The 144,179-nt window shown below is 38.7% G+C and overlaps 1 protein-coding gene across 3 annotated transcripts; it reads right to left on the bottom strand.

The window, feature by feature from the left end:
- Positions 1-25,301: 25,301 nt before the first annotated feature.
- Positions 25,302-111,238, bottom strand: PTPN2 (protein tyrosine phosphatase non-receptor type 2). Of its 3 annotated transcripts, XM_035013849.1 has the most exons (11): positions 111,047-111,238; positions 86,947-87,037; positions 63,562-63,662; positions 58,973-59,071; positions 54,107-54,244; positions 46,673-46,882; positions 44,824-44,976; positions 44,555-44,719; positions 38,016-38,197; positions 33,167-33,268; positions 25,302-25,670 (listed from the first exon to the last, which is right to left on the bottom strand). In XM_035013849.1, the coding sequence occupies exons 1-11, from the start codon at positions 111,113-111,115 to the stop codon at positions 25,649-25,651; spliced, it is 1,332 nt and encodes a 443-aa protein (XP_034869740.1). In that variant the 5' UTR covers positions 111,116-111,238; the 3' UTR covers positions 25,302-25,648. The 3 variants fall into 3 exon arrangements, with proteins under 3 accessions (XP_034869740.1, XP_034869742.1, XP_034869741.1); XM_035013851.1 differs by lacking the exon at positions 44,555-44,719; XM_035013850.1 differs by lacking the exons at positions 25,302-25,670; positions 44,555-44,719 and having other exon boundaries at positions 31,290-33,268.
- Between the last annotated feature and the right edge of the window lie 32,941 nt (positions 111,239-144,179).

The following is a 144,179-nucleotide window of genomic DNA, read 5'->3' as shown; positions in this document are numbered from 1 at the left end:
CATCTTTACTTCTTCATATCATACCGTGTTTTAAAACAAGAAATTTTAGAGATTTCTATAACTTTTAAATATGAACTATTTTGGTTTTAGAATTTATTTGCTTAGCTGCTTGGAAAGGAATTAATATCATGTCATCCCTGGAGCCAGGTAAGAGAGAGCAGATTACACATTACCCAAATATTTGGTTTTAGGATCAGGAAAAATGTGTCCAATTGTGAAACTGAATATGAAATGGTTTGTTCTCAAATACACAAATGTCCTCTGTGAAATAAGACTGCATGAGTCTATTCTTAGGCCATGATAATTAGAAAACTCTTTCCCTGTTTGGTATTTGTCACTGACTTTCTCAGTTATTTATTTTATATCAGATTTATAAGGTCCTGGAATTTTACTTAATGCAAAGGATTATCTCTGGTTCCATTTAAGTCAAAGCTGAATGATAGCATGAATACACTATCAGAAGTGTGTATAGCTATTAGCAAAAGTTCCCACCTCTTCTCACCTCACCCTCCCCAGTGAATTCTTCTCAATAGAGAGAACCACTGCTAACATTCTGAGGTCTCTCCTTTAAGACCTTTAATAGAAATATATAAAAATGACTTATATGTTTCTGTGTATGAGTGAATGTGTGTAGTTGTTTATTTATTTACATAAAAGTTGAATTATATCATATTTTGGGACAACTTGTTATTCTTCTTAACCAAGCAATATGTCATGAACACTGTTCCATGTCAGTATATAGTATTCCATCATGCATATATAACAGTTTATTTAATCCAAGCCTCTCTTGATGAACATTTAAGTTGTCTCCAATTTTGGAAAGCCTCATTTTAGCAGAGAATTCTCAGCTGACAATACCCTTTCATTAGTAGTAGCTTTAATTCAAGCTCTTTAAAGGAATCTGGAAAAATAAGATTGGAATGTAGCAATCAAGGACTTAGCTAAAGAAACATTTAAAACTTTTAGTTTTTCACTCTTCAGTTTTATTATTGACACTAAAATTAACAAACTATTAAAGAGGAAAAAGCAAAGGGGACTTATGATTTCGGGTCCAGCATGTAAGGAGCTTGAAGGTTGTCACTGTGTCCCAACAAGTAAAGAGCTAAACACACTGAAAAATTAACCATTCTTCCTAGATCCGTCAGAGAAGTGGGGCTCATGGGGCAAACTGCTGCCCTCAAAATCAGGAGATAATGAGAATCACAAGTCGCCAGAGCAGAATCCCATGAATAGAAACTCTCGGGGGAGCTACTGCCAGGGTAGGAGAACATGCATTGTAACTAAAAAACTGCTGGAGGCTCATTGTGGACAAGTCTGAGAGTTAAGCACTTCAGGAGACCCCATGCATAGGAAGGGAGAGGGACACTTTTGTGAGTTTTACCTCCAAGAATTCTACCACTTGCTCACAGTGAATACTGGAAAAAATATCCTCCTGTTTCTGACAGAGAAAGAGGAAAAGTAATTATTTTAAAATCCACCAGAGCATTCCATTCTTCTTAACAAGGTCTGTTCTCAGAAGAAACTATTTGCCAGAGCCAAATCTGTTGGGGTTAACAGGGTCTGTTCTCAGGAGAAACTATTTGCCAGAGCCAAATCTGCTGGGATTTTATCAGAAGCTAAACCACCTGGGGGAAGGGAAATACCCAATTCCAGCCCACTCTAGCCATCCTGTTCTAGGAAAGGTAGTGGAGGTGGGGGTGGGGAATGAGAAGTACTTGGAAAGTACACTAAAAGACTGAGGCACAATTGATAAGTCTACAGAATGCTTTCCCTCCCCCCACACCTTGCCACCACATTATTAAAGACCTATTGGTAGCAGTTCCGTTTACTCAGTAGACCACATATGGCTATAAAGAAAAAATCAGAAGACATACCAAAGGCAAAAAAACACAATTTGAAGAGACAAAGCAAGCATTAGAAGCAGACATGGCAGGTATGTTTGAGTTATCAGACTAGGAATTTAAAACAACTATAATTAATATGATAAGGTCTCTAAGGAAAAAGTAGACTGCATCCAAGAACAGATGGGCAATATAAGTAGAGAGTTGGAAATTCTAAGAAAGAAACAAAAAGAAACTCTAAAGATCAACAACACTGTACAAGAAATGAAGAATGCTTTTGACGGGCTCATTAGTAGACTAGAAACAGCTGAGGGAAGACTCTCTGCACTTGAGGTTATGTCAATAGAAACTTCCCAAACTAGGGGCACCTGGGTGGCTCAGTCGGTTAAGCGTCTGCCTTCAGCTCAGGTCATGATCCCGGCGTCCTGGGATCGAGCCCCGCATTGGACTCCCTGTTCGGCGGGAAGCCTGCTTCTCCTTCTCCCTCTCCCACTCCCCCTGCTTTTGTTCCCTCTCTCGCTGTGTCTCTCTCTGTCAAATAAATCAATAAAATCTTTAAAAAAAAAAAAAAAGAAAGAAACTTCCCAAACTGAAAAGCAAAGAGAAAAAATGACTGAAAGAAACCCCAACAAAACAGAACAGAATATCCAATAACTATGGGACAACTAGAAAAGGTACAACATAGGCATAATGGGAATACCAGAAGGAAAAAAAATACAGAAAGGGACAGAAAAAAGATTTAAGCAATAATAAATGAGAATTTCCCCCCAAATTAATGTTAGGTACCAAACTATAGATCCAGGAATCTCAGAAAACACCAAGTATGCAGGGCGCCTGGGTGGCATCTGCCTTCGGCTCAGGTCATGATCCCAGAGTCCTGGGATTGAGCCCCGCATCGGGCTCCCTGCTCCACGGGAAGCCTGCTCCTCCCTCTCCCACTCCCCCTGCTCCTGTTCCTGCTCTCGCTGTGTCTCTCTCTGTCAAATAAATAAATAAAATCTTTTTTAAAAAAGAAAAAAAAACCCATCAAGTATGGTAAATGCCAAAACAAACAAACAAAATAACAAAAACCCCTACTATACCTACGCATATCATCTTCAAACCACAAAAAATCAAAGATAAAGAGAAAATCCTTAAAGAACCCAGAGGAGGAAACACGTTATTTATAAAGAAGCAAATACAAAATTTACATGTGATGTCTCCTTAGGAAGCACACAATCAAGAAGACGTTGGAATGAAATATTTAAAGTGTTGAGAGAAAAAAAAAATCTACCAATTAGAATTCTGTAACCTGTTAAATTACCCTTCAAAAGTGAAGGGGAAAAGGATTCTGGGAAGATGGTGGAGTAGGAAGCACCAGAAATCTGTCTCACTATGTAGGCAACAATTACACTGGTAAAATCTGTCTGATGTAACTATTTTGGAACTCTAGACTGTATTATTTTTTAAATATTTTATTTATTTATTTGAGAGAGAGAGATCACAAGCAGGGGGAGGGGCAGAGGCAAAAGCAGACTCCCAGCTGAACAGAGAGCCTGATGCAGGGCTCAACCCCAGGATCCTGGGATCATGACCTGAGCCGAAGGCAGTCATTTAACTGACTGAGCCACCCTGGTGCCCGTGAAACTCTAGACTGTACTGAAGGCTTGAAACTTCCACTGGAACACTTGAATGGTAAGTTGTGTTTAATTTGTCAGTTTCAGCTCTTAACACAGCAGCTAACTAAGGGGCTCCTGGGTGGCTCAGTCAGTTAAGTGTCTGCCTTCAGTTCAGGTCATGATCCCAGGGGCCTGGGATAGAGTCCCACATCCAGCTCCCTGCTCAGTGGGGAGTATGCTTCTCCCTCTTCCTCTGCCCCTCCCCCCTACTCATGTGCTTACACACTCTCTCTCTCTAATAAATAAATAAAATCTTAAAAAAAACCAAAACAAAGCAATAATAGCTACTCATGTCCCAGCGTGTAGCAGGCAGCTGTGCACATGTTCCAGGAGCAGCTTGCACACAGTCTGTGGGAGACAGGCTAGTAAAAACAACAACAACAACAAAACCATCTCCTCCAAATATCAGTGATATGTGCTCTGATTTATGATCGCTTTTTCTGATCACAGAGGTACACTCAAAGAAGTGGGCAAAATTATTGTTGCAAATGAAATCCAGGGGATTTAATAGGCCAGTGGATTTTCCCCCTTTAATTTTATTCTTTTCTCCTTTTTGAGAGCCAGACACTAAAGACTAGGACAATCAGAAGCAACTGCATATATGGGAGGACTTGGAAAATCACTGTGAATGCCAAGAGAAAGGTGCAGGCTCAGAAAAGACCTGAAAAGACATTAATTTACCCTTCAGGCTGCTCATTGGTATAGAAACAGCTGACAACAATAGAAGAGGAAGAAGGAGGAGACAGAGATGGAGGAGGAGGAGGAGAGAAAAAGGAGGAGGGAGCAGAGGAAGGAGAAAGAGAGAGAGAGGGAAAGAAAGAGGAGGAAGAGAGGGAAGTAGGGGAATTGGAGGAGAAAGAGGAAAGGAAAAGAAAAGAAAGGGGAAAAAAGAACATGAAAATACTGGAGAAAGGGGAAGAATCTAATATCCATAATTATCATTATTAGATTCAGATGTCTAGTGTGGAACAAAAAAATCAGGCATACAGAAAAACAGAAAGTATGGCCCATTCAAATAAACAAACAAACCAATAGAAACTGTCCTTAAGAAAGACCTGATGGCAGATCTACTACATAAAGACTTTAAAACAATTATCTTAAAGAAGCCAAGGAACTAAAGGAAATTGTGGAGAGAGTCAAAATAAATTCCGGAACTGAAAAGTACAATAACCAAAATGAAGAATGCACTAGAGGGATTCGAAGGCATATTTGAGCAGGCAGAAGAAAGAATCAGTGAACTTGAAGATAGGACAATTAAAATTATTGGGTCTGAATAACAGAAAGAAAAAAGATTGAAGAAAAGTGAATAGAGCTTAAAGGACCTGTGGGATGCCATCACGTGGACCAACATATGTGTTATGGGAGTCTCAGAAGAAGAGAAAAAAGGGCAGAGAATATGTGAAGAAATAATTGTCAAAATTTTCCCAAATTTGATGAAAGACATGAATATAAACATCCATGAAGCTCAACAAACTCCAAGTAAGATGAACTTAAAGAGACACACAAGATATATTATAATTAAATTGAGAGACAAAAAATAAATTTGAATGTGGCAAGAGAAGAGAATTGTCATGTACAAGGGGTCCTTAACAAGATTTTCAGCAGATTTTTTTTGTCAGAAACGCTGGATGCCAGAAGGCAGTGGACTGAAATATATAAGGTACTAAAAGGGGAACCCGAGAGCAAAGAATCCTATATCTGGCAAAACTATCCTTCAAAAGTGAGGGAGAAATGAAGACATTCCCAGATAAACCAAAGCTGAGGAAGTTCATTACCACTAGATCTTCCTTGCAAGAAATGCTAACCACAAAGAAAAAGGCTACAGAATAAACACACACACACACACACACACACGAGAAAGAGAGAAGGCAATTAAAACATTCTACTACCAAAAAAAATCAATAAACATGAAAATAGACAGTAATGCAGAAAATGAAGCACAAAAACCTATATGTCATATGGAAAACAAATGGCACAATGATAGAAGTAAGTACCTTCTTAATAAGAATTATTTTAAATATAAATGGGTTAAATAATCTAATCAAAAGACACAGATTGGCAGAACGGATAAACAAACATGATCCAAGCATATGCTGTCTATAAGAGGCACTTTAGATAAAAAAAATACAAATAGGTTGAAAGTGAAAGAATGGAAAAGGATAGTCCAAACAAATAATAATCAAAAGACAGGGGGGTGACTGTACTAATATCAGACAACATAGGCTTTAAATTTAAGAAGCTTATAAGAAAAAAAGAAGGATATTATATATTGATAAAAGTTTCAATACAGCAAGAACATATAACAGTTATAAACAATTACACACCTAATGACAGACCATCAAAGTATGTGAAACAAAAATTAACATTAAAGGGAATAACACACAATTCTAAAATAATTGTGTAGACTCCAATATTCCATTCTCAATGGATAGAACAACCAGAAATAGAAAATAAGAGATTTTCTTAGAAAATCTCTTAAGATTTTCTAGGAAATAAGAAAATAGAGAACTTAACAGAATAAACCAACTAGGTCTAACAGACATATGCAGAACACCCCACCCAACATGAACACATTCTTCTCAAGGGCACATGGGACATTTTCCAGGATACACCATTTGTTCTGTCACAACCTAAGTCTCAATGGATTTAAAAAGACAGATAATAGCTTGTCTGATCACAATGGGAGAAAGTTAGAAATCAATTACAGAAAGAAACTGGAAAGTTCACAATTGTGGAAATTAAATAACACATTTTCAACAACCAATAGATCAAAGAATAAATCACAAGAGAATTTAGAAAATAAATAGAAATAAATGAAAACGAAAGATAACATACCACAACTAATGTGACACAGTGAAAGAAGTGCTAAGGTGGAAATTTATAGCTCTGAATGCTTATATTAAAAAACAAGAAAGATCTTAAATGAGTAAATGTATCCAGGTAACAGAAAAAGAAGAACAAAACCCAAAGCTACCATAAGAAAGGGGAAATAATAAAGATTAGAGCAGACATAAACAAAGCTGAGAATAACAAAACAACGAGAAAAACCGTGAAATTCAAAGTTGGTTCTTCAAAAAGATCAACAAAATTGACAAATCTTTAGCTAGGTGGACTAAGAAAAGAAGACTCAAATCACTAAAATCAGAAGTGAAAGTGGGGACATTAATACCAATTCTAAAGAAATAAAAGGGATTATAAGAGTACTATGAACGATTGTATGCCATCAAATTGTATAACCTAGGTGAAATGGAAAAATTCCTAGAAACACAAAAGCTATCAGACTAAATCCAAAGAGACAGAAAATCCGAATAAAATAACCTATAACTAGTAAGGAGATAGAATCAGTAATCAAGAATCTCTCAATGAAGAAAAATCCCCGGACATAATGGCTTCACTGGTGAATTCTACCAAACATTAAAGAAGAACTAACTTCAGGTTTTCTCTAACTTTTCCAAAAAATTAAAGAAGGAGGGAACAATTTCATAATTCATTCTATGAAGGCAGCATTATTCTGTACCAAAGCCAGAAAACACATTACAAAAAAGCTGCAAACCAATATCCCTTATGAACATTGATGCAAAAAATCCTCAACAAAATACAAAATAGCAAATAGAATTCAGCAGCATATTTAAAGGATCATACACCATGATCAAATGGGATTTTTTTTTTTTCTGGAATGCAAGGATGGTTCACCATAAGAAAATCAATCAATGTAATATACCACATCAACAGAATAAAGAACAATAGCCACACGATCATCTCAATTGATGCAGTAAAAGCATTTGACAAAATTCAAAACCCTTTCATTATAAAAATATTCAACAAACTAGGAATAGAAGGAAACAACCTCAATATAATAAAAGCCATATATGAAAAACCCACAGCAAACATCATACTCCGTAGTAAAAGACTGAAAACATTTTCTCTAAGATCAGGAACAAGGTAAGAACACCAATTTCACCACTTCTATTCAACACATTAGTGTAAGTTCTAGCCAGAGCAATTAGGCAAGAAAAAGAAATGAAAGGCACCCAGATTAAAAAGGAAGAAATAAAATTATCTCTGCAGACAAAACCCTAAAGACACACAAAAATTGTTAGAACTAATAAGCAAATTCAGCAAGGTAGCAGAGTTCAAAGTCAACAAACAAAAATCAGTTGTATTTCTATGCACCAATAAAGAACAATTCTAAGAGGAAATTAAGAAGACAATTCCCTTACATTAGCATCAAATAGAATAAAATACTTAGGTATAAACATAATCAAGGAGGTGAAAGAATTGTACACTGAACACTATAAAACATTGATGAGAAATTAAAGAAGAGATAAATAAATGGAAAGACATCCATGTTCATGGATCAGAAGACTTAATATTATTAGAATGTCAATACTCTCCAAAGCAATCTACAGAGTCAGTTCAATCCCTACCAAAATCCCAAGGATGATTTTTGCAAAAATACAAAAACTCATCTTAAAATTCATGTGGAATCAAAGGTACTTTAAATAGCTAAAAAAAATCTTGAAAAAGAAGAACAAAGCTGGAGGTCTTACACTTCATGGTTTCCAAACTTACTATAAAGCTACAGTAATTAAAACAGTGTATACTGGCATAGGAGAGATGTATAAACCAATGGAATAGAACGGAGATCCTTGAGAGCACCTGGGTGACTCAGTCGTTAAGCGTCTGCCTTCGGCTCAGGTCATGATCCCAGGGTCCTGGGATCGAGCCCCGCATCGGGCTCCCTGCTCAGCGGGAGGCCTGCTTCTCCCTCTCCCACTCCCCCTACTTGTGTTCCTGCTCTCTCTATCTCTCTCTGTCAAATAAATAAATAAAATCTTAAAAAAAAAAAATTAAAAAAAGAACAGAGATCCTTGAAGTAAAAGTTTGCCTGCATGGACAAATGACTTTTGACAAGGGGGCCAAGATCAAGCAATGGGGAAAGGACAGTCCTTTCAACAAAAAGTGAAGACTGAATATCCACATGTGAAGAAATGAACTTGGACCCTTACCTAACACCATAAATAAAAAGTAATTCAAAGTGGATCAAAGATCTAAACTTAGACCTAAAACTATAAAGCTCTTACACAAAAACATCAGACAAATCTTCATGTCATTGGATTTGGCATGATTTCTTAGATATGACACCAAAATTACAGGCAACAAAATTAAAAATAGAAAAATTGGACCTCATGAATATTAAAAAGAATTGTGCATTGAAAAAAAATATCAGCAGAGTAAAAAGATAACCCATGGAATGAGAGAAAATATTTACAAGTCATGTATCTGATAACATAGTAACATTCAGAATATAGAGTGAACTAAAACTCAGCAACAAAAAACCAAACAACCCAATTTAAAGTGTGGGCAAAGAACTTGAGTAGACATTCTCCAAAGAAGATATACAAATGGCCAATAAGCACATGAAAAGATGCTCCACATCATTAATCATTAGGGAAATGCAAATAAAAAGTACAATGAGATAACACTTCACGCTCATTAGGATGGCGATCTTAAAAAAAAATTAAGCAGAACATAAGAACTGTTGGCAAGGTTGTTGAAATTGGGGCCTTGAGCATTGTTGATGGGAATATAAAATGGTACAGTTTGTGTGGAAAACAGTATGGTGGCTCCTCAAAAAATGAAAAATAGTATTACCGCAAGATCCAACCATTCTACTTCTGGGTATATATCCAAAAGAATTGAAAGCAGGGTCTTGAAGAGATCTTGGTACACCCATGTTTACAGCAGCATTCTTCACAACTGCTAAAATGTGGATGCAACCCAAGTGTCCATTGATGGACGGTTGGTTGAGCAAAATGTGTATGTATATATAATGGAATATTATTCAGGGTTAAACAGGAAGGAAATTCTGACACATGTTACAACATAGATGAAACTTGAGGACATTCTGCTAAGTGAAATAAGCCAGTCACAAAAAGAAATACTGTATGATTCTACTTCTATGAAGTACTAAAAGTAGTCACAATTACACAGGCAGAAAGTAAAATGTTGACTGCCAGGGGTTTGCGCAGGGGGTGCTGGGGGATTATTGTTTAATGGGGACAGAGCTTCAGTTTTGTAAGATGAAGTGTTCTGAAGGTGGACTGGGTGATGGTTGTACAGCAATGTGAATGTATTTGGTACTACCAAACTGTATGGTTAACACTGGGAAATTTTATGTATTGTATATTTTACCACAATAAAAAATTTGGAAAAAATGGAGAAATAAAGACTTTTTCAGACAGACAAAAATTGAGGGAACTTGTTGCCAGGAGACCTGCCTTGCAAGAAATGTTAAGAGAAGTTCCTCAGAGAGAAGGAAAATGATGTAGGTCAGAAGCTCAGACCTACCTACAGAAAGGAAGAACCTTAGAGAAGGAATAAGCAAAGGCAAACAAAAACAAAAAAACCCCTCAAACAGAATAATGTTCTCCTTCTTTCCCTCTCTCCCTTTCCTACAAATACAGCTAAAGATGAGTTGTAATTGTTTCTGATGATTTGAAAGCATTCTCATAAAAATGAAATTACTTTATATACATTATAGGTATATATATTCCTAGAGTATTGTTTATATGATAATTTTTATTTAATTCTGGTGAAATAAAGAGGTTAATTTTAATCTAGAAAACTAAAATTATTTTTGCCCCTTTTCTATGTAGTATTGTTAGAAACAATTATGAGCTCTTAATTTGACAATGATATTTAAAGTCAGGAGAACTGATATGCAGTTATATTCATAGAAGGTTTTAGATTGTCCTCTTTGCGTCAAGGAAACATTTTCTTCTGTGCTTTGAAGTTCTGCAAAACTGTTTCTCAACTTCATCTAAGCTGAAAGATAGTTCATGATTCTCCTTTCTTTTTTGGTACTGTCGATTTCCTCCTCGAATTTAGACGGGGCTAGCGATGTTAGTGCTGGCCTTTTTAACAACTACAAAAATTGCATTACATTACAAAAGAACAGAAGATACCAGATCCGGCTGCTCTTTCTTCTTTCTGCTATAGCACTGCACTCAAGAATGTGTAAAACGAATTGCACATGTCCTTTCGTGTTCTCCAGCACCGTCCCTGTGCAGACAGCTGGTTAGAGCATGTGGCTGCCCTTCTCTGTCATTTATGCTGTCTCTGAAGATGGGAAGAAATGTCACCTTGGTCGCAGCCCGTAAACCTCCAGCCCAATGTCACATCACCAAAACAATAAGAGATGGCAGAAACCTATTAGTGCAGTATAAGAAGACGTGGCCTCCAAATGCACAACTATAGATTGATAGCTGTAAGAAAGGGTAATGAAAAAATATAACACCATGAAATGTTAATAGCCTCAGTGTCAATAATTCTGAGTCAAGGCCATCAGAATAGGTAATATCTTTTCTCTTAAAAATCTGCTTTATATCCTATAAAGATTTCAATAGTTTTCCTTTAAAATGCCTGTGTGTCCCCAGAGCCTAAATCTGGTATAAAAAAATGTCTCTGAACTGATAGTTTTCTGTGAAATGATATTTTAACATTACAGGAGTTACCAGTTCTCCCTTTCTCTCATTGTCTTTAAACCCTAACCAAGTCTTATTAAATAATCTACTCTAAAACTTCTATAGTTGCAAATTTCTTGAAAATGGGGCAGGGAGGAAAGGACCCCACAAACTTTCTTAAAGAAGGAAATCTGAATTGAAGTTCAGAGTTTGGTCCACTGGCGACCTCAGTGAACACAAGGCATGTTCTCTGTTGGCACATGTTCAGGCTTTTTTGGTATTACTTCCCACGCGTTACTTCACAGCTGGAATTTCTTTGAATGTAAGGGGTTGAATCAGCCACAAAACTGTAGCTTAAAATTCTTAATGAAATTTCCCAAATTTAATAGGAAAAGGTCAAACCCAGAATTACTTCCACTGGCAAAATATTTTTGTTAGGAAGGATTTTTAATTATAAAAGTAACACATGCTAGTTGCAAAAATTTCAAACCAAAAAGATGTATAGAAACAAAAGGAATAAAGCTCCAATTCTACATCAGTCCCCAGGCTACCATTTTGGAGTGATTCTTTCCACTGTGTGTGAGCAAGCATGAGATGCTCTGACCACACCCACTGTTTTCTCTTTTGAATTCACAATATGTCATGGACATCTTGCATGTCATTTTTAGCAGACTTTTTGAAATATTATTTAATGGTGCAGATGCTACTTTTTATGTAATACATGCTCCTGGTTAAAAAAAAATGTAAACAGTACAAAAAGCTGTATTTCACCCCTACATTCCCAGGCTGCTAGTTCCCTGCCCAGAGCAGCCACGCTATTTGAGTTTTTCTTCTTGGTGGATCCAACCAAAGACACTCTGCTACGGCTGTGTAGACGCTAACTTAAGTTCCCCCTGTCCCTCTGCAAGTTACACGAGGACTGTCTCCCCCTTCAGTCAGACACATCCAGTGCTTCAGTATCAGGAAGGATTGTCCTGAGAGGAATACGAGAGCCCATGCTTTATGGTGGACTTAAAATCTAGGTTTCTGAAACCCGTAGGGTTGTCATGCAAGCAAATTTTTTTGCTAATAATGGTTGGGCTCTTTAAAAAAAAATAAAATTGAGTAATAACATACAGATAGTGAGGCACACAAATCTTAAATTTATAGCTTGATTAATTTTTATTTATTTTATTTTTTTAAATTAATTTTTAAATTAATTCCCATGTAACCCCCTCTGTAGTTAAGAAACATTCCCAGACTTCTGGAAAGGAGTCGGGCTTTTGAGAAAGAAATAGAGGTTTTGAGTACCAAAAAGTCTAAGAACCCCAAGAGATTAAAGCATAGAATTTATACCTTAAAATGTCCTTAAAAATGAAATCAAGGAGGGAGACAAACCCTCTTAAGGGGCTGTTAATCATAGGAAACAAACTGAGGGTTGCTGGAGGGGAGGTGGGCAGGGGAATGGGGTAACTGGGTGATGGACATTGGGGAGGGTATGTGATGTAATGAGCACTGGGTGTTATATAAGACTGATGAATGACTGAATTGTACCTCTGAAACTAATACCTTATATGTTAATTAATTGAATTTAAATTTTTTTAAAAAGGAAAAAGATGTCTTCAAAAAGAGATGACATGTTCTAGGAGAAAAATATTTGTCTCTCAGAAGACAACCTGCACCCTGCTTCCCATTAAAGCCAAGAATGGGGAGTTATGGACTGAATTGTGTCCCCCAAAATTCACATGTTGAAGCCCTAACCTCCAATGTGACTGTTTTTGGAGACAGGGCCTTTAAGGAGGTAATTAAGGTTAGATGAGGTCAATAGAACGGAGCCCTAATCCAACAGGGCTGGTGCCTTTACAAGAGGAGGGAGAGAGTGGAGGGGGGTGGGGGTGATGGGGTAGCTGGGTGACAGACATTGGGGAGTGTATGTGCTATGGTGAGCGCTGTGAATTGTGTAAGACTGATGAATCACAAACCGGTACCCCTGAAACAAATAATACATTGTATGTTAATAAAAAATAAATTAAAAAAAAAAGAGGGAGAGACTCCAGAGCGCTTGCTCTGTCTCTGTGGTCACCAAGGGAAGGCCATGTGAGGACAGAGAGAGAAGGTGGAAGTCTGCAAGCCAGGAATACAGCTCTAAGCCAGAAAGTGAATTCGCAGGCACACCTTGATCATGGTGCCTCCAGAATTGCGAGAAAATGTCTGTTGTTCAAGCCACTGTCTGGTGTTTTGTAATACTGTGGGCAAGAAACAACAGAAACCCCAGAGAGATGCTGGGGAGTTTGAGAGCAGAACCTGGGCCCTCTTCAGGGTACAGCCTGGGGAGGCCGCCAGCTTCCCAGATGTTCTGGTACCACAGGACACAGCAGCAGTGCAGATATAACAGGTACGAGACAGCCCTCTGAGCCTCCCACCCTGTGCCCAAGCTTCCTGAGAGGCTGAGAGAGGGCTGCAGGGGCCTCCGGGCTGGGGCTCCAGCCAGTGCACCCCAGTCTACATAAACTGGAGGCTGTACAGGACCATTGAGTCCTGCAGAAGATGCACCTGGGCCACGATCCCACCCTTCCCCACCCTCTGCGTGAAGATGCAAGTGAGGACTCAGATGGAATGGAATCTTAAAGCTTCTGCAGACAGAAGGAGGGGCAGAATCTTGATTTCACATCTTTACCTGCCTCGACTGACCACATTTACCTGGAAAAGACCTTGATTTTCTGCTTATTAAGCAGATTGAATACTCAAGGCAAAGATTAAGTTCAATTATAGGAAAATATTAACAATTTTCTATACCTAAGCTGTGATCTGTGAAATGTGTACTAACAACAAAACCACTTATGTGGATGTGGTTTATACATGTACTTGCTCATGTGTGGCGTGTGTGTGCGTGTGTGTGCGTGTGCACACCTACACATATCCCCACCTACCTATCTTCAATTTTCCTAGTTTACAAGTCATTTAGATCTGGGTTCTGGGACGCCCAGGATAGGGGGTTAGTTAACCAATAGGGGTTGGTTAGTAGACCTTTAAAAGCCGAAGTACTTCTTTCCCTGCAGATTGGATGACCAGTAGGGCAAGGACTATTTAACAGGAGAGTCACTAAGACAAACTGCACTGCACACCAGAATATTGTTCCTTCCTCCTGGAATCAGATTAGTTTTAACTGAAGGCAGCATGACTTGCAGATTCATAATGCCAGTGTTAGCAGTTTGGGGAAGAGCTTGACCAGTTATAGATACAATTGCTTACAGTAAATACCATTGCAAGGAAGGATTCAGAATTAGTTCTTTCCATTCTCTCTAAGTGGGCTAGTTCAACAGTGTCGCTGATCTGGTTCCGGAAATCCTTTGTGATATCTAATCCTAGTATACGAATATTAGCAATGTGGTGGCTTTGGAACATGTCCAATTCTGCTAGGCTGAACTACATTTCCCAGAACTCAACTCCTTGTACATTTCCAGTTAAGGTGGCCATAAGATTTGGAGGGTAGGCATGAAGCAGTAGGCATTATATGGCTTGTACACACTGTCACCTACCAGTGGGCTCACCTGGGAGTGTAGAAAAGCAGTGGGCTGCACTGTTCCACCTTCCCTGAGCCAAGGCCTGGTCACACATGGATGTCAACTTTGTGACGGATGGTGCCAGTTTCTCCTGCTGGACACTGTACCTTTAGAGGCTGTCAGAACTGTCACAGCTTTCAGTCCACCCTCATGGGTCCAGCTCATGCCTGTGGGTCCCAACTTGTCCTTGCTTTCCCATTTTACAGCCCTTTATAACCACTGTCCATCCCGTTCAGTTCAGGTTCTAGCTGCAGATGCTAAGACAACAGCCTTACAGAGCTTCCTTAACTGGCTCCCACAGTTGCATGAGGCCAATCCTTTAACAAATAGTTTCATTTATACCTACATATACCCATACCTCCAAGTGGTTCTGCTTCTCTGATTGATCCCTGACTGATAGCAGAATTTGGTACTGGACGTGGAATGGTTCCAGGGAATGGAATCTTAAAGCTGCATTCTCTCAAGTGATTCTGGGCTTTCTGAAATTTGTTGTCTGTTCTGATTAAAGATATTAATGACTCTATTTCCAGTGGTAACAGGGACACTGACAGTCTGTGGCATGCTCTGGCAAAACCGTTTACTCAGATTATCATCTGTAGATACCTGTAATCAGATACCTAGGGAAGGCAAGGCTCTGGGTGACCAAGTACTTGTGGCCACAGATGACTTCAGTAAAAATAAAGACTATAATGAAGCTAGTTGCTTGTTTCTAAGTGTGGAGAACTTGGAAGAAAGAGAATGATAATCTCAAGGCTTTAAATTCCCTAGCTCAAAGTCCACATAAGGAATCTGAACATTTCTATGGCTGCCCAAAACAAAACCCTGATCTTCTGTATACACAGGGAGGGCTAAGATTTCTGAAAAGCACACCCCAAGTCTAACCTGAATATGGCTGAATTACAACGCAGATTGAATTGCCTCCCAGGGTCTGTCGTGTTAACATTAGGGCACTGACTAGAGAGAAATGGGATGCAGACAACTGGAAGGGTGCCATATGGGCAGGTTCTAACAAAGCACGCCAAGAACAACATTTCCTAGAATCTTCCTCCCAGTGTAGCACCCATTTGGAGGTTGCCAAGGAAAAGAATATCCACAGAGTTTTGAGTGTGGATGTGAATATCCCAAACAAGCAAATTAAGAATTATTTGGATACTTTTGTAACCTAGAAAAAATTCAGTGGGAATAATTTGATTCATAGAACTTATGAACAATGATGTCTGGGTCCTACAAGAATCAATTCATAAAAGATACTGGCACATCTTGATAATAATATGCATCAGGGGCACCTGGATGGCTCCGTCGTTAAGCGTCTGCCTTCGGCTCAGGTCATGATCCCGGGGTCCTGGGATCGAGCCCCGCATAGGGCTCCCTGCTTGGCCGGGAGTCTCCTTCTCCCTCTCCCACTCCCCCTGCTTGTGTTCCCTCTCTTGCTGTGTCTCTCTCTGTCAAATAAATAAATAAAATCTTTTAAAAAAATAATATGCATCAGTTGCATTATTATGTTTACCATACATCTGTTTACTACCCTCCACCAAAATCCTGGCTAGAGTAGTGATATCCTTTAAATTTTTATTAGAGAAATTACAGGTCATAGAAAACTCCATGCAAAAACATGAATTCTCACATGAGGAAATGGTGCTACGTTCATTCTTCCAATTTTGCATTCTGTAATTATTGCTTGAGCGCCACAGAAGTGAAATATAAAGACACTTCCTACATGGACCCAGAAATGTACTGAGTGATTTTCCCCCAAACCAAACACATTTATACCAGGCATTCAGCTTCCTGTTTGGCTATCAGCCCTTTTCTAGGGCAATGGATTTACTTGGTAAAGATTTATTTATCTTAGAAAGAGAGAGCGCACACAAGCTGGAGAGGCAGGGAGAGGGAGAGAGAATCTCAAGCTGAGTGTGGAGCCAGACACAGGACTCCATCTCACCACCCTGAGATCACAACCTGAGGCGGAAGAAACCAAGACTTGGATGCTTAACGGATGGCACCACACAGGTGCTCTGGCAATGGATTTATTTTTAATGCCTATGCTAGGTTGTGTATGGGTGGCTGAACTCTTATTTACACAAAGCAGCAAATAGGCCCAGCTGAAATACTTAGATGCCTTGCAACTAAGTGCATGCATATGGCCAAATTCTAGCAAATGAGATGAGAGCGGACGCGGCAATGCCAACTTCAGGGAAACCTGCTTTAATGCGAGCTGACTGAGCCAGGAGGGCCACTGCTGTCCTGGAATGTGAATGTGACAACTGGAGCTCCAGCAGCTATCTTAGACCTTTAGATAATATTGAGAAGACCCATATATGGTAGAGTAGAAAAACAGATAGCACATGAATCATGAATCCTTGAGTTGTCCAACCAGTCCTGCACTACGTTTCTGAATTTCTATCCTGTGTAGGCTGTTCTTTGTTCCAATCTGTTAGTAGTAGCCACAGTATTTCTTAACTGATATACTTTGTGACCCTGAGGTATTTCCATGTTCCAGGTGAACTAACTGCATTGGGGCTGTTATATATAATGGGATAGTCCAAACCCATTCTACTGTCACTTCCACAAGTGGCCACTGATTTCCTGGGGCGAGAAGGTTATGAGAACTTGGTTTCCCCTCGGGGAGCGGCGGACATCTCCATCTGGAGGCTCATTATTCCGAACAGCAGTACATCTAAACCTGATTCCCCTTCTCTTCACCTGGTAGCAGGGGTGTGCGCTTTCCCCCACGTCTCATTTTACTTCGTGCTGTCATGACTCTTTCAGCCCACTGAGTCGTGCCTAGACAAGCACTGTAAGCTGCTTCCAAGGATCGAAATGGCAGCATGGCTTGGCCGGGAGCTCCAGGAAGATGGTCTCCCAAGGCTCAGGGAGCCTCCCTGGTCACAAGGCCTCTCCTTACATCTGCTCCTCCCTCCTAAGCTCTAAGAGGTGGTGTGGCCCCTCTATTTCCACTTCTTCCAGTGCTTCGGTTTGGTCTCTTTAAAAGGTACTCATTTTTCCTGATTATGCTAACTTTACACATTCTTAGTAATGAACACCAGTTTTCTTCTCCAAGAAATCCAATTGATTTCCTCTTTGCTCAACAATGTCCATAACATTCTTCCACATCTGTAATAGTCTTCTGGTGTGTATGTCCACACATAATATATCTTGTAAAATTTCTATCTCCCTGTAGAAGGAAGTCCATCCCTACATTTTAAAGTTAGGTGACAGCTTAACTGTAGAGTTCACTTAATTTGAATAGGTCAATATACATTTTTGGTAGAAAGTAGCAGAACTTCCTGACCACATTACAACAATCTTTTCTTAAGAGCAGGGTAGGCTCTCTTCATCAGATTAAATGCCCTGGACTCAAGCAAAGTTTCCATAAGAATGCAAACTATGCATCTCGCCTTCCAAACCCCAACACTTCTAGTGTGTTACCAACCTTCTGTAGTTCAGCTGTGTATGTTATGGATAAGCAATCTCAAAATTAGTGGCTTAACACTACCATTCATTTCTCACTCTCATTACACGTCCCCCAAAGGCTATCAAGAAACCCCATTTGATCTTACCACTTTTAGGGACTTAGGCCAGCAGACTCCACCATCTTTTAACTAACTCAGAACACTTGGCCTCAGTTGCCTGGGCAGGGGAAGTGCCAGGAGAATTGTGCGTGGGTTTTCCCCACCTCACTTCTTTTCACGTTTCACTGTCAGAACTAGTCATGTGCTCCATGCAGCTGCTGGGGTGGGGCCGGGAAATGGGAAACACAGAAGAGTAAACAGAGTATTTGGTAAGGAGTAAAGGTCCCTGCCCTAAGTTCTACACAGAACTGGACTGAAATCAGATTTAACACTTAAATTGAATCATCTTACACTCATTTGAATTAAGAATTTTTAGTTTTCTTAGACACCATTATCTTCCAAGCATATTAGTTTTTTTTTTTTTTTTTAAGATTTTTATTTATTTATTTATTCATGACAGAGAGAGAGAGAGAGAGGCAGAGGGAGAAGCAGGCTCCCAAGGAGCAGGGAGCCTGATGCGGGACTCGATCCCAGGACCCTGAGATCATCACCTGAGCCGAAGGCAGACGCTTAACCATCTGAGCCACCTAGGCGCCCCCAAGCATATTAGTTTTTATTCCTTGCTTTAGTATCAATTTCTTCTATTAAATTGTTTTTTCCTCACTCATTTACTGTGCACAATTTACAGAGCTCTAGCACAGATCTTAACAGCAAGACTAATTCACACAGGCCAATGTAATTTTAGAGGAATTCTGATTTCTTTCCCCTCCTTGCAATTTGCTTCTGTACCCATGGCACATTTTAACCCCAAAGACATGAAAAGTTACAGCATTTCTCAGTTCCATTCTCCCCTCCACACCTAAAGTGGTAGTTTGTTGTTATTGTTTTATTTAAGATTATTTGACACAGAGAGAGTGCACGAGTGAGCACAAGCAGGGGTGAGGGACAGAGGAAGGAGGAGAAGCAGGCTCCCTGCTTAGCAGGGGGCCCGACTCGGGGCTCTATCCCAGGACCCTGGGATTATGACCTGAGCTGAGGCAGATGCTTAACAAACTGAGCCACCCAGGTGCCCCCTATAATGGTAGCTATCCAACTTCTGCTTGGAATACCGCTGCTGGGAGCCAGAGAGGGTATCCCTGGGACCTCTCTTATCCCACTGGTCAACTTTTGGAGGGGAGCCTTAGTATTCCTACAGCTGGGAATTGTGCATTGGGCTACCTTGCTGTTCTCTCGACTTCCTTAAACTGTTCACTGGCCCAGGCAATCTGAAGTACTGGAACAGCAGGTGAATTTTGCTGTTTGGTTCCCTCAACCACCCAGATGTCTCATGCCACATGCCATCTGGTCTCCACCTGGGAAGAGTCAGCTCACTCCTTGGGTTTCCCAATACTCTATTCAAAGTACAATCGTGGTGGGGGGGCTTTCACATCAATTTCATTTTGACAGTAGCTGCAGCATTTCAGGTGAGGTAGAACTGTTGGGAACAGATCCATCTAAAGACCCACCAGGTTACATTAAATCCCTGATTCAATTAAGACAAACTTTTATCAAAAGTAAGGTGATCACACAGGGCAGTGGCAAATACAGCTTATTTTATTTATTTATTTATTTTTTAAGATTTTTATTTATTTGAGAGAGAGAATGAGAAAGAGAGAGTACGAGAGGGGGGAGGGTCAGAGGGAGAAACAGACTCCCTGCTGAGCAGGGAGCCCGATGTGGGACTCGATCCCGGGACTCCAGGACCATGACCTGAGCCGAAGGCAGTCGTCTAACCAACTGAGCCACCCAGGTGTCCCAAATACAGCTTATTTTAGAGGAGCTTCCCTTAGACCCCAGAAACCTCAGGAGTATGGGCCCGTGAGTCTCAAAGACCAGAGGATAGGGTCTCACCAGGTCAGAAAACTTTGATTCTTGCCTTGCCACTGCCCTTTCCAAACTGGAACAAAAGAACAGATGGTAGCAATTTATGCACTTTCCTTTAACCTAATGCCTTCAAACACTGGCCTCTCCCTTTCTTGAGCCAAACTTCTTGTAAGGCCCTATCCTTATCCAAGGAGAGCAGCAGAGTGCCCCAGTATCCCTGAATAATAACTCTGCTTCTGATTTCCCAAGTCTGGAAAGCCCATTTCTCCATATTTAAGTAGGCACCTCTGTTCATCACAGCATTTTATCGCTAGTTTTAATTGCATATCTGCTTATTTACATGGTGACTGTTTAGCTCTCCCACAAGACTGTAGTAGTCTACAACCATGTTCTCCCCCCCAGTCACTGAATATGCAAGACCTCGTATAGTGCTCAGCACATTGTGTTCAATAAATATTCATTCAACAAATTAATGAGCAAGGAATATTCCACTAATTCCAAATGGTTTGACATAGCTGCCCTTTAGGGTGCCCATTAAGGACAGGCAGTCACACCCAAAGCATAAGCAACAAAAGCAAAAATAAACAAGTGGGACTACATCAAACTAAAGAGCTTCTGCACAGCAAAACCATCAACAAAGTGAAAAGACAATCTACAAAGTGGGAAAAAAATATTTGCAAACCATATCTGATAAAGGGTTAACATCCAAAATATATCAAGAACTCATACAACTCAATAGCAAAATAATCCAAATAATTCAATTAAAAAATGGGCAAAGTACCCGAACATTTTTTCCAAAGAAGACACACAAATGGCCAACATGAAAAGATGTTCAACAACACCAATCATTAAGGAAATACAAATTAAAACCACCACGGTATCACCTCATACTTGTTAGAATGGCCATCGTCAAAAAGACAGGAGGATGGATGTGGAGAAAGGGAACACTTGTGCACTGTTTGTGGGAATGTAAATTGGTACAGTGACTAAGGAAAACAGTATGAAGGTTCCTCAGAAAATTAAGAATAGAACTACTTGTCATCCAGCAATTCCATTTCTAGGAATATATCCAAAAATAAAAACACTAACTCAAAAAGGTATCTGCATTCCCATGTTCATAGCAACATTATTTACAATAGGCAAAACATGGAAACAACCTAAGTGCTCATCAATGGATGAGTGGATAAGGAAGATGTGGTATGTGTGGAATATTATTCAATCAAAAAAAATAAAAGGGGGCACCTGGGTGGCTCAGATGGTTAAGCGTCTGCCTTCGGCTCAGGTCATGATCCCAGGGTCCTGGGATCGAGTCCCGCATCGGGCTCTCTGCTCCTTGGGAGCCTGCTTCTCCCTCTGCCTCTCTCTCTCTCTCTGTCTCTCATGAATAAATAAATAAAATCTTTAAAAAAAAAAAAATAAATAAATAAAAGGAAATCCTACCATTTGTGGCATGGGTAGACCTTGAAGGCTCTATGCTAAGTGAAAGAAGAGAAACACAAATACTATATAATCTCACTTAATATGTGTGATCCACTCATATGTGTAAACAAAACCATGAACTCACAGAAAAAGAGATCAGATTTGTGGTTACTAGAGGTGGATGGTTGGGGGGGTGGGTGGTGAGGGAGAATTGGAAAAAGGTACAAGCTTCCAGTTATAAGTACCAGGGATGTAATGTACATGACTATAGCTAACACTGCCATGTGATACACATAAAAGTTAAGATAGATCCTGAGTTCTCATCACAAGAATTCTCTTCTGTTTATTGTATCTATATGAGAAGGTGCATATTAACTAAACCTACTATGGTAATCATTTCACAATATATGCATATCACACCATCATGCTATACACCTTAAACTCATACAGTGACAATGTCAATTATTTTTCAGTAAAACTAGGAAAAAAACAAAAAACAAAAAAGCAAAAAAAAGGACAGTCAGGTAACAGCCAAAAGATGAAATGGTTGCACACAGCATGCTGGGGGTTCGGGATTTAAAACGAAGGCAAGTTTTTCTAAGGTGCCATTAGCTAATTTTAAGGAGGGTGACACTCAGATCTTTATTTTAAATCACTTGGGAGGCTGTGCAGAGTGGATTGGTACAAACAGGTGTTATCACAGGGGGCAGGAGAGTCTACTGCTGTGCTCCCCGTCTGTAATGAAAGTTTGAAGTAGGATTAACAGAACTTTGTGACCAACTGGATGTGGAGCCCAAGTAGAGGGATTTAGAATAAATCTCAGGTTTCTGATGGGTGCCACCGAATTGATAAGACAGGAGGAATGGGGAGTTCGGGATGAGGGAAATTAACACTCAGTTTTGGGGTTTAAGAAATTTATGCCATTACAATTTACGGAATTGGATATATGATTTATAACTCAGAGCTAACACCGGGGCAGGAGTGGAGGAAGTTGCATATGATCAGCACAGAGGAATCAGATAAAGAGTTGGGAAAAGATGAGATCATTCAAGGTAAATATGTTAAAGCCCAAAGACAGAGTCCTTGGGAGCTCCAATATTCAAGTCAGAGAGAAGAGAAACCATCAGAGTGAAAAGACAACCTACTAAATGGGAGTAAATATTTACAAACCATGTACCCAATAAAAGGTTAGTCTCCAAAATATATATAAGGAACTCCTACAATTCAATGGCAGAAAAACTCATAAACCAGTTGAAAGGCAAAGAACAGTTATCCAAAGACAACAGGTTTATCAAAAGATGCTCTAATCATGGAAATGCACCCATGCGTGGTGGTATTATCAAAAACAAGTGTTGAAGATGTCGAGAAACTGGAGCCCTTGTGCTGTTGGTGAAAATGCAAAATGGTGCAGCTGCTATGGAGTATGGAGGTTCCTTCAAAAATTAAAATACAACTACCACATGATCCAGCAACCCCACTCCTGGATATTTATCCCAAAGAATTAAAAGTCAGGATTTTGAAGAGATACTGGCACTCCCATGTTCACTGCAGCACTATTCATGATAGTCAAGATGTGGAAACAACCGAATCCACTGACAGATGAATAAAGAAAATGTGGCAACACAGGTGGACAACACAGGTTTTAACTATGTGGGCCCACTTATTTGCAGATTTTTTTTCAGTAATATATTAGACATTTTTTGGAGATTTGCAACAATTTGAAAAAATGCACAGATGAACCATGTTGCCTAGATGTATCACATGTTAATGTTTCCAATACTGTATTATGAATATGACTGTAATACTGTATGCCGCAAAAATTTTATAACGATTCATTCATTAAGGTAATGCTAGGCTATCATATTGATTACGCTAGGCCACTGTGAAGCAATTGTATTGATTACATTAGGTTACCATAAAGTAATCATATTGCTGCTTGTTATCAATGCATGAATCATTATTCCTACAAAGAAATCTGGATTTTTCACTTTACCTTTCCATTTTTGATGTCTAGTGTTAGGAATATGTATCACATCTACAGTCTTTTATATCATATAAGACAATACTGATACAGGTACTGACAGATAATTCATCTTATAAACAGAGAACATAAAATTATGGTATCGACATAGTACAGTACTATAACTGTATTTTCTTTTCCTTATGATTTTCTGAGTAACATTTTTTTTTCTTTAGCCAACTTTATTGTAAGAATACGGTATAGAATACATGTAACATACAAAATAGGTGTCAACTGTTTATGTTACTGGTAAGCCTTCAGTCAACAACAGGCTTTTACTAGTTAGGTTTTGGAGAAGTCAAAAGTTACACACAAACTTTTGACTGTGTGGGGGTTGGTGTTCCAAACCCCTGTGTTGTTCAACAGTCAACTGTATACATACAATGGAATACTACTCAGCCTTTAAAAAGGAAATTCTGTAATATGCAGAAACATGGATAAACCTTGAGGCATTATGCTAGGTAAAACAAGTCACAGAAAGCCAAATACTGGGTGTTTCCACTTACATAAAGTGTCTAAAATAGTCTAATTCATAGAATCAGAGTGGAATGGTGGTTGCCAATGGCTGGGGGTGGGGGCAGGAGGAAAAGGGAATCATATTCAACAAGCATAAAATTTCAGTTAAGCAAGATGAAAAAACTCTAGAGACCTGCTATACAACACTGTAACTAACGTATTATACACTTAAAATTTTGTTAAGAGGAGAGATCTCATGTTAAGTGTTCTTACAATCAATCAAGGGTCAGGCAGAAAAACTGAGGCAAAGCAAGCAAAGAAAGGTCTTACTGAGTTTATGGAGAAAGCTTCAAAGAAGGAATTCTTAATGTTGCTGTCAAGAAGTCATGTACAGTAAAAACTGAAGAGTAAACTCTATCTGGCTACAGTACAAGCTAAGGTGACTGTCCAGGTAATTTCTGGAGTGACACAAAAGAATGAGGCACTGGTCGGTAAAGGGTGGATGGGAAATGGGAAATAGAAGTAGTTAGTTGAGTGTAGATGACCTTCAATAACTTTGACACAAAAAGAGGATTATCTTGCTGTACTACTTTGTGGTATAATGAACTTTTCATGCATTCTTTATGAAAGATTTACCAGGAATTAAGAGTTTGCTTACTCCTAAAATAAGCCAAAAATGCTGGAAAGCAAGGCAAAAGGAACATAAGGAGAGTCATTACATTTTTAAAAGATGAAAGAGATGTATTCAATGAACGGTATTATCAAACTTTCACAGTTGGCAAAATAAAAACAATTATGAGTTTGTTAGACTGTTAAGGTGATGCTCACATGACTCAGAGGCTTGTCTTGTCTAGACAACAAGAATATCACCAGTAACCTGACAACTGACTGGATATTCAGCCCAAACTCATCACTTGGTTGGGAAAGGAGCCAAAAGCCTCACCCAGGAAGGAACTCTTGGTCTCTTCTAACAGGAAATGTCTGAGAAAAAAAGCACAATGTCCAACACAAGAGTAACACAGTGATTTTAAAACACTGCATTGAACTGCTGTACTTATTTGAAAACAATTTAATACCATTATCCATATTCATACTTTTCTAAGTAACAAAAGGAATATTATAACTTTTATTTTGTGCTTGCACCTAACCTATTTTGATAGGAAGACTATTTGAGAGGTAACTAAAAAAGATCTTAAAAAGCAAGTGACCAGCGTTTTGAACCAAGTTCAATTTAAATGTCAATTGCGGGGGCACCTGGGTGGCTCAGTCGTTAAGCGTCTGCCTTCAGCTCAGGTCATGGTCCCAGGGTCCTGGGATCGAGCCCCGCATCGGGCTCCCTGCTCGGCAGGAAGTCTGCTTCTCCCTCTCCCACTCCCTCTGCTCGTGTTTCCTCTCTTGCCGTGTCTTTGTCAAATAAACAACAAAAAAAATGTCAATTGCGAGTTATAAAAAAGTGAGAGTAAACCCTTTAAGGAAACATTATCTGAAGCAGAGCTGTCCTAAGATAATGCACACAAACCAACATAGTCTATTTAATAAAAATATTTAATGCTGCCAAAAAGTATAAAAATACAGCAGGAATGGCAGTACAATACAAAGTAGTCTCTCCTAATTTATTTCTTTTACATCTTTCTACATTTCATACAAGTATTAAAAAACTTAACAATACATCAAATTAGAGAGTTCTGCAAAGTCTTCTGCTGGTGGTGCTCTTCGTTCCCTGGATGTAAAGTTTACTTTGTAAACAGACAAATGTGAGGCAATCTACAGGTTTATCAAGCCTCACTTTAGTTTCCGGAGTGGGCTTCAGGTCTTGCTTTGCACATCAATGGTTCAAAATTTATAGCTGCAGAATATTCTCAAGTCATGAATATTTAGGTGTCTGTCAATCTTGGCCTAAAACATAAAATAAGAAGTCATCTATTCGATTCATATTTACCAAACACACAGACGAACACAGATACACACAAACATAAAAGGACTAATAATGAACTAAAAAGGCAACTAAAAAACATTCCAACATGTCACATTCAACCACACTAAATGCTTCACTGTTATCTTGGTAAATCTGCTTATGTGCTCAATTTTCAAACAATTGGTGGTGTGAGGTAGACTCATGTTAAAGCACCATAACTCATACGGCTTTTTCAAGAATTACTAACTATGAATTTCTCAGGTCATCCTGTATTACTTAAGAAATGACCTCCATGCGAGATACTGACAGACAGACAGGTTTAAAAAAAATGTACCCACAACAGTTTTGCAAGATTATATGGTATGTGCTAGACTTACCAATACTTTGGAATTCAATGCAAAAGTCTAATCCAATTTGGACCTCCACTGTATCATACTGCTAAAAATATTAGGAATGTAATGTTTGAACATAAAGTTGGCTTAAATCTTTAAATCACAGCCTGTTAGCAGCATGCTTTTTTTGTCCTGAAGGATACTACTGATTATAGCAACAGAGAACCAAAGTGACATGATTTATTATCAATATAAAAAAAAACCCAAAGACATAAAATAATTGACCAATTTATTGTATTTTAATGTCAAAAAGTAAAGATTAATGAGAACTTAAGCAACAGACAGATGAAATAGCTATTTTAAGGGCAGTTTTCGATAGTATTTCACAATATTTGCAAATAACTGAACTTTTGAGAGGGTATTTTTTTTCTTCCCGACTTCCCTCGTTATGACAAAAAAACCTCAAATCTAAATACTTGTCATTATTGTGTCTCCACATAGATAGGAATATAAACCACGTCCATACATTTCCCCAAAACATTTAGTCAAAAGCCCTCAAAATACCGTAAACTGGGCTTCTTCCTGACTACTGACTCTTCCTACTGAAGAATAACAATACCAAGCACCTGGTGTTCTGAATAGCCCTATTCCTTTATTGTCTAGCACTGACACAGAAATGTCAAGTCATCAAGAAAACATTCTCATTAGATGTCTGTGAGTCACAAAAACTACCACAGGTGCTTACTGCAGGGTCTTACTGAACCCTACACCATAGCGGATGGAAGTAAGGAAAGGTACTTCTTACTGACTCGGATTGCTGCAAAATATCTATTTCCCACACATTCAGAAAATCTGCTCATCAGAACAAAGTAACTCAATCTAATCAATCAAGGTGAATGAAATAATGGTGTGGTTTAGAATTTAGAATATTCTGATGTTCCAGTATTTCTCTGGTTTGGTGGCAGTTCAAACTGTTCTCACAAATTTTTTTGGAGGTAAAAACTTTGATTTGCTTCACTTAAAAAATAAAAAGAGCATTACTTTGTATTTTAACAGGTAAAAGTAGTTGTCTAATTTTTTCCATTTAGATAGTCCATACAAAACAGAGTCCATGTGTCATAATGGAAGAAGCATGAGGTTTGGAGTTACTGGAATTCTACAGACAGGAGTCTGAATTTCAGCTGTCATGTACTAGCTGTGCAATCATGGGGAAGTTACTTATTCTCTGACTCGGTTTTCTTATCTTAAAATAGGGTAACATATCTAGAAGAGGTGTTAAGCAGATTATATTTAGATTATGTATTTAAGCTGACTGGCAGAACTGCATGTGTCCAACATACACTGTTTACCCCAGCACAGTGTTAGAGATTCACTTATCAAGGATAAACTATTGTGTGTAACAATAACTAAAAGAACCTGACAGCATTTTTAAAAATTCACTTTTTTCTTTGTAAATATTATTCTGGGGGATAAGAAAATAAGATAAAATCACTGGGAGTGTTAACTGTTTTTAAAGAATGTATTTACTTGCAAGACTGAAGACAATTAGCCATGCTTGCTGCTTTCTCTGGAGAAAGCAGCCTGCACATACTGCCCATTGCCCTTATTCTGGAACAGGGCCAGGTTTACAGACAGAGAATGATCTTCCCAAGCTGGCTCCATACCTGAAGTAATAGAAAGTCAAACTGCATCCAAAGTATTCTTTGCCACCAGATATTCACACTATTTTTTTTTTTTTTTTACTGAAAAGAATCACAAAACCTTCTCTAAGGTGAGCAAAGCACTGCCTTATAGAGAAAACAAGCTTACCTAGTTTCCCTCTCCTGAATTCACCAAACTCAAAATCACTTGTTTTTTCGATAAAATCTATGTCAAATTAGAGCAACAATAAAGAATTGATGCTTTTCTTTAAAAAATGGTCTCCATAAAGAAAAAGAATTCCCATGCAATCTTCCTTATAGCTCCCCAAATACACTATGTAATGAAAAACCAGATTAGTACTGGACTCCATAAGTAAGGTCGCCTCTATATCCTGTAATTTCCATATTCTACTGTACATTATAAAACCAAAACAGAAAGAGTTCAAAAGACTGAACTTTTCATTCTCCCAGTGGACTTTCACAGAGACGGTCAGAGCTCTTTAAAACTTTTTCATTGTCAGGTTGTCACCGTTAAAGACAAAGCCTTTCAACCCAAGGAAAAGCTTCTCATCTGATACACTGCTTCCACTTAGCAATGCTCTGTGATGGAATAAATGACAGTGAGGAAAAAATTCTCCCCAAAGAAGTTTCCAGAATTTAGTAGCCAAAGGAGATAACCATTTCTCTGAAGAGCACCTGTGCAGAATTGGCTGTTCTTGGAGCAATCTGAATGTGGTAAATACTGAGAAAATTCCTGTGGGTAAGGGAAAAATGAGATGGCCAAACTCATACCACTTTCCTAGAAGTCTTCTTTCAAACACTACCCAAGAAAGTGAGTAGCTTAAAATTCCTAAGTTACATTGTCAAATCTGGATGAACAACGAAACGGCTATATTATGGTGAGTACATGGAATACAGCCTCAGGTGTGCAGTATCCGGGCTGGGGATTCCTGGGCAGGGCAGGTGCTGTGCGGCTTACACAACCCGAGTTTCTTCCCACGAAGGCATGTCATCACTTATACGTAACATATCCAATGGAACGAGAGACAACTGGAAGTTCTAAAAGAGTCATTCACTCTTGTAGGGGCTGTTGGTGATACTGTCCTATAAATACTGCTTTGAAAATAAATGTAAGAGAAAAATGGAATCAAATCCAAACAAACGAACTAGGGAAAAAGATCAAAGAAACACGTCAACTCCAGAATAAACCATCCAGGGAATGACCAAGACCTGCATATTAAGTCAGGAGAACTTAGTTTTGTCGTGCGGAAGAATATTACCTTCCAAATTATATTTGTAAGATTTTGTGCCCCTATCCTCTAAATAAGTCAAGGCCAAATTAAAGGTTTCTTAAAGTAAGAGAGATTTAATTAGCTACTGACATAGAAATAAGAACACAGAGCAAACGCACTTAGTTTCAGGCCAGGATCACTGCACCAAGTCTGACCTCAGCTTCCCCCCCTCCTGGGGTGCAGCAGATTTGGAGACTCACACCCTTGCTCCTTACTCTCCACCCCCCTAACAAACCCACGTGCACCTCTGGACAAAAAAATAAATTGATGCTGACAGAAGGTGTGATTCCTAGACTTCTGCCTGAACGCAGGAAGAAGTGGATGATATACATAATGGCATTAGGCTTATAATGGACTACATTAAAATAAAACCTCTGTAAATTTTGTGTCTGAAAGTCAAAATTAAGGCAGACTAGATTTTAAAATCTGTACAATAACCGGGCAGGCACTTTGGAAATGCAGGTACTTGTTGAAATAGAGTACACGAAGGTTAATGACAGTATTTCTAATATAATCAGGTTCTGGCCTGTATCTATTTACACAGAATCTAGTCAGATGTATTTTTCTAAGAGGGAAATGACTTGCAGAGGGTAAGTCTTTCTTTGAGAATAATCTAATTCTAAAATATATTACATACAGGAGACTTTTCAATGATAGCAGCATAAAACAATGTAGAAATGTCCAGTCTCAGGCTGATTATGGCTTAATAATAACAACACCTACCTCAAAAGCTTGTTGTAAGGATTAAATAGGATAATCTATGAAAATGCTTATTAGCACAGTGCCTGGCACATAGTAAATGATCAATAAATGGTAGCAACCACCACTCTGAATTGACACTGAAAGCAAAGGACTTGATATAAAAAGTAGAGGACTGCTCCGTATCATAAACTACTTTTCAAACCAATACATATTTTTTTGATTCATACCATCAATTCTAGTTTATTTAAAATGAAGGGGACAAGCACAAGTATACATAAAATTAAGAGTTACAGTTCCTTCTTATGACATACCTGTTAAGCAGAGCTATTAAAAAAAAAACCACACACTTTATTTCCTTTCTCTTGTTCATTTCTTGGTAGAAATATTAATACACAGTCAGTATTACTTTGAAGATAGAATAGGAAAAGGACAGAGCACATATATAAAATACCCCTAAACATGAGGAATGGTCTTTATATTGTTCTAAAATTCTCTATACACTTTTACACATTACTTTTTTTTTAACTTGTAAGAATTCAAGAAAAGGTATTATTTTTATTTTATATATGGATAAACTGAAAAATGGAGAATCACATTTATACATGTTATATATATGCAAGCATAGATAAAAACTGCTAATAGCCCAGCATAAAATACTTATTAGCTAAACTTGGAGACAAATACACAACCAGCTGGTATAGCCAGAGAAGATGGCATTAAATCAAAGACTGCTGTTAGTTTATCAGCAGAGACAGAGATGAACACGAATACACTATATATTAATATAAATACCTTTTCTTAATAAAGCCTCTGGCTTTTTAAAAAATCTTTTCTTCCTTAACCTATTCGAAAAATAATACTGCCTCATTAACATCAAACTACACAACTGACTTTTAAAATCTGTTATGTTTAGAAAATATTAGGAAGACCTAAGGATACACAAATTTTGTAAAATGAATCTATTGTGGATTGCTAACTCTGTCCTCTAGCTGTTACCTGAGAAGGCAGGAGCCCTTGTCTGTGTCCTTCCCTCTGACTAGCACACCTCATTTAATAAAGGCTCAGGATGATGACCCTGGGCACCACAGCACATTGCCATGTATTTTTAATAATTAGTAATATGGGGGCGCCTGGGTGGCTCAGTTGGTTAAGCGACTGCCTTCGGCTCAGGTCATGATCCTGGAGTCCCAGGATCGAGTCCCGCATCGGGCTCCCTGCTCGGCAGGGAGTCTGCTTCTCCCTCTGACCCTCCTCCCTCTCATGCTCTCTGTCTCTCATTCTCTCTGTATCAAATAAATAAATAAAATCTTAAAAAATAATAATAATAATTAGTAATATGGAACCCACCAAAAATACTATTACTGGTAAAAACTTAACACACTATCCTTCAGGATCTGTTTGAAAGGAGGAAAGATGAGTAACCCTTGCAGAAGTTTATCAACAAATGCTTACTTTACTGAATGTAACTGTTAAGATATATTACAACAAACACCACTTGAAGGACAGAAAGCAGACAAAAAGCAAAGCTAAAATCTTGAATCCAGTGAAGCACATTCACCCTGCAAAGGGGCAATGTGCATCATTAACCAGCATTTGTTTCCTGTAAGAAGTCTTTACCTTTCTGTTTAAGGCAAGGCTATCTTCAATTGGAAATTTAGTATGATCTATCCATATTTGACTTGCAGAGTAATATACTGTGTTTTAGCAAATATAAACCAAAGCAAATTAGAAAGGTTTGAAACCAATTAAGACGGGTCCTGGTACCTGAACACAGGTTTAATGCAGACAGACATTGGGAGGGGAAAAAAAAGTCCCTCTTATCTCCTCTCCACTTAAAGGTTACAGGACACAGTAATACCGAATTAGGACACAGGCACAAGTTACGCAAATCTGATTTAATACGTAGTACCACCTACATCCTTTCAGACTTTCCGCATAATTTAACACATTCAAGAAGGCTATTCAAATCAATTCAAAATACCTATCTATACAAATGGTTTTCAAACTGTTCTTAAAAATTGTAACTGTCCCCTTCAAATAATTACACCTCATACACAGATCATACGTAGTATATAAAGTAGATAAAGCAGAGATGGTCTGGTTGAAAGTAAAGACTGGTAGCTTGGAGTCCTTCCAACCACCTCTCAGAGATCCCTCAGAAATCCAATGAGCATAGCCTGAAAACCACTGAAATAAGGTGATTTTATTCTATCAGCAATTAAATTTATAACAACTACTTAAAGTTTAAGTTGAATAAGTCAAACACTGAATGGAATGTTGGGATCTGAAGAAGAACTGCACTCAAATGAGAAATTAAGTTCATCAAACAATATGTTTTAAATATACCCATTAAGAAGTTAAAGGGACAAGGTCAGGTTTGTACATCATCATACTATTTATTGAAGTAGAAAGAACTTGAAAAAATTTTACTTCAAAACTTCAGTCTAGTAAACTGAAATCATGGATAATAAAATGCTGCTCCTTATTTTTATTTCCTAAGTCATGATTTACCCCAATTATAAATTAGGGTAATTACATTGAAATTTTCATGAAAATTAAACAGTATTCATCATGGGCTTTACAGAAACCAATTTCTTTACACAAAGTCTTGACCAAATGTTACCTGACTATGCCAGTAAGGAGAATTTTCCTTCAAAGATATTTTTAGGGAAAATTTTTGTTTCTTTGTTTTTTTTCTTTTTAAAATTGGGAAAACTGTAAAACATAAAAGAAATGCAAATATATAGTAAAAACTGCTTATTCAGAGTTAGTTCTAACTGCTCGTACCAAACTTCTCTTTAGGAAAATGTATTCAGTACAATTGAATCAACACACAATTTATTTTTTTATGGTAACAGACTTTTCAAATTGAGTTTTTAAAAAGTACATTTAACTACAAAAGTAAGATTAAATAGATACTTATAAAATATATTTACCCTGAAATGGCTAAGAATATAAAATGTCAACGCCCATGTCAACAGTACATTATACATTACACGCATTATTTAAAGGTCATTTTCTTTCCAGTAATAATGTAGATAAAACCACAGTATTTATTGCTGTATCAAGTGCAGGTTAAAATCCAGCTGGCCTCCAAAAACCAATCCTTATGGTAAAGGACTTCTCAATCTGGTCAGGTGAAACAGTATGCTTAACATGTATGAACACAGTTGCAAAATGTACCAGTTTTCAACAAGCATTCAAGTTTTTATTTCAGATAGCTGTTTACAGTTTGGGGACAGTGCCCTGAGATGTTGGGCTGGGGACTGAATATATCACTTATCTGGTTGGTGTCTATTCTACCACACTTTCTGGGGTGCGAGGAATTTGCTAACAGACAAACCCTGTGACTAACGCAACACTGTCAGCTACTAGACCAGCAGCTTGTTGGGCAGAACTGTTTATTTATAGGACATTCTGCTGAAACAACAGTGTCCAGCCAACAAAAGCACCCACCAAAATGAATGACACAAACCCCATCTTAGTGAGAATAGGTTGCCAATATAACCACCTTTTCCTTTTTCGTTCAGTCTCATTTAGCCTCTGTTTCATCTGCTGCACCTTCTGAGCTGTGTTAGCTTTTCTGTCCTCTCTAATTCGTTTCCGTAGAACGCTAGGAAAAAATAAAAACAAATAAAAGAAAGTGCATGGCAGGACTTATTACTCTAATACAGAGGACCAAAGCCCAAATACCCACTCCCCAAGCCCCATATTTTTAAACTCATTAAAACACTGGAATAAAAAAAGAGGGGGACTTTCAATATTCTAAGTGGTCTAGAGATGTACTCTGATAATTCAGCAACAATTTCTGGTACAATATTCTATTAATAAATACTTTTAGCAGGACCTGAAAATAAGCATGGTGCTTTCTTTGTTGAAATGGGAGCTGGTGGCTGTCAGCTTTCTTTCTTGCTAACCAGCTGGAAGAGGTGGGAGACACGAGTCCCTGGCGTCCGAGCCCCTTTAGTGTTTACACATGATTTTTCACAAAGGCCACTGGTAAAAGCTATCTACTTAATACTTCCATAAAGATTCTATCGTGGGATGCCTAGTGCTCTGTTTGTCCACACTTATTTCTAGCTTCCATTTTCCTATTCAATACAGAATGTTTGTGCCAGTGGAAGCTCTCCGACTCCCAAGACGCATGGTCCTAGGACACTGTAAAGAAGAATGGCCAGTGATGATGACATGTACACTACTATTTCTTCTCTTTAAAAAAATTTCACAAAATCCATCTACTCTTTTCACTTATTGCCTGTATTACAGCAAAAACCTAACTTTTGCCTCTGAATTAAACATTATCACCATAGCAATTTTTCTAAAGTATAGTTCTCTGGTTTTGTAGCTTGATCAAAAATCTTGAATGCCTTTTCAGTATACTACACATTAAGAGCCAACTTTTCTGCCAGCCAAAATGTTTAACCTGAATCTAGTAATGAGAAACCATTAGAGGAAAGGCAACTGGTATAGCAGCTGCAAAAATGTCAAGGTCAAGGCAAGGAAAAAAAAGAAAGTGGTGAACAATTTTAGATTAACGGAGACTAAAGAATCACATCAACTAAATATGATGCATGATCCTTGATTAGACCTTGGATTATTTCTTTAAATAACTAAAGAGATTGGGATCATGAAAATATTCTGAAATTAGATTATGGTGATGGCTTCACAACTCTGTAAATATACTAAATCCACTGGAGTGTATGCTTTCAATGTGTGAACCTTATAGTACATAAATTCTATCTCAAAGTTATTTTTTTAAAAAGCTATAAGGTAGACTTGTTATACAACCAAAGAAATTCGAATACAAACTATATATTAGGTAATTTTATCAATGTTCAACTTCTTTGGACTACTGGAACCTTCAGACACTGCTGGTGGGAATATACAACAATGCAGCCGCTATGTGAAACTGGCAGGTCCTCAAAATATGAAATCAGGGTTCCCTTACGTCCCAGCAACTGCACTCCTAGGTATATACTCAAGAGAACTGAAAACACATGTTCACACAAAAACTATCCAGTGTTCGCCTACTGTGCACAACTTTGTTCTTGCCCAAATGGTTTTTTGCTATTCTCCAAATTTGTTCCCCTCTAAACTAGAAATCTCTCTGGTCCTCTCATTTCAATTGTTCTTCAATTTCTCCCTCTACTCAACCCCTAGAGCCCCTCTGTTCTTACCTTATAGCATTTAACTTACAGTAAATAATTTATGTTGCTAATTTGGGTTCTTATTTTACCCCCTAAATATATTCGCAACTCAGGGACTTTATTTTGCCTATCTCTGTGTGCCCTATGATTTTGCCTATCTCTGTGTGCCTATCTCTGTGTGCCCTATGATATACCCAGGTATCTTTGACTGTCTGAATTCTCTGAATATTTGCTATAATGACTTGCAAAAATTATTACTCAGAATTCACTTTTTGAATTTAAAAATCACTATTAACAAATACATGTGTACCCATCAGTGAAAAAAATTTAAGTTGTATTCAAGTGCAGGTAAAGCATATATAAAATACATGAAAGAATACAGAGCTCCCATCCAGGGGCCCAGCCTTCCACGGGTCCTTGTATTTGCTTCTGTCAGGAGCCTGAAGCCATCAAACAACCTTTAACAGATTATTTCATTTAAAATTTTCACTGCAATATAGAAGATAATTACAATTTTTATTCAGTGTAGATATTTACCATGTAAACCCAATATGAGTATACCGAGTGTTATGTGATTATGTAATTAGTGCTTTAACTATTACATAGCAGTTTAAGAGGATTTTTTAAAGAGGATTTTTATATTTAGAGAAACTGGTTATGGTTTTAGTTGGGCTGAGAACACAATTTTTCCCATTTAAAATCATTAATGGAAAAAAAATAAAAAATAAATAAAATCATGCAGGGAATAGAGGTTCTTGCTTTCCAAAAATGTACTGTACAGATGTTTTCAGGAATGGAAAGAAAACAAGTACCAAGAGATGTCATTACTTAGTTTAAGAATGCAATTCCAAGGAAATAAAAACTATTCTCAATTTGTGATACAATAAAATCTTTTTTTACCTAGCTGGGCCTAAGGAAATTATGTCCATGTAATCAAAAGCCACAAATAGGCAGGGAAGGACTCCTGTGGACCCTTGCCTATGGAAGACCATATGGAAGTCCTCCCCGTGGCACACACAGCAGGCTACAGCCAATACACGTTTCAACAGGCATACCTCACACTATGCAAACACACAGGAGGAGGAGCCAAACGACCTGACTTCTCATTTATCCAAACTGTTCTCCACTCAGGGATCTGGGTTTAAGGATTGCACTACAATTGAGAACACTGGCTTTTAAACTTTGATGGTAAACCTTAACAGCAAGAAATGTCTTACCATCACAACAAAGTAACTGCACACACAGACACGTTTGTACATGTACACAAAGTATATGTCAATACACAGAATTTATATATTATGTATACATATATAAAAATCTTAAAATAGTTATTATCTGTGATACTCTGATCTATTTTTTCTCTAAACTCTAATTTCTATTTTATTGTACTCTATTATTTTTAAAATGCTTTTTTTTTATAACTTACTAAATTGATTTCATGACTATGAGAATGTGACCAATATGAAAAAACTGACTTGAAGGATATTTAATAATGAAAGAAAATAAAGTATTGTGTCCTACTCCCTTGAAGCTGAAATTCTTTCAATAAAATTTTGATTTATTTTATTAGCCTCCCTAATGCAAAGCTATTGATCAGTATTAAAATTAGGACTGAAAAATATACTTTTTCACACAGCAATCTTTATTTTATGCTCTTTTACTTTTCTACAACCTGCTCCCTCAATTAGTTCTCTCTGCTTACAATCCTTACTTTCCTATTGGGGCTTTGCCTCCGCTTTCAAGCATGATCTGGTCTCCTCTCTCCTTGGGGGTGGGCTGGGGGGCCCCAATAAAACCACCTTTGCAATCACACTCTGTAACTTGAGCAGTTTTCCTCATCTCCTTGAAACTGAAATTTGGACAATGAGTGGTTTACCTTGTTGGGTCTGTGTCCTTAAAGATTAAAACTCAACACCTCTGAAATACTAAGGACACCAATTCAATAATCAAGCCTATTTTCCATTTAATTATGCACATGGTAGTAGCCAAAACTACAAGAACATTAGGAACCTGAGAATCTTATTACTGAAAAAGATAAGGTAATTTAAAACATGATTTCTTGATTTCAAAGTATTATATTTAAGGTGAAAGAAGGAATAAGCAAATTAATGCTTTAACTTGTAGTCTCAAACCCCTAGAGCCATAAATAAGGAGTAACACTGCTAAGTCATAATAAACTCTTCAGTATAAATACCTAATAACACATAAACTATGTATTTATTGCAGTGTTACCTTTCTTTTTTTTTTTTTTTAAGATTTTATTTATTTGTCAGAGAGTGAGAGAGAGAGAGAGAGCACACAAGCAGGGGTAGAAGCAGGCTCCCCGCTGAGCAGGGAGCCTCATGCGGGGCTTGATCCCAGGACCCCGGGATCATGACCTGAGTCAAAGGCAAATGCTCAACCGACTGAGCCACCCAGGCAATTTTTATATTGGGGAAATACAGAAGTGAAGTTACTATAATATATAGGAGACCTCAATGATTTTCTTGGTGCCCCAACATCCCAGTGTAACAAATAGGACTAAAACATAAAATGTGCCATTTAAATAAAAAGCGTATTTGACAAAAAGAGAGAAAACATCACTGAGACGTGTGAAGAGGGGACTTGAACAGGCTCATTCACTCACACCTCAGGATACCAGCTTCCTAATGGATGGGAGATAACTAGAGCCTTAGAAATGTAAATGTTTTAATTTAAAAACTTAAAACGTTTATACTTTCATATAGATTCAAAACTTGAAGTATAAAACGTATTTTGTGTAATTTTTTTTTAAAAAAGACTTCTTCCCTTCTAATAATGTAATCAAATTTAAATATTCATTTAAATATTTTATAATTTCATTAAAGGCACATTATCCATTATATTACTATAGCATGAACACTAATACTTGTACAAATGGCAGGTATTCATACCACTTATTTTCTGTATCATATTATATGTTTTAGCATCTAATTATATTAACTTTACCACTCAAATTAGTATTGAGTTAAACCATTTTCCAACTGGTTTCTGTCTATAAGTACTGGCTTCTTAATAGGGCTGAAAGCTCTTTGAGATCAATGATGTCATCATATAATACTTCAATACCCTTAGATAATAAATGAATAGCTACATTAATTCAATAAACAAAGGGCCTATATTAGTTCATATCCACTGAACTTATTAAAATAAAAAAGTCTCATCTTTTCAAGCATGTAATTGCCATAAGCTTACCTTTCGCTGTTCTCTTCCGTAGTATCCTGCATTTTAGAGGATAGTCCTGTATATCTGTCACCTGTCAGTTTTTCTTCTTCTAGGCCTATCCTATTACCATTGTATTTTTCAGTCATTATTTTGGTTGGTGAATGATCAAAAGCAGGGCATAAGTCTTCCTTAGAAAGTTCTTTCCACTGTTTCTAAGTAGGGAAGAGAAGTGAAAAACAAATGCAAACACTAAAATTTTACTTTTCTTTAAATAAAAAGGACATACAAATTGAAATTATATATTCAACTTTAAGAGAACCCTGTGATGCTAACAGAAGAATGAAAAAGGTATTTTACAAAAACCTCTTCTAGATGTGCCTATTTTAAGCTTAAAATTTATTTTATTTTTAAGATTTTATTTATTTGAGCGAGAGAGAGAGAGAGAATGCGCACGTGCACCTAAGCAGGGGGAGTGGCAGGCAGGGGAGAGGGAGAAGCAGGCTTCCCGCGGAGCAGGGAGCCCTTAGCAGGCAGATCCCAGGACCCTGGGATCATGACCTGAGCCAAAGGCACACTTGCTTAACTGACTGAGCCGCCCAGGTGCCCCATGGTTCCATTTTTAAAAAGGTATTTGTAGAGGGCGCCTAGGTGGCTCAGTTGGTTAAGCGACTGCCTTCGGCTCAGGTCATGATCCTGGAGTCCCGGGATCGAGTCCCGCGTCGGGCTCCCTGCTCAGCGGGGAGTCTGCCTCTCTCTCTGACCCTCCCCCCTCTCATGCTCTCTATCTCATTCTCTCTCTCAAATAAATAAATAAAATCTTTAAAAAAAAAAAGGTATTTGTAGAACAGTAGTTAAGATTAAGCTTAAAATTTAAAAACAAAGTATTTAATATGTATGTACATCTCTAGGCAGTTGAATACAATAATCTTAATGAAATTAAAGTGGACTTTAACCTATTGAGACAAAGTTTATTAGGACCTCACCAAAATATTAGTCATAGTAAATGAGATTTTAGCCAGAGCCAGATTCTGCTGGACTCCTAACCCACAGGTACGTTAACACTGGAAACAGTGACCAAGATGGCACTTGAATGTTAGACCAGACTGGTCTAACAGAGGGACAACAGTGAGATCTCAAGGCAGGTCTCTCTGATGCCAGAGGACCTTACTTTGTTTTTTTCCTACCAGCTATGCTAGCAGCTCCAGGTAAGCTAGCCCACCACCAGGTTAGAAAATACTCTGCTAGCACGCCTAGACTTCAGGAGGCAGGATTTAGGCCAAGACGAAGAGAAATTCCATTTCCTTCCTCTAGGAAACAGGCTGTCATCACCTACCTTGAGAGCCTATTGTGATTAATGACATAACAAGCCTAGCATCATATCTGGCAAATGTTAGATTCCTTTGCCCTCACTGCCACCATCCCTAGGGAGAGAGGAAGAAGTGCAAAGTGTATCTGAGCCCCTGGAAGATGAAGGCAGTGACAAAGTGCTAGCCAGAGAGGGAGAAGGCAAGTATAACCTCAACATGAGTGACCTCTAGCTCCTCAATTCTTCAAGGGCTGCAAACACAACCATCCATCTCCCAGCCAATAACAAGAGTAGGAAAGGTGGCAGTGAGAGCCAATGGTTTTGATTATCCACACTGGTGCAAAATGACCTGGTACGGACAGGGGTTACCCTCTTTGAAGATCTTACCACAGAAGCAAGGAGTCTAGAACCTAATGAATAAGAGACTCTATAACTTATTGCCTGAGGATTGTAATGATTTTGAACACAAATGTAACCCTGCAATTTACACTTGTCTGGAACTTAATGAAACACTCTTTCCCTGGAGTTGCTTTGGTACAAAATGGCATTGTTAAAAACAATGCTTGTATGTTATTAAAAAAAAAAAATCTTTGGAAAATTCATTGATACACTGATAAATTAGTTTCTAACTTATTTCATTATCCTACAACAGAGGAATTAAAAAAGAAAAAGGTATTTTACCACATTCCTCCTTTCCCATATATAGCTATTTTACTAAGATGCGTAATTAATGCATTTTTTTATAGTAGTTGATTCACAAAAAATTTAGAGAATGCAAAATTCTGTAATTTGCTACATTTGGAGGACAGTGAGTAGGACAGTTTGATCAATCTGACTAGAAGATGAAGAACATGTAGAGCTTGACTCTGAGAGACGAAGCCAGAAAGGAAGTGGACCTCAAGGAAAGAAGTCTCTGAACTTATTTTAAGAAACAATCGGATGGAACCCACTTCTCCTGGGCAAGGACCTAAGAGGATGCAAACCATATCCAGAAAGAGTATTTTGTCAATACTTGAGAAAATGCTATAATGGAACATAAGAGTAAGATGTTTTCACTTTAGAGGACTACATCAGTTTTCTTTCTTCCCGTTCAACATTTTTGTTACTCAGTCCAGACAGCGTTTTGTACATTGAAGATGTACGTGGGGAAACTTCTCAAGTACTTACTATACCCACACTGACCTAATGCTTCAGCTGCACCAGCTCTTAATCCTCAGAAGAACCTCAGGAGGTAGGTGCTACTACTGTTATCATCATCATCCCCCTTCAACAGAACAGAAGCAACTTGCCCAGGCTATGCAGCTAATTAACAAAAGGGCCAAAATTTTAATGCTATAATCCCTCATGATTATTTGTATCTCTGAAAAGTTCATCAGCTTCAGATACCAGATAGTTTAAGAAAGTACCCAATAAAAACTGTTAAATTGTCTCCAGAATTTAGGTTTGATTTTTTTTTTTTAATTTTGATTCTTCCCTGGGGACCTAGTTATAACAACTTGGCCTTATACTTGGACAAAACTCAACAATGTCAATAAACAAAAGACAATGACAAAAATCACATCTTACTGGACCACTTCCCAGAATATGCAACAAATTCGGAATCTGTCAACAAGAAAAGGACTCAGCAAAAGGGGTAAGGGAGTGGAGAAAAGGAGATATTTAATGCTAGTGAATTAAAAAAAAAAAAAAAAAGGCAGTGTCATTTTGCCACGTCTCTGGGCAGCAAACTCACTCAACTTTGCCTTCCCTGTAACCTGCAAGTAAACAGGCAAAGTCACCTGCCTTGGCTTGTCACTGCTGACTGGGGAAGCCAAGGAATCAATACCACACTCAGCTACAACTTCATTCAAGCTCTCATCTGGAGGCCTGGAGTACAGCCATCTGGACTGAGAGTTTATCTTCCTAAATCTACACTCATGCTGAACCACACTCCACATGTCACACGCTGCTACGAGCCATGCCCTGCACACCACGGGCAACCTCATCCATTTCTCACTGAAGAAAGTCCCTCGAAGGAGCACTTTCAGTGATGTCATTAAACTTGAAACCCACTGTAATTACTTTATTAGTAGTGTCAAATTACCAGGTAGAGATCTTACAACATCAGTTCTGAATTGCCAATCTAGATATGTTACTCTGTGAGGTTTTCTGTCATCATGGGTACTGGGAGTGTACTGTAAGTGATAATACCAGTAACTATAACATCTTTTTATGCCCAATCTTGTGCCAAGAAAGATGTGAGGTAAATGATATATTCTCAGAGACAACTAGAAATAATCTGTATTTATCTAGGTAGGTCAAGATCATTGGAAATTTCCAAAACTAAATACATGCTGTATGATTATAAACACATACATGTATTTACTGATTTCAGAAACAATCACTTTAGATGTATTAACAGCTCTCCTTTATCCTGACAGGTTCTAAATCATTTTATATCTCTGTATTTCAAAAATCTTCACAGAAAATTAACATAAAACTATCCAATAATGAAAATACCACTCACATAATATAAATCCAAATTAAGAATGAAGGTGAAGACAGATGTCCCCTTTAGCAAAAAGTACCAGAAACAAAGAAATACGGCTCGTGCTGCTGACCAGACAGTTCTCTGAAGATACACAGGTTCAGGAAGCGTGATATCACCCTCCCACACCCCTGGCCACAGTGCTCACACCAGAAAGAAGCTTCCTTCGTTCTTCTTACAAATAGTAACTTTTCCCAAAATTCCTAGATAAAGAGGAGGAGGTAGACATATGGAGAGAAAGAAGAGTCTTTTTATAAATTGGCTATCCTATCCTTGTATGTCAAAAGAGATACTTTTATGGGTCAGTTATATTCATGCAGTTTGAGGTTTCTACATTAACTTTAGATCTTATGATTTAGGATTTCAGAGAACTTTACTTCTCTTAGATTTTTATTTTAAGCTAAGGTTCTAGAACAGTACTGTCCAGTGACATATAATGGGAGCCACATATACAATTTTCAAATGTCTAGTAGTGTTTAAAAAAAAAAAAAAAAGATGGGCGCCTGGGTGGCTCAGTTGGTTAAGCGACTGCCTTCGGCTCAGGTCATGATCCTGGAGTCCCGGGATCGAGTCCCACATCGGGCTCCCTGCTCGGCAGGGGGTCTGCTTCTCCCTCTGCCCTCTTCCCTCTCGTGCTCTCATTCTCTCCCTCTCAAATAAATAAATAAAATCTTAAAAAAAAAAAAAAAGATGAATTTTAACAGTATCTTTTATTTAACTCAATATAAAAAATATTGTCATTTGAACATATAATACTTTAAAAATTATTGAGATATTTTATACTTTATCTCCCTGTATTTAATCTTCGAAATCTGGTGTGTATTTTATACTTCAAGCAGATCTCGATTCAGAATAGCCTAATTTCTTTTTTTTTTTTTTTAAAGATTTATTTATTTATTTGAGAGAGCGAGAATGAGAGAGAGTACATGAGAGGGGAGAGGGTCAGAGGGAGAAGCAGGCTCCTCGCTGAGCAGGGAGCCCGATGCGGGACTCGATCCCAGGACTCCAGGATCATGACCTGAGCCAAAGGCAGTCGCTTAACCAACTACCCAGGCGCCCCAGAATAGCCTAATTTCAATTACTCAATTACATGTATGGTTAATGGCTACAGTATTGGATAGCAAAGTTCCAGGCAGAGAAAACTACTTATGTAAAATAAACAAATCCATATATTTACTCATTAATTATCTTTATAATAAAAAAAAAGTACAGCACCACATATATTATAGGAACCCTTAGACCATTTCTGTGGAAACTGACCCCTCCAAATGGGTAACAGGCTTTTCTGATCCGGAGTACCCGAAAAACACAGAGACATTTCCAACATCCTACCTGACGAAGGGAGAGAGAATGCCTTGGGTTTGCATGGAGTGCTGGATGAAGCTACATGGAAACTCTGATGGCTATAACCTACCAGATAAACGGAGACAGAAAAAAACTCTCCCAAGCCACAAACTATACTGCTATAATAATAATAAAGACCACAAAAAAGTATGTTCATAAAATTCATCTCTGTAGTGAAAAAGATCCTCAAAGTAAATGAGTATATATTCTGAAACTAGGGAAACTTGAAAAATTTTTAAAGTGGAGGGAGGGATACTATCCAAAGGACAGCACACTTTCTCTACAATTAGTCCATAAGAACATCCGGGAAATAAGCAATAAACAACTAGGGAAGCCACAAGTGTGTGAAAAAAGTTTGGTTTAACTATTTAACTTTTTTCCAACTCCAGATTGGAGTTTTTCAACTCCAAACTGGAGAGAAGTTCAGAGATTAAAAAGAGAGAGAGAGAGAGACCTTTTCCTAATCTTAAACATTTGAAATAACTTTTACTTCTTCTGAATCACTGGTTCACTGCCAAGCAAACCCAGTGTTACCAAAATCTGACTTCTGAAGAAGGGTCTCATGTTTTGTGGGCCTAATCGAAATACTGAGTATTTTATGGAGTGACGCAATGTTTCTCTTCATTAAAGATTTATTCTGTTTCTTGGTTTGCCTTTCTATTTTTCCCCCTTTGCTTTATTTGTTTTGTTTCTTAAATTCCACATATGAATGAAGTCATATGGCATTTGTCTTTCTCTGACTGACTTATTTCGCTTAGCATTATACTCTCTAGCTCCATCCATCTTGTTGCAAATGGCAAGATCATAAGACTTTAAATTTTACTGATAATAGTTTGTCTTAAATAGTTACAATAATACTAAAGATCAGAACAACAGTTAGCTGAGAAACAGAATTGCTTAAGAGTATTTTAATGTCTTTGAAAGTGTAACTTGTATTTAATTCCATTATCACAGATGGTCTGAGTTATAAAAGGCTTATTCAGTGTATTTCTGACTTGCCTCGTAATCACAGAAATTAAAGAGCCAGTATATGTGTTCATAAGAGAAACATAAAGAGTTTTGATCTACTTATGTCCAATACTATGTGAGAAGATCAGACAAGAAATAGGGGTCTGTTAGTATATAACACAGATTTCTGATAATCAGTCTTTGAACTTAGTTTTTGCAAATGTGGAACAAAAATGTCTTCATGAGAGCATAGCCAGAAACCAGAGAAACAGAACTTTCTACTGGAATTTCATGTCTGCCATAAATACTCAAGTTGCTCACTGTTAACAAAATTAAGCATCTATTACATAAACTAAGTATTCCATAATTGCAGGTCAAGTTTTTAATGTGCTAAAATTACCAAAATTCTTTGGTTTATTTTAATGCTTAAATGCTTAAACTAACCTCCTTATATGAAAATTCCACTTTCTTTAATAAAATCTTGTTCCCACTAGGGCTTTTGAGTAACAGGCAAGATTTAACATGAGGCTGAGGTATATATGAGGACGTGAGCTTAAACTTCAGAATTTTAAGATGGCCAGCTGGGTTTTCCACATGAATGTCAATATGCTTTTTGGAAGGAAGGGAGAAAACAAGTGCTTCAATGGAGTGCAACAGTTATTTGATGCTAATCATATATAATACACAGGTATTATTTCCCTAAAAAAGTTTACCTGTATATTTGAATCTCCCTTTATAAATTTTCCTCCTTCTATTATAGTCATATATGAAAATCTGAGTTGATCTGGTGTCTGAATAAGTCCCATTCGATATTTCCTCATATTCAGTAACAGCTGTTTAATGTTAATATCATCTCCTTTTTCCATCTGCAAGAAAGGTAAAAATTATTCAAGCCTTTTGTTGTTAGAGTCCAGGAAAGAGAAGCAATATAGGATAGCTAGCTGCTAAGCATTTTGCAATGTGCAGTGTGTCTCCCTCAAGAACAAGAAGTGACCATGGCTGTTAACTCTTTCTGTACAAAACATCTACCCCAATCCACCACCTTCGGCACACCTCAACTGTTCAAGCACTAGATGGAGGCCTTTAGCTGATATACAACTGATTCCAAACCAATCACAGTAATCTTATTTACTTTGGCCAGTATTGTCTAAGGAAGAATTTATGACCAGTTCTGGCTTAATGTAAAGATAAATCCACTGACATTAGTGTTCTGCTTTTTTTTAAAAGGTCTTGACAGAAGTAAACTTGCCCAGTGCCCTTCTGCCTTCATGTCTGTGTCCAGCAGCCATCTTTAAAGATGGTGGAGAAGAAAAATGGTAAGAGCCTAGATTCACAATGACACTGTTAAGTCACTGCACCAGCTCCGGACTATCGATCTTGTATTATAACCAGCACAACCCTCACCCCAACTGAAAAAGAAAAAAGTGGAAGTTATGTCTGGCAGGGAATAGGCACAAACACACAACCCAGTTTTTAATAGTCATTCACCATTAAGGGAATAGACAGAATTTTTTTTAAACATGTCAAAGTTCACTTTAATGTAACAATCAGTTTTAAGATTTTATTTATTTGAGAGAGAGAGAGTGAGTGAGTGTGGGGCAGAAGGGGCAGAAGGAGAGGGAGAGAATCTCAAGCAGACTCTGCACTGAGCGCACAACCAAGATCATGACATGAGCCAAAACCAAGAGTCAGTCGCCTAACTGACTGAGCCACTCGGGTGCCCCAACTCAGTTTTCTTTTAATTTTAATTTTAAATTAAGTATGCTCTATGCCTGACATGGGGTTTCAACTCATGACTCCAAGATCAAGAGTTGCATGCTCTACCGACTAAGCCATCCAGGTGCCCTGTAACAATCCAGTTTTTGACTGAAGTATATTACTTAGAGGCAGAGTAGTAAATTTGGTAATACAGTTGGTATATTAAGACTCAACCATTCCTATACTCTAGAGATGCCCTATGCCCCAACTAAGGAAAAATGAACATTCTAAAAAGAAAAGGCACAGGCCTATATCCAGGCTGGGGCTGGAAATGGGTTGGTAAAGAAAGAATACAGCCCTTGGGGGCAGAGATCGGAATCTCAGGGGAATAATAATAGTAGTATTTACTGAGTGCTTAGAAAATACCAGGGACTCTTCTAAGTGTTCTGAATGTATTAATTCACTTAATTCTTGTGAGGAAAATAGTATCATTATCCTTAGTTTGTAAATAAGGAAACTCAGGGCAAGAGAAATGTAGTGCTTGTTTGAGTTGGAAGGAATTCAATATTATATATCAATTTATATTTGAAAAACAAGGAAGGGGGAAGACCTATTATTTCTGTAAAATAAAGCTACCAGGGGGAAAAAAATTCTTCTTGGAGACGTCTAGAATCATCTTGGACAGAGCCCCACCACTCACAAACAAGAGGCAGTTAAGTGAAATTTTTTAGGTTTTTCTGAAGAAGGCAGAAGTTTAAGTTTGAAAATCACAGTTCTGGGATACAGACATTAGAGCTTACTTCTGCCAGGGGAAAACAATAAAAAATTAAACAAGACTAAAATTAGATCATAAGAAGCACTTACCAGAACAAGACAGGTATCTACTAGAGAAAAGGTGCCTGACCGCCCAATGCCTGCACTACAGTGGATCACTGCAGGCCCATGTTCAGGATTCAAGGAACCAGACTCTCTCACTTTAAATAAGAAATTGAGAAATGAAGCTGGTGATTCAGGGACTCCAAAATCTGGCCAGGTAGTATAATGAAAGTGAGATATTGTTCTGGTTTCACCACTCTAAAAAGTGAAAATCAAGGGAAAAGTTAGTTCTAATTTCTTTTCTTTGAAAACACTACTTCAGGAAGAATATGTGTTTTGTGTTAATGCTTTTAATCCTTATGGACTTCTGTACCATGATTTTTTATTTGGTTTTTGATAATCACACAAGTTTGGAGTTCTTCAGGAGAATTTGGAATTTATTTAATAATAGCTAACATTTCTAGAACATTATTTTGCAGGCCTGTCCTAAGCTTTTTAAGTATTAACCCATACAACAATCCTAATAAAACTCCTTTTCCAGATAACAGAGGCCAGAGGTTAAGTAATTTACCCAAGGTGACACTTTGAGACACTAGCAGAGCCTGAATTTAAAGCAGCAGTCTGGGCTCTTAGCCACCGACCTACACCATACATGTTGCCAATATTTTAATCCCTACGTCATGATGAGTGTTCCTTTTGTTTTTCCTATTTATTTATTTTATAAATATTTTTATTTATTTTTTGACAGAGAGAGAGACAGTAAGACAGGGAACACGAGCAGGGGCAGTGGGAGAGGGAGAAGCAGGCCCCCCCTGCTGAGCAGGGAGCCTGATGTGGGACTCGATCCCAGGACCCTGGGACCACCACCTGAACCGAAGGCAGACGCTAAACGACTGAGCCACCCAGGCGCCCTTTTTCTTCCTATTTAAAAAAAAATCCTACCAGTATAATTTTACATTCTTTAATGGTTTCCTTTTTAAGAATGCCCAACATTTTTAGATATAATTTTTCTCATCAGATGAGTTATCTTGTAGATTCTGCTACACAGGCTCAGAGGAGCAACTCAAGAATTAATTTAAAGACACAATCTTTACATTTTTAATTGAAATTGCTCTTCTAATTGCTGCTTTTCCCCGTGGTAATAATTTCCAATCCTAAAACTGTTTATATGACTTTGCTGATGTGCTAAAATGGTTTACCAATATGCTAAATGCTTCCTGTCTCTTAAAGCCTGCCTGGCATTCACTGTCACTTCCTGGATATTCCTGATGAGCTTTATTTCTGACTAACTCATTATGAAAATGTTCCTAAGCTTTTCCCAGCTGCCTTTTGCCCCAAGGAGCACTTTGGTGCCTTCTAGTCTTCATTTTTGTAAACCGAAGCAGTAACCCTCTAAGATATCTCTGCACAATTTCTCAGTTTCATTGTAGGATGTTTTTGGAGGGAGAAGCCATACAAGCAACATTAGAAAAACAAAAACAAAAACAAAAGCAAAACACCATGAAAATTTTAATGGTTAAAAGCTAAAGATTATTATTACAGCATCCTGCTTTCAGTACAAGTTTTCAAAATTAACTTTCCTTTTTTAAAAATAAACTTTCCCCTTTTTTAGCAAAAATTAAGACTCCTAAGTCCCAGACTTGTTATATGAGGTAGAACACTGATAAAATACAGTGCAGAAATTCTTTTAAAAATTTCAAATTACCTACTTTTAGTGACTAATTTTCTTTTTTTTTTTGTTAAAGGTTTTATTTATTTATTTGACAGAGAGATAGAGAGAGAGCACAAGTAGGCAGAGAGGCAGGCAGAGGGAGAGGGAGAAGCAGACTCCACCGAGCAGGGAGCCCGACGTGGGGCTTGATCCCAGGACCCTGGGATCATGACCTGAGCCGAAGGCAGCCGCTTAACCGACTGAGCCACCCAGGTGCCCCAGTGACTAATTTTCTTAAAATTCGCTTTCATAATTCCAAATACACTCTGATCCATAGATTCTCAATATACTGAAGGTACTAGAAAATATAAATCTATTACTAATTAAAATGATCATTGGGATTCCTAAATTTCAAAACATTTCCTTTCAAAATTATAGCTTACTGTATGTAAAAAAAGGGGGGGGGTTAAATTTACTGTATTTAAAAAGGCACTGAAAACATTCCAAATTTAGTTTCTTCTTACAAAACCATAAATGGACAGGTAACAACACAATATCAGCACAGGAATGGGTTAAAGTGGCTGTTCCTGCCATAGCCCAGGGGCATGGAGAACTCAAAAGTCACACCTTCCTTTAAATAGGGTCTAAGATTCCAGTGGGAGTGTTTACTCCCTTTTCCCCCCTGACAACTGCCGTGCTGTGGTCATTTGCCACCATGCAGTGCTGACCTTGCGTAGCAGGGCCAGGCTTTGCCATGTAAGCCTAAACCAGGTCCCGTGTGGACCTGCTGGAGCTCCCAAGTCTGGGAGGGGTGGTGCCAGAACCTGGCTCATCTGCAAGCTGTGCTCTGCAGGGTATGGCCCAGTCTTCCCATAACGTTGTATACTCACTTATGCTCATTTACTGCATCACCTCTGGTTTAAACCTAGAGTTAACCCACAATCCTGAGCAACTGCTTGCTTTTTTTTCACTTGTATGATTTTGGCTCAAGACTAGAAGTCTCTTGATTTTTTTCAAATTCAGATCACACTGTCTGGGATACTCAAAGCCAGTTCCCAGAAATGTTCACAACTGTTTGTATAATGTAGTCTTCCCCACTAATAGATTTTTGAGAATCAGTCTTTTTCTTCCCCTAACAGGACCAGACTAAAGAACTTCTTAAGAAGTTAACTTTTATTAATGTGTCCCTACTGAAACAAGATTCAAAATCACAGCTCACAAAAAAATCATACAATTCCCAACAGACCATTTCATGAAGCAATAAGATCCGTATGTTTAAGACTGAGATAGAAAAGAAATGTTTATATGCTTGACTGGACCTCTTCTCCCTCTTTTTCGTGCTGGAAAAAACATGAGGGAAAAAAGGATTGCCAAAGGCTAGAGAGCTAAAACAAAATTCATCTTTATTCCAAACAAGCTCTACATGTAGACTTTACAATTTTTGACAAACTCCTTATTTCAAAACTGGGGGAAGCCCCCTCTCCTTCTCCCAGGTCATCAAGTCACATCAGTCCTCCCAGTTGGCCTCTCCATCCCCTCTCACTGCTGACCTCACACCTCATGCACACCTGGTTGCATCTGCAATTACATGGCTGTCCCTGACAAATCTTCTTTGTAAAACACTGCATTATGTATACCACACTCTGCACAAAATGTCAGTGGTTCACTCTTCTTTTTAAGGCAAAATCTTATTTACATATTTTGAAGGAGAATTCTACCCTTGAATAAGGATATCTAATTCATTATATATGGAGGCCAGGAAGATAAGCGAGGAACTGAGTAGGTACAAGACCATGGGCAACAGTCAGGCTTATGGCAATTTAAGTGTATGCCACCTAAAGCCATTCAAATTCAAGTTAACTTATTTTATACAGATAGATAAGATTATAAATTTTCTAATTATTACAAAGAAATCTATGCAGCTCTTTGGTCCTAGGCCCAATTATTTTCACACTTTGGGCATTTACAGAAGTACCAAGATTGTATTTCCAAGACTTTCATCATAAGCCCAATTTTGTCATCTGTAAATGGTTAAAAACAGTACTTACTATAAGGCTATTGTGAGGAATAAATGAAACAGTGAATGTAAAGTGCCTAACCTATGCCTGCATATGGTAAATACTTACAGATACCTTTTCTGAAACAATTATATACTAATTGACTCTATTGTAGCCCCTAGTAAGCTCCAATCAATTGTAAACTTCTTCACATTTTCAACTGCTTCACTTAGTTATTTCCTCTACACGAAGAAGTAGCAGAGTTTGTGAACCCTATCTCCTAAATACAAACTTATATGAGATCTGTAGCTCACCGTAAGTGCCTTAGTTCAGTCCCTCATCAATTTTTGCCAGGATCATTATATGGTCTGTGTTAAATATTTAGTTACTGTAATTCATTTTGAAAGATGAACAGACCTCACCAGATCAGGAGAGGAGAGTGACAGAAACAGGTAGGCATGGGGCTTGCATTCTAAGCAGAGAGAAAGCAATACACAGAGGTGTGGGCCTCCAAGAATCAACCTATTTGAGAAGTGTAGGACTGTTAGCAAGAACAAACCCTGAGTGCCTAGACAAGAAGGAAAGACCAGTCCGGGCTGGGTCCTGGACTTCTGCATTAGCCACAGAAAGATTTTTTAGAGCAAGGTGGAAGGATTATGCCTTTATTTTAGAATAACCACTCACTCGGTGCAATGGCAGAAGGAAGCACAAGGTAACAGGTAAGGACTCTACCCATGGGGAGCCAAAAACCTTGTTATGGGAGTCAAAGTACATATATACACAAGTACTAAATAAGCCAGTAAAACGGAAAACTTAAATTATGGAGAGAAGTGTAAGATTACAGCTATCAGGAATGAATGCGTCATAGATGAATTAAGAAAGACCAAAGTAAGAAATGGGTCACAAGGTGGTCCTGAAAGATGTGCAGGATATAAACAGGCAGAGAAGAGAGGATGACATTCCAGGTGGGATAAACTGTTTAAACTATTTTGAATCAAATCCCAGCTAAGCATGGTAATAATTAGGCACTCATCCTGTTTTGGGCAAATCTACAGGGACAGAGAAATAGAAGGCAGCCAGCATTACAATAGTATTCCTGGAACTTGATAAACATAAAGCTGGCCAACAATATTATGGAAAATAGTGAAGGGCAACTAAAAAGAAAATCCTGAAAGACAAATAAGCACTCTAGATGACCTTATATTTTAAAAGCCCTACAAAACCTTCCCCTTAGCTTAAGCCATGGGACTGCTTTAAAAGCAGAGATGGAATCTCTTCATTCATGGGCAAAAGTTCAAACTCTTAGCTCTACTGAAGATACTGGAAAGGGCAGCTGGTGTGCAGCTTTACTGCTCCCTTAGACCAGAGGTCTGTAAAAGAGCAGGGCCCACACAAACCACAGCTTAGGCCCTAGACCTGTTACTACAGACAAGTCAGACTCCTTTAGCTGCAAACTGGTTCTCTGCAGCTCAGCATGAGGTTGGTGACCACTCCTTACCTGCAGCATCACCTTTCTCACTCCTTTGGTATTTCTTTCTCCCTCAACTTGTTCTTTCTGCAGTCCTTCCCAATTCATTGATATGACAAAGGAAACAGACGCACACAACTAAAGCTACTAATTGGGAATCCTGCATGGAGTCTTAGGCCTGTTACAGCATTAATTCACTTGATCCTTACAGCAACCCTCTGAGGTACGTGTGTCCTTATCCTGATTCTGTAGATGAGTAACTGAGGCACAGAGGGTAAATAGTGGGACCAGTCACACAACCAGGAGGCGTACAGTTGGGATTTAAACTCAGGCAATCTGGATCCAGAGTGTAAATACTTAACCAAATACAATTCTGCTTCTCATGCTGAAATGCTACTTTGTTCTTCTAACATTCCTAGTTCTTACTAAAGATTGTAAGGTAGAATGTAAACATATTGTTGCTATTAATTATGGTGTACTCTGAACCCAGGCCAATAAGAAATCACACAGTTGCTAGCAACTGAAACAGTGGTTGGACAGTTCGCATGCCTCAACTCAGAAAGATGCTTTCGAACCAAGAATCTTCCTTTGCTAGGACAATTAACACTTTTTTCAAAAGACTTATTAGCCCCATGTCATTCCAAGTCAGGAGATCAGGATTTGAGTTCTGGCCTGTCAGTTATTAGCTGAGTAATCTATTTACAGGAAAAATCGTATAACCTTAATGGATTTTCGGTTTTTAAAAAATATAGGAAATATTGAAATATTAAGAATATTTATCACATTATAGGAAGACTGTGGGTCAAATTATATGTAAAAGTGCTTTACAAAATGATAAAATACAAAACGCATTTTATTTTAAGGTATAATTAACTCTTAATTAGGTAGGATAGGTTTCAGAAACAGGGAAAAACACCTATGCCCTTCTCCATTCCTATCAGTTTTTAGGCCACAAGCAGATGAGGTACCTGGGATAAATACCAAGAGAAGATGATGCAAAGAATCATGAGAAGTTTATAGAAAAGCAGTTCTGTTTCTGGCAAGAAGTACTGCACAATCTAGGATCAAACAGTCTCAGGGCAGCTTAAGACATATGTAAATGGAATAGTTGGTACAAAAAACTACAAATAAGGGAAATTTATAAATAAATCTAAGTCTTGTATTTCCCAACCTTGAGACTTCTCAGATAACCTAAGAGATCACATAAAAACTTAATTACGGATGTCATGCGAAGCTGGGCCTGGGCCCTCAACAGTACGCACCTGTGCTTACAGTAGGCAGCAAAAAACAGGCGTTTCAAGAGATCAACCTTAAAATGTATTTCTTCGTATCTAAAAGTGTGTGTGTGTGTGTGTATGCACTTTATATATCTCTTCTCTATAAAACTTATTTGGTCAATGATCCCATGTTAATAATTTCTTTCAGTTAATGGTTAACTAAAACAGTATCTCACTATACAGACTAGATACATTCCTGCAATCATTTTTTGGCCAACAAATATTTTCCTATTTTCTAGTTTTCCTAGCTCCTAAGAGCATCCCAGAATCACTCTCATTTCATATTTTCCAGTTATCCTGATTACAACACAAAGAAGGCAAAACAGGTAGGTGGTGAAAAGGGGAGAAATGTCTTGACCCCCAACTTGAAAATAGCAGGTTCACAAATCCACCATGTACATGTATCTCAACCAAGAAATAAGGAACAATTCTTGTATTTCTGGAAAAGATCCATATGAATGTTCTTGGGACCATATGCTAAATTTATTTCACCATTTTCCCCAATTCAGTAAGGACAAATTTCTCTGTGGTGAATCATCGAATTAACAACATTCCAGTAAGTTATTTTCTTGACTGGCCTGCCACTCTCAGAAGCACCAAGTGCTGCCATGTTGACTGGGCACGTATTCTACATCAGCTGCTCTGCGCACACATCTTCATTTGATCTCCACGTCAGCCCTGAAAGGGCGCTATCACAATCTCTGCTTTCCAGACGAGGAAAGGATGAGGGACGTTGAGGAACAGGTCCCAGGGATATTTCTACTAAACAACAGAGCTGGGATTTGAATTCAGGTTAGCCTGATTATAAAGCTCTCTCTCTCTTCATCCCCAAGTAATCTTAATAAATTATCTTCAATCCTCATATCTCAACCTGAACTTTAAAATCCTTAGTTTCTAGGTTTTCTCAAGAGTCCTCAGAGAGCTACCGCATGTAGGAAACACAATGTAAACACCATGCTTATGACTATATACTATTATAGATACTATCGAAATGTATATGCAGCCCCAAACTTCAAATCTAATGACATAAAATAATTCTGAAAATCAGCAATATATAAAGTCCAATCTTTTAGGCATGAAAAGTCTTACATTGATATTTTCTAACTGCAGTAGATGTACTGTATAATATGACTTCACATCTTCTGACAAAAACTTCACACTGAATCCTGTTTCTTTAAACAGCATCTCTCGATCATCTTTTGTTGGCCAGTACTGTGCACATTTAACCTAAATTTAAGAATATGTAGATATTAGTTCCTAGACATTATGAAACCCTAAAAAGCTGGGAAAGGAAGACAAACCACACACATACACATGCTATATTTTTTTCAAGTACCCAAATCTATGAACAATTGCACTATATCTGATGCTCAATGTATTTTAGTAAGATTGACATTTTATAAAAGGTTTGTAAAATGTTCCTATAACTTATAGTAAAAAAAAAAAAAAAAGCCAGAAACAGATATGTTCATAAAAGTGAATTTGTCATTTCTAAAGCATGATAACCTATATTTTAACATCATACTGGCATTCACTTTACATTTCCAAAATTATCAACCTCTTGTAAGAATCTTTTCTTCAAACAGTATTGAAAAGGCTTCATTTTACAAGAATTTCCTACAAATACCCATGAATCTGCTACCAAATACTATTTATCTAGAAATAACATTGTATATTCACTTACTAAAATTAAGTCAGGGAAATAAATCAGAAGATAAGCCCCCTGTGGGGTGCCTGGGTGGCTCAGTCAGTTATGCATCTGACTTCGTCAATCAGAGAAAGACAAGCATCATATGATCTCACTGATATGAGGAATTTGAGAAACAAGACAGAGGATCATAGAGGAAGGGAGGGAAAAATGAAACAAGATGAAACCAGAGAGGGAGAAAAACCATGAGACTCTTAATCTCACACAAAAAACTTGAGGGCTGCTGGAGTGGAGGGGGGTGGGAGGGATGGGGTGGCTGGGTGATGGACATTGGGGAGGGTATGTGCTATGGTGGGCGCTGTGAACTGTGTAAGACTGATGAATCACAGACCTGTACCCCTGAAACAAATAATGCATTATATATTAATTAACAAAATTTAATTAGGAGGAAAAAAAAAAGCATCTGACTTTGGCTTGGATCATGATCTCAGGGTCCTGGGATCGAGCCCTGTGTTGGGCTCCCCACTCAGTGGATTTTTGGTTTTTAAAAAATATAGGAAATACTGAAATATTAAGAATATTTACTCTATCACATTACCCAGGACTGTGCCTGGGGAGCCTGCTTATCTCTCTCCCTATGCCCCTCCCCCTGCTTATGTGCGCACGCACTCTCTAATAAACAATATCTTTAAAAAAAGAAGAAGAAAAGCCCTCTTTATCTAGAGTTGGTACATTTTGGCAGAACTACTAATATGGAATTCCTATTTATGACAATAAAAGGATCTTCCCAAAAGCCAAATTATGAGACCAACAGACTGTGGCAAGGTGAGATAAAGAGCCACTTCATTACGAAAAAAAAAACACTACAAAAGTATCCTTATAAAATATGGTCATTTCTTTTCCAAATCACAAACAGCTACAAATCACAAACAGTAACAACACCTCCAAACAAATAATTACTATGAGCTGATACTTCCAAAGGTGCTAAAAGACACTTTAAATATGATACAATAAGTGAAAGAGCATAAAGGAGAATGAGAACAACTCAGAAATGAGGTGACAGGAGACAGAAAAAAATTAGGAATCAAAGAACACACCATTTCAGAAATGAAGACTAAACTAAAAGGAACAGAGGCATGAATAAACACAGCAGATAATAAAAGAAATGGAGTGACAACAGGATTTAAGAGAAAGTGACAAATATAAAAATAAGCAAAGAAAATCTAACGTGAATAGGATCCAAAGAACACTAAAGCAAGCAAACAGTAAATATTAACAAGTATAATCAATATTCTTCTTTTAAAAATCATAAATTGAAAGAGCATACTACGCATCTAGAAAAACTGACCCAGAATGACCAACACTAAGACATATTTTGGTAAAATTAATGGGATTTGAAGAAAAAAAAAGCCTTTGGGTAACTTAGATAAAAAGAACACATGACTTGCAAAGGAAATAAAATCAGATGTCCAACTGACTTTGTCAGTAATCTCTAAAGCCAAAGGGAAGGGAAATGGAGTAATGTATTTAAGTTGCTCAAAGAAAAGCAAATGTGAGCCAAGATTTTATATTCTGTCAAAGTGACTTTTAAGCATTAAGACAGCAGATTAAACTCTCATCGACAGGTAAGAAATCAGGAACTAAAATGCCCATGAGTCCCTTCCTTAGGATGCACTACAGAATGAGATATCTACAGAACAACTGGAGAGACATCAATAAGACCAACAATGTAAATTAAATATATATTTACACGTAGAACTAAGATTTTACAAGGGATATAAAAGAAAGACTGTAGTTATGTTACATACTCTGACAATGTAGGTAAAGTACAACTTAAAAACAGAAAGAGAGGGAAAAACATAAAAAATTTAAAACTTTTTCAGTAATTATTTTGGTGATGGAGTTGATACTCTTATTATGAGTCATTCTGGTGTATAACATGGGACAAAGTAAATGAGTCACTGTAAGATATTCTTTATCCATTGTGTCTTTGAAAAGCAGGATTCATGGTATGGAAAAAGGAGGCAACAGATATAAGGTAGAATGCATTAAGCCAACCCCCTCAATTCTAAATTTAAATTGGAAGTATCAGTATGAATCCTTGAAATGTGTTATCTAACACACACACATCTTTTCCTTAGCTCTGTTCACCAAAAAGCTCTAAAAACAATGATCAACCCAGCATCAGTAAATATCCCTAATTTTTTTTTTAAAGATTTGATGTATTTGTCAGAGAGAGAGAGAGAGAACACGCACAAGCAGGGAGAGTGGCAGGCAGAGGGAGCAACAGGCTCCCCACCGAGCAAGGAGCCCAATGCAGGACTCAATCCCAGGACCCTGGGATCATGACTTGAGCCAAAGGCAGACGCTTAACCAACTGAGCCACTCAGGCGTCCCAACATCCCTATTTTTATTGTCATGTTGAAGTATCACTGCCCAATAAAAGAAACAAAGGTTCCTAGAGAAATGACTGATTCTATGAAGAAGAGGTTAAGTAGTCATTCCAGATAGTAAGAAAATTATTAAAGACTCTTTGGTTTTATCTCTTAGATTTCTGACTCAGAGCCCAACTTGAAGAGATTCCTGCTAGCCAACAGAGGAATAATTCAACTACTAAGACGGATAATAACTGCAATGGAGTGAAGTACATCAAAGATGTTTAAATCTATGAATTCAGGGGAGTCTGGGTGGCTCAGTCGTTAAGCGTCTGCCTTCAGCTCAGGTCATGATCCCAGGGTCCTGGGATTGAGCCCCGCATCAGGCTCCCTGCTCAGTGGGAAGCCTGCTTCTCCCCCTCTCCCACTCCCCGCTTATGTTCCCTCTCTTGCTGTCTCTGTCAAATAAATAAATAAAATCTTAAAAAAAAAAAAATCTATGAGTTCATAATAATTGATCCCCTCCTGCCCCTGCCCCCACACCAAAAAAACCTAACTGGTCACCTGTTGAAGACACTAGGGAATTAACTATTTTGTAAACTCCTTTTCCTATATAAAAGTGGTCAACTAACTAGAAGGGAAGTTTCTTTTCTTTTCTTTTCTTTTTAAAGATTTACTTATTAGAGAGAGAAAGAGGGGAGGGGAGGCAGAGGGAAACTTAAGCAGAAACTTAAGCAGACTCCATGCTGAGTGCAGAGCCCAATGTGGGGCTTGATCTCACGACCCTGAGATCACGACTTAAGCCTAAACCAAGAGTCAGGCACTCTGAAAGTTTCTTTCCATAGAAGTATTCCAACAAAAATTTAAGAAGAAATGGTAAAATTGGAGTATCACTATTTTGTAACCTGTAACTAATTAAGGAACTAAGCACTGACCAGCAATGGCTGCTAACGCCGCAAAAAGAAAGATAATCAGACATTATGGGCTTCTTCATAAACAAAACAGTATCACTCATGAAGTAATCTTCCCCAAAATAATTAAACCTGAATCTTTTTAAGCATCTAGATCCAACCACCATAAATATGATTTCTAATTTCTAGTGAGTCTTATCTTATTAATATACTAATTATGCTCCAAGAGGAGAGATGAAACTTATAAATCATCTACTCTGCAATGCTGTTCAAATTGTTCAAACAATGTCATCATCACTTAATTTTTAAGTCACACTGGAAGCCATGAAAAAGCCACTGTAAATAACTATGCCAATATTGCTGGACATTCTGGTATGTGAATGCCACTCAGGATTAGAAAGAGAGTAGAATAATTTGCAGCACCATCGAAAGCCACCAAATATGAATTTATAAAAAAGAATCAGGAATCCGAAGAAGATCTTAGGCTGGAAGAGACCTTACTGACAATACTTTCCAATTTGCTTCTCTGACAGAAAAGGATCTAAAGCTACAAAAGTTAAAAGACTTAACTAATTAGCACTGTGTTTAGACTGTACCTCAAGTTTAATATATTTATACATTCCCAAACTTACTGTCTCGTGACCTAAGAGCCAATAAAAATTCATATAGCTTAACAAAAACCTGTCACTTTAATCCTTTCTAAACTTCTCAAGATTTTGATAATAATTATAAAAATTCTAATAAAGCTTAGGGATTCCAAAGATCTATGTCACCACTGGTCAATATTTGTTTCATTACATTTACATCTTAGAAGGTAGTGGTGTACAACTATTACTTAAATACTTAAGGCAAGAAAGGAAAAGGATATACTACTTCTGGTCAGAAATACCCTGACTACTAGCCTTTAGCAATTCAAGGCCAAAACCAGTAAATGAATGACTATCCCAAAAGAAGTATGAAAACATTTATAAGCTAACAATACAGGCAGTACACTAAGTTGTAAATATTAAGTATTACTCACCGATTCCTTCTCCACAACTCGGTTTAGCATGACAACTGCTTTGGTTTTTTGCTGCCAAACCATGAGCCAGAAATGGCAACCTGTATTAGGAAGTGGGCCCTGTAAGAACAGAGAAGAAAAAGGAGGTAAGAGAAAGGAGATGGAACAAGGTTCAAGGAAAATTCCCTCAAGTATGCTTCCGGTTTAAGAACAATGTATTGAATCATAAAAAGTAAATCATGACTTTAAATCCACTTGAGTTAAAAAAAAATAGGTCTGTACTAGTTGCTTATAAATGATCAAAACCGACTTTTATTGACTTAGGCAGAAAAGGAATCTTTCAGGCTATCAGATGACTTTCAGAGTTGAGGGCTGGAAAGCCAGGCCTCAGTGGGAACCAATGTAAAGGCAAGATTCTGCTCAAAGGAGTCAGCCTGGCACAGTGCTCCTGACGCTGGTACTACTCTCACCTTGCTTTGCTGGCATCGCCAGTGCTAAGGTGGCTACAGCCATCACGCATAACCGTTAAACAAACCGGAGTCAAAACCATGGGCAGGGACAACTGACTGGTCATGTTCTAGCTGCAGAGGAAATCTCTGTCCCTTTCAGCTTCCACAGCAGGAAGAGAGGCCCTGCCTGCCATGGATCATGGCAGTCCTACAAAAGAGGAAATCCGTGCTGTCACTGACCAACCAACCACCCCAAGTTAACTAGAACAAGATTTCCAGAAAAAGCGGAAATTTCAAAGTGTCTGAACCACTAAGAAGCTGTTAATCTACAAAAACCACAGCATGTGCGACCTCAGCAGAGGACTTAAAAGGGGCAATCGTTCATATTACAGTACTGCCATGGGGGAAAAAAAATCAAATCCAGTTATCTTCACATTTTGCTTGGCGGTAGCACAGGGCAGAAGAAAGGGCAAATAGGAGATGAAAAGGCCATGGTCAAATTATAACTAATGTTAAAGGTGAAAATGAATGAGGCTCTGCTGCAGCTAACGCAAGTCAGCAAGCATTTTCCTCACAGGACAGAGGGAGGGGCAGCTTTAGGGGCTGGAGGCCAGGTCTCCTGGAACTTCAGCTTCCCATGTCAAACAAGGTGATTCACATGGTTTGAGGCTGAAAGCATCTTTTGGGCAATTGTATTCCCTGGTTTGTAGCAGATGTTCTATTAATATTATTTAAATTAATAAACTCTAAGCTTCTAAGTTATAAAAAGGCCAGAAATCTACTTAGAATCCTAAGTAATGACAACCAAATGTTTGAAGATACTGTTCTACTCACTTAATATATATTATCTATTACTTGATCTACTTCTAAAACAAAACAAAGTGAGAAAATCCCCAGTAAAATGAAAGCCTTTTCTTTCATCTGAAAAAATCGATCTATCAATTCACCAGAAGTCACTCAGTGTGTATACATATGGAAACACAAAACACATTCTGTCAGTGGTTCTAAGGTGGTTGGTGAGGAGGGTATCTCTCAGCTCTTCCACCTACAAGCAACATTAACATATTTTTTTCCCCCGAAATGGAGATTTATAGCAAGGACTGATATATTTTTTAAAAAAATTCAGAGGAAAAAGGTGACAAAAAGAAGCAACAAAGGACAATTAGAACAGCTAAGGTTTATAAACATTCAGCATCTCTAGTTTTCTCTGTCCTGTAAAATATTCTCAGCCTTCAAAGAGTTTACTAAGAGGCAAGGAGAAGTCCTTGTCCTACTAACTGAAACATCTCAAGTGCCACAACAGTAAGAGGTGAACCACCAGATCTTCGAGAGTAGAAAGGATGCTACAGCACAGCCTTAAGCAACTGCATTAGGATTCGGTAGATGATGAGCATAGCTTTAACCCAGGTGAGAAAAACAGGAAGGGAGCTGGCTTGGTTTAAAAAAAAAAAAAAAAGTTAGATGTAGAAAATACAGAATTTGCAATGTAAGAGTCATCTGGGTAAAAATATCCAGTTAAGACCTGGAAAATATAGGGGGAAAATTCAGGAAAGAATAAAAAGCTAAAGACAGCCTTCTGAGTCCTCTAGCTCTAAATGCACGGAGCTCTGTCAGGACACACAGAGCAGTCCAATAGGGACAGGACACTTAAACACAATTAATAGGCAATTTCTTTATCATTATGGGATTTACAAAATTTTATGAGAGGATTATTATTACTTCTATTACTACTACTAATAAAAAGCAGTAACAAATGCCACAACGAATAATCCATGGAGGGCTTACCACAGTACCAGGAACTGTAAGAGTTTCACTCAGCACTGTTTCACAGATAATACAGGTATACATCTATAATATAAATATATATATATATAGGCTTGGGGAGTTAGGTAGCTTGTCCAAGGTCACACAGCAATCTTATGGTTGTAGAGCATGACCCATGGAGCCAATGGGCTTCAAATTCTGGCTTCAACTCACTTGTTGTATGGGCTTGGTAAAGTTTAATGTACCTGGTCTTTAGCTAATTCCTCGTGCATTAAACCAGGGTGATGACAGTGTTTACCAGAGAGTTATCCTGAGCCTTAAATTATACAAAACACATAAAGTACAGAATAAGGTTACAAAACTGCTAGCTGTTATTAATTTTATTTCCTACTATGATGTAAAGTTCATAACAACAGGGTTTTGCTTAATGTCTATTTAATTTTTAAAAAAATTTTAAGAAGGGGGAGGGGCAGTTGGAGAGGGAAAGAGAGAGAATCTCAAGCAGATTCCACACCCAGCATGGAGCCCAACATGGAGCTGGAACTTACAACCCTGAGATCATGACCTGAGCTGAAATCAAGAGTAGGATGCTTAACTGACTGAGCTACTCAGGTGCCCCACTGTCTGTTTTATTTAAACAATGCCTACCACAGAGTAGGTACTCAATAAATCTTTGTCAGATGAATGAATACCCAATGAAGTAGTTGGACCAGGATTTGGGCACAGATGCTGTGAATCCAGTGTCTACATTCTCTTAAGATATAAAGGTTGAACATATGGTTCCAGAGAGTTGAAGTCTCTAGTATAGACTGAAAAAGGGGAAATAAATCCTAAACCAGAACCCTGAGAAGTACCTACAAAATTTAGGATTATGAACAAGACTGGGAAAAAAGAAGAGAGCGAGGAAGAAAGGAGTGTGATAAGGGATCTAGGGTAATTATTTTCTCTATTTTTGAACATTATAGTTTTTTCAGATAAAAAGTAAATTAAAATTCTAAAAATGAGTTTATTAAAGATGTCCTGAGGGCAACCCTGTTGGGACCCCTCTCACTCGAGAGCTTTTTCTGTCTCCTCACTTAATAAACTTCTATCGCTTTACTCACACACACACAAAAATAAATAAATAATTCATGAATACTCATAAGAAAAGCTCCAAATATTACAAAAAGGCAGAAAACAACAAATTAAAGTCTAATTATTCCTAATTCTTAGAAATAACCAATATTAATGGTATATGTGTAATTTATTTAGCCAGTCCCTCACAGATTATTTCTGTCCTATTATTTCTGGTCCTGTGCTATTAAAATTAAGTTGCAACAAACACCCTCACATATATCTTTATGTCTGTACATATTTAACCACTGAGTAACTTTTAAATCTCTGCTATTTTCACTGGTGAAAAGTGATAACTGAACACTGGTTTAAAATTATATTCCCTAATGACTAGAAAAATTGAATATCTTTTCATAGGTGTATTGTATACCTTTATATTTTTCTTTAACTGTGAATTTATGTTCCTTGCCATTTTTTTTTTACATAGGTTCTCTTTTTCTTTTTTTAACATATAGCAGCTACTTTAAGTAAAATGAAGTAATTATTTTTCATTTCCTGTCAATTAGAAATAGTCTAATAGAAGATCTTTTTACTATATGAAACTGTTGTCTCTTTCAATAACAGGTTATTCTGATCCAAATTTTTAAAAAGCTCAAATATTATGAACATATAGCTTATCTTTTGAATTTCAAAATCATTAACTGGGGGATATAACAGCACTGCTCATTAAGCCTCTGTCATTTGATAAAGGGCAGCTGGTGTGGATAAACCAAAATAATTTCTATTATCAAAGAATGAAAGAATAGTGCTGGGATATGGGTGTGGCCAATGTGCCAAGAAGCAGTCAGTCAGAATGCCACAAGGAACCCTCATGCTTTCTGGCCTCCCAGCCAGTATTCTGGGCACCTGGCCTTACCACCCTCACTCTGAACAAAGGCCAGACATCACTGAAGCATGTTCATATCCTCTGAAAATACATGCCAGAGAAGGGGGTCGAGAAGGGCCTTCAAAGGGCCTCTGGTCATGATACAGATTACGTGAAGAGAACTTAACAAAGCATTAACAAACATTTTGTATCAATGTAAAGGATGATAATTTGCCTTAAAAGAACTGGTATAAGCCATTTGTTAAAAAATTTTCCTTTTTAAAAATAACTTTAATTTCATATTCACATACAAATCTGCAAAACACTGAAATGTCTCCATTTTAGTACATAACAACAGAAAAAACTGAAATGGCATTTCATTTCCAAAAGAAGTAAAGACATCCTTTTAGCTGTGTTTCAAAGCAGACCAACCACAATAACTGCACTGCAAAGCATCTGCTTGACATCACATCACTTGCCTGTGTTAAGATGTAACTCCTTTGCGCCTCTTCTATATCAACTAAACTGGCATTTATATAATCATTTTCAGCATTTTGCAGCTTAACACGACTGTGATCATCTGAAACAGAGAAGGATAAACCATAATTGTCATTTCAAACTTCTCATTTCTTTTTTTACTTTAATATTAATGTTCTAGGTATTTATAAAATGATAGAAGAAACAAAACAAAGAAAAATAAATTACCACCACAGAGAGTTGAGTCAAGTCCTGAATTATTCCCCTCTTGCAAAGGAAGTATAAAAATGAAATCCTGTTGTTTGTTACTGTAGTATTGCAAATGCTTTTGTTTGTAGTAGGCTAGCTACCGTAACTAGAAAAATTGACCAAAGAGTAAAATATAGTAAAAGGAATAAGGCACCTACCGTCCTAAAAGTAAAAGGATCATTTAGAATCTTAGTGCCTAAGAACTGATAGGTCTATCTACAAAAAACCATGGTAACTACAGTTCATTTTCTTCATTCCTCAACTGACCTGCATTCAACTATATTTAAATAATTTTCAGTACTTAATTATATTTAAATTAAGCTAAAAATTTTTAAATACAGATGGAATACACTAATTCTTTTTCTTTCTTTTTTTTAAATATATTTTTAAGATTATTTATTTATTTGAGAGAGAGAGAGAATGAGAGAGAGAGAACACGAGAGGGGGGAGGGTCAGAGGGAGAAGCAGACTCCCCGCTGAGCAGGGAGCCCGATGTGGGACTCGAGCCTGGCACTCCAGGATCATGACCTGAGCAGAAGGAAGTCGCTTAAGCAACTGAGCCACCCAGGAGCCCTCTTTTTTTTTTTTTTAAGTAGGCTCCAACTCACAAACCCAAGATTGAGTCGCATGCTCTACTGACTGAACCAGCAGGCACCCTGGAATGTTCTAATTCTTTATAAGACAACTAAAGATGCTTCATTACTTAGACTGTGTTACAACAATATAAATATATCTAGTTTAAATATATTTCTTGCTTTTAAAAGTAAAAATATCACCATATGCAACAACATGGATGACCTACAGGGTATTATACCAATTGAAGTAAGTCAGGCAAAAACAAACAAAGACCATATGACTTCACTTATATGTGGAATCTAAAAGAACAAAACAAACAAAAAAACAGAAACAGACTCATAAACACAGAGAACAAAACCAGTGGTTGTCAGAGAGGAGGGTGGGGAGATGAGCAAAATAGGTGAAGGGTATTAAGAGTTACAAACTTCCGGTTGTAAGTCAGTCCCCTGGATGGAAAGTACAGCATAGGGAATATAGTTGATAATATATATTTTTTAAAGATTGTATTTATTTATTTGACACAGAGTGACACAGCGAGAGAGAGGGAACATAAGCAGGGGGAGTGGGAGAGGGAGAAGCAGGCTTCCCGCTGAGCAGGGAGCCCAATGTGGGGCTTGATCCCAGGACTCTGGGATCATGACCTGAGCCAAAGGCAGACGCTTAACCACTGAGCCACCCAGGCGCCCCTAGTCAATAATATTGTAATAACTTTCTATGGTAACAGACGGTAATTACACTTATTGGGGTCATAAGCATTTCAGAATGTATATAAATGTTGAATCATTATACTGTACACCTGAAATTAATATAATACTGTATGTCCACTATACATCAATTATAAAAAGAGGCCTCAAAAATTAAGAAAATGTCATGAATCCTACTAAAAACCAAAATACAACCAAAGCATTAAGATATGTAGCGTACCTATAAATCAATAAGAAATGACAGAGACCCTGTTTTTAAAAGTGAACAAGGACAATACACAAAAGACTACCCTCACTATTAATCAAAGAAATACAAATTAAAATGAAAAGATAACTTTTTTTTATTTAAAAAATTTGGGCAAAATTTTTTGTTTGTTTTTAGTTTTTTAAATGATAATGCCCAGTGCTGTCCAGGCCACGTCTAGCCCCTTAGTAAGCACTAGATGAAACTATAAGAGAACTTTTCAGATGCCTGGTTTAGAGTAACAGGTGTAAATCCTTTAAAATCCAAGGTTCCCATTTCTGTGAATGAAACCAATGCATACAGCCAGAGACAGACACAGGGATTAACAGTAACACACAAAAGGGGAAATAACACAAATTTCCAAAATGTCCAACAACAGTTAAATTACAGTATATATGAAAGACGTACTACTTTAATGGAGCCATTAAAAATCATGCTTTAGGGCGCCTGGGTGGCTCAGTTGGTTAAGCGACTGCCTTCGGCTCAGGTCATGATCCTGGGGTCCTGGGATCGAGTCCCACATCGGGCTCCCGGCTCAGCAGGAAGCCTGCTTCTCCCTCTCCCACTCCCCCTGCTTGCGTTCCTTCTCTCGCTGTCTCTGTCTCTGTCAAATAAATAAATAAAATCTTTTAAAAAAAAAAAAATCATGCTTTAGGGTTAAAAAAAGTAAAAACCTCACAGATTTAGAATTTATGCTGATGTAAATATGTAGTCTACAAAACTTTACCTTATATCATTTTGATGGAAAAGGAGAAGTTTTCTCAGAGAGAGAAGGCATGTGCATAATAACAGAGTTAACACAGGCTTAGTATCCTAAATACACAACTGTCAGAAGAATGTAACTGAATTATAAACCGAACACGTCTGATGTTTAACTCTGGAGAATACATTCGATTTAAACTGCTCCCCTGAAGGAAATTTATACTAAATATCCTTTTTCTCCCCACTTTTAAACTTAAAAAACAAAACAAAAAACTGTTTACATTATCCATATGAAAGAAAATGTTAAATGGCTACAGTTTCACACATCAATTTATCTGAGATGTTTCTGCTGGACTGAACCCAAGACCTCTGTGTAAATATTACATGTCATTTGCCAACAGGAAAAACTACGATCTTGTTATAGTAAATCACTTATACTAGTGTTCTCGGAAAGATGATGTCAGCAAGCACTTTTTTTTTAAACAGTCACTTTTTTTTTTAACAGCTTAATCACCCTTTAACTGTTAAATTGTGTGAGATGGTAAAAAGGTCAGCTATCCAATTAGCAAAACAAAGATCATATATCTTCTAGATAACACTGATATATCACAATGTCCCCTTTTAGATGCTACACCATCCCTAAAATTCGCATTCCACTAGAATATAATACCAAAGGAATGTATTTCCTCATGTTGTAATCACAGAAAGAACACAAACCCCAAAGGTTAATCATATCTATTGCACAAGTGAAAAAAGCAATTTGGCCAACAGAAGCCAAGAATCCATAAAAACTGGGAAGGTTCCTCTCCAGGGCGCTGGGAATTGAGTTATCTTGCAGGTTGCCATCCAAAGTTCTGGAGGAAATAAGAAATAAACTCAGAGAAAGACCTTCGACAGTTTGTTTTTAAGAGTATTTGACACCCTGCCCTCAGGACCTTGAACTAGAATTCAGTTATTTTCCCTCTAGCTTTAAAATCTACACCAGCTGTCACTCCAATATGTTGAAAACACCGAATCACACGTAAAAGCACAAATACATTTCCTGGAGCCCCAAGGTCTAACCAAAGGGGAGCAGGGTGCTACCTAAAAGACACCCAGGGTCCTGCAGAGTCTGGCGCCAAATGGTGGCCCTGCTACCCTCTCACATTTATTATATATAGTCAACAAAAGCAAAGGAAGACTGAATTTTCTCAGAAAAAAACATTTTTTTCAATGTTGCTAGCAGATTAAGACTAAAAAAGGAAGGTAATCCTTGGGAAAACTCTAGCAATTTAGAACTGGCTACAAATGTTGGTTGAACCTATATTTTCTCCTCAGGACTAATTAAAAATAAAACTCTGAAATTCACCTACATTATTAGAAATTTATTTTCATTCTTCTGCTTTATTAAGAATATTAATAAAAACTTCAAATCATAATTAACATTCTGATTCCGTAGGGAAAAAAAAGTAAGAGCGTTTCTAGTGTTAAGTAAAACATATGTTAAAACTATCTACAAAGATAGTAACTATACAGTACATTTCAGGAAGTGAAACTATCAAAGCCTTTTTATGAGAAATTGTGACTTTATGATTTATATTCTCTAGCAAAGATAACAGACAATGCCTCTTCTCCAATTAAGAATCACTTCATGTGTGGTTTAAAATATCTACGAGAGTGGACACAGGTCCCCTCACAACCTAAGAGTCAGAATGTCCCCTTTTCTGCCCTATTACTATTAGTCAGCCCAAAATCTGTGAAGTGTTCTTCCAAACCAAACTTCTGACTTTTGAATTAGTACAAGAAAACAAAAATAAAAACACCAGAAAGTTAAATGCTTTGTCCTCTCCCAGAGTTTATTCGGCCCAGAAACCTCTGAAATGAGATTACCAAATAGAAAGAGTCCTATAACTGGGGGTTCTAAGTTTTAAGCCCCAAAGCCCCCAGTGCTTTATCATCATTCTAAGTTCAGTATATGGTTATCTCCCTCTTTCCTATTTTTTAAAAAAATCCAGCAAAGGGAGAAAAATGAAGACAGTTCAAACTACACTGCATGAGATACAAAAAGCAATCACAGGAATTCTTAATTCTCAACATCTAATAACACCAAAAGCTGAACAATCAAGAACATATATATTTTAAATGGGGGGCACCATCTGTTCTTAATTCTTGTCTACAAGTGAATGAAGAAATGCAATATCCAATAGAATTGTAGCTTGTAAATTGGATAAAAATTGAGCAAACTTCTGATGAATATTCCCTTCACCTCCCACCCTCAAACAGTAGGTTTTCTGAGAAATGGTTTCATCTGTCAAGAAATGACGCTCTAGCTGTGGCCTGAGCTGACAATACAGATTAGCTTCCTCTTTCAATGTCACAATAAGCCTTTTTTTTTTTTTTTTTTTTTTTTTTTTTAACACCCCTACCCCCTTCACTGGTTCACCTTTTATCATTATTGTAAAAAGATCTCCTTTTCGGAAGTCTTCCAGGTCAAACAGGAAAAAGAATTCACACTCATCATAACCATCCTCCTAGGTTATACCAAGGCAGAGATAAAAAGTCATTATCATCAACTGGGGAAGGAGAAGACCAGCTCCATTAGTACAGCACTGAAAGACTTTCCCCTTCAATTCTCCTGTTCTCAACCAGAGGGAAACCGTACGTTTTCAAATACTGATGTCTATATTTATATGTTACCTCCCTGTAAGAATGCAAAGCATTTCATAGATATGCTGACCCTCTCTGACTCTACAAGTTAAATACCTGAGGCATAAATATTATTAATTTTCTCTCTTGAATCAAGCAATGAGCCAAAAAGCAAAGCTAGAACTAAAATCCAAGTCACCATAAAAGCACTACCATATTAATGAAGAAACACACACCTTAGTAAACACAGTATTAACATTTCAATTGTTTCTTCTGAAAATAAAACTCAATTTGATAATAGTTCCTTTATTAATGACATAACCAACTACGATCACTGTATAGAATTTAGTGGCCTAGGATGTCTGTTATGACACACCTTACTACATTTCTGCAACAATCCTTACAACCCTATGAAGTTGACATTATCATGTTCATTTCACTGACACTCAGGGAATCAAGTCATTACCAAACACACACTAGAGAAGCACAAGAGGAGATTCAAACTAGGTTTATACAACTTAAGAGACTACATATTTCCCACACTACATTGTCTCTGGTATGTCCAAGTTGGTTCCTTTACCATTCTTTCCACACACCCTAAATTCTTCCTGGCATCGCCTTTCACACTGTTCTTCACATCAAGGATGACTTCCATCTTCATCTATGTCACACAAACTCACTTTCATGAAGATCCATACTATGACTTACCTGCTCTGAACAGCCTCTCTGAAGGAACCCCTACCATGAAGGTCCATTCTTTACATTTAAATCCTTCGACAATTTTATATACAATTTTCATTCAACAAATATATTTTAGGAGCCAGGCAACAATGACATAAAAATAATAGATAATTTATTTAAAGCTTTTTAAAAGAAAAAATTCTAGAGGTGCCTGGGTGGCTCAGTCAGTTGGGTGACTGACTCTTGATCTTGGCTTAGGAGTTCAAGCTCCACAATGGGCTTAAAAAAATTTTTTTTAATTAAAAATTACTTTAAAAAAATTAAAAAAAGGAAAAAATTCTATTAAGTAGTAATTCCTAGTATCATCTTTATTGGACTATGTGTTGTGGGAAGAAAGCTGACCAACTGATGCCTGAGGAGGCCAAGTGAGATGAACAGGCTTCACTACAAAGATGAAGAAGGAGCACACACACAAAAAGGAGTAAAAGGGAATGGTATATCATGAAAGACTGGCAAATTCAAAAAGGCTGAAGAGGTCCCAAAACATGTTGAGGCCAGACTCTAAGAGCCTTGTGTGCCGTGCTCCAGGCACAGGCTACGTCGATGAAGCTCTTTAAAGGACTGAGAGAAGCACATTTGATTTCAAGAAAATAACTACCACCACTATGGAGGACAGATTGGAACAAAAGGAAGACAACTTAACACACTGATGCACTAACAGTTTAAAGATTTTATTTATTTATTTGACAGAGACACAGCGAGAGAGGGAACACAAGCAGAGGGAGTGGGAGAGAGAGAAGCAGCCTTCCCGCGGAGCAGGGAGCCCAATGCGGGGCTCGATCCCAGGACCCTGGGACCATGACCTGAGCCGAAGGCAGACGCTTAACCACTGAGCTACTCAGGCGCCCCTGCACTAACAGTTTAATCAAAAGATGAGTACAGAACCAAACGGTGGCAGGAATGGAGACAGTTACAAAGAAGCATGTCCCAGGTACACACCATCACCAACTTGCTAACCAAGCAGGTGTTCTAGAAACATCCAGAAGGCTCAATCTTTTTCAAACAATAGGTTGACTATCTGTGACTTCAATCTCTTTCAATCCACCAAGATTTTAAGTTCCTAAACTTGATAGGACAATGTTAATTGATTAAATCTGGCTTCCACACATTTCCAAATTGAAAATAGATCTTTAATCTATCCCTAAGAGTCTCTGCCATGGAAAGAACACCTGGGAAACATCCTTTTAAAATGTGTAAAATCAATTAATCCACTAATGTACTTTGGAACATGGACATCTTTCCTCTTTAATAGTTTGTATAAAATAAGACATACTAAATTTCAATTTATCAGGAAGCCCCTCACCATTTTCCTTGAAACTCAGAATCTCTGCTTTAAGGAGAGACAGAGCCGAAAACATGGAGGGTAGAGGGAATTGGGGGTAAAGTACTTTCCTTACATCCAGAAGTCCATGGGACACCACAGAAACAAAGTAGACCAAATATTTATTAAATTCTTTCTACATTCGAGGACTGTTATAGACACTAAGGACCCATCCATACCCTTGTGGAGCTTACCTTCTCAGAAAGGGAGATAGCAATAAGCAAAACAACTAAGTAAATTATATTTTATACAGTTACACATGCTATGGGGGAGGGGGAAAGCAGAGTGAAGGGGAATAGTTGTGCTAGGGAGCAGGGCAGGTTGCAATTCTGCAGGGTGGGCCTCACTGAGACACTGACATTTAAGCAAAGACTTGGAGGAGGTCAATCATACGACTATTTTGGTTAAGAGTGTTCCAAGCACAGAGTAAATACCTTAAGGTGGGTGTGTGCCTAAATGTCTGAGGGACACAAATAATGGAGCTTGAGCCCAGTGAACAAAGGGAAGAGAAGCAGCCTGCAATTCAGGTTCAGAGAATCAAGAAAATCTGTACTGATTCATTAGTCTCACCTCGTAAATTCAACTCAGAGAAAAAGAGTTTGTACTTCCATCTTCTTCGTGTTTACTTGGAAGAGTGTCCTAAACAATTTAGGTTGGCAAGTGTCCAAGCACTGTTTATAAAATAAATTCCAGAAAATTTTCATATTCAAATAATTAAACTATGGTAGAATTTTGTTAGAATGACAAATCACTATTAAACCATTCTGAAATCAACACAGGAGATGAGATTATGTTAGCTGACCTGAAGAGTGACCTAATTCAGCAACAAGAAAGAAAGAGCTCAGACAGCTCCAGAACTTTTTAGTACAAATACCTGGAACTCTGGCACAGATGAAAGAAAACAGGTGAGGGAAGGCTAAGGGGCCTAAAGATGTAGATTCCAAAGTCTGTCCTGGCTCTACCAACCTATGTGACCACAGACAAAGCTGTGATTTATATAGAAGAGTAACCTGCTACTTGAGAAACATTTTTAGCATCCAAGTTAGTGAGGCACTACACGCTGTGATAACAAGAGGTCACTAAGTCTCAGTCTTCTTGTAAGATGAAATGGCTAGACTGGACCAACCCTTCTTAATTATTTTTAATGAACGACCCTCACTTAATATCCTAGAAGTATTTAATACAAAACTCTTTGAAAAGTCCTATTTCATCTTAAAAATTTATAGGAACTCGGGGTGCCTGGGTGGCTCAGTTGTTAAGCGTCTGCCTTTGGCTCAGGTCATGATCTCAGGGTTCTGGGATCGAGCCCCACACTGGGCTCTCTGCTCAGCGGGAAGCCTGCTTCTCCCTCTCCCACCCCGCCTGCTTGTGTTCCCTCTTTTGCTGTCTCTCTCTGTCTAATAAATAAATAAAATCTTTAAAAAAAATTTATAGGAACTTAAAAATTCTACTTCATTGTGCATCTGTATTTTAACATATAAGCAATCACACCTTCCCTCCCCACATTCCGAGTATAATCAATGGTCCTGGAAGATGTGCCATGTTTCCCCAGGATGTTAAGCTCCCTCCCTGTACATTTCTGCTCCTCCCTCCAGTCCCCAGTGTTAGTACTCTACAGCAGAGCTGCCCAAGTGATGAGCTGTGGCCACAGTGGGGGCCCTCCGTTAGAAGGCTACCGTTATGGCAAGATTTTGATCTTCTAAGCCCACGCGGCAGCAGCAGTGCCCACACTTTCAGCCACCTGCAGCCTTCTGTTAGAGTTAAGCTCTCTGTAGCCTGGGACTCTGTCATGTTCACCATGTATTCCCACTGCCTAGCATAGTACCCTTTCCAAGTATCCAATTCAAGATGGCATCAAATTCAGAAACGTGGACAGATGCTGGTATAACCCAGACCGTACTCCAATGTCCTGTTTTACAGGCACCCATTTGTGTGGGTGTGTACAGTTCTATGCCATTTTATCACATGTGGAGATTGTGCAACCACCACCACAATCAAGATACGTCCTGTTCCATTACCACAAAGATCCTCTGTGCAAACCCTCTAGAGTCACACTCTTCCCCCAACCCTGTCCCTAACCCATTAATCTGTTCTCTATCTCTGTAATTTTATCATTTCAAGAATGCTATAAAAATGGAATCATACAATAGGTAACCTTTGAGACTGGATTTTCTGACTCAGCAGGAGTCCTCTGAGATCCACCCAACTTGTTGCATATTGTCAATAGCTCATTTCTTTTTATTGCTGAGTAGTATGCCATGGTATGAATACACCAGTTTGCTAACCACTTACCCGTTGATGGACATTTGGGCTGTTTCCAATTTGGAGCTACTACAAATAAAGCTGCTATGAACATTCATGAATGAATTTCTGTATGGACAGAAGGCTGCAATTCTCTGGGATAAATGCCCAGGAGTGCAAAGGCTGGGTTATATAAGGTATGTTTAGCTGTTCAAGAAAACTGCCAAACAATTTTCCAAAGTGGCCATACATTTTATGTTCTCACTAGCCTCATATGAGATCCAGTTTCTGTATTCTTGGAATATTGTGGCCTCGTTATTTTAGCTGTTCCAGTGGGTATGTAGTGATCCCTCACAAACACGGTTTTAATTTTCATTTCCCTAATGGTTAATGATGTTTCCCTAATAGTTAATGATATTTCCCTAACAGTTAATGTTTTTCATATGCTTTCGTGCTTATCTGCCATTTGTGTTCATAATCTTTTGCCCATTTCCTAATTGGACTTCTTTTGGTTTTACGGTTTGGTCTTTTACTGTTGAATTTTGAGAGTTCTATATATATTCTAGGTATGAATTCTTTGTGGTTTATATTTTCTCCCAGACTGTCCTTGTCTTTTCATCTTCAACACCCTATCAGGATCTTCAGCAGAGCAAAAGCTTTTAATTCTGGTTTACTCCAACTTACTGAGTTTTTTCTTTCATGGACTGTGCTTTTGATGTCATCTTAAGAACTCTTGACCTAGCCATAGGTTCTGAATTTTCTCCTGTTTCTTCTAAAAGTTCTACACTTTATATTGAATCTGTGATCCACTTTAATTTTTGTATAAGGAAGTTTAGGTTGAGTTTTGGTTTTGTTTTTCTTTTGCCCGGGGGTGTCCAATTGTTCAAGTAATGAGTGTTGAAAAAAATCATCCTTCTGCCATTTAATTGCTTTGCACCTCTATCAAAAATTAGTTCACCATACTTGCATAAGTCTATTTCTAGGTTCCCTGTTCTATTTCACCAATCTGTGTTTCTATCCGTCTGCCAATACCACATTGTCTTGATACCATAGTTATACAATAAGTCCTAAAATTGGGCAGAATTATTCCTCCTCACCTTCTTCTTTTTTGAAATTTAGTTATTTTAGTTCCTTTGTCTTCTCACACTCATTTAAGAGTAAGCTTATTTATAGCTACAAAAAAATCTTCCTGAGATTTTGGTAGGAACTGTGTTAAACTTACAGAAAAATTTGGGGAGAACTGACATCCTTACTATGTTGAGACTTCTAATCCATGGACATGGTACATTTCTCCATTTATTTAGATCATTTTTATTTCTTTTGTCAGTGTTCTGTTGTTTTCAATATTCAGGTCTTATACATGTTTTGTTAGACTTATTCCAAAATATTTCCTTTTTTAAGAGCAATTATAAAGGACCTTGTATTTTTTTTTAATTATTTATTTGAGAGAGAGAAAGAGAGAGAGAGAACATGAGCAGGAGGGGCAGAGGGAGAGGGAGAGAGAATCTCAAGTAGACTCGACATTGAGCACAGAGCCTGACACAGGGCTCGATCTCACAACCCTGAGATCAAGGCCTGAGCGGAAACCAAGAGTGGGATGCTTAACCGACGGTGCCACCCAGGTCCCCTAAATGACCCTGTATTTTTAATCTTGGTTTCCATGTGTCCATTGCTAGTAATTATAATTAATTTTTGTATGCGGATCTTATATACAGCAACCTGGTTTAACTCACTTATTAGTTCCAGGAGACTTCCTGGTAGATTCTTTAGGATTTTCTATGTAGACTATCAGGTCTAGACTTTGTGCAAATAGAGACATTTTTATTTCTTCCTTTCAAATCTGAATGCCTTTTATTTCCTTTTCTTGTCTTCATGTACTGACTAGGATTCAATATTCCCTGCCTTTTTAATAATCTTTAAAAAATTTTTAAGTTGAAATAATTTCAAAACTTACAGAAAAATCCAAGAAAAATCCAAATAATTTTTTTTCCTAAATCATGACAAGTTGCAAACATGGTATCTTATTACACCTGAATATTTTTGTGTGTATTTTCTACAAAGGACTCAACCCTACCTTACCCCGGTACAGCCATCAAAATCATAAAGTTAACAGTGATACTTATTAACCCAGACCCCATTCAAGTTTCACCAAATGTCCCAATAATATCTTTTAAACAAAAGGATCCAATACAGGATCACATGTTACTTTTTTTTTTTTAAGATTGTATTTATTTATTGAGAGAGAGAGAGCATGCACATGAGCACGCAAGCATGCACAAGTCGGGGGAGGGTCAGAGGGAGAGAGAGAGAAAATCCTAAGCAGACTCTGCACAGAGTGCAGAGCCTGACGCCAAAGCTTGATCTCACAACCCTGAGATCACGACCTGGGCCAAAACCAAGAGTCCGATGCTTAACCGACTGAGCCACCCAGGTGCCCCAATCACATGTTAGGTTTAGATGTCATATTTCTTTAGTCTCCAACCTAGAACCATTCCTCAGTTTTTCCTTGGGAGGGTTTTTATAATCCTTTGAAGACTACAGAGTGTCAATCCATTTGAGCTGTCTGATATTCTCTACATCTGAGTTCAGGTTGTGCACTTTGGTGAGTTCAGCAGAGTGATGCTCTGTACTCACTGCATTCTATAGGGCAGTTCAGGATTTCAATGTGATGTGTCCCATTATTGGTCATGATTATCTGTTTAAGGTTGGTGTCTGCAAAACTTCTCCTCTGCACAGTTACTATTCCCCTCTTACGTTAATAAGTATTTTACATAAGGGCACTTTAAGATTATGGAAATCTTTTGTTCCTCATCAAAGTTTCACCCACCAAGTTTACCATCTATTTCAACATTTATTACTTGCCATCCTACACTAAGGTAGATCTTTCCTTTCCCCCCATTTATTAATTCATATTTCTTTATATCAGTGTAAACTCATGGATTCCTATTTTATTCAGCAGGTTATAATTATTATTTCAAATGCTCAAATCACCCCCAGATTTAGCCCATAGGCTTCAAGATGGTTTCTGTGTCCTTCTGACATAACCTCATCATTTCTTGACCATCCTTACCTTCTGGGACTATAAGACATTCCAGGTTACTCTTATACTTTCCCTGCCCCAGCCCCAGAGTCAGATATTTCTTCAAGGAGCCCTTTTCCTCTTAGTGGAGAATGAAATTTGGATATCAAAAGCTAGGCATGCCCAAGGCTAAGAGGGTGTCATTGTTTCCAAGACTTCTCAGTGGTCAGGGCTAGGAAATATAAACATGCACACACACACACATCTACATTTCTATGTATCTGTATATCCATATTCACTGAAAATGGAGTTCATACACTGATACACTAATTCTAATCTAACATCACAGGGTTCACTCCACCTTTCCTCCACTCTTCAAACATGCCCCCCCCACCACCTAGCATGCCTTCCCCCTTATTTACATGCCTTCCACATGCTGGTGCCCAACCCCAAGGGCTTTTAGATTGAATTATTCAGAGGAGAGAGGGGAGGCTAAATGAGGTCTTTAATACCTCCTTTCCTAGCCTACTATTTGAGATAACAGAAACTATACATAATTTTTTAATATCAATAATGCCCTAACTGAAATATATAAGAAAATAAATGGAAAGTAGTTTATAATATCTATTTTAATATATATCAAGAGTTGAGCAGAAACATACCAGAAGAAAAAAAGTGCCCACAAATTTCCAAAATGTCTCCCAGGGATGGTAAACACCCTTGTTGAGTGTCACTCCTCTACAGAGTAAATGTAATAAAAGTATAAGGAGGTAAGATTGTGCCAGAATACAGAAATAAAGTGCTATAGAAGCAAACTAGTAACTTCTAGTGGGTACCTCTCAGAGGAGTGATACCTATGTCTTGAAGACTGAACAAAACTTTACTGGGGGACAGGTGGTCCAGTTTAATTAAAAAAAAAAAAAAGTGTACCTGTTAAGGAATCAACAGTGTAAGAAGAGAGAAAGGTGAATGGGGGAAGTGAGGAAGGGACAAGGAATGAGGCAATAAGTGAAGCATACAAGAGATATTTCAAAATTATCTAACCAATCCTCTACAATTCAAAAAGTTGGTGACCCGAAATTCACCAACTGTGTTATTCATTCGTTAACTGCAGTTCTATTGTTCAAGCTTAACAGAGGACAATGAGTTCCTTTTGCCATATGAAGTTCAAGTATCTGAAGTCAGGTATCATGTTGTTCAGTTAAAGTCTTCTTCCCCCATCTAATCAATTCTAGCTTCTTCACTAAGAATTCTATTCTTATTCCTTTGATCCACTCCGGCACACCAGTGACCTGTAGAAATAAATTATTAAAAGTCCAAAATAGGTGTGCTTCAGTGATTCAGTCTCTTAAGATTCTGCCTTCGGCTCAGGTCATGATCTCAGGGTCCTGGGACTGAGCCCTGCATCAGGCTCTTCGCTCAGCCGTGAGTCCGCTTCTCCCTCTCTCTCTGTGATCTCTCTTGCTTTCGCTCTCTCTCAAATAAATAAATACAATCTTAAAAAAAAAGTCCAAAATAGCTTTGATTTAGACTTGATTAAAATTGAAGATTAAAAAGAACAACAACAACAACAAAACAAAATTGAAGACAGAACCAAAGGTCAAAGTCCTAACAAATAATGAGAAAACCTTTAAGTAAAAAAGCTGACAACGGAATGGATTTGAGAATGTGAAGTGCATTTGGTCTTTATTTTTAAACTTTAGATGGAATAAGAAAGAATGTTAGCAAATATTTACATAAGAGTTACCATAAAATTTAAGTTCTATCTATACTTGTTCTGATTACTATTATACAACAACTTTTATCTAAATCTGCTTACTAAGAAAGATGACAAGCCAATTCCTGTCATGTATAAAGGTCTGTTTTAATAATTCAAAGATCTGTTGTCTTATAATTCTGAGATTACCAAAATGTTTCTTCATAATTCTTTGACTTGTCTGCACATTTTCTAGATTATGAAGAAAACTGTATCATCTATAATTGTGATGGTTTTAAACTATGTCCACGGGGTGCCTGGGTGGCTCAGTTGTTAAGCGTCTGCCTTTGGCTCAGGTCCTGATCCCAGGGCCCTGGGATTGAGCCCCACATCGGGCTCCCTGCTCCGCGGGGAGCCTGCTTCTCCCACTCCCCCTGCTTGTGTTCCCTCTCTCGCTGTCTCTCTGTCAAATAAATAAATAATAAAATATTTAAACTATGTCCACAATGCTTTGATAATTCTTCCATATAATGGTGGAGTATCAGTCCTCTTCCCTAGAACCTGGATGGCCACTGGGGTGCCTGGGTGGCTCAGTCATTAAGCGTCTGCCTTCAGCTCAGGTCATGATCTCAGGGTCCTGGGATCGAGCCCCACATCGGGCTCCCTGCTCGGCGGGAAGCCTGCTTCTCCCTCTCCCACTCCCCCTACTTGTGTTCCCTCTCTCGCTGTGCCTCTCTGTCAAATAAATAAAATCTTAAAAAAAAGAACCTGGATGGCCACTAATGAAAAGAATGTGATGGAAGTGATGAGATTTCTAAGTCTAGGTGGTGCAAGGCAATGCGGTTTCCAGCTGGCTCTCTCAGAACCCTCACTCCTGAAACCCAGCTACTATTTGCAAGGAAGTCCAGGTCACATGGTCATGCCCCATATAGGTGTTCCAGCTGACCGTCCACAACTGAGTGAGGAAGGCCTCAAGGTGACTCTAGCCCCAGCTACCATCTGAACTACAACTGCATAAAAAGACCCTGAGCAAGAATCACCTGAGTCCAATTAACCCCCAGATTTGCAGAGATGATAAATGATTGCTACTGTTTTAAACCACTGTTTGGGGGTGGTTTGTTACACAGCACCAGATAAAATAGTAGCTTGCTTTCTTTTTTTTCTAATCTGTATTATTTCTTACTCTTCTTTCAGTAGTGGCTAGGACCTAAAGCATGATGTTAAGTAGAAGCGGTAATAGTGGGCATCTTTGTCTTGTTCTACATTTTTGTTTAAAAAAAAAAAAAGGTTTCTAACATGTTATCATTCAGACTTATGTTATTGTAGGCGTCTCTTAGATAGCTTATATTAGGTTACAGAAGTTCCCCTCTCTTTCCAGTTTGCTATGTGTTTTGTTTTTAATCATGAGCAAGCACTGACTTTAAATAATCTTTCTGCATCTACTGAAATATTCATATGACCTTTTCTCCTTTACCTCGTTATTGTGGTGAACCAACATTTTTAAGATTTTCTAATGTTAAAAAAAAAAGATTTTATGTTAAGCCACCCTTATATTCCTAAAATAAACTTACAGACTGCTGTACTCAGTCTGCTAATCTTTACATCTATATTCATGAGGGCGATATGCCTGTAACTTTTATTCTTATTAAACTTTTCAAGTTTGGTTATCAAAGTTCTATAACAAGCTCACAGAAAGAACTGGGGCCTATTCTTAGCACATAAATTTTTATCATTCTGTTTTAATACATTTAAGACAACAGTTTCTTTTCCTTTTTTTTAAAGACTTATTTATTTTACAAAGACAGTGCTCCAGCAAGTGGGGGGGAGGGGCAGAGGGAGAGAGAATCCTGAAGCAGACTCCCCTCTGAGCACAGAGCCTGACCTGAGGCTCAATTCCAGGACCCTGAGATCATGACCTGAGCGGAAATCAAGAGTCAGACATTAATCAACTGAGCCACCCAGGCACCCCAAGACAACATATTTTCTTTGCATTACTGTTTTTGCTGCCTTATGAAAGTTCTGATGAATAGTATTTTACGTATTGTCACTTTTAAGAATTTTAAAATTTCCTTTATGATTTCTTCTTGACCCATGAATTACTCAGAAATCTTTAAATCTCCAAATTTATGTGACTTTTTTATCTTTTCATTAATAATCTATAATTTAATTGCATTCTGGTCAAAGAACATGGCCAGTAAGACAGCAATTCTTAAATTGTTAAGATTTACTTTACAGCCAAGTCGATGGTTCATTTTTTATAAATATTCCAAAGTCCTAGAAGAAAATGTATTCCCTAATTGTTGGAATAAGGTTCTATATATTTTTCTTATTAAATTAAGCTTAATTGTGTGGTTAAATCTTCTATACTAATATTCTGTCTTATTAAAAGGCCATGAACATGGACTCGTCTATTTCTTCCTGTAATTCTATTCAATTTTGCTTAATCTATCTTGAGGCTATTTTACTGTTACACAAATATATTTATTATACAAATCTCAGAGCTAATACTGTCATTTGCATTCAGAGTAGCTATGCCATTTGCTGAGATCTTTTTTTTAGGAGGTGGGGAGGCGAAGGAGGTCTGGAACTTTACTTTCTCCCCACCTAGTAACTTTTTATTTTTTAAAAGATCTTATATTCATTCATTCATTCATTCGAGAGAGAGAGAGAGAATCTCAAACAAACTCCCCACTGAGCAGGGAGCCAGCCCAACAAGGGGCTCAATCTCACAACCTGAGCCAAAATCAAGAGTCGGACGCTTAACCAACTAAGCCACGTAGGTGCCCCCACACCTGGAAACTTTTTAAAAAGTACATTTACTGAAAATCTTGTTTTGTGGCCATAAGGGACTACAGATTATCTAACCTGCCATACTATCAGAATCAAAAGTCTCTGTGTTACTTTCCTTTAAAAACTGACAGTTTCACATGGATGAACCTTGAGGATATTATGCTAAGTGAAATAAGCCAGTTATAGAAAGACAAATACTGTATGATTCTCCTTATATGAAGTATCTAAAGTAATCAAACTCATAAACAGAAAGTAGAATGGTGGTTGCCAGGGGCTGGAGGGAGGGGGAAATGGATGTTGTTGTTCAATGGGTACAGAGTTTTAGTCACACGAGATGAAAAGCTCAGTTGTACAATAACATGCATATAGTTATAGTAACATGCAATACCGCAGTGTACATCTAAAAATTGTTAAGAGGGTAAATTTATGTTATACAGTGCTTTTTTACCACAATTAAAAAAACAAAACAAAACTGTTTCAGGGTCAGTGAAAACAAATGACAGTTCACTAAAGACTTGCTGGCACTTCCTTTTAGACCAAACACAGGATTTATAGAATTTCTACCTGTAAAGCAAAAAGTAAGGAAAATTTCAAAATTTAGCAGTAGTCTCTAGTAGTATAATTCTCAAAGAGATCATTAAAATCTTTTACTCTCTCTTTTTTTTCAAGATTTTATTTATTTATTTGAAAGAGAGACAGAAATAGTGACAGAGAGCATGAGCAGGGAGGAGAGGGACAAGCAGGCTTCCCGCTAAGCAGGGAGCCCGATGTGGGATTCAATCCCAGGACCCTGAGATCATGACCTGAGCTGAAGGCAGACGCTTAACCAACTGAGCCACCCTAGCGCCCCTACTCTCTTCTCAACCAACCAAGTTCTTGCCTGTCTCTTTCACAACTGTCTCACAGTTAAAACTGAGACAAGTGAGGCATCTTTTGGTCATGGCAATTATAGGAAGATTGTGGACTTCTTCAAATGCTATTTCAAAACATCTCTGTTTGATTATGTTTCTCATATTCACACCTCCAAATGTAGTTTCTGTATGTCAATCTTAGGACCGGGGCCAGGCTGGGTATATAAGAATCATGTAAGGAGACTGTTTAAAAACACAGATTTCCAGACCTACTGAATCAAAATCTAGAAAAAATCTGGGACTCATAAAAAAATAATGTTCAGTTCCCCTTTACCTAGCTGGTTACCATGTATTCTCTTAAAAGCTATCCCTAACTTCTTAGGCACAGCTCCACCAATATACATGGTCCTATCCCATGATACATACAGCACAACAGGTCTGTATCTCCCTCACTATACTGTGAATTATCAGAGGGCAGGGTACATATATTCGTGGTATTCTCAGTGCATAGCTTAGTGTCAGTCAGCTGTGTAGCTGGTTTTTAATGCATGTTTTCTGAACCAAACCAACTGTAGAGTATTTTGTATGGAAATACATTTTTAAATTTTATAATGACTATCAATAAGGAAAGGTATATCTGCATAATCCAGGGAGTGTTTTAAAATACACATTCCTGGGCCCGTCTATATTTAGTGAGAGTCCTCACCTCCATGACCTCCTCCACTGTGTGAGAATAACACCCAAGGGGAAGTAGTGGGGAAGATATTTGGAAGAACAGGATTTTGACTAATGTGGGTCAGAAAGAGGAAGATGTTCCAAAAAGGGAATGATATATTCAGACACTGAGTTATTAGTAACTGGTCACACTGGGGGGTGCCTGGCTGCCTCAGTCGGTAGAGCATGTGATGCTTGATCTCCGGGTTGTGAGTTCAATCAAGCCCCATACTGGGTGTAGAGATTACTTAAAAATAAAATCTAGGGCGCCTGGGTGGCTCAGTTGGTTAAGCGACTGCCTTCGGCTCAGGTCATGATCCTGGAGTCCCGGGATCGAGTCCCGCATCGGGCTCCCTGCTCGGCAGGGAGTCTGCTTCTCCCTCTGACCCTCCTCCCTCTCATGCTCTCTGTCTCTCATTCTCTCTCTCAAATAAATAAATAAAATCTTAAAAAATAAAAAAATAAAAAAAATAAAAATAAAATCTAAAAAAAAAAAAAAACCTTAGAAACTGGTCACATTGGGAAAACTCTGTTTCAGTTTTACCAAAATCAATAATTTTGAGTAGGGCACCTGGGTGGCTCAGTCGGTTAAGCGTCTGCCTTCAGTTCAGGTCATGATCCCAGGGTCCTGGGATCGAGTCCCGCATCGGGCTTCCTGCTCAGCGGGAAGCCTGCTGCTCCCTCTGCCTGCCCCTTCCCCTGCTTGTGCTCTCTCTCTCTCTGACAAATAAATAAAATCTTTAATAATAATAAATTTGTGAGAAAATGGCTAGAAAAAATCTGGAGGTATGTGAAGGGTGGGTCTCCAAAAGGTCTTGTATGATAATGCTACAAAACTAATTTCTCATAAAACTTGTGGAATGCTACCGGAGACTGGAAAACAGACATGCATTTTACAAAGATTATCCTGGATACTGCATGGAGAATGGACTGAAACGGGAACAGAACAGAGACAAGGAGACAAGAGTTTACTGTAATAATCCAGAAAAGGAAGAGCAAGGGCTGGAACCAAGCCAGTACAAACAGTGAAGAAGAGATTTAAAACACATTGTGGGGGCGTCTGGGTGGCTCAGTCGCTTGAGCATTTGACTCTTGATTTTGGCTCAGGTCATGATTTTAGGGTTGTGAGATTGAGCCCTGCACTGGGCTCCATGCCAGGCATGGAGCCTGCTTGGGATTCTCTCTCTCTCCCCCTCTCCCTCTGCTCCCTGCCACCCTCCCCCCCCACCCCCCCAGTGCACATGCATGCTCTCTCTCTCTCTCTCCCAAAAAAAATTAAAAAAATTGTGGAAATGGAATTGTAATTATTTAGTTATCAAGTAGATATGGGAGCTGAATCGGAGAGGAGTCTGAGTTTCTAGCTGCAGCATATGTATCAATAGTAGTACCATTTATTAATATGGGGAAAACAGCAGAAAACGCAGGTCTCAGGGTTGGGACCGATGGACTGTGTGGGGAGGAATGCTAGATCAGTATCTAGACATTCTGAGACTGAGGCATTTACAGGACATCCACACAGAGATGAGTGCCTTGCATAAATGGGTCTATAGCTAAGAGAGACCGAGGCTACAGATGAGATTTAGGGTGACAAGCACATGGTAACCAAACCCACAGAAGATGAGATCATTCAAAGAAGTGTCAGAGTGAGAAGGAGGGGGAGACAGAACCCTGAAGAAGATAGTCAACTGAGGAAGAAAAACTCTGAAAATGCCTGACCAGCCAGAGGCATAATAGCAAAATAGAAAAAATATGGTGTTAGGGAAGGAAGGAAGAGTCAACAATGTCAAAAGTCAGAGGGATAAGAAAAGAAACCAATGGAAAGTTCCTCATTGCATGTGAAAACTAGAAAGCTTGAAAACAGTACTTGATAATAAAAGTTTCAGTGGGGAGGCTAGGGCAGAACCATGGGCTGAAGAATGCACAGGTGATGAGGATGGAGAGACAAATAATACGGTGTCTTTTTTTTGAGACTCTGTGCAAACGTGTGCACGTGCTCATGTCCACACAAGTAACAGAGAAGTGGAGCTGAGATGTGATAAGATGGTTGAGATGAGAAGAGGCTGAAGCACATTTACATAATAAGGGAAAGGAGCTACTGGAAAGAGGTTGAAGACAGGAGTAAGAGTGGTTATGACAGCGAATGAGGTCCCTGGGGAGGAATGAAGCATCAGGATACAAACCTAGGACAGGAGGGGGAAGGCTTTATTTCCTGGGGCTTCAGGAAAAGGTGAGTGAAGACAGAAATAAGTTTCTGGGTGGTAGAACATGAAGTTGAAGAGTTATTTCTGGATTTTTAAAATGTTTCTCTGCAGAATTGAAGGCAGATCACATTCTGTGAGCGGTGGGCGTGGGAGTGTGTGAAAGAGCCGGTTTCCTTTGGGACAAGCCAGAGCAGAGGGGCAGTGGGAGTGACGAAGGGCACGGAGGAGGACAGCGGGGCACCCCAGGCCCAGCCAGTGCCCGAGCCCACCCAAGGCACAATGAGCCCAAAGGTCACAGAAGCTGAACGACTATCTGACGTTAGGTTTCACAGGGTAGGTAGAATTAAAGAGCCAGAGATTATCTTTCTAACATATTAGAACAGCAAGAAAGTCATCAAGTACTAAGTAGGGTGGGGAAGGAAGTAATGTACTATAATAAATGAAAAAGTCAACAAACTAAAGATCCTGATAAAGTCAAAGGGCTGGGAAGACAGAAAGTAGCCCTCAAGGTAGCAGCATTTAAGATTTCAAGTTGAGAGTTGAAGAGATCCAGAACTGTAAGGCAGGGAGGGATCTTAAGGTGGAGCTGTTCCATTGGTCTGTACCCAGACTGGGGTGGAGACCCCATACTCTACCATGTAACAGAGCTGAGCCGAACTGAACAGAGCCACAAATTAGTGCAAGTAACACTGAGGAGATCTGGATGGATCATAACCATGTTCATTTCCTGGTTGCAATTATGCCAAGATGTTACCACTGGGGAAAACCAGGGGGAGGGTATGCAGAATCTCTGAGTGCTATTTCTCACAACTGCATACATAGCTACAATTATCAAAATAAGAAGCCTGGGTTTTTGGTTTTTGTTTTTTTTTTTTAAATTAGAGGCAACAAAGCAAGGTGTACAACTGGGACACACCGTCTTCAAAACTCATGCTAAACACTAAAGATTAGTGTTCTAGCTCAATGATACTCAACAGAAATATGGAAAGGGTGAAGGGGCACCTAAATGTTAGAACCACTGCCCATACCCCCATTCCCTGCACACACACCAACACCAGAATTGTTGCCATGGTGAGTCAGGTTTCATTGGAAGTTTATCATATCTTCAAGTGTCTGCAAGTGAAGAACAGAAAACCACTCTCTGCTGTAGACTTATCTTTACAAACACTATTAATTGGTAAGGAAAACATGTAAGAGAAACATAATATTTAATAAGTAATTTATAATAAACATGAAATATTTTAAGAGATTACTTCTCATTTGATTTGTCCAAAATCAGCCAATACACTTTTCATGGAAATGTACTTGGTCAACAGAAAGAAGAATGTTCTGTTCCTTTAAGAAAGAAAGTATGGACCTTTTCCCCAGTAGTTAGATTTTCAGTGGCATATTCATACCCTCCTAAGAAGGAGTACAACGTATATAAGGGTATAAAATCTTAGCCCTGGGTAGAGTGAGATTATTCAGCCTACACAGGAGGCCTCAGCACACCAGCACCATACCCTTGTCAACTAGAGGAAAGAACCACAAACAAGCAGGAACCAAAATGTGATAGATTCAGATTTTTTTTAACATCCCTACTAACAAGCAGCCCTAAAGAAAATACCTGTGCCCACTAAAATCAAATATGGGATAACACCGTAGAATAGTAAGGCAGCTTCATTTAGTATTTGACCAAATGGTATCAATCAGAACACAAAATAAAATCACCTCAGGATAAACACATTTTTAAAACAGTGGTATGACAACTATTCACAGAGTTGTGTATATAAATGAGTGTGTACATCAGTATCCAAATGTTCAACCACAAGGATCTGTTACATAAAAGAATGGCATATCCAAAGCCTCTATCAAAGCCACTAAAAGACTTATGATAGGAAAATGCTTACAATGTATTGTGAGGTGGGAAAAGAGCTACAATTAACATGTGAAGGATTCTAATTTTAAATTTAAAAGAATGTGTATAGGCGCGTCTGGGGGCTCAGTCAGTTAAGCATCCGACTCTTGGTTGACTCTGGTTTCAGCACAGGTCATGATCTTAGGATCCAGAGATCGAGCCCCACGGTCAGGCTCGGCACTCAGCATGGAGTTTGCTTGAGACCGTCTCCCTCTCCCTACATTCCCCCTGCTTGTATGTGCACTCATGCTCGCTCTCAAATAAATAATTAAAAAAATAAAAATAAATAATGTGTGTATGTTTATTCAGGAAAAATACAAAAAGAATATAACCCCGAAAGTTTCTGTTTTTAAATCATAGGGTTTTTTCCTTTACACATTTCTGTTTTAAAAGTTTTCTACAGTGAGTATGTACTACTTTTATAATTTGAGGAAAAAAAGCAAATTACACTGATAAATATTTTAGTATTTAAAAGGTTACGGAATAATATGAAAATATACATATACGAATACATATAACACACAAATATGATTACAATTAATTTTAAAGAAAGAAAATTATGCATAAGAAAAAAAGTTAGTAGGAAATACACCAAAATAACAGTGGCTGTGTTTGAAGGATGCAATAATTATGAGCAATTTTCCTTCCTTCAACTATTCTGTGCCTTGAAATTTTTCTTTAAAGAACGTGTATTATGTTAATATGAAGAAAACCACTGTACTTATCAACCCTGATCCCCAACCTTCTTTTCATTGTATTCTGCCTCCTAAAACAAACCAACAAACACACACATGCCCACAAACCCGAAGTACTTACATGGGCTTACATCTCTGTATCTGTTTCGATTTCTGTTTTCTGGAAACTTGGCCACTCTATGAGGATAGTCATGGGACTCATTGCGAATTTCCTTAAAATAACAAAAATATATTTTAATATTCCTCTTAAATTGTATATAGCAAAACAGATACTTTCCCAGCCAGTATAAAGTAACATCAAGCACTGATGAAATGCCAAGTACAACACAAAGCTCATTGTCTACATTATCTCATTCAATTCTTACAACACCAATAGGAAAAACTATCATCCCTGTTTTGTATGTGAGGGATGATAGGCTTTGAGAGATTAAACAATCTGCCAAAGGTCATAATGCTAGTAAGTGGCAGACCTCAGGACTGAACAAGGTCCTTCAGGCACAAAGTCTCTGCTCTGGATGTATTTGTATGTTGCCATGCAATATTCAACCCCTATAAGCAACCTTAAACATTTTATGTAACACAGAACTAATGCAATGGAGGTATCTAAGGCTAACCACATCATATTCAGATTTCTCACAAAACTCTCAATAACATCTACCTCTATTTTGGAGTTTCCCATATTGCTGTTACTTTGAGTCCAGAAATATCCTCAAATTTTATTTCTAGAACCATAAATGCTTAGCAACCACCACTAGGCCAGAAGCTCATTTTAGGACCCTTACAGCTCTCTGTGTTCCACCGTAGAAGAAATTCCATGAGGATATGGCCACACTAAGCCTAGACCTGAATGTGTTTAATTTTACATATAAAATTTATTACTTAACATTTAAAACCTTAATATAATTAATGTGTGGGAATAGTTGACACTTTTTCATCTTTTCAGCTCATTACATTTGTTATCATATGCTTTCATGGAAAAGTATTTGAAACTGAAAGGTAATATTTCTGTCCAAATTAATATAGGAGGCTGCATAACTTTGATACTAAAACTGAATGAAACATACAAAAATAGAAAATTAGAGGTCAATTTAACTTAAAAACATAGATGCTTCTTTAATTTAAACTACTACTAAAGGACCTGGGTGGCTCAGTTGGTTAAGCGTCTGCCTTCAGCTCAGGTCATGATCCCAAAGTCCTGGGATCCAGTCCCACATTGGGTTCCCTGCTCAGTGGGGAGCCTGCTTCTCCCTTTGCCCCTCCCCCCGCCTGTGCTCTCTCTCTCTCTCTCTCTCTCTCTCTCTCTCTGGCGTGCGCTCTCTCTCACTAGCACACATTCTCTCTCAAATAAATTTATTTTTTTTCAAGTTAGGAAATTTTTTTTTTTAATTACAAAATAAAAGAATACTAAAACAGTTTTCTCTTAATAGCTTTTCTGTATCAAGTGTGGAAAAAACAAATTGGCAAGAATAAAAATTCTACTAACACTATGCAGATGATAGTATTCTCATATATTACTGCAGAATATAAACAGATACAATGTTTGAGAACAATTTAGTAAGATCAGAAATCTGACCCACCAATTTTATCCTCAAGGAATTTATATCATGTAGCCACACACCTGTGTGCAAAGATTTATGCACAAGGATGTTCACTGTACATAAGAGTGAAAAATTAGCAAGAATCTGAGTGAACTGGTGAGATAAATTATAAGGCACCAATGCAGTAGGATACATGGGAACAAGGAAAAAGGACAAGTGCTACATACAGTGATATGAAAAAATTTCAAAGAAACAATGAAATGAACAATTTCACTGCATAGTGAAAAAAAGTACAAAAGAATATGCACTCATGGTGGGGAGGGAACAATCCACTCAAACATAAATATGCCTAGAATACAGTGAATAATTCTAGAAGGAGATGAGAAATTAGTAACTTTTGGGGGGAAGGCTGAACATCTAGGGAAGGGTACAGATTTATGTAACTAAAAATTTGTTTTCATTATGAAATATTTCTAACAGAAAAATACAGATAATATCACTCATGTTACCATCAGTTAGATTAAACACTTACTGCCACTTCTGAATACCCACTTCAAATCTTTTATTTTTTTAAATTTATTTATTTTAGAAAGAGAGAGTGCACGCTCAAGTGAGGGAAGTGGGAGAGGGAGAGAGAGAATCTCAAGCAGACTCCACATTAAGCATGGAGACTTCATGGGGCTCAATCCCATGACCCTGAGATCATGACCTGAGCAGAAATCAAGAGTCAGATGCTCAACCAACTGAGCCACCCAGGTGCCCCCAAATCTCTTTTTTTAGGAAAGGAATAAAACACATCACTGCAGCATTATTTATAATAGCCAAGATGTGGAAACAACTTAAGTGTCCATTTATAGATGAAAGGATAAAGAAGATGTGATACACACACACACACACACATACTCTCACACATAATTAAAACAATGGAGTACTACTCAGCCATAAACAAGAATGAAACCTTGTCATTTATTACAGCATGGGTGGACCCTGAAGTATGCTAAATGAAATAAATCACTGGAGAAAGACAAACACTGCATGATTCGCACATATGTGAAATCCAAAACAACAAACAAAATCAAACCTCATAGATACAGACAACAAACTAGTGGTTCGGGGGTGGATGAAATGAGGCCATTATATTATATATCAAATTGATATATGGAGGTGAAGGAGGCCAACTGCATGGTGATGGATGGTAACTAGCCTTGTGGTGGTGATCACTTTGTCTTGTATACAGATACCAAATTATAAAGCTGTACCCATCAGATATAGCTAAAGGCTTTCCCTACCCCACCCCTCTCTCCTTCTTTCCAAAGTAACCTGTCCTTTTAACTCCTTTTTATTGGACACTTTTTGTGCTACTGGGATTTCAAACCATATATTCATATATTACTTTAAAATAAACTAGCTAAAATTCTAATAAATACTAGTATAATATCAGTCCTAATGCTATATAGTTTTAAAATCACATTGAAAAGTTGTTGCAACCCACAGAATGGGAGAAAATAGTATCTGATAAGGGATTGCTATCCAGATTATATAAAAAAGTCCAATAAAAATAATTTTTTTAATGGGCAAAGAGGGTCGTTCTATTACATTAGCCCTTCTTCAATGCTTGTGTTATGCATATACACTTATTTTTCACACTTAAGTCCATCTCTCAGTTGCTGATTCCAATTTTTAGCCTACAGAAATACACTTATTTGTGTTCACTATAACAAGTCATTACTGATGTTGCAAAAAAAAAAAAATTAAATTGGGTGGAGCATCCCAAGTATAGGGTTAGGGAAGAGATTTTAATTTCCAAAACACCATAAAACAGCCAAGTTCTTGGGATTAAGAAATACATTCATAACAAATACATTCTATTTTCTCAATTAAAAAAAACCCCACATAACTCTGTAAGAGTCCATTCTCTCAAATTTCTAATGTTTGTTCCTCTTTATGTTTCTTTCATTTCAGTGCATTTAGGAAGACCAGAACCCCCAATACCTTTTTTTCCTTCACCGCGCCAGACTAGAGTCAAGCTCAACAAAGAATCCCCAATACTTTAAAAAGCGGCTCCAGAGGTACGTACTAGTTGCCTATCCTAATATCCATTCTTCCTTACTCAAAGTTTCTAATTATTACTTTCTAACTTACAGTTAACTCAACTAAAATCCTGTATTTCCCAGCCTCCCGTACAAGTAAGAACAGTCATGGGACACAGTTCAAGCCAATGAGAAGAAGCAGAAATCACTGCATGGGGTTTCAGGAAAGCTTTTATCAAAAGGGCTGGCTCTGGTGATCTCTGTCCTTCTCACTTCTGCCTGCCCTGGGTACAAGTTTTGATGTTGCGGGTGAGGGGTGGGAATGGGGAGGAGATATCCCGTGCCAACAAGGTAAAAAGCACATTCTTTTTTTTTTTTTTTTTAAGATTTTATTTATTTATTTGAGACAGAGAGAATGAGAGAGACAGAAAGCACATGAGAGGGAGGAGGGTCAGAGGGAGAAGCAGGCTCCCTGCCGAGCAGGGAGCCCGATGCGGGACTCGATCCTGGGACTCCAGGATCATGACCTGAGCCGAAGGCAGTCGCTTAACCAACTGAGCCACCCAGGCGCCCTAAAAAGCACATTCTAAGGAAGGCTAAGCAGAAATAGAGGAAACCGGGTCACTGAGGACATCAGGGAGCCATAGTAACAACTCTGGACTCCTATCTCCAGAACTGTCACTGTAGGAGAAAAATCAGCCTCTATTTGTTAAGTCAGCTACTGCCTGATTTTCTTTCTCATGCAGCTAAATGCAGATCTTCAATACACACAGTATGGCCAAATCTCAACAATAACCAGGTCTGACACTGAATGAGTCATTTTCAAGAATACCCAATACACAAAAATAATTTTATAAGCATTTTGTATAAACAAACACATGGTGTTTCTCAAAATGGGAAGATACGTGTTGAGCTATTTACTAGGTCTGTATTACATTTGGCAGAATCAGCCTCTATTGACATTTGATGCTAAAACATTCCCCTCCTAGAGCAGAGAGAACCCATAAGCAGTAGCCCTAAAGACTACAAGAATGTTTCCTGCAAATCCAAGGTTTCTCAAACTCAGCACTACTGACATTCTTTGTTGGCTGGATAATTCTTTGTTGTGGGGACCGCCTTGTGCCCTGTAGCATGTTTAGCAGCAGCAACGCTGGCCTCTACTCAATAACGTTGTACCATTCCTTCTCCCAGCTGTAACAAACCTCTTTACACATTGCCAAATTTCCATGGACAGCAAACTCCACCACAAATCTATCTCACCAATATCCAGTTGAAAACCACTGTTCTGGGCGCCTGGGTGGCTTCAGTTGTTAAGCAACTGCCTTTGGCTCAGGTCATGATCCCGGGTTCCTGGAATCCAGCCCTGGGTCGGGGGCGGGGGGGTCTCTGAGCCTGCTTCTCCCTCTGCCTCTTTCTGTCTCTCATGAATATAAATAAATAAAATCTTAAAAAAAAAAAAAAAGAAAGAAAACCACTATTCTTTTTTTTTTTAAGATTTTATTTATTTATTTGATAGAGAGAACACAAGTAGGCAGAGTGGCAGGCAGAGGGAGAGGGAGAAGCAGGCTTTCCGCCGAGCAGGGAGCCGGACGTGGGGCTCGATCCCAAGACCCCAGGATCATGACCCAAGCTGAAGGCAGCTGCTTAACCGACTGAGCCACCCAGGCGCCCCAGAAAACCACTATTCTTATCTAATACCAACTCTTACCTAATTAAAGCTAAATCTAAATGGAAAAGATTGTGTTTATTTAATGAGAAATTTTAAAAATCCAATTTATTTTGATTTTTGCTCAAAAAAGGCTAGGACTAATTGGCTCACTAATTACTTCTCTTTTAGGGGCAATAACCCAAAATGTGGGTAACTCATGTACAAAGATCTCTTTCATAGAGTTATTTATAATGTTGAAAGCTAAAAATAACCTGAATGTCCAATGACAGAGAAAGACCGGTTGAAAAAACAGTGGTACATCCAATCAATTGAATATCACGTAGCTGTTTAAAAGCCAGGCACTCATACCATCTCAGCAACAGCATAAACTCACACAGTCTCCTCATATACATGATATAAACAAAGGAATAACAAAATCAATAAATGGAGCTGAGCCACTATTTGCTATTTGGGAGAAAAATTCATTTAGCTCCTCAGCGTATTTGTAATTTATATACACATGTAGTTGACTATATTAAGATTACCCATCATCTCCTTTTGCAAAGAAGCCTAATTTCTGGAACATAAAATAATCCACTTCAACCAATGGCCTTACAACTTATATCCAGGCAGAAAATTCTAACTTTAAATTCTGAACATATTTACTTTCAACACAGCTACTTTCTCTTATTATTTCATCTAATATTTTTATATACATAACATTTAATCTCTTGAAATTTATTTTGACATATGGTTTGAGTAAGGAGCTAAACTGACTCTACTATAGAATTTAATTTGCCAATGCTCAAATAATGCTAGGCTAATCTACAAGAACAAGACACTTTCTTGCTAAACATCTAGCTACTCTTCACTTCATAAACAGCCATGCCTATCCTTGACATATACCCTTGAATGCCATTCACAGCAATGAATAGCAAACTATGGTTCTTATTTTTTTAGAACAGTTGACACACAATGTTACATTAGTTTCAGATGTACAGCTTAGTGACTTGACAAGTATACATCATGCTATGTTCACCATAAGCATAACTACCATCTGTCCCTTTACATTGCTATTACAGTATCACTGACTATATTACTACGGCTCTTATTTTGACAGAAATTGAATGTCAAGCTTTTACAAGCCCCACATGAAACCATTCAGCTCAATAAAAAGTTTATTTTCTTGGACAGAAGACAGTAACATGTTTTGGACAAAAAGGGAAAAAATGGTTTTAAAAACTATTCATTTTGACCCTGCAACCTCTCCTGCCCGCCCCCCTCCCCCAAATCCTGGGTGGGACATGTGTGACATTCTTCCAGGAATCTCCCAACTATCTTAATGTTAATGCCTTGCTAGAGGGGAAAACAACCTTAACTTGACAATGGCAAGGCCTCCAGTATCTTGTAGGTCCTCTTTAGCACATGAAATTTCTTTTGAAACCTCCTTTTTCCTTACCTCCCCCAATCCCACAGTATATAATCAGCCACCCCCCACAACCCCAGTGTTGCAGCTCTTTCTGCCCATGGGTCCTGTTCCTGTGCTTTTGATAAAACCACCATTTTGCACCCCCCCAAACAACAACAACAAACAAACCCTATTCATTTTGTAAGATTAATAAGAAATTCTTAAATGTAAGACCAAGCAGGGTTTGATATTTATATCTACTTATTTCTTCTAGAGAAACTATAAAATAAACCTATTAATCTAACTAAGGTTTAAGTTATAAACTCTTTGGGGAAAAAAATCATTACAGTGCCTATAGTTACTAGAAGTGAAATAAGAAAAAATTTTCTGCTACATGTCTTTATGAATGATTTAAGTTACATATTTTAAAATGTAAATATTTAGTTTCAAATGGATGTGCCCATAAAAATGTTAGTCTCCTAAATGGACTGAAAATTTCCTTTACAATTTTGTTAACCCTAACAGGCTAAGATTTCATTCATCTTGCTTTATCTGGTATACTTTTAAAAGTAAAATTTCAAAATAACTAGTAACTTGTTTAAAGTGTTTTTAAAGATTTTATTTATTTGAGAGAGAGAGACAGAGAACGCAGGAGCAGAAGTAGGGGCAGAGGGAAGAGGGAGAGACTCTTTAAGCAGGCTCCACGTCCAGCATGGAGCCTGATGCAGGGCTTGATCTCACAACCCTGAGATCATGACCTGAGAGGAAATCAAGTGTCAGATATTTAACTGACTGAGCCACCCAGGTGCCCCAAACCCAACACATTTCTTTCTTTCTTTTTTTTTTTTTTAAAGATTTTATTATTTATTTGACAGAGAGAGAGATAGCAAGAGCAGGAACACAAACAGGGGGAGTGGAGAGGGAGAAGCAGGCTTCCCGCGGAGCAGGGAGCCCGATGCAGGGCTCGATCCCAGGACCCTGGGATCATGACCTGAGCCGAAGGCAGATGCTTAACGATTGAGCCACCCAGGCACACCCCCCCCAACACATTTCTTAAGTTCATTCTTAAGTATTTAAAAAAATTTTGTTATTTTAACTGATCTCAATATGACCACACTTTTTTTCTCCTTTAATCAACGAGGATGAATTACATAGCATTACACTCCCTCATACTGACCATCTTTATAGCCCCAGAATAAATTTGGGAATGGTGTTCTATATCTTTAGATAATATCTAATAATATCATTAGAATTTTAGGACTATAATCATAGGTAAAATTAAACTGCCTATTTGGAAGGGGAAGGGAAGATGCTAAACTCATTTATTTTTACCTTTCCTTTGTATTCAGTCTGTCCTTCTAAAGTTTTATTTCATTTTTTTTTGTTTTTCTAGTTTGAATGAAATGCTTAGCCCATTAATATCCTTTTCTTTCTTTCTTGTTTTAAAGACTGCTCAAGGGCACCTGTGTGGCTCAGCTGGTTAAGTGACTGCCTTCGGCTCAGGTCAAGATCCTGGAGTCCCGGGATCGAGTCCCGCATCGGGCTCCCTGCTCGGCGGGGAGTCTGCTTCTCCCTCTGACCTTCCCCCCTCTCATGTGCTCTCTCTCTCTCTCTCTCACGCTCTCAAATAAATGAATAAATAAAAAAACCTTTAAAAAAAATAAAGACTGGTCAAATCCTGTTAAGTTTAGAAGAGTGTCATCTCATTATTTTCTAGTCTCCAAATGGCATATTGATTTCTTCTTTTACCCAAAAATGATTCGTGATGGCTGCTGTTTTCTATATGTTGTGCTTCCTTGTTTCCTTTTCCCCTTGTTTTTTTCTGTATTAATCAAGTTTTCTTTGTTCCTCTTTCCCTCTAATAATTTAGAAGTAAAAGTACCATTCCTATTCTACTGGGGATTAGTCTTAAAATTTTGTAAAAGCCATGTTTGAACTTGTGTTTTTCTACTAATGTGATAGCATCTATCAAGTCCCTACTGGTAGGAGTGTCTGCGTGGCTCAGTCGTTAAGCATCTGCCTTCAGCTCGGATCATGATCCCAGGGTCCTGGCATCGAGTACCGCATCGGGCTCTCTGCTCAGCGGGGAGTCTGCTTCTCCCTCTCCCTCTGTGCTCTCAAATAAATAAATAAAAATCTTAAAAAACAAACAAACAAAAAAAACGTACTGGTAAAATCTATGGTACAATTATCATAGGTTTCACTTCCCTCTTCCTACAGCCCAATCCCCCATATTTTCTTGAAATAATCTAGAACTTTGGATCCATATTTTTTACATTTCCAATTATTTCAAAATTAATTTATTGTTTGCACTAAGGCTTACAACAATAACTATTTAGCTTAACTCTAGATTTTACTTGGCTTCAACTGCCCAAACCTACATTCTATACCTATTTCATTTCTCTCAGCTCTTGGGTGACATTCTCCCTTATCTTCTGGCATCCAGTGTCAGAGTGCGTAACTCTGATGCAAATCTGACTGGTTCTTCTCTAAACATAACTTGTTTTACTACCTTACAAGGCTTTTTCTTTTATCATGAATACTTAGAAAATTCATTATGACACACCTAAGTTTTTATGCTTTTTTAATATATTCTTGGTGAAGACTTTGTGGTCCCCTTTAATCTTGAAATTCAAGGCTTTCTTCAGCTCAGAGACACTTCCATTATTTCTTTGGTCACTGCTTCATCTAAGGGTCCTCTGTTCTCAGAACCACCTAACACAGAGATTTGAGATCTTTATGTGTTTTAAATGTTCTCTCATAATTTTCACTTTAAATATCTTTTTCCTGAATTCGGAGATTTTTCTCACGCTAACCTGGTATCCTGCATGATCTATTTTGCTAGTGAGTCTTCAATTTTTTTTTAACAATTACGTTAAGTTTAAGAGCTCTTTCCTGTTCTTTATTTTTACAACCTGCTCTTGTTTTGGGAATCTGAATTCCAGTTTTCTCTATTTCTTATACTATTTCACATGTTCTAATGATCCAATAGTCTCACTTTCTTGAGGTGCTGAATTTTCCGTATGTCTAACTTTGTTCCTCTTCACAGAAAGTGCAGGCACCAACTCTTAACCAAGATTTGTGGATGCTCACACTGTTTAGTATCAAAATCCCCTAAGCCTTGGAATTGGAGGAAGCTGATCAAAAGATACAAACTTCCAGTTACAAGATAAATAAGGACTACGGAGGTAATGTACAACATGATGACTATAGCTTAACACTACTGTGTGATACAGAGAAAAGTTATTGAGATTAAATCCTAAAAGTTCTCATGACAAGGAGAAAATTGTATTCCTTTGGGTCTTTTCTTTTTATTCTATTATATGAGAAGATGGATGTTAGCAGAACCTATTTGGTAATCATTTTATAATACATATAAATCAAACCATCATGCTGTATGCCTTAAATGTATACAGTGATGTATATCAATCATTTCTCAACAAAACTGAAAAAAAAAATCCTCTAAGTCTCAAATATATGAGTAAGACCCTTCTCTGGTGCCAAATAATAATGTAGATTTTTTTTCTTATCACTGCATTTTGGTCATTTCAATGATAAATAAGAACAACAAAAAAGCCTCTATTGCATGGGATTAAGGACCTGAAAAATTATATCCATTTCTCATGATCTATCACTATTCTTGCTGTCAATGTTTACTGCTATTTGTACAACTGTATCTAATGACCTTCTCTTTTCTGTACTCAGACCTCAGAATTTTCCTTGAGCCTATTGTAAGTACCATAAGAAAAATATGCTCACATTTAAAATAAACACAGATGGACGGCTTCGTGGCTCAGTTGGTTAAGGATCTACCTTTTGCTCAAGTCATGATCCCAGGGACCCGGGATGGAGCCGCACATGGGGCTCCCTACTCAGCAGGAAGCCTGCTTCTCCCTCTCCTGCTCCCCCTGCTTGTGTGCTCTATCAAATAAATACATAAAATCTCAAATAAATACATACACACACACATATTCAAAATAAACATGGAAAGTGGATTTACTTTCACCTGGGGGAGTAAAAAGCACAGTGCATGAATAGACCTAAAAGATGACCAAGAGGGGCACCCTGCTGGTTCAGTTGGTGAAGCATGTGACTCTTGATCTCAGGGTTGGAAGTTCGAGCCCCACACTGGGCGTAGAGGTTATTTAAAATAAAATAAAATCTTAAAAAAAAAAAAAAAGAATGACCAGGCGTATGCCAGGTATATAAGTAGAGAATGACAGGTCTAGGCAGACAAAACAGCTTGTGCAAAGTCATTAAGATGTGAAAGTACATAAAAATAAGCAAATGAAAAAAATGAAAGAATGAATATGAAATGAATATGAATGAAATGAAAGAATGAATAACTGATGTCTTGCAAGAAGTATAAGGAACACAAAACTTGTGCACAGGAGATGAAAATGCAAGAAATGAGGATGAACAGGTGTAGAGAGATGAGATTATACAGGCATTTGTTCATGCTTCATTCACTCAATACACATATAGGAATTCTGCAAATTATAAAGATGGTACTCTAAATGGCGGGAAGAGAGAGGGAAGAGGGATGGGATACTCAGCAAACAGTATGATAAAAGCAGGCAGTTATTTAGGAAAAAAAACTGGTCAGGAACAAGACAAGGATTCCCAGTTTCACCACTTCTTTTTTTTCAAGATTTTATTTATTTATTTTAAAGATTTTATTTTTAAGTAATCTCCACACCTAACCTGGGGCTCAAACTCACAACCCCAAGAACAAAAATCGCACACTCTACCAAATGAGCCAGCCAGGCACCCCACACTTTCACCACTTCTATTCAACATAGTACTGAAATTTTAGCCAGAGCAACTGGGGGCTATAATAAACAAACAGGCATTCAAATTGGAAAGGAAGTTGTTAAACTATCTTTATTCACAAATGACATGACCTTATATGTAGAAAATCCTGAAGAACCTACCCACACAAAAAAACCTGTTAGAGCTAATAAATTCAGCAAAGTTGCAAAACACAAAATCAACACACAAAAATCAGTATTTCTATACACTAGCAAAGAATCCCATTTACAACAGAATCAGAAAGAATACTTCAGAATAAACAACCAAAAAGGTGGAAGATTTGTACACTGGAAACTACAAAACACAGCTGAAATTAAAAACAACCTAAATAAATACAATCCTGTATTCATGAATTGGAAGATTTAAATACTAAGAATACAAAACTACCTAAAGTGATACACTGATTCAATGTAATCTCTATCAAATTCCAGTGACAACTTTTGCAGAAATGGAAAACCTCATCCCAATATTTATACAGAATTTCACAGAACCCTGAATAGCCGAAACAATCTTGAAAAAGAGTAACATAAAGTTTGGAGGACTCACACTTCCTGATTACAAAACTTACTGCAAAGCTACAGTAATTCTATCAGTGTGGTGTGGTGTAGCATAAAAACAGTCACAGAGATTAATGGAATAGAACACAAAGTTCAGAAATAAACTCTCAGATCTATGGTCATTTGATTTTCAATAAGCAAGCAAATTCATTCAATGAATGAATGGTGCTGGGAAAACTGGATATCCACATGCAAAAAAATGAAGCTGACTTTTACCATACAAAAATTAACTAAAACGGGTCAAAGACCAAATGTAAGAGCTAAAACTATAAAACTCTTAGAAGAAAAGCACAGGGACTGAAAATCATCATGATCTTGGATTTGGTAACGGTTTCTTAAATTATGACACCGAAAGCACAGGTGACAAAAAAAATACACTGGACTTCATAAAAATTAAAAACTTTTATCAGATGACAATATACAGTCAAAAGGAAACACACAGATTGGGAAAAAAATATTTGCATATCATATATCTGACAAGGGATTAATAACCACAATATACAAAGAATTCCTACAGTTCAACAACAAAAGGACAAACAATGTAAAAATACGCAGACACTTATTAGAATGGCCAAAATCTGGAACACCAATAACACCAAATGCTGACAAGGGTAATAAAGCACAGTAACTCTCATTCATTGTTGGTGAGAATACAAAATGGTACAGCCACTCTGGAAAACAGTTTGGTGGTTTCTTACAAAACTAAGCATACTCTTACCATATGATCCAGTAATTGCCCTCCTTGCTATTTACCCAAAGAAGTTGAAAACTTATGTCCACACAAAAACCGGACACATAGCAGCTTTACGCACAACTGCCAAGACCAGGAAGCAACAAAGATGTCCTTCAGTAGATGAATGGATAAACTATGTTACATCCAGACAATGGAATAATATTCAGTGTTCAAAAGAAACGAACTATCAAGCCATGAAGACATTTAGGAACCTGAAATGCATATTACTAAGTAAAAGACCCAATCTGAAAAGGCTACTTACTATATGATTCCAACTATAAGACATTTTGGAAAAGGTGAAACTATGTAGACAGTAAAAAGATAAATATGGTTCCTGGGGTTGGGGAAGGGGGTAGGGATGAATAGGGAGAACACTGGATTTTTATATATAATGCCATAATGATGGATACATGTACATTTGTCCAAACCCTCAGAATGAACACCACCAAAAATGAACCCCAAGGTAAACTATGGACTTCGGGTATTTACAATATATCAATGTAGGTTTATCAATTGTAACCAACATACCATTCTAGTGGGGGATTTTGATAATGTGGAAGGCTATGCATGTGTGGGGGCAGAAGATTTATGAGAAATTTCTACATCTCCCCCTCAATTTTGCTGTGAATCTAAAACTACTCTAAAAAAAATGAAGTACTGGGTGCCTGGGTGGCTCAGTTTGCCTTCAGCTCAGGTCATGATCTCAGGGTCCTGGGACTGCATCCCACATTGGGCTCTCTGCTCTGCAGGGAATCTGCTTCTCCCTCTCACTCTCCCTCTGTACTCTCCCTCTCTCTCTCTCTCTCAAATAAATAAATAAAATCTTAAAAAAAAAAAGTTAAAAAAAGTCATCTTAGGAAAAAAAATTGGCAAAGGACTTGAATAGACATTTCTCCCAAGATACACAATTTTAGTCAATAAACACAGGAAAAAGATACTCAACATCCTTAGTCATTACAGAAATGCAAATCTAAACCACTTCATACCTACTACCATGACTATAATTTTAAAAATGGAAAATAACAAGTGTTTGTGAGGATATGAAGAAATTAGAATCCTCAAACACTGCTACTGGGAACGTAAAATGTTGCAGGCACCACAGAAAACAGTTTAGCAGTTACTCAAAAAGCTAAACATGGAATTACCATATTATCCGGCAACTCCACTTCTAGGTCCAAATCCAAAAAAATTAAAAAACAAGGACTCCAATGGCTATTTGCACAGCAATGTTCACAGCAGAATTATTCACAGTAGTCAAAAGGTGGAAATGACCTAAGTGTCCATTAACAGATGAATGGAGAAACAAAATGTGGTATATACATACAAAAAAATATTAGCCATAAAAAGGAATGAAGTTGATAACAGGCTACAATACACAGCTCAACCTTGACAACATTATGCTAAGTGTAATAAGCCAGACACAAAGGGACAAACACTATATGATTCCACTTGTATGAAATACCCAGAATAGGCAAATTCACAGATAGAAAGTAGAGCAGAAGTTACCGGGGGGAGGGGGAAATAAGGAGTTATTGCTTAATGGGTACAGAGTTTCTATTTGGGGTGCTGAAAGGGTTTTGGAAACAGTGGTGATGGTTGCACAACATTATAAATGGAATCAATGACATTGAATTGTACACTTGAAAATGGCTAAAATGGAACATTTTGTTATATATATTTTACCACAAAAAAAGTTAACTGGATGTCTACCTCATTCCTTTTATCAGAATAAAGTCCTGGTTGAACAATTATTTAAACATTAAAAAAAAAAACACCATAAAATTGTATAAGAAGACACTGAAGAAAATTTTTTGTAATCATAGAACAGACAAAGTCTTTCTAGGCCATGGCACAAAAACCCAGAAAAGGCTGATAAATCTGATTTCATAAAAATTTAAATTTTCTACATGAAAAAACACCATAAAAAGGTAATTGACAGATTGAAAATACATTTGCAATACATGACAAAGGTTTAACTTCCTTAATGTGTAAAGAACTCCTATGTATCAAAAAGAGAAATACAAATGGCTTTTTAAAAAAAGAGAAGCTGTTCAACTTCACTCATTACAACAAAATTGCAAATTGTAACTACAGTAAGACTATTTTTCACCTCTCAGGTAAAGATCAGAAAGTTGGATAGTATAACTGGGTAGAGGTCAAAGAGTATAAGGAAATAAGCACTTTCTTATACCACTGATAGAAGTGTACAGTGATACAACTTCTTTGGAAGGTTATTCATTGCAACACTATTTTTAATAGCCAAAGACTAGAAATAACCTACAGATCCATAGATGAATGGTTAAATAATGAATACTACTAAACAGTTAAAATGAACACAGCTAGATGGAAGGATTTCCGATAAAAGATTAAGTGAAAAAAGCAAGGTGGAGAACAGTGTGCTAATACTTGTGTCACTGGGGTGCAACAGATAGAGGGAGGGAGAAAGGGAAGCAGGCAATGATTAAAATATAAATCAATGCACAGAAGCAGTTCTCACTGGCATGAAGTAACTGCAGTTGTCTAAGGTGACCCCAGCATACCAGCTCTTGACTAGGAACAGAGTGGTACATACTCTGGGAGCCATACAACCTTTGTCTAACCCATCTAAAGAATTTCTGGAAGCACTATTAAGTACAGTTGACCCTTGAACAAAATGGGTATTTTCTCTTCCTTATGATTTTAATAACATTTTATTTTCTCTAGCTTACTTTATTATAAAAATACAGTATATAATACACATAACATATAAACTATGTGTTAATTGACTATGTCTTCAGTAAGGCTTCCAGTCAACAGTGGGCTATTAATAGCTAAGTTTTAGGGAGTCAAAAGTTACATGCAGATTTTTGACTGTGCAGGGGGTTAACGCTCCTAACCGTGTATTGTTCAAGGGTCAACTAGAAACTGCAAGAGGAACTGACAGCTTTCAGAGTATAAAAATGTTCAAATACAGTGAAAGAATAAAATAATTCAATATGAGATTTTCTTCAAAGGAATGAAAGCAGTTTGAAACAAAGTTACAAATGAGCAGTGACATAAACCAAATTAAACTGACATAACAAAGAGCATATTAAATCAGACATATTGGCTGCAAAAGGAGTAAGAGTACATTAAAACAAACATGAAAATACCACACTTGCCACAGATTAAAGTGTCTAATCTGAAATCAGTTTCTTGACCAGGACTTCTTTCCCAGAGGTCATCAACCCCAACAGTTTGAAATCACATACTAAATTTTAGAGGATTTTATGTATGCAGACATTCCTCTTGTTCATAGGTTTCATTTTAAAGGTGTTTAAAATGTTTAAGATCTTTAAAGATTTATTTATTTGTTTGTTTGTTTGAAAGAGAGGGAGAGAGCGAGGGGCAGGCAAAGGAAGAGGGAGAAACAGACTCCCTGCTGAGCAGTGAGCCCACCATGTGGCTCAATCCCAGGACCCTGGGATCATGACCTGAGCCAAAGGCAAACGCTTAACTGACTGAGCCACCCAGGTGCCCCGATGTTTAAGATCTTTAAAAGCAAGGATTTCACTGTTAAGCCAAAACAACTGCCTGAACATTACTACTACTATACCATAAACAGAACATTAAATTAGAACTACATTAAATACATTTAAAATAGCACTACATTCATTTTTAACAGCTATTTCAGACAATAGCTAGGCAAGCTAGAACATCATTAATTAGTATTCTACTCAGAACAGTAGAGTCAGAATTTACATTCCTTAAAATTATCCTGCTGAGCCATATTTCTTCCTCAGTTATCAGCCGCTATGTTTTAAATTGTACATGCTAGACTGACATAGTACACAGCTAAGCATGCTACCCAAAATAATGGAGAGTATAATAAAAGTTCTAATATGCCAGTTGGTTTAAACAAGCCCCAAAAGGGGCTCCTGGGTGTCTCAGCTGGTTGAGTGTCTAGCTCTTGACTTCAGCTCAGATCTTGATCTCAGGGCCGTGGGATCAAGCCCCACATCAGGCTCTGTGCTCAGCACGGAGTCTGCTTCTTTCCCTCTCCCTCTGCTCCTCCCCACGCATGCTATCTCATAAATAAATAAATAAATAAACAAATAAATAAATCTTTTTTAAAAAATGAAAAAAAAAATAAACAAGCCCTAACAGCTTACCACCAAGAAACATCAACTTTAACAGAGCACTAAGTGATCAACAGGGAGACAGAATGACAGGAGAAGAGGAGACTGCAAGAGCTGTAACAGGTCTCCAACTGGGAATAGGGAATTATGTGCATAGTAGCAATCTGGGAGATTCCTTGAGTTCTTGGAGATTCTGGTTCAAATCAAGAAATTGAAGGGCATCTGGGTGGCCTCAGTTGGTTGAGCGTCTGAATCTTGATCAGTTCATGATCTCCGGGTTGTGAGATGGAGCCCCACATCAGGCTCCATGCTGGCTGTGGAGCCTGCTTAAGATTCTCTCTCCTGCTACCCCTGCCCCTCCTCAAAAAAAAAAAAAAAAAAAAAAAAGAAATTGAAAAGGCAAGCTAGAAAGGCAAGAGGACAAACGTGACTGTCTGGATTTCCACAATTGCAGGCAGGTATCAGTAACTACAGAACATCAGAGGCAAAACAGAGTTAGAATTTCTAGTTATATATTCTCTATTGGGGCACCATTCCCAAGGCTGCTTTCCCTTAAAGCGGGTCCTTACCTATTGAGGAGTCAGAGAGATCCATATGAGAACAAAAGCTATGGAATCACCTAGAAACAAAATACCCAAATACACTCACACATACACACAATTTAGCATACAGTTTCAGGGGACTTGGAAGTCACTTTCCAGTCTAATCCATGGATCCCATATACTGTTTTAAAGGCCTCCAATCCCAAAATGACCCCACCTATTATAACACATTCCGTTCTCTCCTTGCTATGAAAAATTTAAATGATTCTCTCCGTGTCATTAATCTCAAGTAAATCTTAAGGAGAAAGCAATGTAAGTAGTCACACTGGCAAATTGGGATAACACAGAAATGAGAATCATAAGGACTAAATTTGGGTCCCATCTGTGTCACTGTTGGATATGGTGGTAACCTTACATAAGTCCCAACCTCATGTCGAACAGGCATCGCCTCAGCTGTGAATGAGGGGGCTGGAATAAACCAAGGTACTGACATGTTATTTATTTATTTTTAAGATTTTTATCTCTACACCCAATGTGGGGCTTGAACTCACAACCCTGAGATCAATAGTCACATGCTCCCCAAGCCAGCGAGGCACCCCAAGGTGCTGACATTTTAAAAGGGGAGCAGTATTGGGGTGCCTGGGTGGCTCAGTCATTAAGTGTCTGCCTTCGGCTCAGGTCATGATCCCAGGGTACTGGGATCGAGCCCCACATCGGGCTCCCTGCTCTGTGGGAAGCCTGCTTCTCCCTCCTCCACTCCCCCGGCTTGTGTTCCCGCTCTCGCTGTGTCTCTCTCTGTCAAATAAATAAATAAAATCTTTAAAAAAAAATTAAAATAAAAGGGGAGCAGTATTCTTTTGTTTAGTGTATGTCTCAGAACTACAGGCAAATGGTGGGGAAACAAAGAAAAACAAAGCACCCCTCAAAGAGCTAGACACACAAGTAGACAGTTATAAAACGATGTGATTCATAGTCTAATAAAAGAATATAGAGGGTTCAGGGTTCAGGAATCATATAACTTTGCCTAAGAAGACCAGAGGCTAGTCTTGAAGAGGTTTCCTAGGTAGATAAGGAAGGCACAGAACACATCCAACATATGTAAAGACTATCCAAAGTACGAGAAAGCAGGCCATTTTCAAGGAAATTCAAGGAGTCTGTATAGCAAGAGCACATGCAACCATATGAAACCCCAAACCCTAAGATTAAACAATTGTAGGACAATGTGTAGTACACACTGCAAAGGAAGTTGTTTAGAGTAAGAAAGCTTTGGTTTATCCTATGGCTCCCCACTATAAATACTAGAAAAATGGACTTCTCTTCATATCCTACTTCTAAAACTTAGCTGACTCACAAATGGCTCTTATGCTGACAGTATTTGAACTACAAATTTCTAATAAAGAAAAATGACCAGCTAAGAGTTCCATGGTTCCTAAACTCTGATTAGTCAACCAATTCTTTCTGAGCCACCATTTACTAGAAACATTATTCCATGGGTTTTTTTGTGTTGTTTTTTTTTTTTGCCATTTCCCTACAGTTTTACTCCCTTCCCTGAAAGCTCACAAAACTTCATTCTTTCTCTGCCCTTCTCATGCCCCAGCCTGATTCAGACAGCAATCAGCAGTGACTAAAGGCAAAAAAGCAATCATGAACATTTCTCAAAAAGCAGTTAACCTGAGACTACATTAATGTCATTAGTCAGTCAAACCAAATTAGAATTTTCCAGTTATCTCACTTCTGCCAGTTGTACCCTTTCAAGGCCAGTTCTTCCATCTGTGTGCTCTTGCTCCCATCAGCACCTGCTTTTCGAGGTTTCTGGCACCAACAGTAATCCCTTCTATTTCTTCAACTTCCAACCTCTCTCTTTAGGCTAATCCCCCCTCCCTCCCCCGTGAAAACATATCAAGTCACCCTTCTCTGGTAAGAAGTCATTATTCAACAAATATTTATCATGCACCCACTAAGTGCCTGACACTGCACAAGGCATTGGAACCGCCTGCATGAAGTTCTGATTAGACAGTGCAGAAGATTCATAGTCTGTTCTCCTCTGACCCCATAATTTATTCCCAAGAAACCTCCTATTATCAAAAGCTATGTTATAAAAGCAACTGTTCAAAACTGGATAAAACGGAGTAAGAGGCCAAAGAGTTTCAGACTCAAAATGATCAATTCATTTTTCCTTTCCTGCAAGAATTTCATAAGGTATAAAGTAAAAGTTCTCACACCACTAAGCAAGCCCAACTTTTAGTTATAACTAGTTTTTGCCCAAGAGCAAAGCCTTTCTTTTCCTAATCCAATTAGCACTGCCAAAAAAAACCCAAAAAACAAATATCACCCAATCTTGTGACAAAGCAGAGAGCCCACTTAAGCACTTTTCCCCTACTCAAGTAATAGTGGTTTAGCTTAATGCAAATTTGTGTTCCCTAAATAATCTACTGCGCATTACATCCAACACAATGCTATGAAAGGGGAAGTCGTGGAACACTGTGGAGTATGTAACAGGGGATCATATCCTGCAAGGGAGGGACAGGAAGGCCCCCCACTAAGGAAGTGAGACTTCTGGGACGAGTAGGAGGTACTTAATGGGGAAAACAGTGGTAGAAGTTGTGCTAAGGCAGAGAGAGCTACAATTATGAAGGCCCTCAGGGAAGAATGGACACATACATTTCAAGGAACAGAACCAGTGGAAAGAGGGAAGAAAGGCATATGGGGAGGCAGACCATGGGTTCTTGTGAGCCACATAAGAATCTGAATTTTACATTATGATCAGTGAAAAAACCACTGAAGGTTTTCAGTAAGTAGGGACATAATTGTGCTTCATTTTAGCTACCTTCCCCACTCCATTGGTCAAGTTGGCCTTCTTAAAAGAATGGTCTACACTTACCTGGTTGTACTTCTTCCCACCTTCTCTTCTCAATGCTCAGCATCTGACTTCTGTACTCCACTGAAATTGTTCTCTTTAAAGGTATCTGGGAGCACCTGGGTGGCTCAAGTGGGTTAGGCATCAGCTCTTGATTTCGGCTCAGGTCAGGATCTCAGGGTTGTGAGATCAAGCCTCACACTGGGCTTCACGCTGGGCATGGAACCTGCTTAAGATTTTCTCTCTCTCTCTCCCCCTCTCCCTCTGCCTTCCTCCCTCCCTCCCTCTCTTTCTCCTCCTCTCTAAAAACAAACAAAAAAACCCCAAACCAAAAAAACCCCACACAAAACAAAAAAAACCCAAATAAATAAAAAATAAAGGTATTTGTTGATCATCCACTTCTTAAGTCAATGGGCCCTTTCAGTTTTGACTTTATTTGTCCCATCTACTGCATGTGGCCTCCAGACCATCAATTCCCTTCATACCCACCAATCGATTTTCTCCCTACTTTCATGGTTATTCCTCTCCAGTCTTTTTTGCAAGCTCCTTTCTTTACCTACGCCCTTAGTTGTTGACCTTCATCATTTCCAAACCCTCCATATTTTCCCTAGATGATCTCATCCACATTTAGGACCTCAAACACCACCTATGCGCTCATGATTTCCAAAGTCCTATTTACAGCTCAGACCTCCCCTGAAATCCGTATGTATATATTAAACGATTTCCATTTTGACGTCTTACAGGCATCTCAAACTGAACTGAAGAGTTTCAAAACCAAACACATCTTATCCCCTTACCACTTCAAATCTGTATCTCCCCTTCATTCCTCCTGCCACTGCCTTAGTTCAGGTCGACACTTCTCTTCAGGTTTATTCCAATAGACTACTTCCCTGTACTACCTGCCTACGGAGAGCCCCATCAATCACACCAGAACGATCTTACTAAAAAGTAAATATAGTAAAGGGATGCCTGGTGGCTCAGTTGGTTAAGCATCTGCCTTTGGCTCAGGTCATGATACCAGGGTCCTGGTATTGAGTCCCACATTGGGCTCCTTGCTCAGCAGGGAGCCTGCTTCTCCCTCTGCCTGACACTCCCCCTGCTTGTGCGCTCGCTCGAACAAAAAATAAGTAAAACCTTTAAATAATAATAATAAAATTAAATTAAAAATTTTGGGGGGCACCTGGGTGCTTAGTCATTAAGTGTCTGCCTTCGGCTCATGTCATGATCCCAGGGTTCTGGGATCGAGCCCCACATTGGGCTCTCTGCTCAGCGGGAAGCCTGCTTCTCCCTCTCCCACTCCCCCTGCTTGTGTTCCCTCTCTCGCTGTCTCTCTGTCAAATACATATATAAAATCTTAAAAAAAAACAATAAATAAAATTTAAAAAGTAAATATAGTATGACCATGGTACTTCCAGGCTTAAAATTCCTCAATGAGTCCTATGAACTAGCTCAAATTTCATAGTCTGATCTACAGGCACCTAATAGGCTCTGTCTTACTCTCCAGCCTTATCCCTCCAGCACCTCAACTTCATTCCATACTCCTCATGAGGCTAATCTGTTGGTAGTCCTCTTGGTGTTCTATGCTCTGTGCCTCTGCACATATTCCTTTCTTCTCTGGAAGACTAATTCTTTCCCCCTCCCTTATTCTCTTCATCAAGCCAACTTGTCATTTAAGACTTAGGTAAGGCCATACCTCCTGCACCACCAGAACTCCCAGGTGCACCCCTTTGGGTGATTAGACAACACCCTGTGCTTAAAACTAGCTTTTGCATTTCTTACTTTTATGTTTTCATCTTCTTACCTATTTACTACTCCCATCAGGCTGGATCCTCAGGAGCTGGGACTCAGTCTAACACTGATACATAATAGATGTGTTAGGAGTGAATGAATGAAAATAGGGACTTGGGATGAGGCCATCAAAAGAACAAGTCCTAGAATTGTGAGCTCCTCAAGAGAAGAAACTTTGCTGCATTCTGTGTGGAATCTCAAAGGCCCAGAGTAGGGACTGGCACACCACTGGTGCTCAGTACATATGTGTAGTATGGCTGAATATATATTCTAGAGTCAAAGGAAAACCTTTTCCTAGACTTGCTTTCCATTACTAACCTTGGTTTGTGACCCACTTCTATTATAACACCAGTATGTTTTGCATGATTTCTACTGACCAAACTAATGTTCTTCTTTTTCCATTACAAAAAAAATAGTAAGAGCATTGACTAACCCACTAAAGGATTCCTTGGCACGAGTCCATGGAAGGGTTTCCTGAATTCCTTGAAATTGAATGTGAAATTTTCAGTGGATATAATAAAGTGCATTTTTCTGGCGACAGGGATTACAGTTTTCATTAAAATTTCAAAGATATTAATGCTATCCCCACCCCCCAAAAATCAAACTGCTTAACCAAAATGTTAAGCTGAATTAAGTTGTAGCATTCACCTTTCTCTTCTCCAATCTGTATTTTGATATATCACTAGCAACCTGGAGACAGTAGCTTCTGTTTAAACAAATGTACCTGCAGAAGACACAGCTCGCTGGCAGGCTCTCACATAAAGACCCCTACTAGAATTTGCATTTGAAATTTTCTACAATTAGGAAAACCATTAGCAGCGTTCTTAAAAGTTGGTACTCTATTCTAACATACTCTACTCATGTGAGTCAGGGTATTTATTATAATTCCTGATAATGTGTTCAAGAAAAAAAATGTTACATTCTGATCATGACAAAGAAACAATTTTTACTGTCTTTTAATTAAATGAATTTAAATGGGGAGAAACCCAGAATCATCCAGATTTACAGGAAAACTTTTTTTTTCTTTTTCTGTATAGTGAACCGAACAGCAGAAGCAACATTTAACTCACCACTCAATTTAATCTTGGGAATAATATGCTAGTAATTAAGCAGTACAGTACAGGCAACTAAATCATCTTCAAAGAAATAAATTTCTATATGAATTAAGAGTTCTCTAGTTGATGTGAAGAAACTAGTCACAAAATAATTCAACTACACGATTCCATTCATAGGAGTTCGATAAAAGGCAGGACTATTGTATGGCAGTAAGACATCAAAACAGCGGTGGTCTATGGGATGGAAGAAGGGGCATGACGGCCCCTTCGGGGTAATGGGAAGGTTCGTTATTTTGACCTGGTTGGTGCTGACACAGGTGTTTACATTTAGAAAACTCGCTTAACTCCATACATAAAGTCTGTGTATTTTACTGTATGTCAGGTATTCCTCAGTAAAGATTTAAAAGAGAACATCCTTATTCTTTCTTTCAACTAACACAACCAAAGCCAGATATTCTCGCTCCTGGAAGCTGTTTGTGGAGGACGACCCACGCGCTGAGACACTGGGCGCTCTGAAAACATTAAGATTACGGATTCGCCGGGAGCTTCCGCCGTCACCACGGTTTAGGCACTGCCATTTCGAGAGGCCCTGGAGCCACCCGTAACACCAAGGCCGGAGCGGGCGGCGCCGTCGTAAATGGGTGCCGCGGCCGGCCTCCGCTCGGCCAGCCACAGAACACCTGGCCAGCGAAAAAGGTATCCGCGGACAGTCAGCCACCAGGGCGTGCGAACTCCCGCCACGCTGCAGCCGGCTCCCCGCCGCTCGCCCGCGCCCCCCCGAGGCCTCACCGCCCTTCTCTCGGCGCCCCCGAGACCTCTCGGACCGCCCGCGGGTATCCCCGGTACCCCCAAACCGGGTCCCCCCACGCGCGGCGGAGAACGTCCTCGCCCGCCACCAGGCGCCGCTGTGGAGCCGCCTTCCAGAACTAACTCTGCGCTTGCGCTCACGAGGAGCAACCCCCCCCCATCCCCACCCGCCCAAAGTCTTTTTTTCAGAAGGAACCAGAGACTCGGTCGGCGCAGGCGCGCCCCTGACGCGGCCCGCGCGCCGCCACTTCCGCCCCGAGCAGAAGGCGGGGGAGGCGGGAGGGAGCCGGCGGGCGCGAGCCCGGGTCCTCGGTGAGGACTGTGGCTACTGCGCGAGCCCGCGACTCACCAAGTACAGTTCATGCCAGCGATTCTGAGCATCCAACTCCTCAAACTCCCGCTCGACGGTGGCAGACATGGCGGCGGGAGCGAGCTGGCGCGAGCGGAGCCTGCGCCGGCGGAGAGGCTCAGGCCCCGCACGATCCGGGGAGAGCGCTGGCGCTGCGGCGCATGCGCGCTCCGCGCCCTGCCCCGCCCCCACGCCGGGCCCGGCCGGCCGCGGGGAAAGTACCTGGAGCGTCGGACGTCAGCGCGCCGACTCGCGCCGCCGGGAGTCGGACTGCGGCGGGGCGGGGCGCCTGGAGGAGGCGTGTCCAGAGGGCGCCCAGGTGGAGAGAGGGCGGGGCCAAGGGGACCACCCAGAGGCCGCTGTCTGAGGAGGTTGGGCGCTAGGTGGCCCCTGGCCCGGGGGAGGAGATACAGTACCGCGAGTTTCCCAGGAATGGAGCGGACCAAGAAATTCCCTTGGGAAGACCTTACTTCTTGCTGTCCCTTTTCTCTTTTTCTCTTTAGTCTTAATTTTTTTTAATGCAGTATTTTCGTTTTATTTTAAACGTCATCTAAGTCAGTGTAGAGACCTGTGTCCAATTTTGAAACAAATTTCTCAGCTTCCTCAGAGAGTATAAACCAGCCCTGATGCCAGCTCTTGTATGCCTGAGGGTTTTGTGCCAAATAAGCCACTATAGTAAAAGGAGAGGCAACCTCTTCTGGAGTTATGGAGAATACATGTTGTTAAGTAAATGTCACCAACTTAAAAATCAATGTTACCTATAAAAAAAAATCTTTACAGCACAAACATGCTGGTTATGGAAATCATCTCTTCAGATTAAGATAATTCATTGTTGGTAAACCATATGCTTATAGTATTTTGTCACATCATCTTCTTAAGAAATGTGAAGGGTTAGAAAAATTTTAGCAGTGCTACCCAGTATTGACATTTAAATTTTTTCTTTTTAAAGATTTTTTTTTTCAAAGATCTTATTTATTCATTTGAGAGACAGCATGAGCAGGGGGAGCGGCTGAGGGAGAAACAGACTCCCCGCTGAGCAGGGAGCGTAATGTGGGCTTGATCCCAGGACTCTGGTATGACCTGAGCTGAAGGCAGAGGCTTAACCGACTGAGCCCCCCAGTCACCCCTATTTATTATTTTTGAGGCGGGGACAGAGGGAGAGGGACAAAATCTCCAGCAGACTCCCTGCTGAGCACAGAGCCCAACTTGGGGCTTGATCCCAAGACCCTGAGATCATGACCTGAGCCAAAATCAAGAGTTGGAGGTTTAACTGACTGAGCCACCCAGCACCTGGATGTTTAAATTTTAATTAAAATGAAATGAAATGACAAAGAGTCACTCCTTGAACAAATTCTACTCAGGTTCCTCTGAGCACTTTTTCAACTAAGCATTGACTTTCAGACTTCCCTGTTTCTCTGCATTGTCTAATTTTAGCAAGAATCTTACTAAGTCAGTTTATCCAGAATCCCCCATTCTCAATATCTGATCACCCTCAATATTTAATCAGGTTCTTCATCTTCCACTATCCCCCAGGTGATATCTGAACACCCTGGCCTGCCTGCAGCAAAATCCTATTAGATCAGTTTAGTCAGAATACCCCTGATGTTTTCTGTGTTAAAAACAAGACAAAACTCCTAAAATGGAGTTGCTTGCTAAGCCCCCTGTTACCAAACCTACACTTAATTACTGTTTCAGGTCTCCCAGAAATGGGATCTTAAATGAGTCAATTAGGAGTCACCTTATCAGCACTAGTTAGGTAATCTGTTGATAGACCCCTGCCATCCTCTGAAGGAAAGTAAACTTGCAATAACCAATCTCCTTTTTTGCCTCATATAAGTAACTTGTTCCTGCCCCCTTCTTGCCTGTAAGTCTTTCAATTTGTACAGCTCCTCAGATCATTTCTGTCTACTAGATTTGATGATGCCGGATTCATGAATCATTGAATAAAGCCAATATTATCTTTAAAATTTACTCAGTTGAATTTTGTTTTATAATACCTCTTAGTAATTTTCTATCCACTGACCCCCTCACCTTGCACCTTGACCATAAATTCCCACTTGTCCTGTCTGTATTCAAAGTTGAGCTGAATCCAAGTGTCCATCAACTGATGAATGGGTAAAGAAGATGTGTGTGTACACACACACACACACACACACACACACCGGAATATTACTCAGCCATCAAAAAGAATAAAATCTTGCCATTTGCAACAACATGGATGGAGCTAGAGTGTGTTATGCTAAATGAAATAAGCCAGTCAGAGAAAGACAAATACCGTATGATTTCACTTATATGTGGAATTTAGGAAACAATACAGATGATGTTGTGGGAAAGGAAAAAGAGAGGAGAAGGGGAGGCAAATCATAAGAGGCTCTTAACAATAGAGAACAAACTGTTGATGTAGAAGGGTGGGTGGTGGATAGGCTAAATGGGTGATGTGTATAAAGGAGGGCACTTGTTATGATGAGCCCTGGGTGCTATATGTAAGTAATGAATCCCTAAATTCTCCTGAAACCAATATTACACTATATATTAAGTAGAATTTAAATAAAAATTTGGAAGGAAAAAAAAGTTGAGCTCAATCTCTCCACCACTGCAAAACCCATTGCAGTGGTCCCTATCCCTATTACAATAGACCCCCCTCACTGTGACTAAAGTCTTCCTAACTCATCATTTTCAACAAGTATCATGAATAATTTTTTCTTTCACAGAAAGTAAGAATTCAGTTCCTCGGTTGCACTAGCCTCATTTCAAATGCTCAATAGCCACATGTGGCTAGTGGCTAATGTATCACAGAGCACACATATCATCAAAGTTCTATTAGAGCTGTCTGAAAGGATTAAAATACATGGGTGAAAAAAAAAGTCCTTATATACATAGTGAAAATTTTTACCAGTAAAGATAGTAAGCTATGGGAGGTAGAAGAAATTGTAGTAACAGAAAATTAAACAGCCAACCAGCCTTTCTCTTTACATAGTGTAATTTACAAATACATGAAACCTCCTCCAGAAATACCCCACAATCTAATGGTCCCGGTTTCTGAAGTTCTGTCACGGAAACTGATTATTTATATTAAAGGCATTGTATCTCCTGAGATTGTCGGGAAGGAAAAAGTTTTCCTTCAACCCTTCCAGATTCTTCAGCTGTTTCTAATAATCAAATTAACTTAAAACATTAGCAAGAGAAAAACAAAGTTGATTATATACATATGGGGGCCCTATAAGACTATGATACTTAAGGGTGAGCCTGGCGATTGAGGCTCATGCCATCTTGAGCTAAGGAATAGGAAAGGGGTCTAGGCCTTCAAAGAGGAGGAGGGTGAGTCACAGAACAGTAAGAAGAGCAGATATTTGGTAATTAGTTGTTTATTCTGCCACACAGAAAAAAAATTATCTCTTGGTAAAAGCTCTCTTTCTGGGCCAAGCCTTCTACCTAAATTCTTTTAGGTAGTTTAAGGAGAGGTAAAAATTTTTCTTGAGTATGCTGGGTCTTGAGTGCCTTCAGCTGAAAATAGTCCACATGTCAAAGTAGCATATTTGGGGGGACTTATTCTGAACCCCTTCCCTCACACATTCAAAACTTCCCCAAGAATTTTCACAGTCTACAAGTTAAGCTCCAGCTCAATGAAGCAGAGTCTCAGTCCTGAGAGTAGGCTAGTTCAGTTAAACAGTTGTATCTCATTTCAAGAGACAGTGATGCAGGTGGGCTCCCAAAGTTAGGCCTATGGTGCAAGCAATCAAATATTTAATAAGAGGCATTTCTATGGGGAAAAAAAAGAAAAACAAAGGTTAATAATCAGAGCAGATTAGAATCCCAGTTTCTGAATTCTGAAGGCAGCTGATCAAGATTTCTAGATATCCAGCTTGAAGCATCTTTGGATAGAGTGAGGGCAGGCAGTAACAATCTGATAGATTTTCCTGATTTGCAGTTTGAATGTCTCTGGTGGTCTTTCTGAATGACCTACACAGCAGCAGCCATGAAAATTGTCTATACATGAATGATTGTGGTGATTTCTCTGAAGTGTATATCAAGTTGTCCAGCGTTAGTTGGCATGGCTTCGGGAAAAGGGCAGTTTTAGTTCTCAATGAATCCAAATCAAAAGGGTGGGAGAAAATCGGAAATGTTAGTTTGAGGAGTTATAGATGAATTTTGGAGTAAATTAGAAGAATGCAAGATCTAGTCCAGTTTTTGAGAAAACAAAATCTCAAAGACAATTAATAGCACTAGAATTTTATACCCAAAAAGGTATATTACTGAAACATAATTTTTCCTCTACAGTTTTGCTCATTTTTATCAAAGATAACTACAGCAAGACTAATTCATCTGCAAACCAAATCTAATTTCAATAAAGTTGGCCTGATTATTTACATAAGTGCATCAATGGTAGTGATTAACCATATAGGCTCTTTTAAATCTGCTTGGCTGGAACTTTCCATAAAGAATCTAAGATTGAATTTTTAAAAGCCTCTTGAGGCTAAGAAGCCACACCAAGGACTCACCATTAGACTTTTCCTGAAATACCTATAGATTTGGGTGAATTCCTCTTTTCTCAAGGTCCCCAAAATATCCTGAGTTTCCTGTGCATGCCAGGAAGCAACCTTTCTTACCTTTCTTACCTGCTGCTGGGAACCCTATAAGCAAGGTACCAGGCCAATTTTTCCAATAGGCTTTATTGGCTCCATAGAGTCAACTTTAGTGCCTTAAAGCTATCTGGTTGTATCTAAATCTATTTATATCTCTCTCAAATATGACATTTAGTTAAAGCTTAGTATTATAATCAATGTTTCCAATTGTGTCCTATTACAAGGAGAACAGATTCTTATTGAACTTATGTCAATAACTATATTGCCATGAAAATAAGAATACTCACTAAGAGTTTCTGAATTCTGGAGGGATCCACTAGGGAGAAAAACATAAATATTTCAACTCTACTTATAAGGGGATAATTTACCAAATTTCTGTGCCATAGTTAGCTTGAGAGGAAAGATTCCCTTATATCTGGAAAGTACAAATTTTTATATCAGCAATATATTCTTTTTTCTTAAAATTTGTTTATTATTTATTTATTTTCAAGTAACCTCTACACCCAATGTGGAGCCGGCTGGAACTCACAACCTTGAGATCAAGAGTCATATGCTCTGCCCACTGAGCCAGGCAGGCACCTCAAGAATCAGCAATATTTTAAATACAAACTCATAAATAATTATAATTATCCTCCTTAGTTCATGTAGTCCCATGTAATTAATACTTGTTTTGCTTGAATCCAGTTTTATTTTTTTTTCCTGTTCTGGAAATTCTTACCCAGTTCAGTTTTATAATCTTAAAGTTACCAGAAATCTGTATTAGTCAAAATCCTTTCAATGAATCTCCCTGAAGATGAAACACATTTGCAAAATCATCAGGGTAAAACAATAACTGTCTATAAATAACAAAAAAAATTCAAAATGCCCATGGTTAAAGATCTGATGAGAGTTCATTATAATGTAATTCACAAGGAAATTGGGTTGTTTTTGTGACATACAACATTTTAAGATCATAATTAGAATTATTATACAATGACACAACAGAATTTCAGGTATATAATTTCTAGAACCCTTATATTAATAATTTTCACCCACACAATATAACATAAAGAGGTTTATCATCACTTATTTGAAAATACTTCCCATGTAATTTAACATACCAAATAAGCTTAATTAGTTTAATATCTCTCTTTTATAAGGAGAGAGAACAAAGCTTTTGAGATGTTCCAGGGATCCTCTGGAATATCTCCTATCTCAAAGTTAGTTCTAAGTCAAAAAGCCTTTGATTAAAATTTGAATTATGGGGATTTGTCAAAAATATCGAAGAGTTTGAAGATTTGATTAAATAGATCACAGGTCATTATGAAATGATGCTTTATGTATTTAACCACAGTAACAATAAAACATTTTAAAAGCAAATACAGAAGATTACATAGTTGTTAGCAAAACTTAGTACTTTTAATATTGAGAAGATTCAGTTTTTTTAAGTAATCAAAGATCTAATTAGGACAAAATGAGGGGTGCCTGGCTGGATCATTTAGGAGGAGCATGCTACCCTTGATCTTGGGGTCATGAGTTTGAGCCCCACGTTGGGTGCAGAGATTACTTAAATAAATAAATAAACTTTAAAAAAAGATAAAAAGAAGCAAAGGGCATTGTGTTTTTAAAAATATTTTATTTATTTATTTATTTGAGAGAGAGAGAGAAAATGCTGGGGGGGGGGGGGGTGGCAGGCAGAAGGAGAGGGAAAGAGAGAATCCCAAGCATACTCTGTACTGATCATGGAGCCTCACGAGGGGCTCAATCCCACAACCCCGAGATCATGACCTTAGCCGAAATCAAGAATGGAGGCTTAACTGACTGAGCCACCCAGCCACCCCAGGCACAGGACATGATTTTGATAAAACATAGAATTTTTGTTTTCTAGGTAGATTACTTTAAGGGCAAAGAGAATCCTTTCACAATCTCTTATTATCAAGAGCAGACCAATAGTCTAAGAAAACTTTGTCCTTTTAACAGAGAAAAAATCAAATTTTAATTGTGCATCACCTTACTTTTGATATTGAAGCTCATTCACTTAATTACATTTACTTCAATCTCAAACAGCCCTGACCATACAAAAAAATAAAAAATTCCTTTCCAAAGATTCCCTTTCCACAAATCTTTTACAATTTTCTTCTTCCTCAATAAAACACACTTTACTTTCCTTGCACACAAAGATGTTTCCCTTGTTGTTTCAGTAGCATTAATTACATATATTAATTAGGATTCTTAACTTTAGAAACCTTAATTCCTAGTGAAAACTAAAAAGTAAGCAATTGTGAATGTGTCATACCAGCACTCTTTACACTGGCAAATTTATTAATACATTTCATAATTTCTAGAAGCGTGTGTGCTTCTTCACAGTATAATATTTCAATGTGACACATGTTTACCAACAGGTCCAAATATCTTTAGTTCCTCTGTAATAGTGTTTTTAAAAACCCACAAAATTCAGCTGAGTAAATTTGAAGATGTAATTGGTAAAATCCATGAATCAAACAGAATCCTATCTAGCAAATGTTAAAGAGACCCATGGAGCTGAACAAAATGGAAGACTTTTAGCAGAAGGACCAGTAATAAATGTTCAATATTTTCTCTTATTTGGAAATTATCTAGATATTTAATGATTATGCATCATCTAATTTAACTTAGCAGAATGTTTTAAGTTACCAAAATGACTCGAGGTATTTAAGTAGACATACCTTAAAACATAAATATTGCTGACAAGTTCATTTATAAATTTTTGTCTTACTTATATCTATTTAATTCACCTTTTCTTAACAACTATGTTTAGATTAGTCATGAAAATTTCATGTGATATTAAACAGCTAAACATCATCTTATCTTTCTTACTGACAAATTCTGTAACAGAGATAATGTGATCTTATATGACTTTTAGTAAACCTAGGTGGAATAAAAGTATTATATTTAATACTAAAGACATGTCTGTATTAATTAAACCAACAAACTTAGTCTTGCTTTTATTTTATTTTGTTTTATTTTTAAGATTTTTATTTATTTATTTGAGAGAGGGAGCAGAAGCGATATGAAGGGGCAGAGGGAGAAGGAGAAGGAGACTCCCCACTGAGCAGGGAGCCCCACTTGGGGCTCGATCCCAGAACCCTGAGATCATGACCTGAGCCAAAGGCAGATGCTTAACGACTGAGCCACCCAGGTGCCCCTAAACTAGCTTTTATTTACTTAAAATTTTCCTAAATCACCAGAACTCAAGAAACATTTGGGTTAATTTCTATTATATTTCTGAGATTTAGAAATGCTTAATTTTAAGCCAATTAAATAGATCTCCTTTACAAATTAATTTTAGCAATACCATTCAGGGGCAGAAAAATATCACACATCTAAACATACACACATAGAAATACATAGACATACAGACAGACACAGAGCTCATACAGTTAGTAATAGCTGCGGAGATTTTTCCTATGCCCAATTTCCAATACTTCCCCTCTCCTCTTTTTTTTTTTTCCCTTCTGTTAAGAAACTTCTCTCTAAAGTTTGCACTTCGAAGAATGGCTCGTTGGTTCTTGAGAAAATGGGGGTAGAAAATCTTCATCAAAAAGGCACAAAGAAATTAAAAAATTAAAAAAAAAAAAAAGGCACAAAGAAAGTATCCAAGTTCCTCCAATAAAAATGTTGGTTTCTTGAAGACAATACTTAACAAGCCTTTTGAGATAAAGAGGGAGGTTTGGGGAATGGTTAAAAGGGAAGATTGACTTTGAATTGTTCCTGGAGCCATGTTGCTAGTTTTGCAAGGATTTGTAAAATAAGGACAGTTGCGTTTAATCCCTCAAGGAATTGGGTTGCAACATAAATGACATCATAGGTTGATCTGCCCATCTAACTACATTACCCTCAATTTGTTTTTCCCTCTGGGTGCGTAGTTTTACTTTAGCTTAGGGGAGAAGGCCTTTAAAAAATTTCTTTTTTTTTTTTTTTTTTCAGAAAAAAAATTTTCTATCAGGCTGAATATCAGCTTCCAATCTGCCCAACTTCTGACTACAGAGCTACATTAAAAAAAAAAATAGATAAATAAAAAATTCTTTCGGGCGCCTGGGTGGCTCAGTTGGTTAAGCGACTGCCTTCGGCTCAGGTCATGATCCTGGAGTCCCGGGATGGAGTCCTGCATCGGGCTCCCTGCTTGGCAGGGAGTCTGCTTCTCCCTCTGACCCTCCTCCCTCTCATGCTCTCTGTCTCTCATTCTCTCTGTCTCAAATAAATAAATAAAATCTTTAAAAAAATAAAAAATAAAAATAAATAAATAAATAATTCTTTCAATGGTCTTGTCAGTTTTCAGGCGGGACAAACAGCAAACATTTTCAGGGTTTAATGCAGTCTGCTTTTGTAAAGTCTGTATAAAGTGTTAACAAAGGCTTTCCTTTTGAGTGTGCAGTTCAACCCTGAATTGATTCACCTTAGAGGAAAAGTCTCTCTATCAGCCCCTGAATATTGACCTCCAGCTAATCATTTGTAGAGGGCCTAGGAGAAGAAACTCTGGTCATCTGTTTCCTCTGGAGGGGGGATATTCCAGAGGGTCATCCGGCTGGTCTGATAACTACAGTATAATCATGGGTGGAAGAAACACCCCTTAGCGGCCAAACAAGTTCCTTAAGAGTGGGGTTGTAAGTAGCCATTAATCCTTTTTAAATTCAGTGGGATCCTCTGAAAGTGGGGATCAGCGGTTTTTATAATTTAAAGGATCTGCTGCTGCTCAGGGGACATGAATTCTTTGAGTGAGAGGCTAGGATGTACCTGAAAGGACATTGCATAGGAAGAGCTGAAGCTGGGAGAGCCCAATAACAGAACCAAGCAAAGCGGGCGCTTACTGCCCCTCCCAGGTACTTCTGCTCAATCCACTTCCTGACTTTCAGCGTGCACACAAGTAACCTGGATACCTGGGCCTGGAGACCAGGCCGGAGTGCTCTCTGTAAATCTTGCAGGGAAAGGGAAGTTAAAACAGGCAGGTGGGGCTGGATTTTGAGAAGGGACATTTATTTTGGATTTAATTTTTGTTCTAAGTCTAACTTCTGTTCTTTTATCCTTTTAAGGGACTCCCTAAGGCTAGCCCTGGTATTTTTATGTCTCCTCTATTTAATTTGGTCCTTCCATAAGTACCAATAAGATAGTTGTTTAGGATGAGAGCTCTCTAAAAAAAATGTTTTTCCTTCAGATATAGCCAATTCAAAGGATCCGTCGTCTGGCCACTGAAGAGTAGGAGCTCATTAATCTCCAACAGCAACTCAAACTAATGAGACTTTTTATGGCTTAACCGAGGATGGAAGAGGCACCACAAGAGAATGCAAAAGATGCAGGCCTCATAAGATCTAAAATATTCGCTCCCAGACCTAGACTGAGAAAGCAAAGGACTTCATTGCATAGGCAGTAAGGGTAGTATAGTGGAAACAGTATCTCCAGTTTCCCACAATAACACAAGACTCCTCCAGTCACACCTGCTAATTTGTGACACAAGGCAGGTGCTTCTGGAATGGCACTAATGAGACAATGAAGGTTGAGACAACAAAGGCCCCTTCTATACCGGGATCCCTTATAACCATTTCCCCTGAGAGCTGGCACAGTCAAACAAAGAGAGCATGGCTTGTGACTTCATGTCTGGGAAACCCAGTCTATTCAACTGGTCACTAAGATTCACCCTGGTAGGTGCACCTTCCAGCTGATGGAGACCAGAGAGAATATTCTCACTGGTCCAACAGCCAAGCTCTTAGGACATCGAACAAGACAAAAAAGAAAAGCCCCATCTGTTTTTTACATAGGGGACCCACAGTAAAGTTTGTCTAAACAAATGTCAGTCTAGTGAGAACCATGAACTCACCAGTCTATGAGGCTGGCTTGAACAGCAGGTGTATAGGGCCTATGCCTGCGTTCTGCCTTATGGTTTTTCCTCCCTAAGACAAACAACACAATGGACAGAGACAAAGGAAAAAAGCAACCATCTCTGGGAGGAAAAGGATCAATAAAACCAGGAGTGCGCATCACAAATCTTTAGCAGGGTCGCTATACCCAAGGAAATAGTTCCACAAATATTTTCTCTTGCTATCTAAATTTAGAAAAATAAAAAGGACTCACCACTCTCATTTCCACCTGACTCTATAGGCAAAGATCCAGAAGACTAACGAGGTAAGAATTTTTACCTTCTCTGGCACTTGTCAGAGGCCCCAGGATCTCTCTGCTGCAGCAGAGAGCAGTGTCCAGCCAGCAAAGTATCCTGCCAATTATGCCAACTGTTGGGGAGGAAAAAAATTTTATTATACCCTTCTACATTTTTTGGCTGGTCTAATAATCAAGTTAACATAAAACAGATTGACAGGAGAAAAACAAATTTGATTACATACGTATGGGAGCCCCATAAGACTATGAGACTCGGGGCGCCTGGGTGGCTCAGTCGTTGGGCGTCTGCCTTCGGCTCAGGTCACGATCCCAGAGTCCTGGGATCGAGCCCTGCATCGGGCTCCCTGCTCAGGGGGGAGTCTGTTTCTCCCTCTCTCTGTGTGCTCTCTCTCTCAAATAAAGAAAATCTTAAATAATAATAATAATAAATAAGTAAAAGCAACAGTTCTGTCACCAGATATTTACCACCCCTTTGAGACTCACTTGTCAACTTCCCTGGTTGGGGGAGTAATGCTCGTCCCTGTAACAGTCTACCTTAGTTTGCTGAGTGCAGCTAAGTTTCTAAGGCAGTGATTCCCACCGCCATTATTTACATCAACTGTGAGCTTGTTAGAAAATCAAATTTCAGTCCCCAGACCGGTCTACTGAATCAAAATATCTGGTGATGGAGTCCAAGAAACTGTTGCTTGTTTTTTTTTTCAAAGATTTTATTTATTTGTCAGAGAGAGAGAAGAGAGCACAAGCAGGGGGCGTGGGAGAGGGAGAAGCAGGCTCCTCACTGAACAAAGAGCCCTATGCAGGACTTGATACCAGGACCTTGGGATCATGACCTGAGCTGAAGGCAGATGCCCAACTGACAGAGCCACCCAGGTGTCCCCCCAGAAATTGTTTTAACAAGCTCTCCAGGACATTCTTACACATGTTGAAGCTTGAAAACTATTGTTCTAGAAGAGAGTAACTTGCTTCTAGATATTCTATGTGCACAATATGGCTTGTGTTCTCTGGCATACAATGCCCAAGCCAGCTAAGTCCTACCTTGCCAATTCCAAGGGGTGCAAACCTAGACCTTTGCCCAATCTGAAGTTGAAATCAGAAGTTTTCAAGATTTTGGGGGTGCCTGGGTGGCTCAGATGGTTAAGCGTCTGCCTTCAGCTCAGGTCATGATCCCAGGGTCCTGGGATCGAGCCCCACATCGGGCTCCTGGCTCAGCAGGGAGTCTGCTTCTCCCTCTCCCTCTGCCTCTCCCACTGCTCATGCTCTCTCTCTCTCTGTATCTCTGTGTCTCAAATGAATAAATAAAATCTTCAAAAAAAAAAAAAGTTTTCAAGATTTTCAAGTATCAGGTTCACCTTTTGCCTCTAAATTGTAGAAGTCCCCTTGATAATAGCTATACTTTTTTTTTTTTAAAGATTTTTATTTATTTATTTGACAGAGAGAGAGATAGAGAGAGCAGGAAAACAAGCAGGGGGAGTGGGAGAGGGAGAAGCAGGCTTCCTGCCGAGCAGGGAGCCCGATGTGGGACTCGATCCCAGGACCCTGGGATCATGACCTGAGCCAAAGGCAGACGCTTAACGACTGAGCCACCCAGCCGCCCAATAATAGCTATACTTTTATGTACATATTTTTATATATTTAAGAAAATACACTGAACAAATCTGATAATTTAGAAATCCTTTTTAAAATAAAAAAATTTTAAAGATTTTATTGACTTATTATGTCAGAGAGAGAGAGAGAGGGAGGGAGCACACAGCAGGGGGAACAGCAGAGGGAGAAGCAGGATCCTTGCTGAGCAAGGAGCCAGATGCAAGACTTGATCCCAGGACCTTGGGATCATTACCTGAGCAGAAGGCAGATGCTTAACTGACTGAACCACCCAGGTGTCCCTAAAATAAATTTTAATAAAAAAAAACCCCATGCATATTTTCAAATAAATTTATATATGTATATGAGATATTTATTCATTTTATAGATAGTGCTTGATGGATTGTATATTTGAATCCATAGTAATGTCTTGGCCCCTTCAGCTTCTGCTGCCACAGATTGGGAACCACTAATCTAGACCAAAAAAAAAGAGGCATAGCAAGAATTTAGAGTCCCTTCTTTCACTGGAATAAGGCCTACGTTCTGAATTTCAGTTTCCTAAGACGTTCCTCTTCCCCAAATGAACATCAGAAATTTATACTCCTTTGAGGGCAAACCTACTTACTACCCTTAGGCTCCTTAGCTAGAACTTCAAAGAGACAAACATATCAAAATATAACTCAAAAGCCACTGTCTGTACAGAAGATGTACATTTACAGAGTTGGGCAGACATTTGTTTGTTATGTTACATAGTTTCCAGTGAGAATGGAACTTCAATTAAGTACACACATATTTTTGAAATAAAACTTTTATTGAAATTGATTTTTTTTAATTAAAAGAATGGTCTAAAATGGAGTCACGTGTACTAGGCCCTATGGCAGCAAATCAAGACCTCATACCCAAACTACTTGCAATTTCAATCAACCAATCTGGAATCACCTGGTCAGCCCTAGTGCAGTAACCCACCTGGTAGACCCCTCCTGTCCCCAGTAGGAAGGTGACCTTGTCTGAAACAATCCACTCTGTTAGAATAACTTCCTTGCCCTGCCTCCTTCTGCCTATAAAAGTCTTCCATTCTGTACAAGCCTTTCTCCTTGCTAGATGGGATGCCACCTGATTCATGAGTTGCTGAATATAGCCAATTAGATCTTCAAATTTACTCAGTTGAATTTCATCTGTTAACAAAATATACATACAGAAATATACGCAAATCATAAATGTGTAACTCAGTTTTTACAAAGTGAACGCAGCTGTATACCAATACTCAGGTTAGGAACAGGAACTCTATAGCTGATCTCCAGAAACCCCCTCTAGCTCCATCCCAGATATCACATTAACTCTGGGTAACCAGCACCCTGCCCTTTAATAGCACTGATTGGTTTTGCTCTTTTTGTACTTTATTAATTATACAGTGAATACTTATTTGTGTCCAATTTCTTTGGCTCAACATGTTTGTGAGATTCATTCATATTGTTGCATGTAGAAATAGTTCATTTATTCTCATTGCTAAATAGTATTCAATTGTTTGATGCTTCCACAATTTATTTATTTATTTAAATTTGGTTATTTTCAATTTGGGGTTATCGTGAAGAGTACCATTTGTGTGTGTGTGTTTAAGATTTATTTATTTAAGAGAGAGAGAGAGAGCACAAGCAGGAGGGGCAGAGGAAGAGGGAGAGAGAATCACAAGCAGACTCCACCCTGAACATGGAGCCCGACATGAGGCCATGGATCATGGCCTGAACCAAAACCAAGAGGTGGATGCTACCAATTGTGCCACCCAGGTGCCCCACAAAGAATACTCTTTTGAATATTCTTGTACTTGTCTTTTGGTGAATATATACATACACTCCTCTCTCTTGGGCACATATCTAGGAGTGGGGTGCTGGATCATAGCGTATGTATGTGTTCAGCTTTACCATATATTGCTGAACAGATTTGAGTGGTTGTACTCCCCTGAGATTGGACATAGGACAATGATGCCCACCATTATCACTTATGTTCAACATTATAAAGCCATAGCAACAGCTAATAAAAATTAAGAAATGGAATAATGCATGCAAAAGATGAAACGAAGTCAATATTATTACAGCCAATATATTATACAAACAGAAAATCCAAAGTCATCTATAATTAGATTAATAAGTGAATTTAACAATGTCACTGAATAGAAAGTTAATATTTACAAAAATCAATTATAATTTCATCTAACAACAAATAGAAAATACAAGATTTATAATATAAATTATTTGGGGAAAATATTTAACAGAAGATTAACAAAACCTCTAGTCTGAAAACCACAAACTATTACTGAGAGAAACGAAAGAAGAACTACATAAATGGAAGGATATGTAATGCTCATGGCTTGAAAACTTTAGTGTTATAATCCCAAAGTGAGTATGAATTTGATGCAATCTCAATCAAAATCCTGCCAGATCTTATTTGGTGGTGTTAAAAGAAAACTTTCCACAGATGACTTACTGATCTACTAGGCTTTTATTCAACAATTCATGACTTGGGTAGCATCCACTCTGGCACATAGAAAGGCACTCTAAGAGCTATACAAAGTGAGAGATTTTGTATAGACAAAAGTGAGCAAAAGACCTTTTTTTACACTTAATTTTTAAAAAATCTGGTGCAAAGGGGAGTTATACCAGGCATTTGCTGATTGGTTAAAGTGGGGTTATTTCCTTGTATGGAGCCAAGGGAAGTCTTAGATCTAGGTCAGACAAGTTGTGCTGAGTGGGCAAGTACTGACTGCCTCACCTAGGCCTTCCTTCTCTGGGAGAGCCAGGGGTAGAAAGTTAGGTGAGTTCTGTGGGGCTTAGCCGGAGCAACTCCATCTTGGGACTAGACCAGAAACTTTATTTTTATTCTTTTAAAGATTATTTATTTATTTATTTGAGAGAGCAGAACATGAGAGCAGAGGGAGAGTCAGAAGTAGGCTCCCTGCTGAGAGGGGAGACTGACATGGGGCTCGATCCCAGGACCCTGGGATCACAACCTGAGCTGAAGGCAGACACTTAACCGAATGAGCCACCCAGGTGCCCCTAGGCCAGACACTTTAACAGTGGAATTTGACTGTTTCTAACATTTATATAAAAATGCAAGGGGCCAAAAATAGCCAAAATAATCTTGAGGAAGAGGAAACTGGAGGTTTTGCTCTGTCAGATGTTAATACATATTCTAAAGCTACAATAACTAAAACAGTGCAAAGATAGACAGATAGGATGAAACAGAATAGAATCCAGAAACAAACTCAAGGTTCCAAGAGTGGACAAGAAGAAGAATGGACCTGGAGGACTTCATCCCTCCAGATATCAGGATCTGTTATAAAGACAGTGTGATATTAATGCAAGGGTTGACAAGCTGACCAGTAGAACTAAAAGAAAGTCCAAAAACAGGCTCACACATATACGTGTGTGTGTGTGTGTGTGTGTATTTCACAGAGGCTGACACTGGTACAATGAGGAAATGAAGGTGTCTTTAAATGGTGCTGGTTCCAAAGAAGTAGATACTATATGTTTCCATTTATATGAAGTACAAACATAGGCAGCAGACATTTAAATGAAGATCATATAAAGTTTGAGAAGAGGCAGCAGAATAGTGCTTACCTATGGGGCAGCCAGGGTGGGATGGAGATCTTGACTGTGAAGGAGCATGAGAGAACCTTCTGGGATTCTGGAAATATTCTATATCTTAATCTGGGTTGCATATAATACAGACATATTTGTGTATCTGTGTTAAAAAGTTTATTGAGCTATAATTTAAAATTTTTTACTTTATTGTATGCATGCCAACCTCAATAAACATTTAAAAATTTATTTATTTATTATTACTTTTTAAGATTTTATTTATTTATTTGACAGAGAAAGAGAATACAAGCAAGGGGAGTGGGAGAGGGAGAAGCAGGCTTCCTGCTGAGCAAGTCCTGGGATCAAGCCTGATGCAGGGTTCAATCCCAGGACCCTGGCATCATGACCTGAGCCGAAGGCAGACACTTAACAACTGAGCAACCCAGACATCCAACATTTAAAAATTTAAATAAATGAAAGTAAATGATGTTTTCATTTTCTTTGGGTAAATACCCAATTTTGGAATTATTGAATCATATGGCATTTCTATTTTTAACTTTTTGAGGAACTTCTTTACTGTTTTCCACAGCGGCTATACTGATTTATTTACATACCCACAAAGGTAAGGGTTCCTTTTTCTCCACATCGTCACCAACACTTGTCATTTCTTGTTTTGTTGAGAAGATACTTTCACCTCTATATTTATTGCAGTATTACTTATAATAGCCAAGTTATGGAAGCAGCCCAAGTGCCCATTTAGAGATGAATGGATAAAGGAAATGTAAGATTATATTCCTATTATATTTCTATTATATATATATATTTTCTAGTATTTATATATATATAATGAAATATAACTCAGCCATAAAAAAAGGATGAGATTTTGTCATTTATGACAGCGTGGATGGACCTAGAAGGTTTTATGCTAACTGCCGTAAGTCAGACAGAGAAAGACAAATATCATTTGATTTCACTTATATGTGTAATCTAAAAAACCCAAAAGAAATGAATAAACAAACAACAGAATCAGACCTACATATACAGAGAACAAACTGATGGTTGCTAGAGGGGAGCAGGGGCAGGGGAAGGGCAAAACACATGAAGAGGAATGGGAGGTACAGGCCTTCAGTTATGGAATCAATAAGTCAGGGAAATAAAAGGCGCAGCATAGGAAATATAGTGAATGATATTATAATAGCATTGTATGGTGATAGGTCGTAGCTACACTTGTGGTGGGCATAAATTACAGAGTTCTTGAATCACTATGTTGTATACTTGAAACTAATATGACATTATGTGTCAACCATACTCAAATTTTTACAAAGGTAAATGATGCTATTATATTTAGAAACATTTTTAGAAATATATCTAACATGATATTTAATAGGCTTATGTCATCTAGTGAACATAGCAAAAGACTGTACACAGCTTCCAAAGCCACACAATGCACTTTGATTTTCTCAGATTGCCAGTAACCACAACGTATAGATATGAAGCTCAAGGGATTAAGATGAGGGTTCACGCAATATGACTCCATATTTTGGAGTCATAAACTATATTTGCTGTATAAGTTTGTACCAAATGCAATAATGTTTATATTTATTCAACTTCATGTATAGTCTCCAAAATGGCTTTGGTAAAAGCCCAAATAAGTTATAGCTTTAAAAAAATTTCATCAATAATACAAGAAACAGGGGCGCCTGGGTGGCTCAGTCCTTAAGTGTTAAGCCTTCGGCTCAGGTCATGATCCCAGGGTCCTGGAATCGAGCCCTGCATTGGGCTCCCTGCTTGGCAGGAAGCCTGCTTCTCCCTCTCCCACTCCCCCTGCTTGTGTTCCCTCTCTCGCTGTGTCTCTCTCTCTCAAATAAATAAATAAAACCTTAAAAAAAAATTAAAATAAGAAACAATAGGTGTTGGTGAGGATGTGGAGAAAGGGGAACCCTCTTGCACTGTTGGTGGGAATGCAAACTGGTGCAGCCACTCTGGAAAACAGTATGGGGGTTCCTCAAGAAGTTAAAAATAAAACTATCCTGGGGTGCCTGGGTGGCTCAGTCATTAAGCATCTGTCTTTGGCTCAGATCATGATCCCAGATCCTGGGATCGAGCCCCACATCAGGCTTCCTGCTTGGCAGGAAGCCTGCTTCTCCCTCTCCCACTCCCCCTGCTTATGTTCCCTCTCTCGCTGTCTCTCGCTGTCAAATAAATAAAATCTTAAAAATAAATAAATAAATAAAATAAAACTATCCTTTGATCCAGCAATTACACTACTGGGTATTTACCCAAAGAACACAAAAATACTAATTCAAAGGGATGCATGCACCCCAATGTTTATTGCAGTGTTATTTACAATAGCCAAATTATGGAAATAGCCCATTCATCAACTGATGAATGAATAAAGAAGATGTGGTATGTGTGTGTGTATATATATATGTATATATATGTATATATAATGGAATATTATTACTCAGTCATAAAAAAGAATGGAATATTATTACTCGGACATAAAAAAGAATGAAAGAAAAAATAAAATAAAAATAAAAATAAAAAAGAATGAAATCTTATCATTTGCAACGATGTGGATGGGGGCTAGAGAGTATTATGCTAAGTAAAATAAGTCAGTCAAAGACAAATATCATATGATTTCATTCATATGTGGAATTTAAGAAACAAAACAAACAAGCAAAGGAGAACAAAGTGAGAGGCAAACCAAGAAACAGACTCTTAACTATAGAGAACAAACTGATGGTTCCCAGAGGGAAGGGGGGGCGGGGAGGGTGGGTTAAATAGGGGGTGGGAATTGAGGTGTGTACTTGTTGTGATGAGCACCAGGTGTTGTATGGCAGTGTTGAATCACTATATTATATACCTGAAACTGATATGACCCTGTATGTTAACTATACTGGAATTAGAATTTAAAATTTAAAAATTTTTCAAAAATAACTATGTAACCCAACTACACAGCATATGTGGTAGACTTCCAAATGAACTTTTTTGTCTCTAAAATCTCCTTTTTTGTCTTCTCTGTGAAAATAGATCTGGGCCCTTTAAACATTTCCCCCCAGTCCAGCTGACACAATGTCAATCTTTCTCAGTAGAGATCTGTGAAGAGACGTTGCAAGAGATCAGTGACGAGACATTGCCTCCTGACTCCAGTGTGTTCGCTCTGCGGGCTCCTGTAGCTCAGGAGGCTTCTCCAACACTAAGCTCCTGCAGCACCCTGTTCCTTGGGTGGGTTATGTAGCAGAGTACCTTCTCTGAGACATCTCCCATGAACAGCTTTCCTGTGTCCGCTAGACAGCTGATTTCCAGCAGCCTTCAGAAAGCCGTGTAGTGGGTTGAATTGTGGCCTCCCAAAAATATGTCTCCTCCAAGCCTGTGAGTGTGGCCCTCTGCAGAAAAAGGATCTTTGTGGATGTAATTAAGGTAAGGGTCTCAAAATGAGATCATTCTAGGTTATCTGGGTAGGCCCTAAATCCAATGAAGTGTCCTTAGGAGGGCAGAGAGAGCTTTGAAACGGGAAGCAGCAACGTGCTGATGGAGGTGGAGGTTGGAGCGATGGAGCTACAGGAACACCTGCAGCTAGTGGGGGCAAGGAAAGATCCCCCCTGGGGCCTTCAGAAGGAGAACAGCCCCACAGACACCTTGATTTCTGACTTCTGGCCTCCAGAACCGGGAAAGAATGAATTGCTTTTGCCTTTTTAAAAAATTAAAAAAAAATTTTTTTTAAAGATTTTATTTATTTGACAGAGAGAGAGATAGCAAGAGCAGGAACACAAGCAGGGGGAGCAGCAGAGGGAGAGGGAGAAGCAGGCTTCCCGCCGAGCAGGGAGCCCGATCCAAGGACCCTGGGATCATGACATGAGCCAAAGGCAGACGCTTAACGACTGAGCCACCCAGGCACCCCACCCTTTTTTTTTTTTTTAAAGATTTTATTATTATTATTATTATTTATTCATTTGAGAGAGAAGAGAGAGACACAGAGAGAGCACAAGCAGGAGAGGCAGAGGGAGAGGGAGAAGCAGAGTCCCCGCTGAGCTGGGAGCCCAGATGTGGGTCTCGATCCCAAGACCTGGAGATCATGACCTGAGCTGAAGGCAGATGCTGAACCATCTGAGCCACCCAGGTGCCCTGAATTGCCATTGTCTTAAGCCCCCCAAGTTCGTGGTGATGTATTTCGGCCCCAGCTGTACAGAGTTTCCAGCAAGTTCCCCTGCGGCAGCTCCACAGGGACTTCTCCGCCATTCAGTATGTCAGAGGCGTGGCTTCTCAAGGACGTCTGGCTCTCAGCCCCAAGAGGGTGTCTGTGGTAGGGGCTGAGTAGAGGGGGTGCTCTTCCTTGGACACTATCTCAGCTAGAGGGGTGATGGCTGCTTCTTATACCTACTACTCTTTTTTTTTTTTTAAGATTTTATTTACTTATTTGAGAGAGAGAGAGCAGAAGTGGGGGCTTGGGGTGGGGGAGAGGGAGAGGGACAAGCAGACTCCCCGCTGAGCAGGGAGCCCGACATGGGGCTCAATCCCAGGACCCCAAGATCATGACCTGAGCTGAAGACAGACACTTAACCAACTAAGCCACCCTGGTGCCCCATACCTACTACTCTTATATTCTTTAGAGTTGTTTGTACTTTTTTAGTAAATCCTTTGTTACTCCAGCATCCTGTTATAATTAATAAATCTGGGCGCCTGGGTGGCTCAGTCGCTTAAGCGACTGCCTTCGGCTCAGGTCATGATCCTGGAATCCCTGGATGAGTCCCGCATCGGGCTCCCTGCTCGGCAGGGAGTCTGCTTCTCCCACTGACCCTCCCTCCTCTCATGTGCTCTCTCTCATTCTCTCTCTCTCAAATAAATAAATAAAATATTTAAAAAAAATAATTAATAAATCTTTACATTAAATTTTCTCTGTTCAAATTATTGTGTGATTTCTGTCTTCTGATTAGAGCCAGACTATTACTCTGAGAAATAAGAAGACTCAAAAAATTATGTTTCTAAATTTAGCTTATTTGTTTTTAAAAATATTTTGTTTATTTATTTGACAGAGAGAGAGAGCATGTGTGAGTACAAGCAGGGGGAGAGGCAGAGGGAGAGGGAGAAGCAAGCTCTCCACGAAGCAGGGACCCTGCCTCAGGGCTCTATCCCAAGACTCCGAGATCAAGACCTGAGCTGAAAGCAGATGCTTAACCGACTGAGCCACCCAGGCACCCCAAAATTTAACTTCTTGAATGAAGTCCACACTTTCTTCTTGATAATTGGATATAATATTTAATTACTGAATAAATGAATGAATGATACACATATCTATGGAATTCACCTACCCTGCCTTATGCACTCCCTACCCTAATAAATAATCATATCAAAAAGGAGGATAAAAACAAAATTAATGAGGCTGAGTCAATTGGATAAGCATGTGGAAAAATGAATCTTCACCCTCTACTGCAGACCATTCACAGTAATCAATTCTGATGGACTAGAGAGCTAAATACAGAAAGTAAATAATAAAGATTTGAGGGAAAAAACATATGAAAAAAGACATATTGCAACCTTAATGGGACACAGAAAGCACTAAACATAACAAAGAAAAAATATAAGTTGAGCTACTTTAAATTAAGAACTTCTGTTCAGCAAGAGACAGCATTAAGAAAGGGAAATGGTGACCCGCAGCCTGGAGAAGTGTTGCAACAGATAGATCTAACAGATGACTCAGGTCCAGAATGCATAAAGAGTGGCTACAAATCAGTATGTAAAAAACAATTGAGTAGGAAAATGGACAAGAGATCTGAATAGGCATTTTTGTGAAGAGGATATTCAGATGGCCAATAAACACTTGTAGATGTCACTAGAGAATGCAAAGTAAATTCACAATGACATAACTCCTCACCCCCACCAGAATGGCAAGAACTAGAGCAACCACAGTTCTTCCACTGGGATGAATAAGTACATTTTGGCTGGGGGGAAGTGAGGTTCTAGCGAGTTGAGCCTCATTGAACCATTCCAGAGGACAAAAGGAGAAGTTGCCTGAGAGGGATAAATATGTAACCTGCCACATCATTTTGCCTTAAGCAGTCTTGGAAGTATGAATAATGGGTGAAGGAAGGCAAAAATTAAGTAACGGTGACCAGGGTTCTAAAAATGGATTCTTTTTTTTTTTTTAAAGATTTTATTTATTTATTCATGAGAGAGAGAGAGGCAGAGGGAGAAGCAGACTTCCCGCAGAGCGGGGAGCCGGATGCGGGACTCGATCCCAGGACTCCGGGATCATGACCTGAGCCAAAGGCAGACGCTTAACCATCTGAGCCACCCAGGCACCCAATGGATTCATTTTTTAATACTTTATTACAATCATATTCTTTTGTATGTGCCAGATGGTTCTTAAGTCTCCTTAATTCTTGAAATCTAGGATGTATCCATCAATGTCCTAGGAAGATAGTTGGTACACTCAAAAAGGGTAATTAAAGAGTGTTGAAGGACAGAACAATTCACAAAGTTGTGAACAAGATTAAAGGAAACCAATAAAGCAGGGTGACATACCTTAGGTTAGCAGTGGTGGAGAAATCCTACCATGTATGGTCTGAAGGCACAAAGGAAGGGAGCAGCTACCAAACCCAGAGGGTGGGCACAAGAGGGCTGCCAGATGGGCACAGTGGCTTTCTTTAGAGGAACACAGCCACTGCAATCCAATGACTTCAGCAGGAAGACAAACTGTATTAGTCTCCTACTGCTGTTGTAACAAGTTACCACAAACTTTGTGGATTAAAACAAATTTATTATATTGAAGTTCTGGAGTTCGGAGTCTGGAAATGTGTTCTACTGGTCTAAAATCAAAGCGTTGGTGGGGCTGTGTTCCTTCTGGAGACTCAAGGGGAAAATCTGATCCTTGCCTTCTCCAGCTTCTAAAGGCCTCCCTCATTCCTTGGCACATGGCCCCTTCCAATAATGGCATCACTCTGACCTCTGCACCCATTGTCACATCAACTCTTCTATTCTGACCTTTCCCTTCCCTCTTTCATCTTTCAAGGACCCTTGTAATTACATTGGACATGCCCAGGTAATCTCCCCAACTTGAGATCTTTAATTTAACCTCATCTGCAAAGTCCTTTTTGCCAAGGGTTGGAGATTAGGACATGGACATTTTGGGGGACTGTGGTTCTGTCTGCTACACATACCCTGCTTTCTCTCTCCTGACCGTGATATCCTGCTTGTGTCTCTCACTGCTGAGAAACAAATAGCCAGAGGCAAGGAAGCCATTGATGTCTATAGAAGTCAACCGCTGGGGCACACAAGGGTCAAGTATGGATCTGCAGTTGCAAATGTAGACTACCTGGCACAAAGGTAATTAAGGATTTTATACATACTGACAAATAATTTCTTTGTTTGGATTAAGAAAATAATATAAGTGCAGCTGGGCCAGAGATGGATGCCAAACTCAAGCTGATCCAGTCAGAACCTCTCTCTCAGAAATTTAGAATCAGGCCTATCAGTTTGTCTCCAGAGGTAAATGGAATGAAATACTACACCATTATTATACCATTAAAGGCCAGAGAAGCAGGGAAAGCACATAGTTAGAAAGAAAGAATGACACACACATATAGGGGAAAGCAGAGATTTTCAAACTCTCAGTTTTAGAGTAAGAATAAATATATCTTCAGACATGCTAAAACATATGTATATATGTTATATATGAAAATTAAAAATGATCCAATTATTAACTACAGAAAAAAATTAATGTCCAAATCTATACTATACTCTCTGTCTCCTCCTGCTACTATTTAAGTTCAGGTTTCATCATTTTCCTGTTTGTCTCCTGTCTTATCCAATTATATGGCATTTCATTTGGATATCCTGAGTGCCAGCATAGTGCCTGGAATATAACAGATGCAGAATATATGTGGTTGAGAGAATGACTGAATGAATCTTTGATGGACATTTAGATTGTTGTCAGTTTTCCTATCATATAAAAATGCTGTAGGATCTTTTTTGGATATAACTCCTCCCTCCTTTTTTAAAGGATTATTTCACTTGAATAAATACTCAGAAGGAAAATTATTGACAAAAAAGTATCACTGTTCTCTCCACTTAGATTTTCCCAGAAGCAAGACCTAAGGTGGAGATTTGAGTGTAAGTTGTCCATGTGGGAGGTGATGCCAGAAAACATTGGTAAGAGTGTGGAAGGGAGGCAAAGCAAGGAAGGAAGCTAATAAAGGGTTTGCTAACAACCAGTTATCACCATAGGCAACTGGACTTCAGTCCCACTGGGGAACCCTGAGAGGAAGTATGGAGCATGCTGTTGAGTTATCCAAACTGAAGGGCAAGGAAGCTGGGTATTATCTACTAACTCCCCAATTGTTATGGTTTGAAGTGCCAGGAATGGCCAGCAATCCCTGTACCGATGGATGAAAGATGACTCCAAACTTTTCTGTGAAAGAGAGGAGAAGGCAAGGGGGTCAATGCTCAGAGACAAAGACCCTTTGTTCTTCTTTGCTCCCGCTTTTATTCGCCCTTCAGGATAATCACAAATCCTTATCACTGTTTCTCAAGCACGTGATGTGTGACAAGGGGTCTTACTGAAAGTGGGAGAATCTGTTTAGGGGGAAGATATGATATGCTAATCTGCGTGTTCTACGAGTTCTGCTAAACATGGCCTAAGGGACAATGCATGCATCTCTTAGATCACAGGGCAGGTGTTTGGGCTAAGAAGGCTTTGGGGAAGGCAACTCCCCGCAGCATTCCAACGGCAGAGTGGTCAGGCAGGCCTTGGCATTCCGAAGGCCTACACCCTTCACAGAAAACTTCTCTGCCCTCAGCGGCCTCCATGGTACATTTTAGCAAGCCAGGTATTATGGATGATTTCATGCTCTACATTAACCCCAACACTGAAGAATGCTTCTAGAGGTTATTAGCTCTCTGGCACTTCCAACCTGCTCTGTGTGTAAGCTGAGTATGTTCCTGCTATAAACCAGAATTCGTATGTTGAAATCCTAACCCCCAGTGTGATGGTTTTAGGAGATGGGGTCTTTGGGGGTGATTAGGTCATGATGGTGGAGTCCTTATGAATGGGATTAGTGCCCTTATAAAAGAGACCACAGAGAGCCCTCTTGATCCTTTTCTACCATGTGAGGACACATTAAGACAGAAGATGGCCTTCTATGAACCAGATAGCTGTCTCTTCCCAGACACTGCTGGCACCGTGATCTTGGATTTCCCAGCCTCCAGAACTGTGAGAAATAAGTGTTGTTTAAGCCATTCAGTCTGATATCTTTGTTAAGGCAGACCAAATGGACTAAGACAGTGCCCATGGCCAGAACATCTTTAAGCAAATAGCCTCTGAGAGTGGAGGTGAATGTTGAGGGGATATGGGCAAGGCACTTAGAACATCTACTGAAGATGTTTTTATAGCTTTTGAAATGCACTGCTAAATTGCTTTATGAAATAATAGAACCAATGTATACTACATTCAGAAATCTAAAACTACATGTATGAGTTTACCCACACCCTTACTAACATTAGTAACCATAATTATTCTTAACAAACTTAGGATATTTGAATGCACTATGTTGTTTTCCTTTTGCTTTCTTTTTATCTGTAATTCTCCCCATTTCCTACCATTTTATGCTTATGTGTAAATTGAGCTGCTTCTAAAGTGAATTACAACTAAATTAATATACTTTTTTGCCTAGGTGGGACAGAGACTCTAGACAGTTTTAATTAATATATTTTTAAATTTTTTTATTAGAAAAATTCACAGGAAGTATATTCTTTCTATTGAATACGCATTCAAATGCCCAAATCTTATTCAGTGGCACTCAGCATCATAGCAATATGAATTCTATCTCTGAGCACCTTTCACTTCCTGCCCTAGGGTCTCTCTGTTGCTGTAGCATGGCAAACCCTAAAGTACCCACTATTCATCCAAACATACATAACTTAGAAATGCAGGTAAGTTAGCACTAGTGGGGCCACCCCTGACAAATGATGATTTCCTCTTTCATCCCTCAAGCACAACATTCTGAGATATGTTTCTTAAGGTTTCTTATAAGGTCCTGGTAGGAATGGGCACCGTTTGTCCCTAGAGATGGCCAACATGGTAAGTCATTCTCCTCCTATTAGCTTTTTCTCCTTACCTGTTCCACAACCCATCCTACATCATTGCTCTCTAGAAGCACTTTTGCAAGAAATGCACCTGCACATAAGCCCTTGTCTCAAACTCTGCTTTCAGGATATTCAAGCTAACTCAGAAGTTGCCATAGATAGCAGACACTCTGGATGGGATTTTGTGTCACACAGCAATACAGACCCCACTCCTGGGGGTAACTGCATACAGTAATATCACAATTGCCAAGGATCTCACCTGTGGTGGCTTGGGATGAGGTGCAGGTAGAAGGTGAAACATTGGATTATGTGATAGTTCTAGCCCCTAAATGGTATTGGGGCAAGGGTAATTATAAAGATTTTGGAGGTGGCTGGCCTTTGTCAAATGCTTTGGAAGGCTTCAACAAAGTAAAAGACAGGTTTTGCGAAGAGGCAACCCACAGAATGGGAGAAGATTTTTGCAAATGACACTACAAACAAAGGGCTGATATCCAAGATCTATAAAGAACTTCTCAAACTCAACACCCAAAAAACAAATAATCAAGTCAAAAAATGGGCAGAAGACATAAACAGACACTTCTCCAAAGAAGACATACAAATAGCTAACAGACACATGAAAAAATGTTCATCATCATTAGCCAACAGGGAAATTCAAATCAAAACCACACTGAGATACCACCTTACACCAGTTAGAATGGCAAAAAATGGACAGGGAAGGAAACAGCAAATGTTGGAGAGGTTGTGGAGAAAGGGGAACCCTCTTACACCATTGGTGGGAATGCAAGTTAGTACAGCCACTTCGGAAAACAGTGTGGAGGTTCCTCAAAAAATTAAAAATAGAGCTACCCTGTGACCCAGCTATTGAACTACTGGGTATTTACCCCAAAGACACAGATGTAGTGAAAAGAAGGGCCATATGCACCCCAATGTTCATAGCAGCAATGTCCACAATAGCCAAACTGTGGAAAGAGCCGAGATGCCCTTCAACAGTTGAATGGATAAAGAAGATGTGGTCCATATACACAATGGAATATTACGCAGCCATCAGAAAGGATGAATACCCAACTTTTGTATCAACATGGATGGGACTGGAGGAGATTATGCTAAGTGAAATAAGTCAAACAGAGAAAGTCAATTATCATATGGTTTCACTTATTTGTGGAACATAAGGAATAGCATGGAGGACATTAGGAGAAGGAAGGGAAAAATGAAGGGGGTGGGGAATCGGAGGGGGAGATGAACCATGAGAGACTATGGACTCCAAGAAACTGAGGGTTTTAGAGGGGAGGGGGGTTGGGGAATGGGTTAGCCTGGTGATGGGTATTAAGGAGGGCACGTATTGCATGGAGCACTGGATGTTATATGCAAATAATGAATCATGGAACACTACATCAAAAACTAATGATGTTCTGTATGGTGACTAACAACATAATAATAAAAAAAAAAAGACAGGTTTTGGTCACCATCATTCAACATGAGTCAGGTTGTAGAATCAAGGGGACCCAATGTGTTCAAGGTGACAGCTTCTTTTTTTTTTTTAAGATTTTTAAAATTTTATTTATTTCACAGAGAGCTAGAGAGAGAACACAAGTAGGCAGAGCAGTAAGCAGAGGGAGAGGGAGAAGCAGGCTCTCCACTGAGCAGGGAGCCCAATGTGGGGCTCAATCCCAGGACTCTGGTATCATGACCTGAGCCGAAAGCAGCCACTTAACCAACTGAGTCACCCAGGCGCCCCAAGGTGACAGATTCTTAACCACAGATTGTGCTGAATGAAAATCAGGCACAAAACCTTGTTTTAAGGAAAACAGAGATGCAGAGGAGAATAAATGCATAACCATAAAAGATCTCTTCATCAAAATCAAAGCCATTAGAATTCTTGGATGGACAAGCCTGGGGATTTTGTAACTCCAGTGTCTTTTGGAGCCTTCAGGCACCAGATGCACACCTTCATTCTTGCTAGGCTTACCAAAGACCTCACCTGAAGATGTGTCCAAAATGATGCTTCTACTTCTCGAGATTTACCCCTCCCACCACTCATTACCTCTTGACTGATAATCAGGGTTCTCTTTCAGCACAGCTTGAGTGGGGGAAAACAGTCCATACTCTAAGAAGAAAGCAAAGCATATACAAGCAAAAGAATTGTAAGACCTGGCTAATATGCACAAATAGGAAGAAGAAAATGGGCAACAGTAATGGTGTTGGATGAAGGAGGAGGCAAATATAAGGATGGGAGGAAGAGAATTTTTTTTTTTTGAGAATTTATTGAAACAGGAACATACTGATGATTTCAGAGTCCTGGTGAGAGCACCTGAATCCACTTCTACTTCACTGCTGAGATAGCTTCTTGGAGTATGGATAGGATTATGACCTACAATGAATGAGGTGATGTTTGAATTTCCTTGGCAGCATTCTAGAAAAGCTCAGTGAGGTTGGATGTTAGAATGGATCCACTATATGAGAGCAGAGAACTCACCACCTGGCTGTTGTTCCTTAGGAGAACTCAGAAGAGGCACCCTTCACAAAGCACAAGGACTACATTGGTGAGGGAGGCATGGGCATCTTGGATAAGCTAGGTAGGACATGAGCTGACCAGTGGGAGATACTGCCAATGGGCTGCCAAGTATCAATGTGGATGGTAGGATTCTGAAATAGCAGAGGAGAGGCAGAGCACAAGAAGGATGAAATTACTGTAATGGGCAGCAAGGCCAGAATGGCAGTTAGGGTGCAAAGATCTGTAGTGGAGACTAATAAATAATGGTGCTTTATTCTAGTGGGTGAGCTAGAACGAATATGCCAGCCAACTAAGGTGTGTTTTGACTTGGATAATTTTAAAAAAAGAAAAAATTGAGGGGTGCCTGGGTGGCTCAGTCATTAAGCGTCTGCCTTTGGCTCAGGTCATGATCCCAGGGTCCTGGGATCGAGCCCCGCATCGGGCTCCCTGCTTGGCGGGAAGCCTGCTTCTCCCTCTCCCACTCCCCCAGCTTGTGTTCCCTCTCTTGCTGTGTCTCTCTCTGTCAAATAAATAAATAAAATCTTTAAAAAAAAAAAAAAAGAAAAAATTGAGTATTGGAAAGCTGAAGTTTGAAATTAACCACAGCAATGGAAAATCACAATCCCTTATTCAATTTCCAAAGCTAAATCAATTCACAGACCTAAAAGCACATTTATTGAAGGGAAGACTGCCAGTTCTCCTTGATGAAGGACTCTGCAACACCACTAAAAGTATAAATGATAAATATTACCCCAATCCTTCCCCAAAGAAACCTACAGCCATTTATCAGGATAACGGTGCCTAAGGAAATGGGTAAAGAATCTGGGTTGATACAGATACCATAGGACCTGAAATACCTATGTCCCTCCTGTTAAAGTTGGGGCTTACAAAGGGCAGATGATACATGCAGCTTGATCCAGGTACACCCTACAGTAGATTCACTAGGTCCATGGACCTGCCCTGTGGTTGCTTTCCCACTTCCCACATGTGTAATAGGAATAGATACTTAGTAATTTGCAGAACCCTTACAATGATTTCTTGATATGTAGAATAAGAGAAATGGAGAGAAGTCACTGAAACTTCCCCAACCCAGCCAAGATAAAAATTAGAAGCAACCCGGGGTGCCTGGGTGGCTCAGTCGGTTAGGCATCTGACTCTTGATTTCAGCTCAGATCATGATCTCAGGGTACTGAGATCGAGCCCCAGGTCAGGCTCCGCACTAGGCATGGAGTCTGCTTAAGAATCTCTCTCTCCCTCTGCCCCCACCACCAATTTGCATGCTCTCTTTAAAAAAAAAAAAAATTAGAATGAATTGCAGAGATTAACACCACGATAAGAGGTTTCAAGGACAGAGGGTGGTGCCCCATCAATTTACCTGACTGGCCCTTACAAAACTCAGATAGATCATGGCAGACTAGAGTGGCACACCGCAAACTTAACTAAATAGTAGCCCCAATCACAGGTGCCATGCTCCATGTAGTATGGACTGAACAATCAGTCCAGTTTCCAGAACTTGTTATGTGGCTATTGAACTATTAGTATTGTTCTTCTCCATATCCATCAATAAAAAGATCAAAAGTAGTTAGCTCTTCCTTGGAATGAACAGTAATACACATTCAGTTTTGCAGCAGGACTCTTTACTTTGTATCACAATATAGTCCTCTGGGATCTTGATCAGCTTGGCATCTACGGAATATCACACTGGCTCACTATTTCAGCTGTTCGTTCCAAGTAAAAGCTAACTATTTTTGATCCTCTTTATTGATGGCCTCCTCATTTGCATAGATGGTCTTACTTTGGAACATGGGAATCATTGGTGTATGTTTTCTTTTTTTTTTTTTAAGATTTTATTCATTTATTTGACAGAGAGAGAGATAGCGAGAGCAGGAACACAAGCAGGGCGAGTGGGAGAGGGAGAAGCAGGCTTCCCATGGAGCAGAGAGCCCGATGTGGGGCTTGATACCAGGACCCTGGGATCATGACCTGAGCCAAAGGCAGACGCTTAACGACTGAGCCACCCAGGCGCCCCGGCATATGTTTTCTTGGGGCCCCATTGAAATTAGGGCTTCAGTTTCAGTTTTTAAATTGGTAATATTTTATTTTTAAAATTTAGATTAAATATAATATGACATAATATTAATATTTGTTCATTCCAGGTGGTAGCTACATGGGTATTTGCCTTATTATTTTTTCTTTTTTGATATTTAAGTTGTTTTTTTTTACCATGGTAAAATACACATAACACAAAATTTACCATTTTAATGTGTACTATTCAGTGGTGTAATTCCCAATGTTATGCAACCACCACCACTATTCCCAGACTTTTTCATCACCTTGAATGAAAACCCTATACCTTAAATTATTTTTAAAAATAAAAAATTATGGGGCACCTGGGTGGCTCAGTCTGCTAAACATGTGACTCTTGATTTCAGCTCAGATTATGATCTCAGAGTCCTGAGATCAAGTCCTGTGTTGGGCTCCACGCTCAGCAGGGAGTCTGGGTGTCTCTCTCTCCCTCCCTCCCTCTCCCTTTGCCCTTCCCCCTACTCATGCTCTCTCTCTAAAATAAATACATAAATTTAAAAAAAAATAAAAATTTACAAAGTATAACAGTTAATAAATAATTTTTAAAAACTAAAACCAGAACAGAGTTTTCCTTCAGGGATGTTAACAGGGTGTCCATCATGATCATGCAATGCTCAACAGAGAAGTACAGTGGGCAAGACCCTCACGATGTGACTCACACTAATTGCCTGAAATCTGAGCCCCTGAATGAATTCCCTCTTCTTTCCATCCCCTCCCTGGCTACTCCACCCATCCTTCAGATCTTGGTTTAGACATTGTTTCCTCTGGGGATTCTTTCCTGTTCCTTAAGACTGAGTTATATTTCCCTCCTTTGTTGTGAGCAGCACAAATGCTACCTCGTAGCATCTATCACTCTTATAAATTCCTGCTTGTTCATCTCATCTCCTAGACTGTCAGCCTCTTGAGGACAGGGGCTGTGTGGAATCCATCTTTACAGTTCCCACCCAGTACAGTTCCCAGCCCTGAGCACATGCTTCATACATTTCTGCTGCATCGCATAGATTCTTGGCCCAGACAGGGTGCTGCAGTGGGAATCTATGCTGGCAGAGGGTATAATGAAGATGCCAATAGGAAATATTCAAGACAACCACCTACTGGAAATTTTATTGTCTTATGCTGATTCTCAGGAAAGGAAAGTAAACTCACTTAATTTTAATTAAAAATACAATAGGGGCGCCTGGGTGGCTCAGCCATTAAGCATCTGCCTTCGGCTCGGGTCGTGATCCCAGGGTCCTGGGATCAAGCCCCACATCGGACTCCCTGCTCCGCAGAAAGCCTGCTTCTCCCTCTCTCACTCCCCCTGCTTGTGTTCCCTCTCTCGCTGTCTTTATGTCAAATAAATAAATAAAATCTTAAAAAAAAATAAATTAAAATAAAAATACAATAGCTGATCTTCAGGTGTCATTTTCATTTTAACAGTTCCATTTAAATGTTCCATTACAATTTATTTAGTCAGTCCTCTATTGTTGGACATTTAGATTGTTTCCAACTTTTCACTATTATAAATAACAGTAAAATAAAGAGCATTTTGATGCATGTTGCCAAATTGCCCTCTAGAGACACTATACTAATTCACTTCCCATCAGCAGTGTGTTCTGTGCGACGGAGGCACGTTAGCCTGGAAATACGAATATGCCACAAAAAACCAGCAATACCCCTAGGTTGTGCAGTGTCCCAGGCAAATGCACACAACTTGTTGTTTTTTTTTTTAAGATTTTATTTATTTATTCATGAGAGAGAGAGAGAGAGAGAGGCAGAGGGAGAAGCAGGCTCCCACTGAGCAGGGAGCCCGATGTGGGACTCGATCCCGGGACTCCAGGATCATGACCTGAGCCGAAGGCAGACGCTTAACCATCTGAGCCAACCAGGCGCCCGCACACAACTTGTTTTAAAACAAATATACACACAATTTGTTTTAAGAATGTCTTACAAAATTCATAGGACTGTGTGATATATATGGATTTATTGATACAGATTTAGAACAATGAATTGAAAAGGCATATTTCCATATTTATTTGTCACTCAGGTGGAAGTTGTGAAGATTCTTTGTGGTGTCCAGGCACCAGCTCTTTCTGTTCTGTATTGTCAAGTCACCATTCTGGCTAGTGTTAAGAGTTCTCATTTTGAGAAAAAGCAGCCATGTCGTCATTACTTGCAATGCCATGGTGCTGGCACCTGTCTGTGTTGAAACAATGGAGACTTTCCTGACTCTGTGGCTCCCTGGAACCACATCTGTGACACTGCTACATCATTGTTCAGGAGGCTGAGGCTGAGGCATGCTGTCTGCCCAATGCCATGGACTCTCTCCAAGTTGTTCTCTGTGCTTTGCTGATGTGGCCACCAATGCCGGGATTACCCAGAGAGTGCAGGAAGATGCAAATGAAGGTTCATTTTCCAGTCTTGGTAAGGGTACTGTTTGGAATTTTATAGCATAATGGTAGAACAACAACCTTCCAACCATGTTTTTTCTTTATCCCTTTAGGCTATAGTTGCTGCACTCTCAGAATGTGATCTCTTTCAGTGTTGACCCCACCATGCTTTCCATACTATCACCAGCTGAGGGCAGGCAAGGAGCCCATGGACTGAGCAAGAAGTTCATCCTGAAGGAC

The sequence above is a fragment of the Mirounga leonina genome, unplaced genomic scaffold (genome assembly GCF_011800145.1).
Source record: "Mirounga leonina isolate KUSES-001 unplaced genomic scaffold, KU_Mleo_1.0 Mir_167, whole genome shotgun sequence".
Taxonomy (NCBI): Eukaryota; Metazoa; Chordata; class Mammalia; order Carnivora; family Phocidae; genus Mirounga; species Mirounga leonina.
Note: the sequence above shows the minus strand (reverse complement) of the source record. Positions and strands in the feature narration are given on the sequence as shown.

Bases quoted from the DNA above. Each gene is read 5' to 3' on its own strand.
- PTPN2 (XM_035013849.1), bottom strand. From the start codon at position 111,115: ATGTCTGCCACCGTCGAGCGGGAGTTTGAGGAGTTGGATGCTCAGAAT. The intron at 38,198-44,554 runs GTTAGTTTAAGC...TTCCCTACTTAG, and splicing joins TGGAATTTTCATATAAGGAG to AAACAGTGGAAAGAACTTTC. The intron at 25,671-33,166 runs GTGGTTATATTG...TTTATGTTTTAG, and splicing joins ACTGAACGAAAAAGGAAAAG to GCCAAGATTGACAGACACCT.